Source organism: Chlorocebus sabaeus, chromosome 7, assembly GCF_047675955.1.
Source record: "Chlorocebus sabaeus isolate Y175 chromosome 7, mChlSab1.0.hap1, whole genome shotgun sequence".
In the NCBI taxonomy this organism is placed as follows: Eukaryota; Metazoa; Chordata; class Mammalia; order Primates; family Cercopithecidae; genus Chlorocebus; species Chlorocebus sabaeus.
In genome coordinates, this window is record NC_132910.1 from 55,860,136 (window position 1) to 56,004,314 (window position 144,179).

The window sequence follows — 144,179 nt, forward strand, 5'->3', positions numbered from 1 at the left end:
TGGAAAAAGAGGAAGGAAGGAAGGAAGGAAGGAAGGAAGGAAGGAAGGAAGGAAGGAAGGAAGGAAGGAAGGAGGGAGGGAGGGAGGGAGGGAGGGAGGGAAGGAGGGAAGGAAGGAAGGAAGGAAGGAAGGAAGGAAGGAAGGAAGGAAGGAAGGAAGGAAGGAAGGAAGGAGGGAAGGAAGGAAGGAAGGAAGGAAGGAAGGAAGGAAGGAAGGAAGGAAGGAAGGAAGGAAGGAAGGAATACAGGGAGGGAGGGAAGGGAGGGGAGGGGAGGGAGGGAGGAAGGAAGGGAGAAAGGAAAGAAAGAAAAGAAAAAATGAAATAAAAGTTATTCAGATAAGAAAGGAAGAAGTAATACTAATTACATATAGAAAACCAAAAGAAATCCATACCATAAAACCTATTAGAACTAATAAGCAAGTACAGCAACATTTCAGGGTATAAGATCAATATATAAAATAAATTATATTTTCATACATCAATGATTAACAGCTTCAAGACAAAATTAGAAAAATAATTGAATTTTTAATAGCATTAAAATAATACAACTTCAGCAAGAAAAAAAGACAACCTTTAGAAGAAAATATTTGTAAATCATATAAATTGCATCTAGAATATGTAACTAACTCCAATAAGTCAATAACACAAAAAAAATACTAAATGGGCAAAGGTTTTAGACATTCTCCAAAAATATACAAATGACCAACAAGCACATGTAAAGATGCTTGACATTATTAGTCATCAAGATTAAGGAGCTGCAAATCAAAACTACAATGATGTACTTCATAGTTACTAGAATGGCTATTATCAGAAACAGAAAATAGCATGTTTCACAATGATGCGCAGAAATTGGAAACCTCATACATTGCTGTTGGGAATGTAAAATGATGCATCTGCTTTAGATAACAGTTTGGCAGTTCTTCAAAATGTTAAACATAGAATTGTCATAGAACACAATCATTCCACTCCTAGTTATCTATTAAGTTGATGCAAAAGTAACTGTAGTTCTTTGTCATCATTTTCAATGGCAAAAACCACAATTACTTTTGCACCAACCTAATACTAAAGAGAAATGAAAACCTTTGTCAACACACAAAAAACTTACACATAAGTGTTCTTAGCAGCATTATACATAACATCCCAAATGTGAAAACCATCTAAACATCCATCAATTGATGAATGGATAAATAAATGTGGTATATCCTTACAATGAAATATGTTCAGCCATAAAAATAAACCAAATAATGACACTTGCTACACCATGGAGGAACCTTGAGAACATCATTTTAACTGAAATAAGTCAGTCACAAAAGGCCACATATTGTACTATTCAATTTGTACGTACAATATAAGGCAATCTATATAGACAGAAAGTGCATTAGTAATTTTTTAGGCAATGAGGAACAAATGGGTTGCAACTGCTAGTGGGAATAAGATTTTATTTTAAGATGATAAAAGATTCTGAAACTGATTATGGCAATTGGCTGAACAAATCTGGGAATATATTAAATGGAATTGTGTACTTTAAATTGGTGAATTGTAGGTTACTTAATTATATCCCCATAAACCTGCTTTTTAAAAAGAAATGAGACTTTTAAAAATATATCTGGTTGGCGAAGATGTATTTATTATAGAAAATATTTAGATGCTATGAAAAGATGCTGTGAGCTCAGCAATATTCAAAAAACTTTTGAGAGATCAGTTGGAAAAAGATTTCCAAAATTTAAAGAAGTATATTTTGAATTAGCAATTTTTATGATTCTTTTTAATCGGGTACTGGCTACACAGATTGTTATATATTTATACAAAGTTTTCTACACAGCCATTGAAAAAGAAGGGGAGGCTTCTTGAGACTAATTTTGTCATTATATAATTACCATAAATTACCCCAGTTTGTAAGAGCCAGTTACATACTTTGTGTGACTCCCGTATATTTCTTGAATATCTTAAGACAGAGCACTCTTTATTTCCTTTCCCTTCCTTCCTATTCTCACCTTTCTCTCCCTCCTTTTCTCTCTCCAATACTTCTTCTATCATAATTCTTAATAATTTCAATATCCACAGTGATGTCTCTTCATGTAACCCTCTTTTTATCTTATTTTTATCTCATAAACTTTAGGCCTACATTTCTAACAATCTTATAACCCTTTGTAGTAACAATTTCAGGCTTCTCATTTGCAAATTTCTAGATCAATTCCTGAATTCCCTCATTTCAAAAATTTATCCACATCACTGGGATTGTCCTGCCATTGACCTGCTATATTTTTCTGCCCTTCACCCATTTCATGTGCTTCTTTCCATCATTTTCCAGCTTAGACTTCATGATCCATCATTAGAATTGCCCCTTTGCTTTTCACCCTATTCCCTTGACACTTTCTTCAGTGCATATAGCTGCAAAAACCTCAAATCTAGATAAATTCAATTATCTGTTCATTCAGCATCTACAACCTGCAATGTAACTGAAGCAGAATTCAAAACCATACTAACTTACACCATAGTTTGTATTTTTTATCACAAACCTCAGGTGGTCTGTTAGTGCTGTCAAGTAATCCCTGCATACTTTTTTTTTTCCTAGACCCCAATAACTATATCTACTCTCTCCTCACTTCCCAAACTTCTAATAATACTTTCTCTCTCATTTTATTTTTGTTTTTAGATGATACCCTTGTTTTTTATTTTGCTTTAAAAAGTAATAATTTTAAGAAGACTTCTAAACCTTATCACACAAATATCTACAAAGCATCCGTGTGCTTATTTTACTTTTTACGTGGACTTTATTCCCTTATTATGCCAAAACCTTCGTTTACACAATGGATTACATTGTCTTTGGTCACAAAAAGACAATTGTCCTCTTTTCTGTATTCTGCATCTCAATTTTTCCGTTCAAACCAAATAATTCCCATCATGCCCTATTATACTCAATCTTCTTGTAAAAAAATTCAGGCACTTCATTGCTCTACAGCAACCTTTTTATTTTATTTTTTCACTTTTTTTTTTTTTAACAGTAAAACACCAAAAATATTTGTCAATACTTTGTGCCTTTACTTCTTTTCATCCTTTGCCTTCCTGAATTCATTCCAGTCAGACTTGTCTTCACCTTTTCACTGAAACTCCATATGACAAGATCACCATGGGCTTCACTTTAACCAATGCATGGTCAATTCTCTGTCTGGATTTTATTCAACTTATCAATGGCATTTGATTTTTTTTTTTTTATCGCTTCCTTCTTTTTGAACACTTGCTTACCATATTTTGCTGGGTTTCTACCCTATCTAAATGGATTCTACTTCTTTGTCTACTTTTTAACTAACTTCTAATATTGATGTTTCTCTGAATTCAATCTTTGGACAACTTCCTTTTTTATCTCTGCTTATTGCCTAGGGAATCTCATCTTACAATTCTTAAATTGATTTCTCCAGTTCAAATCCCCTATACTCCAGGCTCATATATTCTCAATATCTCAAAATTAATATTTCCAAAATTGACTTTTTGATTGCCACTCACTGTTTGCACAAATTTATCTCCTCTCCCCATCTTTTCCTATTCAATAAATGGCAGCTCCATTCTTCTAATATTTGAGATATTATCTTAGAAGTCAGAATCTTCTCTTTTTATCTTAACCTCCAGTCAATCCATCCAAATCTTCTCACAACTTCCTTTAAAACATGTCCAGAATTAAATCTCTTTTCAACACTGTCACCATCATCTCTTGCCATTTCCATGGCAATTATTTCCCAAATGGTTTCTGTATTGTATGTGGTTCTCTGATCTATTTTCTTTACAGATGCCCAGGTATTGTTTTTAACATTTAAATTATATCTTTTCGGTCCTCTACTGAAAGTACGTCAGGAATTCCCATAACCTATAGTAACTTCCACAACCTTTGTGACTTCAACTCATCACTTTCTATAGCAGCATTAGCTTTACTCCAGTACCCTAAGCATATTCAACCTAGAGACTTTGCAATGACCATTCTAAACGCACTTCCCCTTGGTGAGGATCATTCTGGTCCACTCTGAAATAATATTTTCCTAGGTCTGATAATCGAAGTTCATTGAAAGGAGTGGGTTTTTTTCATATTTGTTTTTTCCACTACAGTAAATCCAACTGGACTGGAACCACATGAAATAAATTTAGGTTATATAAACAAAGTGTAACAGGCAGATAATTTTATAATAAGTAAAAATTAAGTTGCACAAAAATACCCAATACACAACATGTTATATCTAGATAGACAAGTGTATACATGGATGGAAATTTTCTGCAACAATATACAGGAAAATGTTGTGACAATTTACCATTTAGTAATATAGTTATAACTAAATTAATCAGAAGTAATTTTGAATGACAGTGGCAAAATCCAACTCAAACTAAGGTAAATTAAAAGAGGAATATTGCTTTCATTAATACACAAATTTATCACTAGAAAGAGCAAGTGTGTATTAGCCCCAGTAAATCATAGAAACTTAAATAAATGAAGAATTTCCTCCTTCTGCCTCTTAAAAAAATCTAGTTCTTCTTCACATATTAACATCATTATATCAAATCAAGTTTATCCCCAAAGCAGGGTAATATTAGCACCTGAGGATCTGGATTTACTTTCTTATAGCCTCATGACCACTGGCTAATGTCATGCAAAATCCAATTATTGGGACCCATGTGCTCAGTTCCTGAGCTAGTCATTGTGAAGAAGAAAGCTAAAGTAATACATTTGACTTTGTGCCATATGCCCACAAATATGGCCACTGAGGAAAGGTGTGCTTATCAGAAGATGGATAATGATTATATATAAACTAAAGATAGCTGAAAGAGAAAAATGTAACCCTAGATGCACTAGTTTAGAGTTTCCCATATGTCCACATACTACCTATATTCAAAAATAAAATAAAAGCAGCATATAAGAGGTAGAAACTGATAAATATTTCCCATCTAAAAGGGTAGAATATGGATCCAACCCTCTTGCTACCCTTTTTTTTAAAAATAAATTTCATTATAAAATGGCAAAAAGTGCATGACTTCCTTGGGTATTACTTTCTGTGACAAATCTATTGTTGTCACACAAAGGGTTGACACTGCCAGTTGCCTCCCAGTGTCTGTTTTGTTTCATTTCCCTAGGGAAAAAAAATCAAGGAAAGCTTATCCACATGGTTCTCTCCATCAAGTCCAAATGTGTTTCCTATTGATGTGGTGCCTTATGAATTAACAACACAAGTTATGTGTTCTTCTAAAAGCATTCAAAATTAAAAAAAATGATAGCACAAGCTTGCAACCATAATAAAACTCTTATCCAGGAAATATGACAATGGGAGATACATAGCAAACACTGTGAAGGCCCCTACCCAGGGAATGCGAGAAATTTGTGTTCATTGGTTCATAATTCTGCTTTTTGCTAGGAACTCTTAAATTCACACTTTTCTTTAGCTCCTGGATTCTCTTCCCAAAAGTTTCTTCCCTTTCTATTATCACTATTTTAAAAGTGAGAGTTAGTGAATATCCACTTTTTGGTGAATGCACAGCTTTCTAAGTTGAATTTCAGCTTGAGAGTGATCAAAAGTTCAACGGTGCTATTTTAGGTCTTAAATCCTCAAAGACATTTTACTGATACCTCATCTCAGGTTCTAATCTATTTTTCTTCCAGTCAGTTCAATGTATCAATAACCATTTACAAAGAAGTTCTTTCTAAGACAACTGTTTCAGATCTTTCTTATTTAATTATTTATTTTTACGTGCTTACCTTCATACCCTCCACCTCTTTCATGATAGGTACACTGAGGCTATCAGGCTTGAAAGAAAAGACTGTGACCTTAATTGGGTTCTTGTTCTGCATTAAAAAAGTTTATTGGGACTTTATCGCTCAAACGTTTTATCCCATATCTAGAAACATTTTCCAATTGATCAGACCTCTAAATTGAGGGATTCTGTTTTTCTATTTTTGCTTATGACTTGGTTAATTGTTTCCTAATTGTATTTCTATATTATTAATCTGCCGAACATGACCAATAGTAGTCAACACACAAACAGCCTGCTGCCCACATTATATCAGGCAACAATATTACTGCTTGGCCTGGATGTAATATGGGTTACCAATTTTTTTTTTTTTTTTTTTTTTTTTTTAGACGGAGTCTTGCTCTGCTGCCCAGGCTGGAGTGCAGTGGCCGGATCTCAGCTCACTGCAAGCTCCGCCTCCCGGGTTCACGCCATTCTATTGCCTCGGCCTCCAGAGTAGCTGGGACTACAGGTGCCCGCCACCTCGCCCGGGTAGTTTTTTGCATTTTTTAGTAGAGACGGGGTTTCACCGTGTTAGCCAGGATGATCTCGATCTCCTGACCTCGTGATCCGCCCGTCTCGGCCTCCCAAGGGTTACCAATTTTTGAGCTTCTAATTGGTATCTCCAGTGCTTTAACCAACTGCTACACCAACACCGTATTAAGAATAAAAGTAAGGCAACACTTAACTTTAAGTTAGCAAGGATAGAGTATGCTATTCTGCAACAAGAAATAAACTTTAAAATCTTACTAGCTTGGTAGAAAAACATATTTTTACTCTCTTACCTCAGAGTTTAATGTAAGTCAGAAGTCTTCTTTCATCTTATGGCTGTGCAATCTGGAATATGAAGGCTCCAAGATCACCACAGCAGAGATAAGTCAAGCAAGACCTAGAACAATAAAGGTGGTACATCAGATTTTCACTTCCTCTGTGTAGAAGTGATATTCTTTACTCTTGCTCACCTTTCCTTGCCACAACTAGTCAAATTATTCTTATACAGAAACATAGGATATTTGATGATTACTAAAGTTTATTTTATAGTTCTAATAATAAGAAATTTTCTAGAAAAGTTCAACTCTATTTCTTCCCATGTGTTTACCTATTCCATTTTACGTTTTACTGGATCAATTCTGTTCTCACTGTTCCTATGAAACAGCATCCCTTGTCTAATCATAACTCCATACTCAGAAGTTTCTTTCTACAAGGGTGCTGAGAACATGGAATGAAACAACAAATTGCAACTGACTTCTCATTCTGCACCATCCACTTTTTTCTCTAGAAATAGCAGTTATGACCAGTTATGACTAAAGCAGTCCTCTCTGGAATTCTGACTCTTTCTATTTCATTCCTATTGATTTGTGCACTGGTCTAAGTAAAATCTTCAAGGAGTCATCTGTGATGTCAGGAAAGACCATGGGATTTGACGTGAGAAAACTAAATATGTAGCTCACTAGATCGTTAACACTGGACAAATAATTCAATTTCTCTTAACCTTAAAATCTTCCTCCTTAAAATGATACTTCCCTAAAATGAGATTTCAGTAATAGGTCTATTGTGGGTTTAAGAAAGATAATGTGTATAAAAGAGCTATGTATTCTATAAAACACTGTATGAAAGACTATTTAAAAAATAAATAATAGTATTAAACCTGGATAGTCTAGTTGGCAAATTAAAGACCAAATTAAATAATTACCTGCGTACACCCGAAGTTCCAAAATTGTATTGAGACACAATTTGCCAACCATAAAATTTACCCTTTTTCCTGTACATTTCAGTCATTTTGTTTTTAGTATATTCATAGAGTTGTGCAACCATCCCTAATATCTAATTTTAGAGCATTTTAATCTACCCCAAAAGAAATTTCTTGCTCATTAGCAATCATTCCCCATCACCCCGGGCAACTGCTAGTTTAACTTCTGTCTCCACAGATTTACCTATTCTAGACAGCTTATAAAAATGGAATTATGCAATATGTGCTCTTTTGTGACTATCATCTTTCAATGGGCCTTATGTTTTCAAGGTTCATACATGTTGGACCTTCCTATGACACTTAATTACCAGCAGGAGGTTCCAGAAACAAGAGTAGATCACTGTATGAATCAGGGATAAAAATTTATCTTTGGGCTATAATATTTGTTCTGTGTCTTGAAAATAATTCCACCTATTACAATTTTTTAAGGAAACCATAGCTTCTTAAGTTTTTCTTCGTGTGGAATTGGGAATGAGACAACTAATTCTATGGAACTAACTGTCGTATAATCTCCAGCAATTATATTCTAACATTTTTAGTCTGGACTTCAAAAAAAGTTCAATTTATATTACTTATTTCAAGATACACAGTTATTGGTCATTTACATTTGAATTTATTTTTTAAATTTTTGAAAATTTAAGAAGGAAATGAATATTTTCCATTTTATAAATCAAAAAATAATAATGAATAGCTACATAAGTAGGAGGTTGAAATGTGTAAAGAAACTGAAAACTCAAGGTTGTGATTTTCTAGTGCCTACAAAATAAAATAAATCTGTTTTTTTTTTTTTTTATTTTGACATCTGGCTAACACTGTCCATTAATTTATGCATAAAGCAGATGATTTTTCTTTTGCCAATTCTATTTTACTTGCCACCAAGAAGGGCAGAGACAGCGCCAAGGAGGAAAAATATTTATACACTGGAAACTATAAAATTTTGAACAGAGCTATTAATAGTTTATAACAATGGTTTTGGGCAATTAATATTTTTAATATATGAAGCATTATAATCCAAAGAAATTGCTAAATTATAATTCTTAGAAACCAGATGCCATATATATCTTTTTATAAAATGTATGTATTTGTTTTAATTGACAAATAATAATTGTGTATATTTGTAGGGTACAATGTAATTTTTTATCTCTACATGCACTGTAGAAAGATTCAATCAATCTTATTAACATATCCATCATCTCACCAATGTATCACTTTTTTGTAGATTGTGAATAGTCTATTATTCTAGAAATTTTGCAATATATGATATATTATTATTATTAACCATGGTCACCATGCAGTGCAAAAGATCATGAAAACTTATTTCTCCCATCTAAGATTTTATATCCTTTTATCTACATCTTCCCTTTCCACAACCCTTCCCCCCAATTTCAGGAATCATTTTTCTACTCTCTATTTGTAGGAGATTGACTTTTTAGATTCCACACATAAGTGAGATCTTACAATATTTATCCTTCTGTGCCTAACTTATTTCACTTAGCATAACATCATCCAGTTTTATACATGTTGTCACAAATGACAGAAATTCCTTTTTAAGGCTGTGGAGTATTCCACTGTGTTTGTGTGTGTGTGTGTGTGTATACATATATATACACACATATATTTCATATATATATATGAAAATTTAATTTGTAAGAGTATAAAAAACATTAAATACTTAATGTAAATTTTACCAAGGAGGTAAAATATTTATACACTGGAAACTGTGAAATATTGATGAAAGAAACTGAATACAGACCAAGTAAATGGAAAGATATTCTATGTTTATGGATTTTAAAAATTAATATTGTTAAAATGTCTATACTAGCCAAAGTGATCTGTATATTCAATGCAATTCCTTTAAAAATTTCATTGTCATTTTTCACAAAATAGGAAAACAGTCCTAAATTTTTATTAAATTAGAAAAGAACATGAATAGTCAAAGCCATCTCGAGCAAAAATAACAAAGCTGGAGGCATATTCTCTGATTTCAAAATATATGATGAAGCTATTGTAATGAAAAGAGTATGGCACTGACATAAAAAAAGATACACAGACCCACGGAACAGGATAGAAAGTCTAGAAATAAAACCAAGGTTTCAGTCAATTGATTTTCAACAAAGGCACAAAGAAAATACAATGGGAAAGGGACACTCACTTTAATAAATGGTGCTGCAAAAACTGTATATCCACATGCATAAAAATGAAAGTAGACCCTTTTTTCACATCATACATAAAGATCAACTCAAAATAGACAAAAGACATCAATGTAAGACCTGAAACTGTAAAATCCTCTCTATATTTTACATATTATGTCTTCTTTATGCTTATGACACCTAAATGTAAATTTAGATATCTGACCTCTTTCTAGATAATAACTCCTTACCATCTATATGTGCTCAATAAACATTTATTGGAAATTCATGGGTAAATCAATAAATTACTGAATAATTAATAAATGTATTTGAGTTGAAAAACAAGTTAAGGGCTGTGTCTATTGGCATGATTGCCAGTAAATCACTATCAGTTCTTTGCGGTCTCTCAGTCTATTCTCAGTTGACTTTAGTTGGGTTCCTGTTCCTGTGGCTTCACTGAAATTTTTGTCAAGATCCCTAATGACCTCTATGCAATGGTTTTATCTCATCTTTTTAACTTCTCAGCAGTATTTGAGACCATATTCTTCTAGAAACACTCGGTGTCATGTAACTCTTATTGTCTTCCTATGTCCCTGACCACTCTTTCTAGGTACTTCACTTTCTTGTCTTGCCTTTTACTGTTAATTTTTGAAGTGTCCCATGACTATGAACTGCATCTCCTCCTTTTCTCTTGAAAAATATTCTTCCTTGGTGTCTGAATCTAGACCTACGGCTTTTAAAACATCTGCATACTTACGATTCTCAAAGTTACTTCCTAAACTCGCCCTTGCACTTTCTTCTTCACTTCTATAAAATCTACCAAAATGTGGAATGTTAAAATGTATGCATTTTTCTGGATGGTTATTTTTATTTCACTCCCCAAATGCAATCAATGAACAAGTTATCTCAATTCTAATTCCAAATTATATCCCAAACCCATCCACTTCTCTTTATGGGTTTTCTGAATATTCTTGTTCGACTTGTCCATTTTACACTTGAACTACAGTAGATAACTCATAACTGGCCTCCTTGTTGTTTTGGTACCAAAATCCACTGCCCATATAGTAAGCACAAGAAAGAGTTTCAAAACCATATGCAGGTATTGCAATCCTCTTGCTTGTTAACAGTATTAATTTATTACTGCTGTAACAAATTACCACAAAATCAGTAGATTGAAGCAACACAAATTTATCTTACAGTACTAGATGAGAAGTTTAACCTAGGTCTCCCGAACCTAAGTTAAGCTGCCAGCAAAGCTTTGTTCTATTCCAGAGGCTCTAAGGGACATCCTCATTTCCTTCTCTTTGCTAGCTTCTAGTGATCAGCCATAGTCCTGGCTCATGGCCCTTTCTCCACCTTGAAATCCAGCAACATTACACCTCTCTGTGCCCTTCTTTCATAGTCATATTTTCCATTGACCCTCTCTTTTTGCTTCCTTCTTCATTTTTAAAGATGCTTGTGATTACATTGGGCCCACACAAATAATCCAGCGTAATCTATTTTGAGATCATCCGGTTAAACTTTAACTAAACAGTTAAACTTTAACTCGCCTTTGTCATGTAATGTTTCATATTTACAGGTTACAGGGATTAAGGTGTGTACCTCTTTGGGGGCTCATTATTCTGCCTCAAATAGATCCCAGTTAAAATAAGATACAAACTACTTACTCTGACTTCTAAAACTCTTTTTGAACTAGAATGTTCCTACTACCCAACTACATTTCTCTTTACTCCCTCTCCTACCCAATATCTTCCAGTCACCTTGTCTTTATTCCTATTCTTCAGACAAAGCAAAATAAATCCACCACAGGCCCTTTGCACTAGCTGTTCTCTCTGACTTTTAATGCCATATTCTGTATCTTCAAATAACTGGCTTCTTCTTATCATTTAAATATCTCCTGAAATTCTTCTTTTACAAGGGTAGTTTACTAAAGCAAAACATTTAAATAAATCACCCATATATTATCACTTCACCAAATATATGTTCTATACCAATCTCTGCCATTTTCCTTATTTATAAATTTATTGGTACATTTATTATCTTCTGTTTCTCACATACACACACACACACACACACTCTCAAACACACACAATTCTATGTTCTAATAGAGGTGATTCTTTTGTTTATTCAAATTTCAACATTGAAACCCCATTGCCTGAAATACATTCACAAACTCCATGAACTGACATGTAAGGAATGATTTTACACCCTACTTGCTCCCCAAAATGTATTTATCGTTTCTTCCATCTAAATTCCAGAAGCATTAAACATCTTGTAACTTCCTACACTTACCCTGCCATTTTTAGCCTATGTGGCATTATCTGTCCTCTCTTCCTAAAATAGCCACCGCTTTTACCACTACCACTTTACCTGGTCAACATCACTTTATTGTGAAACTTAATTTAGAGGTCACCCCTGGCCAAGATTCATTCTCTCCTTGACTAAACTTTGATCAGGCTCCTCTGAGCTGTCTAGGTCTCAACCTTGGCATCTATCCCTACTGGGCCTGCACCACCCACTTTAGGCAAGAATCTTGCTAAGCTGGTTTAGAAAGAATCCTCATCTCTTAATATCTGATCATCTTCAATTACTGACCTGATACTTCCTCTTAGTAATTTTCCATACTCTGACTCCCATTCTGCTCATTGTCTATAAATTCCTCCTTGTGCTTGCTGTATTTATGAATGAGCTCAGCTCTCTACCAGAGATTTTCCCTTATTTCAATAGTTTTTAATGATAAAATTTATCTACGCTCCTTTAATTTCTGTGTGGCCCTGGTTTTGTTTAATACCCTTTTCATGAAGTCTCCTCTGACTCTTCTAGATTTTAAGGTATGTTTCCTCTATGCCAATTCACTATTAGTGTTTTAGTCATTCCTTTTATAGTTCATCAGAAATTTTTGATTATAGGTTTAACTCATGTAATAGCCTGCAAAAAACATTCAGAATATGAATGTTGTCTTACTTATTTTTTGTGTCTCTGAAACCTAGCCTATTCCCAGTACCTAGTAGATATTCAGTAAATATCTGTTGGTTGAATGATTATGGGCTTGTTCTTTGAGCCATGTTTCCTTTGTTCTTCTCCAGTGGAGAATTGGCATGTATTCATGTCACTAGGAAAAGGGATTGTATCAACCACTTTTTATAGTTATCTATTTGCTTTTCGAATTGTTTGATTTCAACCCACATGTATAAATATATACCATGTAACACTCCTCATTGAAGTTGCCATCTGACTAAAAGAGAACTTTAAGATAAGAATGTGAGGGAAGAGAAACAACTTAGTCAAGGAAGAGAACAGAACCTGTAAATGGGTTTGTTTTCAAACTAGCTTACCACTGAAGAGTGAAACTTATTTCTACTGGAGAAATCTTGCAAGCCAAGATAAGTTACTCCCACTGAAGGGGTGAGGGAGCTGGTCTCTCACTGTTTAGGAGTTTTAGGGAGAAGAAGGGCACTAATTTTCCAGCACTTCCATCCTACCTTACAGGTACCAAAGCACGCTCCAGAAGCTGGGAAAAAAACCTCAAACAAATAATGTGCAAAAGATGGCAGTTAAAAGTTAAAAGGAAAAGGCTAGTAACTGGTAAGGGTAAAGGGGTGGGACAGGACACTGCAGGGTCTGCTGCAGTAGATTGCAATTATAACACCCTAGCCTCACATTTCTTTTTATTTTTATTTTTTGATGTCCTGAGTTTTGCTTACCTTTACCTGCACCCTACATCAGTCATCAATAATTATAGCTACAAGTTCGTCTTTGTCATTGACCATATGTTTTCTGCTTTTGAGTTAAATATTTCAGTATTTCATTTCTGAAAGTAATTTCTTATCCTTCTGATATTATTGTTCATTTCTATGAGATACAGCCCTAGCTTCATAGTGATCTGCAGTCCTTGATGTCCACTTTAACCAGCTATCTTGCAGCTTTGATTCTATCACTATGACACTGGCAACTTATGCAGCATCATTTCAGCTACTATTTATTGGCAACAACCTCCTTCCTTTACCACATTGCTCTTTGACTTTAATGCCCAATCATGGGTAATTTTAAACATATTTCTCGGAAGCTATGTCTTGCTGCTGAATGGTGCAAAAGAAAATCTCCTAACATTGCAGAGTTGTGTCATCAGAGATTTACGATTTACTCATAACTGTGCCCTCCATACTATTCTGCAATCTTATTACATATATTTAATGATTAACATTTCCCATTTCCCTCAAAAGTTATTTGAAACTTATATTTCCTTGAGCTCTAAATAATTCCTCTTTTCTGTCTTTTTCTCAGCTATTAAGCTGACTTTATTATTTTCTTTTTTTACATGAAAAGTCAAGACAATTATCTGACTCTTTGGGCTGCTTATTAACCTTTTAACACATCTCTTTACTTCTATCTTTACCTTCTCCTGATAGTTTCAGACAAAGATGTGTTTCTTCTGCTGTCTTAGGAAAACTTGGTTATAGCTATTTTCCCCATTCTCTGTTTTGAGAACTTTATCATTTCCCCTAATTTTGTGGAACATTTGATTTATTCTTATGTATTGACTTATTCTAACCATTTACACATGCACAGTACTTTTCTATTTTATAGAATCTAATAAGCCAAGAATTAAATTCTTTGACAATATTACAAGTTATAATAACTCAGTTCTCTTTTTCTTTGTTTTAAAATACTGCACTGTCACCACCTTTACTTTCTTATATCTTATTCACTATCACCATTTGGCTTTTCCTTTTATTGTACTAAATTAAGTTGTTTCATGACTTCTTAATTCTAAGTTCATGAGTACTTTTATCAGATTAACTTACTATTTTGGTGGCATTTACCTTTGTTGCTGACTTCTTTAATCTTTCAAATATTCTCATCTTTGACTCTTATTAAATTAATTTCTTCGAAATTGTTTCTTTCATTTTTGGCTATCCCTCAGATCTTTCTATGTAGAATTCAGTTTCATTGTAGCCCTTTAGAGGTAGGTATTCTCCTTATACTCCTGGTTTTTTTTTTTTTTTTTTTTTGACAGTGTTTCACTCTGTTACCCAGGCTGGAGTGCAGTGGCACAATCTCTTCTCCCTGCAAATTTCCGCTCACTGCAACCTCCGCCTCCCAGGTTCAAGCGATTCTCCTGCCTCAGCTTCATGAGTAGCTGGGATTACAAGTGCCTGCCACCAAGCCCTGCTAATTTTTGTATTTTTAGGAGAGATGAGGTTTCACCATGTTAGCCAGGCTGGTCTCAAACTCCTGACCTCAAGTGATCCACCTGCCTTGGCCTCACAATGTGCTGGGATTACAGGCATGAGCCACCGTGCCCAGCCATTCCTGGTACTTTTTACTCATGCATTTGAATTGTACTCACTGACTCCCTCAGTGCATATGACTGTTATGCTACTGACTCCAAAATTTACAACTCCAGCCCAGATCCTATAAAACACTCAAGCTACCTTAAAGAGAATTTAAACTTATTATATACAATATGAAGATTATAACTTTTTTTCTTTTGGACAATTTCTTTCCTAGTGAATGAATAACTTAATATCTCAGTTTATACATAAAGGTTCTTGAGGATGACATTTGACTTTTAGTCATCCACTATCTATTCCTTTTTTGGAATTAGTAATTTATTTTTCAATAGCTTTTTACTTTATTGTAATGCTTCTACTATGTAAAACTCTAACTATTGTACAGCTCCTATTATGTGCTTCTAGATGTTGATGGTATAGATGAAAACAAGGCCTCTATTCTCTAAGAACATGCATTGGCAACCATGGCCTATGGGCCAAATTTGACCCACAACCTGTTTTTCTAATATAACGTTGTTGAAACATAGCCACACTCATTTCTTTATATATTGTCTATGTATAGTTTATACTATAATGGCAGAGTTTAGTACTTATGGCAGAGTCCATATGGCCCAAAGCCTAAAATACATATTATCTGTTCCTTTACTGAAGAGGATACAATTAGGTTGGGGTACAGATGTACCATTTCTTGGAGGATATATTGGAGACATGTCTGAGACTGTTTAAAGGAGAAAAGTGAAGAGGTTATCACTAGAGGCCAAGTGGAAGATAAGGAGAACCTGAATTACTGCAGTGAGAATAGCACTGGAAAGTACATATAGTCTAGAAATATTTGCTAATTAAAATTTATTGGATTTTATCACTAATTGGTTATAGTGGTGAGCCTGGTAAAAGTAGGAACTAAGCACATATCTGAAGTTTCTTATTTTGGTGATTATGTAGAAAGTGATTCCAACAACTAAAAAGGTAAACACAGCAAACATAGTGAGGTATACTACCACAACTAATATTTATTTGGAGGAGCTATTGCAGCATCATTTATACAAGTTTTAGTATTAAGGACACTGAGCAAAGCTCATACTAAAGACATTGATGGAATTTTTGAGTATACAAGCTTTTTCATTGACAAAAACTTTTAGTTACTAAATATATCAGTCATACACACTTGCTTTACCATTTTGTCTTTCTGTATATGATAGATTTCAACTAGTCCTGTGTGGTTGATAGAAATTTACCGCATAATTATAATCATGACAAATAATGAGGATTCACAGGGGCAGTATGTTTGAGGAAGGAAAATAGACTTGATAGAATAATACATGGAGTACACTTCAGGCTTTGACATTCACTTAATACATAATCTTTGGCATGAAACTGGGTCTTGGTCTCCTCTCATGAGCAGAAGAATGATAGCAATAATATCAGTGGAAGTGAAGATCGTATGAAATACTATACGGAAAGTGCTTTGAAAATCATCAACTGCTATGAGAATGTAAATTATCATTATTATACCCAAGTTAATTTACAAAGACTATGACTAAAATATATCAAAACTGTTGACTTTGATAACTCATTTGCACATATATGAAAATATATATGTGCAAAATCTGAAAAAAAATAATTTTTCATCTTGCACTTCTAATGCATTTGTATGCATTTGTTTTCATTTCTCTGTGGTTCATTTATTCAAAAAGCTATTTTTTTTATTTTCTTAACTCTTACTTTCAGTTCAGGGGTACATGTTCAGGTTTGTTATATAGGTAAACCCGTGACATGGGGGTTTGTTGTACAGAATTTTTTGTCACCCAGGTATTAAGCCTAGTATTCATCATCATTATTATTCTTGATCCTCTCCCACCTCCCATCCTCCAGCATCTGGTAGGCCCCAATGTCTGTTTTTCCCCTCTATGTGTCCATGTGTTCTTATCATTTATCTACCACTTATAAGTGAGAACATTCAGTATTTGGTTTTCTGTCCCTGTGTTAGTTTGCTAAGGATTATGGCTTCCAGTTCCATCCATGTTCCTGCAAAGGACATGATATCATCCTTTTTATGACTGCATAGTATTCCATGGTGCATATATACCACATTTAGATTGGCATTCAGATTGATGGGCATTTAGATTGATTCCATGTATTTGCTACTGTGAATGGTGCTTCAGTGAACATATATGTTCATGTATCTTCAGGAAATAATGATTTATATTCCTTTGATTTGCTGGGTTTAAATGATAATCCTGCTTTTAGCTCTTTGAGAAATCACCACACTGCTTTCCACAGCGGTTCATCTAAATTACACTCCAACCAATAGTGTATAAACTTTCCTTTTTCTCTGCAACCTCACCAGCATCTGTTATTTTTTGCCTTTTTAATAGTAAACATTCTGACAGGTGTGAGATGTTATCTCATTGTGATTTTTATATCCATTTCTCTAGTGATCAGTGGTGCTGAGCTTTTTTGAGTATGCTTGTTGGCCACATATATGCCTTCTTTTTTAAAAAGTATCTGTTCATGTTCTTTACCCAGTTGTTAATGGGGTGGGTTGCTTTTCCTTGTAAATTTATTTAAGTTCCTCATAGAGAGTGGATATTAGTCCTTTTTCAGATGCACTGTTTTAAAAAATTTTCTCCCACTTTCTAAGTTGTCCGTTTACTCTATTGATAGTATCTTTTGCTGTACAGAGTTCTTTAGCTTAATTAGATCTCATGGTCAGTTTTTCCTTTTGTTGCAATTGCAAAAAGATATTTAATGAGCGCCTATGAATGCATTGTATTTGGTGAAATAAATATAGAAGTAAACACAACATTTTAAAAAAATTCCCTCCTCTTGGCGAGCTTACAGCATACTTCATTAAGAAATGTACTAAATAAAATAAAATATATGCTATTTATATGATAAGTTATTATGAAGAAAAATTAAACCATTGCCATCATAATTAAACATTTTGGAGGCTGGGGAGCCTTGGCAACTTTAAATAATGTAAAGAGGGTGATCTTCAAAGAGAAAGCAAAGTGATGGTGACATTTGTACAACTACTGGAAGAAGAAATCCAGATGGAAACCAGAAGTAAGCTCAAAATATTTGAGGAGGATAATGTTTGGAATATTTGAAAAATGTCAACTGAGCCACTATGGCTGGGCTGTGAAGTAAGGATAAAAATAACAGGATATGAGGTCTTAGACATCATGTAAGCTATCTTAAGAACCATGGGTTTAGACTGAATGAGATTAGACACTGAACAACTTTTGAGATGAAGAGCAACATGATCTTGTTTACATTTAACAGGAAAACTAGCATTTGGGCAGAGGAGAGGGTAGGAAAGGGAGACACAAAACTAGTATAAAGAGCTGTTAGAGAAAGAGAAATAGAAGTGAATTGTGTTTTGAAACTGGGATGGCAATTGCGGTATTAAAAAACACTGAGTCTGTGTATATACTTAAGGAAATAAAATGATTTTATGATAGATTAGAATGCAAAAAGAATGAGTTAGTCATGACTTCAGGTTTTAGGATTATCTGTGTTTTGAGAGGAAGGGCCATATATAATTTTGGAAATTTAAATTTTAAGGTAATTATCAAATATCCAAGTAATATATTAGGTGAGGTTGAGATGGAAATACAAATTTGGAAATTGTTATTGAATGAATGGAAACAGCAAGAGACTAGGTACAGACTAAAATACATGGAAGGACTAAACCTTTTAGGGTTAGGAGGTTGAGAGACGTTAAGAGAAAAGAAAAGAAAATAGACAAGCATGGATCAATGAGGCAAAAAGAAAATCAAGAAAATGAGGTATTCTGAAAGCCAGATTATGAAAGTATTTCTAGGAAGAGAAAGAGATCAATTCCATCAAATAATGGTGATAAATCAAAACAATTCAAAGATTAACAATTTTGCAAGTTAAAAATCTTTGGTCACTTTGATAAGAACATTTTCAGATTAATGGTGGAAACAATAATCTGGTGGTAGTAGATTATGAGGGAAGACTTCATGACAAGAGAGCAATAAAATTCTATATTTGAATTTTGTGGTAAAACAAACCTCAAGAAGTAAACGATCAGGGAGAGACACTTAGAGACCAAGGTAGAATCAAGAAAAGGTGTTTTTTTTTTAATTAATATAGGGGAAGCAACATATGATTGAATTTATGCTAATGATAATTTGTTTGGTAGAAAGAGGAAAAGAGATGATGCAGGGACAAACAGATAAAATTGCTGGAGTCATTACGTAGTTCTGAAGGAATGGTACCCTGTACATAAAGAGAGGTCTTGACCTTTTCTAGAAGCAATAAAGTTTGTCCATATCAGCGAGAGAGAAGGCATAGTATGTAGGCACAGATGGGGGTAAGTGATTACATGTTGTGGAGGGAACCTCATGAAAATCCTCTTTATATTGCTGCAACTAAAAAGAAAAAGAAGACATGGCAGCTTTGAGGGATGAGGCTAGGGAAAGAAAGCACTAAGTTTTTACTCAGGAGTATCAGAGAGTGAATGGACTGGAGGAAACATAATGGGTAATATTAAACCCATTTGAAAGTATTAGTAATGCATTAAAAATGAGATTAGGTAACAGAATTACATGTTAATGTCTGAACGTATTTGACTCAACATGAATTGAACATGAATTGCTGCATCAAGTAGGCAGAGTTGGATTCAAGAAGAATTGAGGTTGCCCAAATGAGCATAAAATAATGTGTCTAAGGTATTCATGGTTTATGCTTAAGACTGATTATAATAGCTGTCTATGGAATTAAATCTGTATAAGACAAAATGTGCAAATATGAAGGGGTAAAAGTTAAAGTAAAGGTCATAGGAGTAAACGATTATGGGTCTAAAAAGGCATGAAGAATTTCTAGTTTCAACTATAATATATAAAACAATTGAAAGTCATCATTCCCGTCATTATGAGAAAATACTGGAGAAACATGAAATAAATGACTTTTGTTGGATCAATCAAAGAACTGAGGTTGCAGTCCAAAAAAAAAACAAACAAACAAAAAATAAATAAACTACCACATCAAAATATTTAGAGACAGGTTTATTTTTAAACCACAGAAGAGATTTGCCTACCTAGACAGAAACCCTGGAGTCATAAACTTTTGCAATAAAATAACAGAAACTTCAAGGTAAGCCAAAAGACAAAAACAGTCACAATAGAAAAAAAAAGTCACAAAAACAAAACTCAGATACGGTGCAGATATTACAGTTATCAGAAACAGAATAAAAAATAACAATAAATAATGTCAAGTGATGTAATAGAAAGGTAGACAACGTGGAAAACCAGAAGGATGATGTAAACAGAGAGATGAAAAGTCTAATAGTTAAAAGGAAATGCTAGAAAACAAAACAAAAAATGATAATATTATAAAAGAAATGAAGAACACCTTCAATGAGTTATTCAGTAAATTTGGCATAGCTAAGGAAAGACTCAGTGAATATGATGATTTATTGATAGGCACACTGAAATTGAATGGTAAAGAGGAAAAAGAAGAAAAGAGAAAACACACACACACACACACAACAGAAGACTAAAAAACTGTGAGACAATTTCAAAAGATATAATGTATTCATTATTGAATACCAGAAGGAAAAGAGAGATGGAAGTAGAAACATTTAAGGCAATGACAGCCAAGGACTTTTCAAAAAATGACAAACCAAAAACACAAATTAAGAAAGGGATCATCAGACTGGATAAATACCAATCAACCAGCAAACAAAAAACCAACCATGCAAACATATGCACACACCAAGGCATAGCAAATTCAAACTGTAGGAATCCAAAGACAAAGAGAAAATCTTAAAAGAAGCCAGAGGAAAAAATAAAACCATACCTATAGAGGAAAAGGGACAAAAATTATGCAGATTTCTCCAAAGAAAACATGTGAGAAAAAAAAAGTGAAGTAATTTATACAACTTAATTAAAAATAAGCCAATTAAATAAATGGGCAATGGATATGAATAGACATTTTTTCAAAAGAAGACATACAGATGGTCAAAAGGTATATGAAAAAAATGCTCAGCATCAATAATCATCAGGTAAATACAAATCAAAACTACAATAAGATATCACCTCACATGTATTTCGATGGCTATTTTCAAAATGTCAAATGATAAACAAGTGTTGGTGAAGGTGTGGAAAAATGGAGCCCTTACTTATTGTTGGTAGGAATGTAAATTGGTATAGCCATTATAGAAACAGTATGAAGATTCCTCAAAGAATTTAAAATATAGCTAGTATGTGATCAAGCAATTTCACTTCTGGTATATATTAAAAAATAAATATAATTACTAACTCAAAGAGATATCTGCATTATCACATTCATTGCAGCATTATTTATAATAGCCAACATATGACATATGGACACGAACTAAGTCCCAATGAATGAATGGATAAAGAAAATGATGTGTGTGTGTGTGTGTGTGTGTGTGTATGTGTGTGTGATGGAATATAATTTTTCCTTAAATAGAAGAAAATCCTGATAATTGCAACAACATGAATAAACCTGATGGACATTATGTTAAGTGAAATAAACCAGGCACATAAAAACAGATACTGCATGATCTCACTTACATGTGAAATATTCAAAAGTCAAACTCATAGAATGAGAGAGTAGAAAAGTAATTATCAGGAGTAAGGGGGTGAAGAGAATAGTGAGATGTTGGCCATATGGTACAAATTTACAGTTATAAGATAAATAAGTTCTGGAGACCTAATGTATAAGTATGGTAACTATAATTAATGATAATGAATATTGAAATTTGCTAATACAGTAGATCTTAAGTATTCTCACAATTATAAAAAAGGAAACTCTATGAGATGATAAATATGTTAACCAGCTTGATTTTAGTAATTATTCCACAACATATACATATATCACAACATCACACTGTACATCTTAAATATATAAAATTTTATTTGTCATTTATACCTCAATAAATCTGGGGAAAACCAGAATATGTTACCTTCTGAAGAATATTTGTGAGCTTAAGAATTAAAAATGAAGTGAAATATGTACTGTTGAAAGAAGAATCTACCAAGTCATAATTCCATATCGACTAAATTGTTCCTCAAAAGTAAAAGAGAAATCAAAATTTTCTCAGAGAAACAAAAACTGAGGGAATTTATCAACAGCAGGCTTGCTCTGCAAAAAAAGAAAGATAAACATTTTTTTTAACAGAAAATAAGAATTTTTAATGTCATGATATAAATATTGAAGTTAACAGAGAAAAACTTAAAATATTTTCTAAAGAAAGAAAATGATTAATATGCACCACAAACATGCCTAAAGAATGGACTAGAATTCAGGATGGAATAAATGAAGGTAAAACAAAATATTTTATGGTGCTATTTTAAAACAGATAAGCTAAAATATATAGAATATATAAATTATATTATAACCATTAAAATATTTATAAAATGAGTATAGTTGATAAACTAAAAGATAACATAAAGTGGGATTATATAAAATGTTTCATTACATTTGGAGAAAGCATGAAAATAAGTAAGTAAATAAATAAAACCTTTAGTAATGAATAGAAAACATAAACATTGTTAGCATTTCTTCATACGTATCAACAATCCCTTTAAATATGAATTGTCTAAAAATATCAATAAAATGACAAAGATTGTCAGAGTGGATTGAAAAACAAGACTCAACTATATGTTATTTACCACAACCCCACTTTTAACATACAGACTCTGGTAGACTAAAAGTAAAGGGCTGGAGAAAGACATAGCAAGTTGAAACTAATTTTTGTACCCTACAACTTGAAGTTTAATAATAATAAATAAATTTTAAAAAAAAAAAAAAATGCTTGAGTAGCGTGAACGCTGAAAGAGACAGTCCCTCAATGCCTCAAGTGGTATTCTGAGTGGTTAACTGGGTCTGAAATCAAATGACAGGCAAATGACCATTTGTTGACAAGATGTTACACACATGCTCTGAGTTCCCAAAGAACCTACATGCCTCCTTACCTTTGGGACTTTCTTAGCTAGCTGTTTCTATTTATGCCACCTGAACCAACCAAAAAGCTATGACCTACACTGACTAATCAGAATTCGGCACACATCAACAAATCAGAGCTCCAAACTATCAACCAATCAGAACAAAGCAAATTTGAATCTTTCATTTGCGTATGGAAACCTACACTCCTGCTTTCTGTATAAAAGACAAACTCTCCCTTTGTTCACTGGAACACACTTTTCTTTTACACCAAAAGCTTTGTCTCTCTGGTTTGCAAATTGTCTACTGAAATCAAGTCTCTTTTCTCTAAATTCCTTTTCAGAGAACTTTTGTTCATAGTCAAAATGCATGTACATCTAGACACAGATCCTCAAAATATGTGAAACAAAATCTTACAGAGCTGAAGAAAAAAAGACGAAAAAGAAAAAAGAAAAACCCACAATTATAACTGAATACTTTAACTCTTTCCTCTCCACAATTGATAGATCAAGAGCAAGAAAATAAATAGGGGCATAGTTGACCTGAAGAGCACTCAAATCAACTGGATCCAATTAATATTTATAGAATATTTTATGCAACAACAGCGTTACATGTATGCTTCTTAAGCTCAGACCATTTGCCCAAAATAGGCTTCATTCTGGACCATAAAGCACACATTAACAGAAATAGAAATCACACAAACCAAGGTCTCTAATCTCATGGATATGAAAAGAATAATAGAGTATTATGAAAAACTCTATGCCCATTATTTGATTATTCAGATGAAATGGACCAATTACTCAAAAGACATAATTACCAAAAATCACACAAGGGGAAACAGATAACCTAGATAGTGTTATGTATATCTACTAAAGAAATTAAGTCAATAATTAGCAACTTTCCAAAAAAATCACACAAGGGTTAAATAGTTTCATCTGATAAATTGTATTAGATAAATAAAGAAGAAAGTATGTCAAATTATGCAAAAAATAAAGAACACTTTCTAACTCATTCATTGAGGTTATTACTCTAATACCAAAACACAAGAAGGAAAACAACATACCAATAACTCTCATGATGATAGATGCAAAATCATCAACAAAATATTACTAAACTTGACCCTTTACATTACAAAAATAATTATACACCATGATACACAATAAAGTTGGATTTATTCCAGGTATGCAAGGCTGGGACCCTTTGAAAATCAAACAATGTAATCCACCAAATCAATGGACTAAAGAAGAAAAATTATACGATCATATCAATTGATTTAAAAAAATTAAAAATCCAACACTCCCTCATGATTAAAAAAAAAAAAAAAAACTCCCTGCAAACTAGTAGCAGAAGGCAACTTCCTAAACTTGATAGATAAAACTTATACAATATCTACTTCTAACATCATACTTAATGGTGGAAAAATAGACACTTTCCCAAGGACATTGGGAACAAGGAAAAAATGTAAAAATATTCTCTCTCACAATTATTATTTAACATCATACTGTCAGTCTTGGCTAATACACAAAAACAGTAAGATGAGACACACATTTATATATGGATTAAGATGGAAAAAGTAAAATTGTCTCTATTCACAGATGACACAATTTTCTATGTAGAAAATTCTAAATCACTGAAAAAAAAAAAATCTCCTGAAACTAATAATCAAATAGAGTAAGACTATAGGATATAAAATCAATATACAAAAGTGAATTTATATTCTATAAACCAGCAATAAACACTTGGCACTTGATGTTAATACTATTTAAAATAATACCAAAAGTAAAGAAATACCTAGCAATAAGTATAACAAAATATACACAAAATGTGAGTGCAAAAAACCTCCAACCTCTAATGAAAGAAATCAAAGATTGTAAGCAAATGAAGAGATATTGTTTGTTCATAGATTGAAAGACTTAATGTTGTTAAGATGTCAATTCTTTCTAGTTTGTAATATATAATTAACACAATTCCATCCAAAATGCTGGCAAGCTATTTTGTAGGTATCAACATACCAATTCTAAATTTAAAATAAAATGGCAAAAGACTTAAAATAGCCAATACCATGTAGTAGAAAAAGACAAAGTTGGAGATCTTATGCAGCCAATTTTAAGACTTACTATAAGGTTACAATAATGAAGACATTCTGGAACTGATGAAAGAATAGACACGTTGGTCGGGGCATAGAATAGAATAACCATAAATATGCCAACACAAGTATAATCAACTACTCTGTGACAATTAAGTAGTGGCACTGATTTCAGTGAAAAAAGAATAGTCTTTTTAACAAAGACTGTTAAAACCAATGGTTGTATATTTAAAAAAAAAAAAAAAACAGAAAAAAAACTGGACATAAACCTTTACATTTTATACAAAAATTAATTCAGAATGTATTATAGTCCTATATGTAAAATGCAAAACTAACAAAATTTATAAAGAAAACATACTAGAAAAATCTGTGTGACCTTGAGTTTGTTGATAAGCTTTTAAAGTAAAATTCCAATAGCATGATTCATGAAAGAAACAAATATTTGTTAGATTAAATTTTATTAAAATTAAGAAGTTTTGCTTTGCAAAAGACACTGTTAGTAAAAAGACAAGCACAGATTGGAATAAAATATTTGCAAAACACATATGTAACAAAGAATGTGTATATAAAATACAAATAAACTCATAAAACTCAACAGTAATAAATAAAAGAAAACTGCATGCAAATTTAGAGCACCCTTATTCATAGTTACCAACAAACTAGAAGCAATCAAGATGTACTTCAATAAGTGAATGATTAAGCAAAATGTGGCAAATCATACAGTGGAATATTGTTTTAAAATAAAAAGAAATAAAGTAACATACAGATATGCATAACAGGTTTGGGGGGAACAGGTGGCGTCTGGTTACATGAACAAGTTCTTTAGTGGAAATTTCTGAAATTTTGCACCTGAAGTGCAGCATACACTGTACCCAATGTGTAGACTTTTATTCCTCATCACCTTCCCACCCTTTCCACTGAGTTTCCAAAGTCCATTGTATTATTCTTATGCCTTTGCATCCTCATAGCTTAGCTCCCACTTACAAGTGAGAACATAAGATGTTTGGTTTTTCATTCCTAAATTACGTCACTTAAAATAATGGTCTCCAGTTCCATCCAGGTTGTGGTGAATGCCACTATTTCATTATTTTCCATGACTGAGTAGTATTCCATGGTGTATATATGTACCACATTTTCTTTATTTACTTATTGATTGATGGACATTTGTGCTGGTTTCATAATTTTGCAAATAGAAATTGTGCTGCTATAAAGATGCATGTGCAAGTATCTTTTTTATATGACTTATTTTCCTCTGGATAGATACCCAGGAGTAGGATTGCTGGATCAAATGATAGATCTACTTTTAGTTCTTAAAGGAATCTCTATAATTTTTTCCATAGTGGTTGTATTAGTTTACATTCCATCAGCAGTGTAGTGGTGTTCCCTTTTCACCACATCCATGCCAACAACTGTTTTATTTTCTTCTCTTATTATGGCCATTCTTGCAGGAGTGAGTTGGTATCACATTGTGGTTTTGATTCCCTGATAGTGATGTTAAGCATTTTTTCATGTTTGTTGGCTATTTGTATATCTTCTTTCGAAAATTGTTTATTCATGTCCTCAACTCACTTTTTCATGAGATTGTTTGTTTTTATTCTTGCTGATTTGTTTGAGTTCCTTACAGATTTTGAATAGTAGTCCTTTGTTTGGATATACAGATTAAAAAGACTTTATCTCACTCTGTGGGTTGTCTGTTTACTCTGCTGATATTTCTTTTGTTGTGCAGAAGCTATGGATAATTTTTAAATGTATATATTAAGTGCAAGAAAAAAGACTGAAGATGCTAAATATTTTATGATTTCAATAATATGACATGCTGGAAAAGACAATAGTGTATAGATGGTAAAAATTGTGGCTGCCAGTTTCAGGGGAAGGGGAGTGATTGAATAGTTGAAGTACAGGGGAGCTTCTTACAGTAGTGAAACTATTCTCTATGGTATTGATATGGTAAATTTAAAACTTTAATTATTTGGCAAATCTCGTATACATAACATAAAGAACATAGTTTAATTTATGAAAATTAAAAATTATTTAGGAGATTTGGAAAATCCCAAATGGGATGTAGAATGTGACAAGAAATTCTAAATGGATGACAAAGTTATTAAATAACTCACTGAAGGAGGTAGAGAAATCAGGTTATGACCTAAGTAACTTGGAAAAGAGTTTAATCTGCAAAACTAAATTCAAAAGGAACTGTATATAAGGACCGTACTCCAGTTGATTAACATTGTTCCCGATGTGGTGTGGGTAGACAACTCTGAAACCACAATATAAGTTTACTGAAATCGAGCAATTTAGAAAATGTACAAAAAATGGTGGGAGCCAGTTTTCTCACTGTTGGATTTAGAGGTTACAGACACACAAAGAGAGAAAGCTAGAATATCTAGGTGGTAATAAATTAGGGTTGATTGTATCAAAATGAACTCATTTTTAGTTTAATACAGGTGCAGATTGTAACATGCAGAAATATTTACACTACATATATTATATATATGCTTGATACTTCTAGGGTGTTGTCGCTTCTAGATCTCTCAACACATTGAGGGGATAACATGTATGAATACTAACCCATATATATGGGATATATATATGTGTACATACATGTATGTATATATATTATATATATATGTATAATATATATGTACACACACAACAGATCAATTACAAATAGAACATATGTATTTAAAATATGTAAATCAGATGGTAGAGCAAAGAAGTCCAAGGGTCTGTCTTTACACAGAAAGATGAAAAATTGAAGCAAAAACTGTCAGAATCAACTTTGCCAGAACTATAGTAAATAATGTATAGCAATCAAGAGAATGCTTAATCAAGAAAAATGCAACTTGAAAACTTTAGGAAAGAATTGTGGAATTTTTACTTACACATATATATATGTTAGTATTCACACATATTATCCACTGAATGTATTAAGAGATCTAGAAGCAACAACACCCTAGTAGTATCAAGCACAACCAGTACCCAGATCTTAGTTTTTAATAGCATACGTCATTAAAAGGAACTATTGTTCCTTAGAGAAATGAACTGTGAGAGGAAATGTGCAAGGTGAGTCTGGAGAATCTTATAATTCCAGAGAGTGAGAAAGTACTTTTAAGAAAAGACCAACACAATAACACCCACAATGATGGGTAGGCAAAGAAATACATAATCTAATTTCTAGTTGAAATAATCCCAATGGCTAAAGCTGGAAAAATTTGAGTCACAGAACAACTTAGTACCATATAATAACTCAAAGTATAGATTCTATACCCTTGAGTTCATGGTTATAAAAAAATAATTATATTAATAAGTGCAGAGAGAATTGACAACTGTCTCATGAAGAATTCCAAATAATTCATGTAGATCTTCCACATTGGCAACATAGCCTTTTTCTCATTATGTGTGAGTTGCTAGAGTGATTTCCTTCCAAAGAACACAATATGGAAAAAGAGAAAAAAAGTAAGTTTACTATAGAGAAACCTGTCAAATGCTACCTCAAGCAAGATGATCAGAGTTAACATCAACAGTGATATGTCATGTTCATAGTATGTACCCTTTATATGGTATGAAGAGATTGACACTTTAGCTCTGTGGTCTTCCTTCGAAAACCACATAACCTCCATCTAATCATGAGAGAAACATCAGACAAACCCCAACTGAAAGACATTCTACAAAATACCTGCCCAGAACTCCTGAAAACGTTCAAGGTCTTCAAAAATAAGGAGTCTTAGAAACTATCACAGACAAGAGGAGCCTGAGACATAATGCCTAAATGAAAAGTGGCATCTATGATGGGATCCTAGAACAGAAAAGACCATAGGAAGAAGCTGTCAAATTCTGAATAAAATATAAACTTTAGTTAATAATAGTGTATCCATATTGGGTTCATTAGTTTTGAAACATATACCATACTAATACTATACATTAATAGGTAAAACTGGTGGTAGGGTATGTGGTAATTCTCTTGTACTACCTTCACATTTTTTCCATAAGTTTAAAACCATTATAAAATGAAAAGATTGTTTTCAAAGATGACATAAGCTTTTTGGAGTTTGGTGTATTTGCAGGAATTTGCTGGAAAAACCAGAGATCTCTCTGTGTTTGGAGAGAGAAAAAATGTTACAGAACTTGTAATAACAAAATCTGGGCTATATAACAGGATATGTGTATTAGCTCATTCTCACATTGCTATAAAGAAATACCTGAGACCGAGTAATTTATAAAGCAAAGAAATTTAATTGGCTCAGAATTCTGCAGACTTGTACAAGAAACTTAGCAGCTTGTCCTTCTAGGGAAGCCTCAGGAAGCTTCCACTAATAACAAAAGGTGAAAGGAGAGCAAGGTGTCTCACAGATTGGGAGCAGGAGCAAGCAGGGAGCTGCTACACACTTTCAAACAACCAGATCTCTCAAGAACTCACTATCATGAGAACAGCATGTGTCCATTATCACTGAAAAAATTTGAAATAAATGTATAAAGAATATATACAGGTAAATCTCTCTGATTTTCAACAAAGGAAAATGTAAGTAATATAAATAACAAAACTTGATAACTAGCCTAAAAGATTTTTGTTAAAACATTCAATTTTGTAAGAAGTTAGAAAAATAATTGATAATGGCCAGATCCAAAGAGGAATGCAAAATGTGCAAATTAACATGAACGGAATTTATTTTCCTCAGGTATTCTAATGTAATGTTTGAATGCAAGTATTGCTTTATCTCATATGTGCCAGGAAATAGCATCTGAGACTTCGTTTTGGTATAAAAGTTGTTGGAAGTGAACAATATCCATAAAAGGGTAAGAAAAGCTCAGCAATCCCATGAGAATTTGAAAGTATGGTATATTCTCAATTTTCCTGGATTTCTGGATTGTCAGATGTCTTGGCAAAAGGGTCAAGTTTTTGTTTGTTTTTACTGATCAATCATTAAATATGAGCACCCCCCAGTGAGGTATAAACTTAAGACAGATATTGTACTTCAGTTGAGAGAAATTCTGAGGAAGGGATTTAGGTCTGACTCGTCTGCAGTAAACACCTTGACATCTGAGAAGTGCCATGGTTTTGGTGGGAGCATTTGTGTAACAAACCACAGATCCACTATAAATAGAACATATGTATTTAAAATACATAAATCAGATGTCAGCAAAAATGGCCGAGTAAAGAAGTCCAAGAGTTCATCTTTCCACAGATTGAAAAATTGAAGCAAAAACTGTCAGAATCAACTTTGCTGGAACTATGGTAAATAATATATAGCAACCAAGAGAATGCTTAATCAAGAAAAATGCAACTTGAAAACATTAGGAAAGAGTTGTGGCATTTTTACTTGCCCTTGTCTACCCCCGCCCCACACCACCTTCTGACACAATGACAGTCATGAAGATGGTAACCTGTGTCCCTGGTATAAGATACCGGTACCTGGTTCCAGAAGGAGCAGAGCAGACTTTATTCTCAAAGAACTATGCTTATCTCATCTTAACTGTCAGGGATACTTGAAGGACTGCTGCAAGCACTCACCTTGTGCTAGCTAAGTCAAAACTCACTAAGGGCAGAAAAGTGGGAGGTATTCCTCAAAACCAATATAAGACAAAGAAACATCCACCAGCTAGCTGCCTATGGCAAAACATTACAATGTGTCAAACAAGAGGGCAGTGAAATCCTGAAGGATAAGCTATGGAGAGACTTTTCTTTGAGAAATTAGGTTATTCAAAAAGTGCCTACATATACGGAGGAACTTAGAGAGCGATGCACCTGCCTAACACAAAATGAATGCTCAGAAAACGCCTGAGAAGACCCTGAGATTTTCCCTCTGACTTTCTGTAGACTCAAAAGAAATTGGAAATGAGGGCAAATGCTAATTTTTAAACAACCTAGTTAAGCATTGAAGAAGTAATCCAGCAGAAATTCAACTTGCAACATGCAAAGAATTGGATAATTTTATTTTTTTCTTTATTTTATTCTTTGTTCTCTCTCTCTCTCTCTCTCTCTCTCTCTCTCTCTCTCTCTCCCCCCCTCCCCCCCTCCCCCCATCTCTATTTTCTCTCCTTTTCTTCTCCAATTTCTTTGGGGAAGAGGGGCTTTTGAAGGTCAAGCCAATCTCTGAAATCAAAAGCATTGTACAACCCAAAGAAACAAAAACTTCAGAGGTCATACATAAAAACAAACAAACAAACAAACAAACAAAAAAAAAAAAAAAAAAAACTTGGCTTCACCAAAATACATTAAACAAACAGTGATAGCACACATGAAGCAACAAAATACATCCTGGGTAAGGAGAAGGATCTAACTTTTAGATATACCCTCTATAATACTCAATATGTTCAGTTTTCAAACACACAAAAAAATTAAGTGTGCGAATTAAAAAGAAAGTATAGTCTATGCACAAATGACTGTCTCTGAGAAATTATAGACATTGGACTTACTACATAAAAACTACAATCAACCATATTAAATATGCTCAGAGTAACGGAAACCACAGATAAAGTAAAATAGAAGAATGATATAAAAACAGTGAATAGTAGCAAAGAAAATAAAGTTGTGAAAAGGAATCAAATGAAAATTCTGATACTAAAAGGAGCAATAACTGAAATTTAAAACAACAGAAATTTTAAGCAGGCAGAAAAACAAATCAGAAAACTTGGAAAATAGGTCATTTGAAATTATTCACTCTGAAAACCTGCAAAAAATGAGTGAAAAAATGAGGGGTATAGATGGTGGAATAGAAAGTTCCACTTATGATTCCCCCTGCAAGGACACCAATTTAACAACTATCTACACAGAAAATGCATCTTCATAAGAATGAAAAATCAGGTGAGTATTCACAGTGCCTGGTTTTCACTTCATGTCACCGAAAGGGGCACTGAAGAGGTAGGAAAAAAAAATTTAAATCGCAGATTCCTGCCTTGCCCCATCATCTGGCAGTGGTGGCATGGCACACAGAGCCTTTCTTTGCACTTGGGAGAGGGAGAGTGCAGCAAATAAGAAGCATTGAACTCAGTGCTCCTCTCTTATAACAGAAAACGAAACCAGACCAGACTCAGCTGATGCTTGTTCAGAGAGGGAGCATTTAAACCAGCCCTAGCCACAGGAGAATCACTGATTTCAGTCACTGGAACCTGGGTTCTCACAAACCTCACTGCTGTGGGATACAGTGTTCTGGGGCTCTAACTAAACGTGAATGGTAGTCTAGGCCACAAAAAAAATGGTAGTCTAGGCCACCTGCAACTGCTAGGTGAGTCCGAGTGCTGAATTTGGTCCAGGTCCAGTGCCAGTGCACTGGTAGTGGGGAGGGGACTAAGGGGAATGGGAACATATGACCTACTGGGGACACCAGCCAGGGTAGCTAAGGAAGTGCTGGCATCACCCCCACCCTAACATCAGACTGCACAGTTCACATCTTCAAATGAGACCCCATCCTTCTTCCAGAGGAGTGGAGAGGGAAGAGTGGAAAGGACTTTGTATTGCACCTTGGAGACCAGCTCAGCTACTGCAGGATAGGACACCAGTCAGAGCCATGAGAACCTGGTTCTAGATCCTAGCCCCCAGATGCTATATAATGGTAAATGGGCCAATTCAGCAAGAGGATATAACAATTTTAAGTATATATGCATCCAACACTGGAGCATCCAGATATATAAAGCAAATATTATTAGAGCTAAAGAGAGAGACTCTAATATAACAATAGCTAGAGACTTCGACATCTTACTTTCAGCATTAAACAGATCTTCCAGGCAGGAAATCAACAAAGAAACAGAGTACTAAATCTGCACTATAAACTAAATGGCTCTAATAGGTATTTGGAACATTTCATCTAATGAGTAAAGAATACACATTCTTTTCCTCAGCACATGGATCATTGTCAAGGATAGATCATATATTAAGTCATAAAATAAGTCTTAAAATATTTAAATAATGTCAAGGATCTTCTGTAACCACAATGAAATAAAGGTAGAAATCAATAATGAAAGGAATTTTGGAGATGACATAAACACATGGAAATTAAACCATATGTTCCTGATTGACCAATGGGTTAATAAAGAAATTAGGAGGAAATTGTAAAATTTCTTGAAACAAATGATTTTGAAAACACAATATACCTAAATCTATGGGATACAGAAAAAGCAGCACTAAGAGGGAGGTTTATAGCTATAAGTGCCTACATCAAAAATGAAGAAAAACTTCAAATGAACATGCAAAAGATTGAAACTAGACCCTTATCTCTCACCATATACAAAAATCAAATCAAAATGAATTAAACACATAAATCTAAGACCTCAAACTATGCAACTACTACAAGAAAACATTGAGGAATTTCTCCAGGACATTGGACTGGAAAAAGATTTCTTGGGTAATACCCCACATGCACAGACATCAAAGCAAAAATGGACAATGGGATCACATCAAGTTAAAAAAAGTTTTGCACAGCGCAGGATACAATATACAGTGAGAGAAAATACTTGCAAACTATCTATATGACAAGAGTTGAATAACCAGAATAAAAGGAGCTTAGACAACTCTATAGGAAAAGAACCTAATAATCTGGTTTAAAAATGGACAAAAGATTTGAATACATATTTCTCAAAAGAAAACATACAAATGGCATATGGTATATGAAAACGTGCTTAACATCATTAATCATTAGGGAAATGCAAATCAAAACTGCAATAAGATATCTCATCTTAAAATGGCTTATATCCAAAAGACAGGAAATAACAAATGCTGTCAAGGATACGGAGAAAAGGGAACCCTTGTACGCTGTTGTTGGAAATGTAGATTACTACAACCACTATGGAGAACAGTTTGGGGATTCCAGAAAAAAACTAAAAATAGAGCTACCATGTAATCCGTCAGTCCCACGTCTGGGAATATACCCAAAAAAAGAAAATCAGTTTATTAAAGAGATATGTGCATCCTCATGGTTTTTTCAGCACATGGATGAAGCTAGAAATCATTATGTTCGGTGAAATAAGCCAAGCACAGAAAGAAGAAAGCCAGATATCACATACTCTCATTTATTTATGGAATCTAAAAATCAAAACAATTGAATTTATGGAGATAAGAAGTGGAAGGATGGTTACCAGAGGCTGAAAAGCATAGTGGCGGGTTGGGGAAGAGGTGGGGATGGTTGTTGGGTACAAAAAAATAAAAATTAGAAAGAACGAAAAAAACCTACTATACAATAGCACAACAGAGTGACACTTGTCAATAATTTACTTGTATTTTTTAAATAACTAGAAGAGCATAACTGAATTGTTTGTAACACTAAGGATAAATGCTTGAGGGAATGGATACCCCATTCTCCATAATCTGATTATTATGCATTACATGCCTGTATCAAAGCATCTTATGTACCCCATAAATATATACACCTACTATGCACCCACAAAAATTAAAAAATAATTTAGAGAGAATAATGAATGAAATTAATATTTGAAGAAATAAAAGCAAAATTTTTACAAATTTGATAAAAGAAGGCCGGGCGCGGTGGCTCACGCCTGTAATCCCAGCACTTTGGGAGGCCGAGCTGGGCAGATCACGAGGTCAGGAGATCGAGACCATCCTGGCCAACATGGTGAAACCCCATCTCTACTAAAAATACAAAAATTTAGCTGGGCATGGTGGCGGATGCCTGTAGTCCCAGCTACTCGGAAGTCTGAGGCAGGAGAATGGTATGAACGTGGGAGGTGGAGCTTGCAGTAAGCCGAGACCACGCCACTGCACTCCAGCCTGGGAGACAGAGAGAGACTCTGTCTCAAAAAAAAAAAAAAAAAAATTGATAAAAGATACAAATCTACACATCCATGGAGCTTTACAAGCTCCAAAATAAAACAATAAAATAAAATAAAATAAAAACACTAATTTTCACATTGAGACACATTATTTCCAAAGTGTCAAAGGCAAAATTGAAAGAATTATGGAAGCAACAAGATACAAGCAACTTATCATACTCAAAAGTATATTCAACTGCAAGATAAAAATATATTTCTCATTATAAACAACAGAGACCAGGAAGGAAGGGGTAATGTTTTAAAAGAACTGAAAAGAAAAAACTATCAGGATTTCTATATCCAGCAAAACTATCTTTCAAAAATGTAAGAGTAAGATATTTTTGAGATAATTTGTTGCTTATAAAATCTATTGGATGAAAAATGCTAAAGGGAGCTCTTCAGGTTGAAGTAAAAGGACACTAGGTAGTAACTTAAAGCCACATAAAGAAATAGAGAACTTCAGTAAGGCAAAAGTTGAAGTAAACATTAAGACCAGAATTATTGTATTTTTGATATATAACTCCTTTTTAAAATTTTTATAATTTCAAAGAAAATCACAAAATGTATTTCAATCTATGTTAATCATAAAACAACATATAAAGACATCATGAGTAATAACAACATAAAGGGTAGCAATGGAGCATAGTTTGTCTATGCTATTTCAACTAAGTTGTATCAATTTAAATTAGGTTGCTATGAATTTAGAATGTTAATTATAATAAATATATTAGCAAGTAAAAAAAATCTCAAAAATGTACAGAAGAAGAAATTAGAAGGAAATTAAAACAGAACACTGCATAAACTCAATTATCACACCCATATTTACGGCAGCACCATTCGTGATACCCTAGTGGCTATAAGCAACCCAAATGTTCATGGATGGATAAACAAATAAACAAAATGTAGTACATACAAATGCTCCTCAACTTACTATGGGTTATCGCCCAACAAGTCTATCATTTTGAGGGCATTGTAAGTCAAAAATACATATGATATATCTAACATTTTGAAAATCATACCTTAGCCTGGCCTACCTTAAATCTGCTCAGAAAACTTATAAAAATGGAGACAAGCCTACATTTCAGCAAAATAATCTAACACAAAGCCTATCTTATGATAAGGTGTTGAATACCTCATGTAATTTTATTGAATACTATACTGAAATTGAAAAACAGAATGATCACATGGATACTCAAAGTATAGTGTCTATAAAATGTATATCACTTTTGCACCATTATATTATAATGTCAAAAAATGTAAGTTGGGGACTGTACATAAAAAAAATTCATTTTTTAAAATGAAGGATTTTTTTCACATACTATTACATGAATGAACCTTGTGAGCATTATGCTAAATGAAATAAGTCAAACAGTAAAATACATATAAAGTATGGCTCCACTTTATATGATGTGTCTAAGTCGAGTTTGTGGAGACAAAAGCAGAATAGTGGTTATTGAGTTTGGGAGGAGGGAGAGAAAGGGAGTTGTTGTTTAATGGATTTAGAGTTTTAAATTTGCAAGATAAAAAAGTTCAGGAGATCTGTTTTACAGCAACGTAAATATACTTATTTGCAAGGAACTCAAAGAATTCCACAAGAAGAAAACAAATAACCCTAATAAAAAGTGGACAAACAAATTAGCAAGAAGAAAACAATCCCATCAAAAAGAGGACTAAGGATATGAACAGACAATTCTCAAAAGAAGATATACCCAATGGCCAACAAACATGAAAAAATGCTCAACATAACTAATAATTGGGGAAATGCAAATCAAAACCACAATGTGATACCACCTTACTCCTGCAAGAATGGCTGTAATCAAAAAAAATTTTAAAATAATAGACGTTGGTGTGGAAAAGAGAGCACTTCTACACTGTCAGTGGGAATGTAAACTAGTACAACCACTACGGAAAACAGTGTGGATATTCCTTAAAGAGCTAAAAGTAGAATTACCGTTTGATCCAGTCATCCCAATACTGGGTATCTACCCAGAGGAAATTAAGTCGTCGTACAAAAAAGATACTTGTGCATGCATATTTATGGCAGCACGATTTGCAATTGCAAAAATATAGGACCAGCCCAAATGCCCATCAATCAATGAGTGGATAAAGAAATTGTGCTGTGTATATACGACAGAATACTACTCAGCCATAAAAAGAATGAATTAATGGCATTAACAGCAAACCGAATGGGAGACTATTATTCTAAGTGAAGTAACTCAGGAATTGAAAACCAAACATTGTATGTTCTCACTCATAAGTGAGACCTCAACTATAAGGATGCAAAGGCATAAGAATGATACAATGGACTTTGGGGATTCAGGGGAAAGGGTGGGTGGGGGTTGAGGGATAAAAGACTACAAATTGCGTTCAGTGTACACTACTGGGCAATGGGTGAGGCAAAACCTCACAAATCACTTAACTTACTTATGGAGCCAAATACCACCTGTTCCCCCAAACCCACCTGTTCCTCATCACCTCCCACTCTCCTCACTTCTCAGTCATTACTGTACTTTATACTACACTGTATGCTTTTGTTTACCCATTGCTTAGTTCCAACTTATTTATTTATTTATTGAGACTGAGTCTTGTTCTGTCCCCCAGGCTGGAGTGCAGTAGTGCGATCTCGCCTCACTGCAAGTTCTGCCTCCCGGATTCACGCCATTCTCCTGCCTCAGCCTCCCGAGTAGCTGGGACTACAGGCGCTTGCTACCGCACCCGGCTAATTTATTGTATTTTTAGTAGAGACGGGGTTTCACTGTGGTCTCGATCTCCTGACCTCGTGATCTGCCCGCCTCGGCCTTCCAAAGTGCTGGGCTTACAGGCGTGAGCCACCGCGCCCAGCCACTTCCAACTTATAAGTGAGAACGTATTTACTTGGTTACCCATTCCTGTGTTATTTCACTTGGAATAATGGCCTCCAGCTGCAGTCAAATTGCTGTAAAAAAACATTATTTCATTTCTTTTCATGGCTGAGTAGTATTCAATGACGTATACGTACTACATTTTCTTTATTCACTCATCTGCTGATGTACACTTAGGTTGATTCCATATCTTTGCAACTGTGGATTGTGCTGCAATAAACATGCATGTGCAGGTAGAATTTTTTAATATATATACAACGACTTCCTTTGGGTAGACAGGTCTACTTTTAGTTCTTTAAGAAATCTCCATGCTGTTTTCTGTAGAGGTTGTACTAATTTACTTTCCCATCAGCAGTGTGTAAGTGTTCCCTTTTCACCACATCTGATATGGTTTGACTCTGTGTCCCCACCCAAATCTCATCTTGTAGCTCCCATATTCCCGAATGTGTTGTGGGAGGGACCTAGTGGGAGATGATTGAATCCTGGGGATAGGTCTTTCCCCTACTGTTCTCCTGATAGTGAATGGGCCTCATGAGATCTGATGATTTTAAAAATGGGAATTTCAAGTTTTCTCTACATATTGGATACAATGTACACTGCTAGGGTAACAGGTGCACTAAAATCTCAGACTTCACTACCATACAATTCATCCATGTAAAAAAAACACTTGTACCCCAAAAAGTCATTGAAGTAAACAATAAAGAAATAAAGAAACTATTGCTGCTTCTAAATGCATTCTTGCCTCTTAAAGAATCTGTTACATCTGTGGAATACATATTTATCTGTTTAGAGAAATATATCTAAGTGCTGTAATAAATACAAAAATATATATTTTGCATGGGTACTATGCTGAAAATACAGGCAATGTTAGTGTACAATGAATTTTAACTTAAATGGAGCTGATTATTCTCCTTCTTAACATTGTCTGGCTGTCCTGCCATTATATTTCCCACCTGGTAGTAACAGCTAATTAAATAATTGTTCATTAATTTAATATGTATAAGCCATAAACTTTCACTGCTTTTTTCATACTTATTTAGGACATGTTGTTATATAATCACTCTGATTATTTTGTTCTTCCATGCTGTTTTTATTCCATAAACAAAAGAAATTGGTTATAGCTATTGGCATTAAAACAGTAATAAAATAATTGTCCCCAAATGTACATCACCCATGTCTTTAAAAAAGTGTTTCAAGTAACTATAATGAACTTTAAGTTGCTTTTAATTTGTTTTACACTTTCATTCAATATAGAGTTTTTGAAAAAGCTATGTACCTAAAACTCAGTCTATGTATATGTAAACATATTTCAAGACTCAAAAATAAGTCAAAGAGTTGGCAAGGTATGCTTTGGCAATAAGGAAATATTAACCAGTTGTAATTTCTTCTGATGGAACATTCCTGATATTTTGAAACTAACATAAAATATGCATTTGTATAGTGAAAATGTAGTATTGTAAACTAGTTCAACCATTATGGAAAACAGTATGGCGATTCCTCAAGGATCTAGAACTAGATGTACCATATGACCCAGCCATCCCATTACTAGGTATATACCCAAAGGATTATAAATTATGCTGCTATAAAGACACATGCACACGTATGTTCATTGCAGCACTATTCACAATAGCAAAGACTTGGAATCAACCCAAATGTCCATCAGTGACAGATTGGATTAAGAAAATGTGGCACATATACACCATGGAATACTATGCAGCCATAAAAAAGGATGAGTTTGTGTCCTTTGTAGGGACATGGATGCAGCTGGAAACCATCATTCTCAGCAAACTATCACAAGAACAGAAAACCAAACACCGCATGTTCTCACTCATAGGCGGGAACTGAACAATGAGATCACTTGGACTCGGGAAGGGGAACATCACACACCGGGGCCTATCATGGGGAGGGGGGAGGGGGGAGGGATTGCATTGGGAGTTATACCTGATGTAAATGACGAGTTGATGGGTGCAGCACACCAACATGGCACAAGTATACATATGTAGCAAACCTGCACGTTGTGCACATGTACCCTACAACTTGAAGTTTAATAATAATAAATAAATTAAAAAAAAAAAAAGAAAATGTAGTATTATTATTATTTTTGTCAATTTTATCTCAATAAAGCTAGGGAAAATAGATATCTAGCTTCTGTTTTAAATTATTCTGACAATGAGTTATACAGCTGTGTACTGGTTAATATCCAGACAGCTTGTGCTTTCCAGTTATTATTAATATAATACTTTCTCATGTAATTATACTACATTTGGATTCCACATAATCTTGGTACTTTCCTAGGCAGTGAGGTTATTTGTGGACACTAGATAATGTTAAAGAAGACTTGTATCATATCTACAATTCAGCTTTAAAAAAGTATAAAGTTGAAAGATTCAAGACGCTTTCTTAAGCTTCTGCAAATTATTATTTGATATTGGGAGTAGACATATAGCCTTTTGAAAATTCTCCTCTATGGAGTGATTTTATTGCTAGGTTGATGATGATGGTGATAATGTGATGATGATGTTTTCCTTAGTTATATAACGTGATGATTAAGCACAGACAGGCAGTCTTTTCCCTCATGATATAAAGGGGTAGCAGATAGCAAGCCCTCAATATAACCTTCAGTGAGTCATACTCCTCTTATTTCTAGGGAACAAATTAATTCAAATTTATTCATTTAGTATTTGTTTACAGATATTAATTTTACACTGTGAAAAGTTCTGACGAAAAGTAAAATGGACTTTGAATCATTCTTTAAAATTATAAAATCAGGTCGTTTTTCTTCCTCATCAAAGTTCAGCTAAAATGATTTGCTTGAACTTACCCACTAGTTTGCACTTGTCTGTTCACTAAACTATCTCCTAAAATCCAGTAGATATTAGATAGATTTAGGAATACAGAATCAATTCATGTAACTCTCATATTTCACAGAGTGTAACCTGCTAAAAGTTGAAGAGGGAAATGATTTTATTAACTATTTTTTTTTTACTTTATAGTTTGATAAATTAATTTACACGTAGTTATAAAAAATAGTACTATTTTGAGTTGATATTTTTTCCTGTTTAAATTAAAAGTATGCATAAGGGTAAACAATAGTATCCAGATATATCTTTTGTTCATAATGTAATAATACATTTAACACCATTTCTTACTCCAAGGAAACAAATGGTTCCTGTGCAATATTCGGGACAATGCAATTTTTTGATAAATATTATCAAGAGGTCTTTTCTGAAAAATGTTTAGATTGATTTCGAATCCAAAGTTTTTGAATAGAGTTGGACAAGATTACAAAGATAATTTCATTGTACTCTTGGGAATCATAGAACTATCTCTCGTTTTTAAAAATCACTAGTAAAATTCATGCTAAAATAGAAAATAAAATCTGCTAAAAGACTATGTCCCTTTAGTTACACACACTTGAGATAAGCAAAAAAACCCAAAAAACAAAACAAAACAAAAAAACCAACCTACCAAATGCACATATATATTTTCTAAATAAAGTCTGATGGCCTTAAGCAGTTGTGTAAGACATCGTGATACACATGCCTGATTAATGCTAGCAATATAATCTGCCACACTTTGAAAGAAGTCATTGCCTAAGGACTCTTGTCCATGTGTTTCTTGCTGAAATAGCTAACTTTTAAATTTCCAGAAGTAATTCATTTAAGTCTTTGATGATTGTTTTACTTTTTCTTTTAGATATGACCAATGTTTTAAAAAAACTTATAAAATTACACGACCTACAAAGTTACAGAGTAAATATGCTAATTTTCATATCTTAAAAAAAAATGCACACAGACTTGCAAATAGATCTCGATATATCTTATTCCACAAAATTTCATTTAGCCTGCCAAATTGTTCTTGGTTCAGCCCACATTCCTCAATGTCTCAAATGCTATGTTTAAGTTATTACCCTTTGTTCTCTTCATTACATAAACAGACTAGTGTCAATTATCTAGTTTTCCAAGGTTCCATTTTTCTTTTAATATTACAGGGAGTTGAATTTCAACAACACAACAGATTGGTCTGAAATATGTTTAGATGGTATTTTGTCTTGAATCCATCAAGTTTATATTAATTTCTCAATGTATTTATTTATTCATTGATCCAATATAAGTTTTCCGAGGGCTTCAGAACATTGATATCAGGATCCGACTGGTCTCGTTCAAATGTCAGCTTTGCCGTTCAGTAACTCTGTGATTTTAGACTACTTATACTCTCTAAACTTCAGTCTCCTCCTAACAATGCCCCATTTCATCTTATAAAATATGTTCACATTTTAATTTTTGAAATCAAGGTGCATCTAACAGTGATGTCAACTGAATGTTGAAACACATCTATCAGAGTAGGTGACACTTGACATTTTGTCCAAATTTTGCTGGTACTGGCTATTGCTCATACGTGTGCAAACAACCATAGAAAATACCTGTTCATCCAACTGCTATTTCATTTTACTTATTTACACTGATATCAGCACATGTCATCAAAACAAGTTTTACTTAAATTTAAATTCCTAATTATTATTTTAAATATTTCAGAATGATAACACAATAATTTAGCACTGAAATGGGAGGTCCTTGTGTGTGTTTTGAGTAATACATATTACATACCAAGTAGTATAATTAGAGCAAAAGTGGGCAGAACACTTAAAATCTATCATATAATTTTCTAACATAAGAGAGGTTGTTGTGGTTGATTTAAGCATTACAAGAAACTATCACTGAGTTGTTACATATCTGTTCAAATTTCCTGCTAACGTTTTAGATGCACTGATTAAATTTTAGGAAAACATAATTTTAATTAAGGAATATTTTACATTAATCTCACAATACAGTAGAAATCCCCTATATTTTAGATGTGATTTTGAGTTTTGGTGATAATTTGAATAATGCCAAATCAGTCAAAGTCATAAGGCTGAATTATGAATATAAGTGTATAGTGATGATTTCTAAGAGGTGAACATATTCAGACGATTCCTTCTACTGACCATAGAGAAGCATTAAATGTAAAAAAAAAAAAAAAGGGTCAACTAAAGTACATATTCTTATGTGCTTATAAGGATTATGTGCTATGATATGTAATTGTTTCACTCTCATCTCTAATAGCTGTTATAAATTGATAAATCATTACATAATCAGTGGGTTTTAACATCATTGAAATACAGTATTACCTATCTCAAGAATTGTTATGAAGAATTATAGATCATGATGCTTAAGCCATAGCAAGACCCAATAAATGTTAGCTAGATATGAGTTATTCCATGGAAAAAATTGGAAATTGTCTTTTCCTTCCAATAACAGGGTCTAATGGTAAAGACAGACACATGGCTAAGATCAATTTCTTTAGGCTACCTTAGTTTTGTATGCACCAGATTTCTCAGATAATGCTCTTGTTAGAACTACGAAGCAGCATTGTGCAGAAGGTGACACTGAACTATAGTATAGTGTAGTTGCAAGAGCAAACTCAGTTAATCCCCTAGGGAGTTCTGAAGCTTGGATGCCCCTTCAGAGTTATACCCAATTGGAGCCAATGGGCTAGGCCTTTGTACTTCTGCATCAAACAGTTATTGGATGTAGGATTCCCTCGGGGAGAGGGCAAGGCAGTTTCTTTCAGCTGAAAGCAATTCTCAGAGAGGGACACAGTTGCAAGTTGTCAACAAGCAAACATTCCTGCAACTGTGAGAATGAATGTCTCAGTCCTAAAGGGGTACTAGGGTAGTGCACCACAGCATCCATTGCACACATTTAAAAAATAACATCAATTATGATACCGACTAACATAGCGGTGTGAGCAAAGTACTTACTGTGAAAACTCAGAGGAAACAGGAGATATTAGAGTACAAAGTTTTGGGTTTTCAAGGTGAGTAAAATCCCAGCGATCTACTGTACAGTACATAAATTGTCTATAGTTAATAATACTACAATGTATACTTAAAATTTTGCTAAAACAGTAGATCTTATGGTAAGTGATTTTGTAAAACAAGCAATAAAAATGGAAGGAGAAAACTTCTGGAGATTATGAATGTGTTTATGGTACAGCTAGGGATGATGTTTTAATGGGTGCATACTTATGTCCAAACACAGAAAATTATATAAATTTTGTATGTCAATTACACCTCATTCAAGTGGTTAAAAAAAGAGAATGGCTGAATCTATTGAATGGAAAAGGAAAGGCTTAGTGAAGGGGAAGCTGATTTGCAGTTGATTTTAAGTCCAAAGATGGGAAAGGGGTTCCAGTCTGCAAGATTAGGGCAAATGTTCAAAGATGCAAATGCCTAAGTATTTAATGGATATTTAAATATTGTTTCTTCTTCCTAAAGAACACAATGCCTAAATATTCTCACTACTGAATCTCACATGTACTTAGACAATTATGGTATTTTCCAAATTTCCTATTTCTGTGAAAACACTTATGGCCAACCTATAATTTCATCATTAGAAACATATTTTAAGCTCAGAAATCCAAAAGTGTATTTAATTTCTTTTCAAAATGTTATAAAAATTCTCTATTTATCTTCAAATTATCCATTAACTCCTCAATACAAACAAAAATTAGTTCATTTTTTTATTTTGATGGTTGATTTACCTGCTTGCCTCATGTTTTCCTCTTTTAAATATCGTTCACTGTTTTTTAACAGTTTGTCATCATTTTTAAGTCCACATATTCTGAAGCTGTACTTTCTGCATTCAAATCCTTGCTTAACCGTTGGTATAGTTTAGATATCTGTCTTCTCCAAATCTCACACTGAAATGTGGTCCCCAATGTTGGAGGTGGACCCTGCTGGGAGATGTTTGGGTCTTAGGAACAGATCCATCATGAATGGTTCAGTGCTCTCCCATGGTATTGAGTTCTCGCTCTATTAGTTACGGCAAGACCTGATTGTCAAAAAGAACTACTACCTCCTCCTCTCTATCTTGCTCCCTCTCTTGTCATGTGATATGCTGACTCCCCTTTGCCTTCCGCAAAAAAGTAGAAAAAGTAAAAGCTTCCTGAGGTCTCAACAGAGGCAGATGCTAGTGCCATGCTTCTTGTATAGCCTTCAGAACTGTGAGCTAAATAAATATCTTTTTAAAAAATAAATTACCCAGTCTCTGGTATTCCTTTAAAGCAATGCAAAATGGACTATACAGCCTTTTATTAGCTGTATGACTTTGGACAATTTCCTTAGTGTCTCTGTGCTAGAGTTTTTGTGGTGTTTAAAATGAGAATAAAAATACTCACGTTTATAGACTGCTGTTAGACTTAAGGGAGTCAATATGCATAGTATATTTGGAATAGTGACTGACATATAGCAGTATAATAAATGAGCTAATTATTATTACCTTCCCTTTTTTTCTACTGTATTTTTGGTGCTGCTTCTGTCTTTTAAATCAGATAAAAGCCCTTCACATGTCCCATGTTAGAAGTCTTATATACCTACCACAGAGTCTCTACATGAATAATACCCTTCCACAGGTAACTAGTCTTATACCAGGTTATTTACCTATATACACAGAATCATAGTTTCATCACCTATTAAACACTACATTAAAGAATTTTCTGTCACTAAGAAAGTCACTTGTGTTATTTGTGCTGAATGATGTGTGGTCCATTTGCCTCTACTGCTTCTGACGAAAGCTGAGTGCTGCAAGTTTCGGTTAGAGTCAGCTAAGAGAGCAATTCACATGGGACATAAAAGGCAGTAGGAGAGCATTTACAGTAGTTTTCACACTAGGGCCAGTTTAGTTTTCCTGTTAAGAATGTACATTTCAGAGGTGTATACTGAATGCTTCAGGTGTTCATTGAACACTTCTCATTCTGGCTGGTTGTAGCTCAGACATTCCAAGCTCTGTGTATCACCATATCTTTGGGTAATGTTCAGTTTCCAGCTCTCTGACAATTCTTTGCTATGACAAGAGACATTCCATGCTACTTATGTATGGTTTTTTATTCAGTGACAGATTCAATCCTTTATAAATTTCTCTATGTCTTTCCCCGGGTAGCATCTTCCTCTCTGGTATCTGTCCACAGTTCCAACTGCCTCTGCATTTCTGGATTCCAATCTATCTCAACTCTGCTTGAGTTTCCCCTCCTCTCACTTGTGTCTGAAAAGGGAGGACCTTAAGGCAGAAAGCCAGTAGAAGAATAGGGTTCACTTAGTTTACTTCCCTTTTTAAGGAACTACAGTCCTCTGATAACTGTTATTCAATGTTTGAAAAGAATTATTTTATATATTTTATCCAGATTTTTAGTAGTTTATGGACTTAAGTACTGTAAGCCCCCTCAGATTATTCCATTGTGGCCAAAATTAAAGGGCTTTGATCATTTCTTGAACCAGCTCTGTGACCTAAGTGTTAAATCTCTGGCCTCATTACATTCCACTCATCCACTATTTTTGGCAAAGTTGCTGTATCTCAACTTTTTGAAATACTTCACTTGACCTCTTGGATATCATGTCCTCAGTTTTCCTGCTGCTTTACTGCTCACACATTCTAAACTTTTTTAGTTGACTATTGCTAATTTTTTGAGCTTCAAACGTTAGAGTGTCCAGGGTTTAGTTCTTGCATCACTTTTGGGGAGACATCATCCAGTCTCACGACCTGAAATCTTTGGTGGTCATGATAGTGCCCAGATATTTGGTTAAACATTAAACATTATTCTAAATGTATCTGTGAGGATGTTTTTGGGTGATATTAATATTTGAATTGGTAGACTGTATATAAGTAAATTGCCCTTTCTAATATAGGCAACCCTCATTCAATCAATTGAAAACCTGAATAGAACAAAAAGATTAAATAAGTAGAAACTCATTCTGCCTGATTCTTTGATCTGAAATATTGGTGTTTTCCAGCCTTCAAACTTGGACTGAAACATTAGTTCTTCTTGTATCTTGAGCTTACTGGTTTTTGGATTGGATTTTAGACCATTGGCTCTTCTGGTTCTCAGACGTTTGGACTCAGAATGAAATTACATATCATCGGCTCTCCTGAGTCTCCAGTTTGCCACTGCAGATCTGAGGGCTTTTTAGCCTCCATAATCATGTTAACTAATTCCTTTTAATATCTACATATTATAATATATAAATCTATAAATACAAATATGTGTTTGCATTTGTATGTGCGTATACACACATCCTATTGGTTTTGTGTCTCTTGAGAACCCTTACTAACATAGTGACGTTATCCTTCAAAACTTACTTTAAGTCTGGACTGCTCACCAAACTCAAAACTTATATATATCCACTGCTAACTCTCCACATAGAATATGTAATAGGTATTCCCAAATTAGCATGATTAAATCTCTTTTCCCAAATTCAACCTGCTCCTCTTTCAATCTTCTTCAATAGACAACAACTTCATTTTTCCATTCATTATTGGCAAAAAGTTTGAAATTATCTTTGATTTATTTATTAGAAGCCTCAGTTTAATTTATTGGTAAATCCTATCTGCTCTATATTTTTCTAGAGAAAGCACATAAAGCTTTAATAGTAAAATATTTGCATTACACCTTACTTGTGCTCAAGTAATAACAAAACATTTGTTGTTTTATTATCTCATACTTCCTCTCCTCAGGTGTGGCCCATCACCTGTATGCTTGGAGTGAACTTTGGCTACCTAGCTGGCCTTATTTCACTACTCCGGATGGTGTACATTTTTAAATGTATTTGTTTTAATTACAATGCAACACACATAGTATATTAAACATGTCTGACTTGTAACAATCAATATGTCTTTTACAAATGTATACGCCTATGTAACCACAACCCAGAACGACATATGTCTGAGAATCCTTTATGACTCCCTTCCTATCAGTAACCCCCATCATGTTAACCATTATTTTGACCCCCATTACCATAGATTAGTTCTGCCTTCATATAAAGAGAATTATACCGTATGCAGTATTTTGTTTCCAACTCAATTTATTCAACATTTTGTCTGCATGATTAGGTCACATTGTTACTCATTTTAGTAGCATGTTCTTCATTGTTTTATCATAACCCACTGTATGAATAAAACAAAAAATAGTTATGCATTTTTAAATATTTTTCTCATTTTTGGTTATTATTAATAAAGATAATTATTTCTGTATGTGTATTTTTATGGTTATAAACACTTATTTTGTTGAATTTTATATTAAGGAGTGGAACTGCTTAGTTATAAGGCATATGCATGTTTACTTTTAGTAGGAAGTTTTGAAACATTTTCTAAGTTGTTTTATAAATTTATCCTCAAACTAACAGCAGAATATATAGTTCCAGTTACATCCTTCTCAAGATTTAGTATCGTCAGTCTTTTTCATTTTAGTCTCTTTGGTCTGTGTTTACTGTTTAACATCCATTCATGTTAAGAACTATAAATAAACTAGTTATTGAAGGAACATACCTCAAAATAGTAAGAGACATATATGACAAACCCACAGCCATCATACTGAATGGGCAAAAACCTGAAGACTTCCCCTTGAAAACTGGCACAAGACAAGGAGATCCTCTCTCACCACTCCTATTCAACATAGTATTGGAAATTCTAGCGAGGGCCATCAGGCAAGAGAAAGAAATAAAGAGCTCAAAATAGGAAAAGAGGAAGTCAAACTATCCCTGTTTTCAGACAACATGATCCTGTATCTAGAAAACCCCATTGTCTCAACCCCAAAGCTTCTTAATTTGATAAAGAGCTTTAGCAAAGTCTCAGGATACAAAATCAATGTGTAAAATTACTAGTATTCCTATACACCAGCAACAGTCAAGCAGAGAGCTGAATCGTGAATGAATTCCCTTTCACAGTTGCCACAAAAAGAATAAAATACCTAGGAATACAGCTAACTAGGGAGGTGAAAGATCTCTACAAGGAGAACTACAAACCACTGTTCAAATAAATCAGAGATGACAGAAGCAAATAAAAAAGTCCATGCTCATGAATAGGAAGAATCAATATCAGTAAAATGCCATACTGCACATAGCAATTTATAGATTTAATGCTAAATATATCAAACTACCATTGACATTCTTCACAAAACTAGAGAAAACTGTTTTAAAATTCATATGGAACTAACAAAGAGCCGGAATAGATGAGGCAATCTTAACCAAAATAAACAAAGCTAAAAGCATCACGTTACCTGACTGCAAACTATACTGCAGTGCTATGATAACCAAAATAGCATGGTACTGGTACAAAAACAGGCATATAGACCAGAGGAACAGAATAGAGAATCCCAAAATAAGACTGCACACCTAAAACTATCTAATCTTTGACAAACCTGACAAAAACAAGCAACGGGGAAAGGATTCCTTATTCAATAAGTGTTTCTGGAATAACTGGCTAGCCATATGGTGAAGACTGAAATTGGACTGCTTCCTTCCACCGTATACAAAAATTAACTCAAGATGGAGTACAGACTTAAATGTAAAACCCAAAACTATAAAAACTTTGAAAGACAACCTAGGCAATACTGTTCAAGACATAGGCACTGGCAATGATTTCATGATGAAGACACCAAAAGCAATTGCAGGAAAAGTAAATAATTGACAAATAAGATCTAATCAAACTAAAGAAATTCTCAATTCAATATCAATAATTTTTCTTTTATGGTTTAATTTGTCTTTTCCTATCTCAAATACTTCTAGAAGTTTTTGTTTAGCTTTTAATTTTAGATCAATGATTCATCTGAAATTTATCTTATACATGCATAGAATCAAGATTTATTTCTTCTCTTATAGACATTTAATTGACCCAGTGCCATTTAGCAAAAGTTCTCCTTTCCCCATTCAACTGCAGTGGACTCTGTAATACACAAGATGAGTGATAATCTTTGAGTCTGTTTAACGACTGTCTCTCATGTTGCATTTCATAACTCCTATTTTTGCATTATTACTATGCTGATATTAATTACTCTCATCATTGTTTTAAATAAGTCTTGATATTTGGTAGTGTTGGTTCTCCAACTTTATGTTCTTCTTGATTATTACCTTACCTATTCTACATTATCTGAGCTTAACTGCATGAGGCAACTTCCATTTAAACATTTCCTCTTATAAAGCTATATATATCTTATTGGTTCAGTTTCTCTGGAGAACACTAACTAATAAACCTATTTATGATAAATATTTTAAAGAAAATAGTGAAAAGAGAGAAACATTACAAAAACTTACAGCAAGTGTTAATGTTGCTGTAGGTCATAAGCACAGTATCCAATGGATAATTATTCGATCCTCACAGTTCTCCCAACTTTCACTCTTAAGTAGACCACAGTGTCTATTGTTTCCTTCCTTATATCCATATATACACAATGTTAGCTCCCACTTGTAAATGAGAACATACAGTATTTGATTTTCTGCTCCTGTGTTAATTTGTTTAGGATAATGGCCTCCATCCATGTTGCTGCAAAGGCCATGATCTCATTTTTTAATGGCTGTGTACTATTCCATGTTGTATATGTACCACATTTTCCAGTACACCATTGGCAGGCATTTAGGTTGATTCCATGTCTTTGCTATTTTGAATAGTGTTGCAATGAACATATCTGTGCGTGTATTTTTATGGTAGAATAATTTATATTGCTTTAAATCCCTTTGGGCGTATACCCAGTAATGAGATTGCTGGGTTAAATAATAGCTCTAAGTTCTTTGATAAATTCTTAAACTGCTTTCCACAGTTGATGAACTAATTTACATTCTCACCAGCAGTGTGTAAGCATTCGCTCTTCTCTGCAATCTCACAAGCATCTGTCAGTTTTTGACTTTTTAATGGTAGACATTCTGATGGGTATGAGATAATATCTCATTGTGGTTTTGATTTGTATTTCTCTATCGATTAATGATGTAGAGCATTTATTCATATGCTTCTTGGCTGCATGTATGTATTCTTTTAAGAAGAGTCTGTTCATGCCCTTTGCCTATTTTTAATGGTGTTGTTTCTTGCTTGTTGATTTCTTTAAGTTCCTTGTAGATTCTGGAATTTAGACCTCTATTGGATGCATAGTTTGTGAATATTTTCTCCCATTCTGTAGGTTGTCTGTTTACTATGTTGATAGTTTATTTTGCTGTGCAGAAGCTTTTTGTTTAATTAGGACCCACTTGTAAATTTTTATTTGTGCTACAGTTGCTTTTGGTGACTTCATCATGAGATCTTTGGCAAGGCCTATGTCCAGAATAGTTTGTCCTAGGTTGTCTTTTGGGGATTTTACAGTTTGATGTCTTACATTTAAGTCTTTAATCCACCTGAGTTGATTTTTGTATATGGTGAAAAGGGCCCAGTTTCAATCTTCTGCATATGGCTATCCAGTTACTCCAGCACCAATTATTGAATAGGGAGTCCATTCCCCATTGCTGTTTTTGATCAAATTTGTTGAAAATCCAATGATTATAGGTGTGTGGCTTTATTTCTGGGTTCTCTAACCTGTTATATTGTCCCATGTATTTGTTTTTGTGCCAGTATCATGCTGTTTTGGTTACTGTAGCCTTGTAGTTTGAAATCAGGTAATGTGACTTTGTTCTCTTTGCTTAGGATTGCTTTGGTCACTCAGGCTTTCTTTTGGTTTCACATGAATTTTAGGAGAATTTTTTTTCTTAATTCTGTTTAAAAAATGTTGTTGGTAGTTTGATAGGCGTAGCATTAAATCTGTAAATTGCTTTGGGCAGTACGGTTGCTTTAATGATATTGATTTTTCCTATCTATGAGCATAGGATGTGTTTTCCACTTGTTTGTGTCCTCTTTTATTTATTTCAGCAGTGTTTTTATAATTTTCATTGTAGAAATATTTTACTTCCATTGTTAGCTGTATTTCTAGGGATTTTATTTTCCTGGGTATTGTAAATGGGGTTGCATTCTTGATTTGGCTTTCAGCTTGGATGTTGTTGGTGTATAGAAATGCTACTGGTTTTTCTACATTGATTTTGTACCCTAAAACTTTACTGAAGTTGTTTACCAGATCTAGGAGCTTTGGGGTAGAGACTATGGAGTTTTTTAGATGCAAAGTCATATCATCAGTGAATATCGGTAGTTTGACTTCTCTTTCTATTTGGAGGCCTTTTATTTATCTTGTCTTGTTGCTCTGGTTAGGACTTTCAGTACCATGGTGAATAGGAGTGGTGTGAGGGGGCATCCTTAACTTGTTCCGGTTCTCAAGGAGAATGCTTCCAGCTTTTGCCATTCAGTATAATGTTGGCTATGGGTTTGTTATAGATGACTCATTTTTTTGAGGTATGTTCCATTAATGCATAGTTTGTTGGGAGATTCTAAATATGAAGAAATATTAAGTTACCTCAAAGCCTTTTCTGTGTCTATTGAGATGACAATGGAGTTTTTGTTGTTAGTTCTGTTTATGTTATGAATCACATTTATTGATATGCCTATGTTGAACCAACTTTGCATCCCAGGAATAAATCCTACTTGACAGTGGTGGATTAGCTTTATGATGTACTGCTGGGTTTGGTTTGCTAGTATTTTGTTGAAGATTTTGCATCAATATTCATCAGGGATATTGGCCTATGTCTGCCGGGTTTTGGTATCAGAATGATGCTGACCTTACAGAATGAGATAGCAAAGAATACCTTCTTCTAAACTTTTTGGAATAACTTTGGTAGAATTGGTACCAGCTCTTTTTAATACACCTGGTAGAATTCAGCTTTGAATTCAGCTGGTTCAGGGCTTTTTTTTTTTTTTTTTTTTTTCCTATTTGGTAGGTTTTTCATTACTGATTCAATTTTGGAAATTGTTATTGGTCTGTTTATGGTTTCAATTTCTTCCTGATTCAGTCTTGAGAGGTTGTATATTTCCAGGAATTTATTCATTTATTTAAGGTTTTCTACTTTTTTTGTGCATAAAGGTGTTCATAATATTCTCTGATGGTTTTCTTGTATTTCTGTGAAGTCAGTGGTAATGTTTTAGATGGTTTTCAATTTCTGAGATTATACTAAAAGTGTGTAAACTGTAGTCATGAGAATAATTTTTAAAGGGTACCAAGAAACTCTCTAAACTATTTTGCAAAGCCCAGTGAATGTATAATTATATTTGTAAAGTTTATAAAAATAAAGCATTATCATTGATATATTCATAATATTTTTCTATTTTAATAGAGTGGGCTATATCTCACCAGGTATGACTTAAATATTGAGAAGAAACACTTCTTTAGACAGAGGAAGAAAATCCCAAATAAAATTATGGAAATAAAGGTCACAATGAAGAACAATGGAAATGGTATACACATAGACAGCATACATGAATTGTAATTTTCTTGTGGAATTTTAAAATCAAATATAAAATTAAAATTCTTGCTATTGTAATGCATACATTACAGAGAGGAATTTAATTGTAATTAAAGTATTATAAAATTTTAGCATTATCTAGATATGATAAAGGTAATAATTTTTATTAGACCAGAAGAACTTGGAAATGCTATTGTAATCTCTAGTGTTCCCGCTAAAAAAGAGGAGTATTACTACTCTTCTGATGAAAATTAAAATGTATCTGATTAGTCCAAATGGCAAAAGAAAAAAATGACTAAAATCAAATAATAACCCTCTCAATAATTACACTAAATGTAAATGAACTAAATGTCATTCAGGAACAGAAAAACTTAATGAGTACACCTTTTGTTTCATCTTCTTTTTATGTGTTAAAAATAGATGATATTATAAGAGATATCATTTACCATAAATAAGAAAGTTTTTTTGCTTCTTCCTCATCATCTGCCTAACACTTTCATATTGTATTGAACAGTTGCCATAATCTGAAAAGTGAAGTGTGAAAAATAAATCCAATAAATTGTGGGGAAAATAATATAGAACTATAAACAACACTCTACATTATCATCAACCTTCTAATTCTGATATTGTATTATAGTCATATAAATTGTGGATTATATAGATTCATTTATCTCATTCACTTTACAGATTATGGGGAGATGGAACATATTAATACAATAGAAGGAGAAACCTCTGGGGAGAACTTGCTAAATTAATCACACTCAAAATCACCATAGAAATATTGCACTGTACCCTTTGATTCAGTGTGCAAATGCAACTGTAAGGTTAATTATGAGCTATGAAAATTAAAATAACAAATCCCATAGTGAAGGACGTTTTTCTTTAGAAACTCCAAAGGAGCAATTACATTGAATGACATGCTATTAATTTGGAGTTACAAAGGATAGAAAATCTAACTTATACAATTTATCTCTCTCATTTTCTTTAATATATTTATTTCAATATTTTCAACATAAAATAAAAAATCACATCATTCTTTTGGTTCAGTACATTTGAAACATTTATTATTTCAGGGACCAGTAACTGCTTTGCTCACCTTTGAACACCCCATTATTTTTATTTACTACCATTAGGTGAAATGCTGAACCAAATTACTGGAGTAATTTAGTATGTACTAAAAAGACATCAATAGCTAAGAGATGTTAAAAATTTGAGAAATATCTGAATTCTACTGCCATAAAATAGCATTTATATTCATTGATACTTAAAAATTATTATTTACTGCTTTCATATATTTCAATCACTTGTAATTTTAAAAATTATAATTTTATGGATTAATAGTTATTTATAAATATAGTTATCATATCCATTATTTAATTATATATACATATATAGTTATTAATGCCCAAAATATAGAAACTTAGTCAACTAGATGAAACATGCTAATTACTATACTAAAGACTAATGAAAACTCCAACTTCACTTATGTTTTTCTATTGAATTACTTTTAGAGCAGCATAAGGGAAAGTATGGTATGTGCGCATGTGTGTTTTCTTTTTCTTTCTTTTTTTTCTTTTCAGAAATGGAGACTTGCTATGTTGACTAGGCTAGAGTGTAGTGTCTATTCACAGGGGTGATCATAACATAGTACATCCTCAAACTTCTGACCTCAAGCAATTCTCCAGCCTCAACCTCCTAAGTAGCTGGGACTACAGACATGTACCACTTCACTGGCCTTGTGTGAGTTGGAGAATGGCATTAGCAAAAAGAAGTGTGAAGGTATATATAGGAATTAAATCTGAAAAAAAAAAAAAAGCTTGAATGGCTATTTTGATAAACTTTTCAAGTCCTTCAGACTAGGAAGAGTAAATGAAAAGTGTTGTGGACGGAGAGAGAAGACATAGTCTCCACTTGTTACACATTATTACTTCTTCTTCTAACCACCTCATGACATCTCCCCACCTTTGCCTCCTTGTTCCTCTGCTTGCTTTCCTCCTTTCTTCTTTGTTGTGTTGACTGCTTCTTCACCTTCATATACTGTATTCTATATAGGAATAAAACTAGCTGTTACAGGAGAGTTTCACTCGTGATTAAGTTATTTTGGAAAAAAAAAATATTCTTTTATATAGGGTTCCTAAACACAGGAAAAAAAAATACATAAGACTTCTGTTAATCAATTTAAATGCAGCCCTATGAACTTTTATAACCTTTTCCTTTTTGTATTTTTTCTCTAACACTTGTTGACACCAGTTGCTTGGTGATGGCCTATGATTACTTACTTCCTAATCTTGTATTCTCACACACTAAACATTCTCAAGCTTCGTTCAATTTTGCGCGAAGCATTTTTCTTATGTTACCTCACTTACTTTTTTCTGAAACCCCATGTAGTAGGTGTTATTATCTTAATTACAAATTGCTACAGATCATTAACTTACAGAGGTCATTATTGGATAGGATTAAGCAGGAATGCCAAAAAGCGTTCTAATTATAGATCATTTTATCATGGTAGAAGAATCGTATCTATATAAGATAAGAACTCTGAAGTTGTGCTGATTATTTTTCTTAATTGCTTTTAATACACTGCTTCTATAAAAATTTAGACTGAAAATCCTATCAAGTATATGAAAGGTGAAAGTCTAAGTCACTGACGGTTAATCACTGCAAACGTTGATCTTGAAATGTTTCAAAGTGATGAAGTCAATTTTTTCAAAATAAAAGTTAAAACTTGGGCAATAACAATAAATATAAAACTTACTGTAGTACAGGGATTTATATCACTTCTGAGCCATATGCATTTACATTATCTCATTTGAATCTCACAGGAATCTTTACAGTAGGGATCATTAGAACCCTTCTTTCACAGATGAAGAAAATTATAGAACAAATAAAACCACTCAGCTAGTAGCAAGTAGTCAAGCTGGGTCTCGACTAATATTTTTCTGACTCCAAGTTTTACGTGATTGCTTTATTGACTACATATAAACAGATTAATTTTAGAAGAGCAGGGGCTATTGAACTGGTTCTATTCTTTGAGCCCCTAACCATAACAGTATGCTCTGATAGTCTGGGTCACTAAAAAAATAAACATATTTCATCCTGACAAGTTGAGACTATATAATTATTAGATGAATAACAATAAATAACATCATCTTTCAATTGATCATCTCTAAGCTTCCAGACTTCTGAAACTGGTTAAGGGCTCTATTGTGCTGTTAAAAAGTAATATGTATACCCATGCATTGTTCCCTGGAATTGAGTGCTTCTCTTGTGTAAATGTGATGTTATTCTCACAAGTCAAAGGAAAAATAAAAATAGCTAGATATGTTCAGATATCTACTGAGACAGCTCACAGTAAATACTGATTTATAACTATTTGATCAATTGAAATATGATATTATAATTCCTAGTTCTAGTTTACTATGTTTTACTGGACAAACAAATAGTATCTTGGTCACTAGTATTGATCACAAAAATAATTTGAATTTTTGCAGACAACAGACTCACTACAAGTACGAAGATCTACAGCAGAGCTGAAATGCTGGACAACAGTGCATTCTGAATAATGCATTTCAGTCTGTGTTATTAAAAATGCAGTATGTGTCAGTCACACAAAACCCAGTTTTCATGGAGGGATCCTTTTCCACTCTTCACTGTGACTTAGAAAAAGCAAAGAGATTTTTCACAAATTAAAACTGAAATCTATGATATTCCCCAAGTTATCTTTCCAAATTCCTGATAAATGTTTAAATTAAGTATTTACTTGTAGTCAATTAATAAAGGATGTCTAAAATACTTTTACAAGTTGAAGTATGAATGTGTGTGTATCTGTGTACGTGCATGTTTATGTGTGTGGGTTGAATACAAAAATAGGTTAGTATCAGTAGGAGAAAGCAGAATAAAGGAAACAACTAGTTAATTTATATAAACATGATTTGCTTTCTCATGGCCTTGATAATACTTAGTAACACTTAGTCTTAGTAGTAAAGATTAGAAATAAAAGCATTATTGCATACATTTCTTCAAAAGACTGACATTTAGAAAAAAGGAATCATGTAAATGGTAGAAATTCTCGCTTAAACCATTTCTATCTTTTTCTCTTGAAAAGTCATGCAAGGAAATCAGAACAAAATTGTGGAAAGCAGTAGTAGATTCACACATATTCACTTATGATTTGCTGCAGGAATATTCATTTCACTAAAGGCTATTCCTACAGTCTGGTATTTTCCTATCATTTAACTGAGTCCCGAAATTCTCCCCTGCCTCATTGTATTCCAAGGCTTGCTGAACCCTTATTCTGCAACTCTCTGGCTTTCTGAACACCTTGCTGGACCATTCTTGCTCAGCAATTAGTGACCTCCTCTTTTCTGCTAGATATATTTCTCCACTACACTTCCCTACTCTGTGCTAGCAACCAGCTTCTTTCCACTTAATGATATTTAAGAAATGTATCATAAAAATTTTTCTTGATTGTTTTTTTGGGCCTAGAAAAGGGAAGTAAACAAAACAAAAAAAATAAAAGATTTTCTAAAAAAAGAGAGACATTGTAGATTAAATTCAATCATATATCTCTTTCCTGCCTTTTAATAGTTAAAGAGTAATATTTTGGCAGGACTTTGGACCTAACTATGTTTGGTTGTTGCCACCAACCTCTTCTTTTTAAAAGGAAAATTTTTCTGTGTACCTATATGGAATTAGCTCTAAGAAATCTTTCACCTTATCACAGTTTTCCAGTCCTCTTAGATAACACTTTGTTATTTTTGATGATCAGTGAAAGTGTCACTTAAGTTATACAAAATTTCTTAACTTTCTCATGCAGAACTTTGAGACTTTCCTTTTTAAATCTCCTACTACACTTCATTCATGGATTTATCATATTTACAATAGTCATCTTTGTTATATATATGATGGATCAAATTATACTATAAGCTTCTTATTGACAGAAAAATTATTTGATTCCTCTCTTTCTACCTAGAGCCAATAGCACTGCCTGACACCTAGATAATGCTCAATAAATGTTTGTAGTATAAAGAATGATGACAAGAAATAATACTTAAAAATTGGGGTGAGAAAATACACAGAAAACTTCTTAGAAAAGTGAAGAGATGTAGAAAAGACTAATGGGTAAGGAAAATTAAAGAAAGAGTAAAAGCACAGTTAACACTTGTGATGGTGGTGGCGGCCCAACCGGAGCAGCCACTGCAAGGACATCAGCTGCAATGGGAGAGGCAGTCAGGGCTGCACACTCCACAGGGCCAGGAGGGGCCAGCAACAGGTGCTCCCAGCAAGATCCCCACTCTCTACTGAGTTGGTGAGGCAGGAGCCCATTCTCCTGGGTGCAGCTGCAGCTGCCCAGCCATGGCTGCAGGCCCAGGCATCCCTATGCCCTCAGGGGCCTGGGAAGCCCCCTGCCCTGCAGTCTCGGGAGTGCCTGCTCCTGCTCCTGGCATGTGCTCCAGTGCAGAGCAAAGTTGTGGCCAAACCCAGGTGCTATCACAACCTAGCCAGGTGTGCATGTGCTCAGGGCAGTGTTGATATGCCAGCCCCCTGCTACCTTGGCTCTCTCTAGATTTTGGATGCTGATGTGTGCAGGAGGGAGACTGGGGGTGCTGAGAGTGGCTCGGCCTGGGCCTGCAGGTGTCCCTTGGCACGGAGAGCCTGGGCACATTGATGGCACTGTGAGGAAGACAGGTTCCCAGGGGGGAAGGGGAAGGTCCCCAGTGAAACCCCACCTTCAGGCCAGGGGAGACCTGAAGCCTGGGGACCGGGTTGCCAGCTCCAGATGGAGTCCAAGACCCGGAGTGAGAACTTCCTTGATGCCTTTTGGCCAGTCAGATGGTGCTTTCTCCAGGCCTACCCATGGCTACTCCCCATGAACCAATCAGCACGGACTGTCTCCCTTCTGAGTCCATAAAAACCCCAGACTCAGCCAGACTCAGTAACTTGTTGGTACTAATTGCCTGCAGGTAGGAGTTACCCTCTTCAGGTCTCATCTACACTTGTTGGGACCAACCTGCCTGTGAATAGGAGCTACCCACATTGGGTCTCCTCTAGACTTGTCAAGATGACCTGCCTGTAGATAGGAGCTACCCACCTCAGGTCTCCTCACTGCTGAGAGCTGCCTGTCACTCAGTAAATCTCCTCTCCACTTTGCTCACCCTCCAGTTGTCCATGTAACCTCATTCTTCCCAGATGTGGGACAAGAACTCAGGATTCACAGACTGGTGGGAGTGAAAGGAGCTGTAATGTGTTCTTGGCTGGCTCAGCTGTAGGCAGTGACATGCTCTCAGACTGTGGAAGTGAACAGTGCAACCTTTCTGGAGGCTCAGGCCTCAGGATTCCCTGAGCCAGAGCTGCTGTAACATTATAGCCCTTCTACCTTCTGCAGGGGCCAGGTAGCTGCCTCATGTGAAAGGAAGCAGTGGTAGAGCCAGGCCAGCCTGGGAGCCACAGGCTGGAGTGAGGCAGTGGGACTGTAAGAGTGTAACTCAAACAGGCTGAAAAATGCCCCCAGGAACATGCCACAAATCCTACTTGCCATGCTGGGGTGACAAGAAGGAGAAAACAGCTACAGCCTTTCTGGGGAACCCAGACCTCAGGGCTGCCCAAGCCAGGGCTGTGACACCCTCTTTGGGGGTCTGCAGTTCCTGATATCTCTGAGCTCGTGGGCACCACCTTATTCCCCTTGTCCAGAGGCTGGTGCTTGCAGCGAAAGCCTCTTGTGGTATGTCTGGTCCAGCCACAGCCTTGCATGGAGCTGGTGCCTGTGCCTGTCCCTGGAGCTGCCCACCCTGCCATAGCAGCCAGTGTTCCCGGCTGTGCATAGTGGGTGACTCCTGAGCTCGGGTGCTCACATACACCTCTCTGCTCTGCGCCTGGCTTGCCCTTGGCAGGTGTCGGATCCAGTCTGGTAGCATAAGCCGAGTGTAGCCTGCTGGGTCTAGTGTATGAAACGAGCCCAGCATTGGTGAACAAAACACAAGCTGAGGCACCACCAGTCACAGAGGTTTCCAGCTGGTGAAGCAACACCCTAAGGATCCTGTGACACTTGCATACTTACACTTTCTCGTTCACTATTAATGCTCAAAAATTAGGTATGCTGGATAGAAATGTTGATTACTACAGCATTTCTCTCAGCTTTCAGGGCATGAAATAGTAGCAAAAATGATGATGACCACCTTAACTTATTGTTTTCCAGTAAGTAAATCCAACTGATTATTGACAAATCATAGTGCAGGTCCTTTGTTTTCAACATAAGTGACACATTTATGTTTATAACTTTCAAAGTTGTTGGTTCCTTCATGTGACCTGTGACATGTGTGGAAGAGGTGTAGATATGTGATTTCAGATCGAACTGACTGGTGCCTCTATAAACAAACTCGAGAATTTGGCCGGATCAGTGATAAACTTAAATAACTGAATACATCTCTAGCAATAACTATTTGAAAGGTGTAAAGCATACATTATTACTTAGACTGATCTTTCTCAAACTGTCTCTTTTCAAGGACCAGTATTTATCTCCCCAACACAATTTTTCATAGACTAATACAAGTTTATTCTATGCACACCTATCACACATCTTGTGCCAGTCAGTGAATCAGCATGATTTTGCCATCAGCACAACTAGTCTATTCCCTGCTCAACAAGACTGGACAGCCTATCACATTCTTGACTATCTCTGCCACTTCAAATTGCTGTACAAGTTCCTAAACACTCCATATCTGTTTATCGTTGTTTTTGTTTTTGTTCTGAGATGGAGTATCACTCTGTCTTGCTATGTCTCCCAGGCTGGCGTGCAGTGTCATAATGTCGGCTCACTGTAAACTCCGTCTCCCAGTTCAAGCAATTCTCCTTCCTCAGCCTACTGAGTAGCTGGGATTACAGGTGCCCACCACCACATCTGGTTAATTTTTGTATTTTTAGTAGAGAGAGGGTTTCACCCTGTTGACCAGGCTGGCCTCAGACTCCTGATCTCAAGCGATCTGCCCATCTCAGCCTCCCAAAGTTCTGAGATTACAGGCATGAGCCACTGTGCCTGATCATATCTGTATTATTTTGTTTTAACAGACACTAACAAATAGTTCATGGACCAACATTGTTCCACAGTCCACATTTTGAATAGCATTGGTTTAGACAGCTGAATATAAGCCAAAGCAAGGTCTAGTGGACTCTAACCCGAGAGAAAATAAAAACCCAACTATGATGTGGTCCATTAATACATACTTTTAAAAATTCCAAATGAAAGCCCTAACAATACAATTGCCACAATTTGCCATTGATAATGATTTATGGGTAAAATTTTAGAAAAATGATGCAGTTGTGTGAAGAAACAGTATTGTAATATAGATGTCACAAAAATCTATGTTGAAGCCCAACAGAAATTGATGGTGAGATGAAAGGAGATACTTGCGTTTCTGGAAACATAGTTGACTAGATATCCTGAAATCTCCCTGTGTACAAAAAATCTGATACAAAACCAAATTAGCTGAAAAAAAATACACACACACAAATATTATACATTTAAAATATATAATTATGTATCATGTAAAAGACATATATATGTGTGTATGGATATGTGTGTGTGTGTGTGTATACATATATATATATCTCAAATTCTTCTAATCTGTCTAAGCTGTCAAGAAAATAAAGAATATTCACAGGAAAGAAATATGAAATGAAAGCTTAAATCTACATCTAACAGAAGGTGCTAAAGCTGCTAACTACCGAAAAGGAGTTTGCCAGTCCCTACAATTCAGAGGCTTAGGTCGTAAAGACACACATGGACACGAACACATGGCATCGAACCCATGTAATAAGAGGAGTTGGAAGAAAGATTTCCACAAAAGTCAACAATTTTTTACGTGAAAGGGTGGACCAGAAAATTATCTGCCCCACAAAAGTAAATAGCGAAGAAAACTGACTAGCTCAGCCTGCATTTTAGTGGAGGGCTTTAACATACACATACATATCTCCTGAGTATTAGAAGTGTGCGTTTCAAATTCTCACAGGTCACGTGACCTAGAAAAGCTCATCTAAGATTTTAAATGGTCTTGGAATGAAGTCACCTCAACACCAACCATAAGAATATCATGTTGGGAAGAGCACATTTAAAACCTAGTAATCATAGAATTCGATAATATCGTTAATGAGTTCACAATAAACAAAACAGAAAACAGTAGAGGAAGCAAGAATTGTGGAGAGGAAAGAATGAATGTGAACTAAATAACAAATTATGTGTCTAGAGCCTGCAGGGAAAACTTGCCAGTGAGAAATTACCTGTGATTCACATACAAAAGATTTTTAAGGAAAAATATACTGTTATTTAATATTAAGGAATTTGAATTTTTATCATTAAAGTCCCTCTGCAAACTTTCAGTGAGCTCTGCTACGTACACAACTGCCTTGAGTGAATAATTTTTGGAGAGAAAATCTAGGGAAAGAGGCTTAGATCTAAATATGGTTCACTCTTAAAAAGGATATGGCAACAGTAATGGGAGGTCAGTTCCAGTGAGGGCACTGCACGGAAGCAGGTGTTCAGATCAGTGATTCTACGGGTTCAATCTCTCCAAAGTTTCCCAAAGCTTATTATCTATTTTTAGTGTTGATTTGTTTGCAATTAGTCTGTAACTTCTATTACTTGTTTAGTAGAATATTTATTTCAATTTGTAGGCTCTATCAGGGAAAAAGTCAAAAACGAGAAGCAAAGACTCTTGGTGAAATTGATCTCTCAGGGTCCTCCCATTCTACAACGATAAGAGGCCGTGTTTCCATGACATGATTCATGGACTGCTTTGAAAGTATCTTTAGAGTTTATGCTAATATACCAAGCTTTGAGTGTTTTAAATAAGCGTAAAACACATATATTATATTTTATATGTGTAAATTATAATCAAATATTCTATAATTTACCTCAGTAACTTCTAAAGCCTCGGTTATTACTCAGATGTTGGGATGGTGAAACTAAATCCCGCTTTTAAAGAGGACACTTTGTCTTTTCTGTTTTAAAATGATCTCAGAAAGACAAAAACAAGGGCGAAAAAACTATGATTCTTTCTATAACTATCAATTCACAATGTTTTCTAGTCCCACATCTCCCACCCTAAACATCAAGGGCTAATTTCCTGGATGGGTTTTGTATTTTTCTGGCATGAGGGAAGATTTATATTCACTAGTCTCTGCTTGAAATGTCTTTCTTGCTCTGGTTAATCTCAGCCTTTTGGTTGGCTGGAGTAATGAAAGTTCTCTTGTCTCCTTACATTAATGTCATGCATTGCCTCTGTTCCCAGAAGCTTCAGACAATTTTACGTATTACACTAATAACCTCTTAACATCCAGCTATCTACTTACCCAGATTTGCTCCTTTGCATCCTCACCCCTAACCATTATAAATCTCTGCATTCATGCAAAGAATACATACTCTCATAGGTGTCCTTCCACTTCCAAGCAACTAGCTATTTGGATATCTAATACAAGAATTTTGTTTTGTGTAGGCCTTTTATTTCTTCACAATATTTCTATTGCCTTACATATCCTAAGGCTCTCTACCCACTAGTTCAATCACATTTATTTTGTTAGGAAGAAGACAGAGATGGCATAGAAAAGAGGGTCAAAAAACAGTCAAAAATACAGGAAGGAGATAAACATGTTATGGGTTGTTAAGGAAGTAGAAAATAACTATGTAGTGTATAAGGCTATGGTAAAAAACACTGCCGAAGTCAGTGAGAAAGGACCTGGTGCTTTAGTTCCTATAAACCTAAGTATCAGAGAATAAGATGATAGAAATCTCAAATAAATTGAGGAAAAAATAAAAGCAGAGAGAGCTTACGATGCTCTACTGGTCTAGAAATCTGGAAAGAAATGCATTATAGGTTGTTGTTTGCCAAATGGAGAAGACAAAGTAGCATGATATATTTAGGCAAAGAAATGCCAGGCAAGCATTGTGGTTCATGCCTGTAATTCCAACACTTGAGGCAGCCAAGGTGGCAGGATTACTTGAGCCCAGTAGTTCAAGACCAGCCTAGGCAATATAGTAAGACTTCATCTGTACAAAATAACTTCAAAAATTTGCCAGGCATGCTGGCGTGGGCCTGTAGTCTCAGCTACTTGGTAGGCTGAGGTGAGAGGACTGCTTGAAGCTAGAAGGTAGAGGCTGCAGTGGGTCGTGATTACACCACTGTACTCCAACCTAGGTAACAAAGTGAGATACCATCTCTCTTTTTAAAAAAATAATAATAAGGGAAACACCTGAGCCATACTTTCCATATGTCACCCTCCAGACTTCCTCATAGTAATCAGGAGACAATAGGAAAGATCTGGAATTTTCAGAAAGATTCTATGAAGGATTTGAAAGGGCTGAGAGTGCTGGTGGAAGACATGAGAGGGAGTGTGGTTTCAGGACAATGAAAGCATAGTGTGCTTCTTGCAGGCAGAGACGATGACAAAAACTGAGGACATTAACACAGAATTCCAGAAAACACTGTTGGACTAGAAGGAGACCAGCTCCTTGTTTTGGAGGTCAGCAAGTATTTAACTGACAACATAGTGGAAATAAATGGGACAGAGATATCTGCTCCAAAATCCTCTGTAAAACCTTTTCCATCACCCCACACTTAGATGGAGAACAGTGAAGAAAAAAGAGTAAATAGGAGGTTCAAGATGGCTGACTAGATGCAGGTAAGACATACTTCTTCCATGAAGAGAAACCAAAACATTAAGCAAATATTCACACTTTAAACGGATCTCCTGAGAGAAAACACTAAAATTCAATTGAGAGGCAACAGAAGACAACATGGGTAAAGGAATAGGAAATGGGGCTGCCTCTTTGGAGTTGCCAAGTGCCAAGAGTAGCCCACAGACCCAGACACTGAGCCAAGGAAGGGGTAAGTGAAAGGACCCTAGTGCTCTACATTCCACATGAGGACATCCGCAATCCTAGTTACAGGAGATAGACCTGCAGACCTTCAGACTGGCAAAAGGAGGTGCCTGGTGACCAAGATGTCCTGCTAGAACTCATGTGAAGCCTCTCAGGCTTCTGTGCCCTGGGAAGCTGTAACAAAGCACCATTCTGGGCATCCATCCCTAAGGTTCTGTGTCCTGCCCTGATATGCTGCTGCTGCTGCTGCTGCTGCTACTGTCAGCTGAGCCAGGGAGTAAGCAGGGGCCTAAATGTTCTCACATGCTTCAAAGATGGGTTTCGCTCCCATAGCCTCAGGACCAAGATGCACTCAAACCATATACCCCATACTGCCAGTCCCTTCCAAGACTACCTTCATGGCCATTCCTGCTGAAGGAACCGCACCTTTCCCAGTGTCAGTCTCGTAGCATAGCCACCATTGCCCTGACTGTTTTGTCTGCAACCTGGAAGGAGTTCATCCCTCCTTATCACAGCTAGTGCTTGAGCTCAAGGGGCCAGGGAAGAAGTCCAGTGGCCTATACCTGTTTGCCCAGGACTGGAGCACACCTTCCAGGAGTATGGTGATGAGATCTGTAAACTGTTATCAAGCAGGGAGAAACATGCTTCCCCCCCATCTCTGCCTCTTCTTTCCCTCTCTGTATTCCAACAGAATACAGAGAAGAGTGTGGTGCAGGTTTGTACTGTGGTGAGGGAGATAGGTGTCCTTCCCTTAACAAAACTAGACCACAAAGAATGTGGGCTGGTAGCTGAAGTTTTTGCTCTAGACAGGGAGTCTCCTGGCCTGGAATGGTTCGGTGATTAGACACAGATTGCTTGGGACTAACCTAAACTTTCTGGCCTGCTGCTGGCAGCCTCATGCTAGAAAGTGACCCATGAGTTGAGGGTGTGGGAGCTGAGTAGGTTCCACTGCCACTTGCTAGGCTGAGGACTCTGGGCCACCCCACTTCCCCTGTGTAGACTCTGTCACACAAGAGAGAAACATCCACCCTTCCCTGGAGGGTTACCCCAGTGGCCTGAGAGCTGCCCCTAGACTGCCACAAAGGTTGGCACAAGAGCTGCATTGGAGAGCCTGTTCATATACTTGTCCAACTTTGCTTCCTCCGGATGCTACTGTGGCAAGGCATGGAACAGGAATCCCTGTGAGCTCCACAGCCCCACCTATCACTTGGGACACCCCAGTAGCTCTGATGAACAAGCTCCCACTGCTACCATCACAGCTGTCTCTCTCCTGCAAGCGCCACCTACTGGCTGAGAGGTCAACCTACATGACCCATTACAACATCTGCTGATACCATTGTACAGCATTTGGCTGGCTCTTACCTGCAAGTGCCACCTACAGGCCTATAGGTTGAACTTCAGGAGGCTTCTAACAAGTGCATAGTGCTGGGGAAGTAGGTAAGCCTCCAGACACCACTACCTTCCCTCTCTGTCTCTTCAGGAGACAAAAAGGCTGTTCATATACACAGTACACTGCTACTACAACATACAAACAAACAACATTTGAGAAAAACATTACACTAAGGCTGTCTATAACCAAGGAATTCATACACAGCTTTGGCCCCTAAAAATACAAAGAAGAAAAGATGAAGGATCCTACTTAACACATGCAACAGTTACACCCTCAAAGGAGGACCAAAAAAAAAAAAAAAAAAAAAAAAAAAAACTCCCATCTGAACTAACTCAAAAATAAAAAACTGACAGCTTCTCCGGATAAAAAGGAAACCAGCATAAGAACTCTAGCACCATGAAAAAACAAACAGCATTGTGATACTCTCTAAGAATCACACTAGTTCTCTAGCAATGTATTCCAACCAAAATGAAAATTTTTAAATGACAGATAAAGAATTCAAATATGAGTTGTAAGCAAGTTCAATGATATCGAAAAGAAAGTTGTAAACCAATACAAAGATATCAAAACAATTCAAGATATGAATACAAATTTACTAAAGAGAAAGATATTTTAAAAATAACTTCTAGAAATGGATAATTTACTGAAGAAATTACAAAATAGAACTGAAAGCTTTAACAATAGACTAGACCAAGCAGAGGAAAGAATTTCAGAGCTTGAAGACTGCTCTTTTGAATTAACCAAGTCAGATCAAAATAAACAAAAAAAATTTAAAATAAATAAAACTTCAAGAAATATAGAATCACATTCTATATTTACAACTGAACCTATGAGTTGTAAGAATACCTGAAAGAGAAAAAGCAAAAACTTTGGAAAACATATTTGAAGAAATAATTTAGGAAAATTACGCTGGTCTTGGTAGAGATGTAGATATACATATACAAAAGACTCAGAAGTACTTGTAAGACACATCACAAAATGAACATCATCAAGGCATATACTCATCAGACCATCCAAAGTCAACTTACAGAAAACACTCTAAAAGCAAGAGAGATACATCAAACCACCTCTGAAGAATATTCCATAAGATTAACAGTGTACTTCTCAGCAGAAACCTTACAAGCCAAAAGTGACTAGGGCCCTATTTGTATTCTTCCTAAAGAAATGAATACCCAAGAATACTGTATCCTTCTAAACTAAACTTCATAAATGAAGGAGAAAGAAAGTATTTCCTAGACAAGCAAACATGAAGGGAATTTATCACTACTAAACCAGCCCTATAATAAATTATCAAAGGCGTTGTAAACATGTGAACAAAAGGACAATACCCACAATCATAAAAACACATGAATGTATATAACTCACAGATCTTATAAAGTAAACATACAGTTGAGACTACAAAAAAACTAGATAACCATTAACATCATGACAGGAAAAAAGCAATATAAATATCAACCTTGAAAATTAATGCACTAAATGCTGCATTTAAATGATATAGACTGAGGAGAGTATATTTTTAAAAAATAAGATTCATTCATATGCTGTCTCCAAGAAACCCACCTAATGGTTAAAGACATTCATAGATCCAAAGTAAAGGAGTGGACAAAGATATTCCATGCAAATGAAAAACAAAAGTGAGCAGAAGTAGCTATATTTATGTCTTATAAAACAAACTTTAAGTCAACATAAATTTTAAAATGAGCTTTTGAGGTGTAAAACCCGTATTTATACCATGATGTCGTAAAAATATATGACATATGAAAATATAAAAATCTGTATTTATATTACAATGACATAACAGCACAGCCCACCAGCTGTACAGGTGGATGGGGACCCCTTTTCCCCTCCAGCATGCACCTGCCTCACCTGCACCAGGCCCTGATGTCACCCCAGACTCTCTCACAGACCCTGCCCTAGTGCCCTAGACATGGGCCCAGGACCACCCTGCTGGCCAGAAGTCAGAGTCCTCTTTGAAGGAAGTAGGGAGGGGGTCTCAGTTTCACTGACACAGAGAGAGGTAAGGTGTAAGGGAGCCTGCCACACCCCACAGATGGCATGGGTTAGGCAGACAGCAGGGCAGGGCCCCCAGGGCCACAGAAGCATACTTATATCAGAAAAAAGTAGATTTCAATATACATTTTGAGAAAAGACAAGGAAGGTCATTATATAATGACAAAGGGTCAATCTAACAAGCGAATATAACAATTGTCAATATATATGCACTCAATACTGGAATATCCATATACTAAAGCAAGTATTATTAGAGCCAAAGAGAGATAAATCCCAGTACAATAATAACTGGAGGCTTCAGATCCCAAATTTCATAATTAGACAGAACATCCAGACATAAAATAAACAAAGAAACAGTGGTCTTATTCTACATTATAGACCAAATGAACTCAATAGGTATTGAAGGAACATTTCATCTAACAGCTTTAAAATACATTGTTCTGCTCAGCACATGGATCATTCTTAATAGTATATCATATGTTACATCACAAAGAAACTCTTAAAACATTCTAAAAAACTGAAACAATGTCAAGCATCTTCTCTGACAAGAGTAGAACAAAACTGGAACTCAAACAGAAGAGGAGCCAGGCGCACTGACTCATGCCTGTAATCCCAGCACTTTGAGAGGCTGAGGCAGGTGGACAATGAGGCCAGGAGTTGACGACCAGCCTGGCCAAGATGGTGAAATCCCCTCTCTACTAAAAATACAAAAATTAGCCAGGCATGGTGGCAGGTGCTTATAATCCCAGCTACTCGGGAGGCTGAGGCAGAATTATTTGAACCCAGGGGGCGGAGGTTGCAGTGTGCCGAGATCGTGCCACTGCACTCCAGCCTGGGCAATAGAGTGGCACTCCATCTTGAAAAAAAAGGAGGAATTTTGGAAACTACAGACACATGAAAATTACACAATATACTTCTGAATGACCTGTGGGTCAATAAAGAAATTAAGAAAGAAATTGAAAAAAATTCTTGAAATAAATGATAATGGAAACACAACATACCAAAACCTGTGGAAGAAAGCAAAAGCAGTACAAAGAAGGAATTTGTACTGCAAAAGCAGTACAAAGAAGCACTTATAGGAATTATCTATAAGTGCTTACATCAAAAAAGGTAGAAAAGCATCAGATAAACAACTTAGTGATGCACCTTAAAAAACCAGGCTGGGCGTGGTTGTTCATGCCTGTAATCCCAGCACAATGAGAGGCTGAAGTGAGAGGATTACTTGAGCCCATGAGTCAAGACAAGCCTGGGCAACATAGTGAGAACTTGGAAAAAAAAAAAAAAGTTAAGAAAAGAGAAGAAAAAAATGAAAAGAAAAACAAGACCAAACAAAACTTCTTAGTAAGAGAAAGAAAATAATGAGTATCAGTGAATAAATAAATGAAATAGATATGTAGAAAGCTATACAAAAGATCAACAAAATGAAAAGTTGTTTTCTGAAAAGATAACTAAAATTGACATATTTTAGGTAGATTAAAGAAAAGCAGAGAGAGAGCTCAAATAAAATCAGAGATGAAAAGGGAGATATTACAAATGATACCAAAGAAATTCAAAAAAATCACTAGAGGCTACTCTCATCAACTATATGCCAATCAGTTGAAAAATCTAGAAGAAACAAATAAATTCATAGGCACATACAACCTACCAAGATTGAACCATTAAGAAATAAAAAATCTGAACAAATAAATAACAAGTAATGAAGTCGAAGCCATAATAAAAAGTCTCACAGCAAAGAAAAGCTCAGGACTTGTGATGGTTCATGTTGAGTGTCAACTTGACTGGATTGAAGGACACAAAGTATTGATTCTAAGTGTGTCTGTGACAGTGTTGCCAAAGGAGAGTAACATTTAAGTCAGTGGGCTGGGAAAGGCAGACCCACCCTTAATCTGAGTGTGTGCCATTTAATCACCTGCAAGCACAGCTAGAATATAAGCAGGCAGAAAAATGTGAAAAGGGAGAGACTGGTCTAGCCTCCTAGCCTACGTCTTTGTCCTATGCTGCATGTTGCCTGCCCTCAAACACAAGGCTCCAAGTTTTTCAGTTTTGGAACTTGGACTGGCTCTCCTTGCTCCTTAACCTGCAGACCTCCAGTTGTGGGGCCTTGTGATAGTGTGAATTAATGCTTAATAAACTCATATTATATGTGTGTGTGTGTGTATTGTATTTATATATTTATATATATCATTGTGCTGGGATTAGAGTCATGAGCAACTACGCCCAACCTTGCTTTTCAAGGGGCATCATTAAGTTGTTTATTTAATGTTTTTCTACCTTTTTTGATGTAAGCACTTATAGTTATAAAATTTCCTCTTAGTATTGCTTTTGCATTATCCCACAGGTTTTGGTATGTTGTATTTCCATTATCAGTTATTTCAAGAAATATATATATATTCCATTGGTTCTGTCCCTCTAGAGAACCTTAATACAGGATTCGATGGATTCACTGCTGAATTCTACCATGTAAAGAACTAACACCAATCCTACTCAAACTATTCTGAAAAATAGAAGAGAAGGGAAAACTTCCAAACTTCTTCTATGAAGCCAATATTACTCTGATACCAAGCCAGACAAAAACAAATAAAAAACAATACTACAGGTCAATATCCCTGATGAATATTGATGCAAAAATCCTCAACAAAATAGCAACAAACTGAAATCGACAACACATTAAAAAGATCAGTCATTATGAACAAGTGGTATTTATCTCAGGGATGCAAGGATGGTTCAACATATGCAAATCAATCAGTGTGATGCATCGTATCAATAGAATGAAGGATAAAATCCATATGATCATTTCAATTGATGCCCAAAATTCATTTGATAAAATTCAACATTTCTTTGAGATAAAAACTGTCAAAAAACTAAAAGGAATATACCTCAATATAGTCAAAGCCTTATACCAGAGACCCACTGCAATCATACTGAATGGGGAAAAACTGAAATCCTTTTCTCTAAGATCTGAAACACAACAAGGATGCCTGCTTTCAATACTGTTATTTAACATAATACTAGAAGTTCTAGCTAGAGCGATCTGACAAGAGAAGGAAATAAAAGACATCCAAATGTTAAGAGAAGTCAAATTATCCTTTTTTGGAGATCATATAATTTTATATTTGGAAAAACCTAAAGACCCCACCAAAAAACTATTAGAACTGGTCAACCAATTTAGTAAAGTTTAGGATACAAAATTTACCACAAAAATACAGTGAGATTTCTATATACCAACAATGAACAATCTTAAAAGGATATCAAGAAAGTTATCCCATTTATAATAATTAAAAAAATTAAATACCTAGGAAGAAATTAACCAAAGAAATGAACAACCTCTACAATAAAAACCTATAAATTTTTGATGCAAGAAATTGAAGAGGACACCAAAAGATAAAAATGAAGACGACACCAGTAGATGGAAAGATATCCATATTCATGGATTAGAATAATCAATATTTTTGAAAAATCCTTATTACCCACAGAAATCTACAGATTAAATTCAATCCTTATCAAAATACCAATGACATTCTTCACAGAAATAGAAAAAACAATTTTGCACTTTATATGGAGCCACAAAACACCCAGAAAAGCCAAAGTTATTTTGAGCAAAAAGAACAAAACTGGAGGAATTACATTACCTGACATCAAATTATACAACAAAAATATAGTAACTAAAACAGCATGAAACTGGTATAAAAATGAACAGATAGACCAATGAGACAGAATAGAAAACCCAGAAACACATCCATACATCTACATCCATACATCTACATTGAACTCATTTTTGACAAAGGTGCCAAGAACATACATTAAGGAAAGGACAGTATCTTCAATAAATGGTGCTGGGAAAACTGGATATCAACATGCAGAAGAATGAAACTAGATCTCTATTTCTCACCATATAAAAAATCAAAATGGATTACACATTTAAATCTAGGTCCTCAAACTATGAAACTACCAAAAGATAACTTTGGGGAAAATTTCCAGGACATTAGACTGGGCAAAGATTTCTTTAGTAATACCCCACAAGCACAGGCAAGCAGAGCAAAAATGGACAAATGGTATCACATCAAGTTAAAAAGCTTTTACATAGAAAAGAACACCATCACCAAAGTAAAGAGACAACTCCCAGAATGGGAGAAAATATTTGCAAACTACTCATTGAACAAGGAATTTTTAACTAGAATATTTAAGGAGGTCAAACAACTCTCTAAGAAAAGGTTTAATAATCTGATTTTAAAATGGGCACAAGATCTGAATAGACATTTCTCAAAAGAAGATATAGAAATGGAAAACAGATATTTGAAAAGGTGCACAACATTATTGGTCATCAGAAAAATGCAAATAAAAACTACAGTGAGATATCATCTCTCCCTTTTTAAAATAGCTTTTATCCGAAAGACAGGCAATAACAAATATTGGTGAGGATATGGAGAAAAGTGAACTCTAGTACAATGTTGATAGAAATGCAAATTAGCACAACTTCTTTGAGGAACTGTTTACAGGTTCCTCAAAAAGCAAAAATTGAGCTACCATATGATCTGGCAATCCCACGGCTAGATGAGAAGAAAGGAAATCAGTACATTGAAGAGATATCTGCATTCCCACTTTTATTGTAGCCTTAATCATAATAGCCAAGATGAGGAAGCAAACTGAGTGTCCATCGATAGATAAATGGATAAGGAAAATTTGATATATATAAACACAGTGGAGTATTATTAGCCATAAAAAGAATGAGATCATATCATTTGTTACAACATGGATGGAACTGGAGGTCATTATTTTAAGTGAAATAATCTAGGCACAGAAAGACAAACTTTGAATGTTCTCACTTATTTGTGGGAGCTAAAAAATTAAATCATTTGAACTCATGGAGATAGAGTGGAGGGATGGTTACCAGAGGCTGGGGAGAGTAATGGTGGGAGTTGGCGGGAAGTGGGATTGGTTAATGGGTGAAAGAAAAGAGAAAGAATGAATAAGATCTAGTGTTTAATAGCACAACAGAGTGACTATAATCAATAATACGTTGTAGATTTTAAAGTAACTAAGAGTATAATTGGATCCTTCATAACACAAAGAAAAAATGCTCGAGGAGATGGCTACCCCATTTACCCTGATGTAATTACCATACATTGCATGTCTATATCAAAATATCTCATGTACCTTAGAAATATACACACTTACTGTGTAATCACAAAAATTAAATATTTAAAACTTCACTAATAAAAAAGACAATAGGGCCCGGCGCTGTGGCTCATGCCTGTAGTCCCAGTATTTTGGCAGGCTGAGGTGGGCAGATCACTTGAGGTCAGGAGTTTGAGACCAGCCTGGCAAACATAGTGAAACCCTATCTCTACTAAAAAATAATAAATAAATAAGTAAATAAATAAATAAATAAATTAGCTGGGTGTGGTGGTGGGCACCTATAATCCCAGCTACTCAAGGAGGCTGAGGCAGAAGAATCACTTGAACCCGGGAGGTGGAGGTTGCAGTGAGCCAAGATCATGACAGAGTAAGACTGTCTTAATAATAATAATTAAAAAAAAGTAAATGGAAATTTCTGGTCTAAAATGATACAAATCTTGGAGTGAATAATGAAAGGATCATAATAAGAACTGCAAATAAAGTTTTCATGTTTGTCAATTATTTTCCAATTTAATGCATACCTTTTATGTGACTCTAGTTACCATGCTACTAATCCACTCACTTGATGTATTATAGCCTCCAAGTGAATAAATATATCTACACATAAAAAAAAAAACACAATGAGATCCGTCTTACACCAGTCAGAATGGCTATTAGTAAAAAGTCAAAAAAACCAACAGATATAGGTGATGAAGTGGAGGAAGGGGAACACTTACACAACGTTGGTGGGAATGTAAGTTAGTACAATGTTTATACAAAACTTAAAACAGAAATGCCATTTGATCCAGCAATCTCATTACCAGGTATATACCTAAAGGGAAAGAAATCATTACATCAAAAAGATACCTGTGCTAGTATGTTTATTTCTGCAGTATTCACAATTGATAAGGTATGGAATCAACCTAAGTGTCAATGATTGACTGGCCAAAAAAGTGTGGTATATATATGCCATGGAATATTACTCAGCTATAAAAAAAAATAAAAGCATGTCTTTTGCAGGAATATGGATGGAATTGGAGGCCATTATCCTATGCAAAAATGCTCAGAAACAGAAAGGCGAAGCTGCATGCTTTTAATTATAAGTGTAACCTAAATATCTGTATACATTGGACATACAGAGTGGAGTAACAGACATTGGACACTACAAAAGTGAGAGAGTGGGAGTCAGGTGAGAGTTGAAAAATTGCCTATTGGGTACAATGTTCACTATCTGGGTAATGGCTAAAAAGCCCAGACTTCACCACTGTGCAATATATGTATGTAAGAAATCTGCTCTTGTGCACCCAAATCTATTTTTACAAAAGGTAGATGCAGGAAACACTTAATTTTCTAAATTAATTTAAGATAGATTAGTTTTTGAGCTGGGTAGTGACTAAGTTCTGAATTTCTAAATATTAAATCATAACGGGAGATTTCATCCACAAGTTGTATTTGGATAAATAAAAAAATTCATAATTTTGCACTTCCATGTTATATTGTATATTCAAATCCATACAGATTTGTTTCCATAAACATAGAATTTTACCTGTATTTATGCACCTAAAATTAAAAAGAAATGCTGGTGTGATTTTGATTAAAATCTCTATAGCTAAAGAAAAAAGAAAAAAACCTCTGTGTCCTAAAATTTTTTAATAATTGTGCAACATTTAACTTAATGCTTCCCAGGCAGATATGACCCAAACAGACTACCTTGACAGCTTTCACATCAAAAAGTGTCAACGTATTCTTTATACAATGACTATCTGACCAAATAAGACAGTGCCATAAGGGAACTAAACCGTGAGGCATTGCCTTTTTTCTAGAGGTGAATAGCATTAGAGAATTCCAGCATGTTCTCTCACTATTAAATTAATGCCACAAGCACTCTAAAGTCTGACCTGAACAAGAGAGACACATAACCTGTGCAAAAAATCCTTGTTCAGAAAGAGCAATGCAGAACATGAGGAATAAGATAAATTTTCTTTTTACCATGGAATATTAGCCTTTGTGAGCCCTATAACATCTGCCTATGTTCTTTCTAAACAGGAAAATTCTTGAAAATTGCATCTGTCCATCATTGTCTTTGAGCCTCCTTAGCCTTGACCACTTTGCCTTTTTTGTAGTTGACAAGAATTTAAAGCTCTTTTTTACTGTATGAGGCAGACGCTATAGTTTATTATCACACAAATATACACAATAGAGTAGTAGCTGATTTAATTAATGCATAATAATATGGAATAAGGGAAATGTGATGTTAGCCTCTGAATCTTTCTTTATATTTCTGTGAGATATTAAAATAACCATATCTATATAGCTAACCACCTATGAATTGGATAGTTTAACCTAGCATAACACATACTAAATCTATCATGTTTAGTATCTTGATCACCACTAAGTACATGTGGTAGTTGACCAATTGAAATGTGAAACTGGAGACAGATCAACTGATTTATTAATTTTATTTTTTTATTTTAATTTACATTTTAAAATGAAAGCAGTGCAAAATATTTTAACATTAAACACAGCTTTTCTATTTTGGTTGGACTATTCTTCACATACTGTAAGATGATATTGTTGTATAGTAATAAATGCTAAGTGCATGTGTAATTTCTGGTGTCAAATATAACCAAATATTTCTGGTATTACACATACATAGATACTCTATCTAGTTGGTATCAACTGACTGATTCAATTCAAATGATTATTTATGTACATCAATTTCACATTGTAATTTGTTTATTTGAATATGTTATGTAGATAGTATGCATTATAGTGATACTTATGTAAATGTAAACCATTGTATTAGGCCTCTATTGCTATATAACAAGTTATTCCCAAAGTTAGTGGATTATAAATAGTCATTCCTCTTCTTAGAATGCATAAGATTTTTTTTAAGAACAGGGTCTTGCTATGTTGCCCAGATTGGCTTACAACTCCTAGGCTGAAGGGATCCTCCTTCCTCAGTTTCTCCAGTAGCTGGGACTATAGGCACATATTACTATACCAGGCATCAGGACCATAACTATTCTTGACTGGGGGAAGAACCACTTTTTCTAAGTTCACTCACATAAATATGGTCAGGCCTCAATTACTCACTGATTCTTTGCCAGAGACAACAAATCCTTGCCATCAATGGAAATGAGCTTGATTCTTCCAGAACAAAGGAGAGAAGCAAGAGAGGGGGAGAGAGGTTGAATGACACAGAGAGAGAAAGAAAGGCAGAGAAAGAGGCATACATACCTTGTATAATAGTATTTAAAATATGAACTAAACAAAATTGTGATAAAAAGTGTACAAGAGCTATACATTTAACCTACAAACAATTACTGAGATAAACTATAAAAGACCTAAATAAATTGAGAGGTACATTGTGTTTATGGCTTGAAGGACTCAATATTTTTAAGGTACTAATTTTCTCTAAATTGATCTATAGATTCAATATAATCCCAATCAAAATCCCAGTGAACTTTTCTATGCATATTTATCAACTACTTCTTAAATTCATATGAAAATGCAAAGAACTTGGAATAGCCACAAATGTAGAAAAAAAATTGAATCTAATTTATGATACAGCTATAGTAATCAAGATAGTATGGTATTGACATAAAGATAGACAAATAGATCAATGGAAGAGAAAATTGATTACGGAAATTGACCTACACATATAAGGACAACTGATTTTCAACAAACATGCAAATGCTATTGAGTGAAGAATCCGTATGTGAATTTCCATATGTAAGTAAATTAACTCAAGATGTAGCATAAACTTAAATGTATAACCTAAAACTATAAAAACTCTAGAAGAAAATATAGAAGACAATCTTTGTGACCTTGAATTAGACAAATATTTCTCAGATATGAAAGCAAAGGGGACATCCATAAAAGGACATGTGGATAAATTGATTTTGTCAAAATTTAAAATTTCTGCTCTTTGGAAGACACAATTAAAATAAATAAAAGACAAGCCACAAAAACAACCTCTGAGTGAAAAAGTCCAGACTAAAAGATGAGAACATGTTTCATGATTCCATTTACAAAATTTTTATGAATTAAAATCTACAGCAGGGCTTGGCAAACTCTGTCCCAGAGAGCCAAATCTGTGTGGCTACCTTATTTTGTAAATAAAATTTTATTAGAACATAGTATGTTTATTAATTTATGTACTTTCTATGGCTGCTTTTATGTTACAGTTGCAGAGTTGAGTAGCATATGCACTCCACAGCACAAAATATTTACTATAGAGAAATTGTTAGCTCTATAGAGATAAAACTTGTTGCTGGTTTTCTGAGTTTTTTGACAAAAAGCAAATCAATGGTTACCTAGGAATGGAAGTGGGAAATGATATGGGAAGAAAAAATATTACAAAGAGGTACTTCTTGGAGTGATGAATATGTTCATTATCTTGATTATAGTGATGGTTCCACGGGTGTCTGTGTATTTCACAGTTTTTAAAATCTGTATATTTTAAATATATGCATTTTATATGTTAATTATATCTTAATTGTTCTATTTAAAAATATTTCTCTGCACATACATAGTGAATATAAGAAGTTTCTTCTCAGCTGTCAAAATTAATTAAATGTGTGGACTAAAATCTAAATTAAAAACCCTCCCAAAATATTAATGAATTATATAGAATGTAAGCTTGTTATTTTGGCCAACTATGAAATGTCTTAAATACTCATTAGAAAAATAATAAAAGGGAGAACAAGATGGCTGACTAGGCATAGCTAGGAAGCATTACTCCTACTGTGAGATACCAAAGTTTCTAGCAAACCAACTTAATTGGTTCTAGTTCTCAAAGACTAGTTCTTTGAATTAACTCAGGCAGACAAAAATAAACAGAAAGAAAATGTTGAGAGTACATGTAGATATAATGCAGACGCTGAGGATGAAGGAGAAAGCTGGAAACTCTGCCCGGGGTACCTGAATGGCAGGACTAGTCCCCAGCCCTGAACAGCTCCTGGGTGAAGAAGTCAGTGAATGGATTGTAGTACTGCTCACCCTCACACAGACCTCTAGGATCCTAGCTACAGGAGAACCCACATGATATGATTTGGCTCTGTGTCCCCACCCAAATCTCATGTTGAATTTTGATGCCAGGTGTTGGAGGTGGGGCCTGGTGGAAGGTGATTGGATCATGGCTGTGGTTTCTAATGGTTTATCACCATTCTCCTTGTGCTGCCTGATAATAGAGTTCTCATAAGATCTCATTGTTTACAAGTGTGTAGCTCCTCCCTCCTCTCTCTCCCTCTCTGCCATGTGAAGAAGGTACTTGCTTCCCCTTCAGCCTTCAGCCATGATTGTAAGTTTCCTGAGGCCTCCCCAGCCATGCTTTCCATACGGCTTGTGAAACTTGAGTCAATTAAATCTATTTTCTTTATAAGTTAGCCAGTCTTTAGAGCAATGTGAGAATAGACTAATACACCATATCTCCCATGAATGTTTGAGATGGCAGGGGAATCTGTCTGGTAAATAGGCAGAGACAGGGCTTTAGCCAATGGGGAGCCAAGACTCATCTGTCTGCAGGCCCTCTTGCTTGCCAGCTCCTCCCAGAGCCCCTGACTTGCCATTCAGAAAGAACATGTGCACAGTGCAGTCTCCTCTTCTTAGTCTGGGTGCTTTGCTCTACTTCTGCACATTCCTGGCAGCCTGAGAGTACTTTAGGTCTCCTAACTCACCTGGAACCCAAGCTTAAGGGTATGGAGGATGGGACCAGCAGCCAGTCCAGACACCCCAAGGCTGTGGCATGGAACTCAGAAGTGCTGAGCTGAGATATGTGGCTAACACACAAGCAACAGAGGAGCCCACACTCTCAGAGCACTGAGATGGGGGAGGTACATGGGTTTGTAGGCCAGCATGGGGGAAGGGTGTGCCTCCTTCTGCAGGGCTACACGCTGGAAAGCGTGTAGCCTATCTCCCTGTGGAGGCCTCTGCCCAAGGGAGCCCCATAGCCTTGAACAACTACCAAAAGAAATGCAGTTGCAGTGCCAGTGATTGAAGGGGACTTCTCAGAGGCCCATGAGTGGACCTGGTGAGGGGATCACCTCTCTCTCCCCCACATCACAGAATATTGTTGTAAATGTGAGGAAATACAAAGGAGCTGCCAGCTAAGAGCCTCTCTGCCAGCCATTACTCTTAAGTGTCATCTACTGGATCACAGCCTGAACTAGAACACCAAAAATACTTTGCTAATATACCCCTCTGTGAAACCAAGGGCAATAATTCAACAAAAATAAAGACCCTGTACATAGCCTTGGCCCTCTGAAAACATCTAGAAACAAAGCCAACTGATTAGTTCCACTTACACCACAATTAAAGGAGCAGCCTCCCAGATGAGAAAGAATCAGTGCAAGAACTCTGGCAATTCAAAAGACCAGAATGTGTCCTTACCTCCAAACAAGTCCGCTAGCTCCCCAACAGTGATTCTTAACCAATTTGAAATGACTGAAATCACAAAGAATTTATCATCTGAATGGTAAGGAAGCTCACTGAGATTCAAGAGAAATTTCAAAGTCAATCTAAGGAATCCAGTAAAATGATTCGAGGGCTGAAAGATGAAATAATTATTTTAAGAAAGAACTAAATCTCTAGAGCTAAAAATTCAATACAAGAATTTAATAATACAACCAGAAGTATTAATAGGAAACTAGAACAAGCTGAGAAAATAACCTCAGACCTCAAAGACTAGTTCTTTGAATTAACTCAGGCAGACAAAAATAAACAAAAAAAGAATTTTTAAAGATGAGCAAAACCTCTGAGAAATATAGGATTATGTAAAGATACCAAATATATCACTTATTGGCATTTCTGAGAAAAAAAGAAAGAGTATAAGCAAGTTGAAAAATATATTTGGGGATATAGTCCACAAAAATTTCCCCAATCTCACTAGAGTATGACATGGAAATTCAAAACATACAGAGAACCTCAGCCAGATAATATACAAGACAACTATCCCCAAGATGTGTACTCCTCAGATTCATGCAGGTCAGTGCAAAAGAAAAAAAAAATTATAAAGGCAACAAGAGAGAAGGGTCAGGTCATGTACAGAGGGAAACCCATCAGGCTAGCAGTGGACCTTTCAGCAGAAAACCTCACAGGCTGGAAGAGATTGGGGGCCTATTTTAAGCATCCTTAAATAAAAGAAATTTTGATCAAGGATTTCAGATCCTGCAAAACTAAGCTTTATAAGTGAAGGAGAAATAAAAATATATCAAAATTTAAATTTAAGACATCAATATAGAAAAATCCTAGAGGAAGACTTAGAAAATATCCTTTTTTACAGTGACCACAGAAAAGAATTTTTGGCTACATCCCAAAAAGCAATTGCAACAAAGAAATAGTAACAGGTGGGATCTAATTAAACTACAGAGTTCAACAGAGTAAGAGGACAACCTACAGAATGGTAGAAAAGATTCGCAAGCTATGCATCCAGCAAAGGTGACATATCCAGAATCTATAATAAATGTGATACAACAATCAAAAATAAATGACCTCATTAAAAATGGCCAAGAACATGAACAGACACTTTTCACAAAAAAGACATACAGGTGGCCAACAAACATATGAAAAAATGTTCAACATCACTAAACATTAGAGAAATGAAAATCCATACCACAATGAGATGCTATCTCACACCAGTCAGAATGGATATTATTAAAAAGTCGAGAAACAACAGATGCTGGTAAAGTTGCAGAGAAAAGCGAATGTTTATACACTACTGGTACAAATGTAAATTAGTTCAGTCACTGTGGAAAGCAGTTTGGTGATTTTTCGAAGAACTTAAAATAGAAGTAACATTTCACTCAGCAATCCTATAAGTGGGGATATACCCAAAGGAATGTAAATCATTCCCCCGTAAAGACACATGCATGCATATGTTCATCACAGCACCATTCACAATAGCAAAGACATGGAATCAACCAAAATGTCCATCAATGTTAGTCTGGATAAAGAAAATATGCTATGTGAGAGGTTGATAGGTGCAGGAAACCACTATGGCACTATGTAATGAACATGCACGTCCTGCGCATGTACCCCAGAATTTAAATAAAAATAAAAATTAAAAAGAAAAAAATGTAATGCATGTACACTATGGAATACTATGCAGCCATAAAAAAGAATGAGATCACATTCTTTGCAGCAACATGGATAGTGCTGGAGGCCATGATCCTAAGCCACCTGATGGAGGAACAGAAAACCAAATACTGCATGTTCTCACTTAAAAGTGGGAGTGTAGCAGAATACATATGGACACAAGGAAGAAAAAAACAGTCACCAGGGCCTACTTAAGGGTGGAGGGTGGGAGGAGGGTAAAGACTGAAAAGCTACCTATCAGGTACTATGCTTACTACCTGGATGCTAAATAATCTGTACACCAAACCCCTGTCACATGCAATTTACCTATGTAACAAATATGGGTAACAAAACTGCACATGTACTGCTGAACCTAAAATAAAAGCTAAGAAAAAGAAAGAATAATAAAAAGTACAGTTCTTAGCTTACATGATTATGTGACACTGCCCAATTTATATTTTGATATATTTTATCCATATTTATAGTTAAATGTTATCAGCTCATAACCTAAAATACTGAAAAGAAACTGAGTTTTTGGTATACATTTTAGTTATTGGAAAATTTTCCGATATGTTTGGTACAATTTAGTTAATGGAACCTAACTTTTTAAATGTAAAGGTTATAAAATCTAGACACAGATCAAATTTTTCTGACAAAAATTATTATCCAAATTGAGGTTTCCTGTAAGTGTAGAATACACATTTGGCTTTAGATATTTATTATGAAGATATTTAAAATATATTATTAATAAATTTAATACTGATTACATGTTGAAATCATAAATTTTATGCATGCACTGAAACAAAATGTATTGTTTGTTCTATATGTTTTCACTATTTTTAATGTGGCTGCTAGAAAACTTAAAATTACGTGTGTGGCTTATAATATATTTCTATTGGATAGTCCCTAGGTCATGGAAACGAGTGAGTAATCTAATTTCTAAAACCTGCTTTGGGGTTTCCTACAGAAACTCATCTTACATTAGACTACTTTTACCTGAAGTTTCAGGGAAAAATAACAGTGAAACCATATGAATTCTTACAGAGTGAGGCAACATGAGAACATTGCAGAGGCAACCTAGAAGGGCAAACATAATCAATTTTCAAACATGGATTATGCCTCACGGGACCCTATTTAATAACCTCTATGTCTTACATACCCATGCTGAAATTTTATGGAGTCAAGACAAATGGTGGGAAGTTGGGAAATGGTTATCTGACAGAGATGAGGAATATTGGAGTTTTGGGTAGGGGTCTGAGAAGAGAGGGGCAGGCCAAGAAGATATAAACATGGCACCCAGAAGACAGCATCCCAGGCTGAAGAAGTAGTTGTGAAAAAGGTTCAGCAAATTGTCAACTGACAGGTCACTCATACTGCTCATGTCGTAAGAAAGTCCTGAAGGGTGGCAAGATGCAGAACCTGAAGATCTTAAGATCTTCCCTGATGTGCCTGTGTGCAAAACCAGGGTTAATTTATTAGATCATCTACTCTAAATCTCTTGTGAGCTGCTGAATGTGGCAGTCCTGACTGCTGGGAATAAGGACCAATGGGGTATATTAATGACTCCCTGCTTAAGAAATGTCAACAAGCCCCCAGAAACTGTGTTGCGAGGTTGTACCTTACAGTGAAATTGACCTTACTACTTGTATTATAGAATAGGGCACATAAATTCCCTCAATATACCATATCTCAGAAAGGTGTGTACATAAATATGCTGTCCAAGATAAGAATAGAACTCTTTACTTTTTTCCAACATAAACAAGCTTTTCAATTACTAAATGTCTAATTGTTGTTGAACTGTCAAGTGACACATAGAGCAAAACAGCAGAATGATCTTAAAAATATAACAGCAGTAAGCTTCATTGTTCCTATACCTTTCTTAAGATTTAGAAATAAGACTAAGTCAAAGGTAAATGCCCATTAATGAAATAGGAATAACAAAAGGAAATGTTACATATCTGTTGATAGTACTTTCATCATTGGATCTGATTGAATTAGCTAAATGTTAAAAAATAAATGTATCAGCAATGATGTAATGGACTTAATATAATAAGCAATAATACAATATTTGGTTCTGGAATAATATTCGTTTTCTATACAAGTAATACTAAAATGATTATGCTTCTATTTAATTCTATGTTCCATAGACTGATTCTCACATACTTAAATTTTTTATTTTTCTACATGCCAGAATTGAACATTTTATATAACATTAAAAAGAGATAAAATTGGAGAAATAAGGTAAAATTAACATTGTAGATTTTATGTAAAATTTTGGATTTGGTACCTCACTAACTGAAATTACCAGGTAATGAAATGTGAGCATTCCTCCCAGAGCAGGGCTGCAACCTCTGTGGCTTATCCCTGACCTCCATTATTTGAAAAAATACACTTAGCCCTGCGTTCTAAAGTTGGATTTAAAAAAAAAAAAAAAAAAAAAAAAAAAAAGACATTGATGCATGAATGTGTGGTGAAATTTTTAAAAATATGCAATGACTCTTTTAAATATACTCCCTCTGCTAGAAAGAAGAAAGAGAGAGTATGAGAGAGAGGATATGCCAAAATTTTTTTTTTTTTTTTCCTGTGAGTTGTCCATGTCAGAGCAGAGTCTTAGCAATGTTTCTATGACAATGCCTTAGCTGGTTTCCATTTTTAAAGCCCTACTATGCCTCTGAAGCAAGGCTAGCTGCTTCATCTGTAGGAATATTTGTATTATCTCTTTCCTACCTCCTGAGTATCTGTGGTAAATAAGCTTTTGACAAAGTTTTTAAACATTATCATTTTCTTAGTTATAATTATATAAAATTCAGTCACTACTACCAAACAAGGGGGTGCGGGGAATATCATTAAAAGAAAAAAATGTCAAAGGCAAATTCTCTTTCCAACCAGTGTGTTTCTTTAAACACAGACTGCATTGAGTAGTCCTTACTTTTAGCCATGGATATTTTCATATTGCTAGGGGACTTTCTCTCTAAAGTCATATTTTCTTCCCCACTCTAAAATGCCTAGTCACAATCATGTGAACCCCTTGTACTAGAAAAATAATAACCCACCCTGCCTGAACAAACACTGTGGGATTTTTACATAATGATAGGCTTTTAGAATACACTGTTATCTTGGGACTCTACAGACAGGTTTTGTTTTGTTCACACAGTATTGCTTTGATTGTTAAATTTGATGAATATTTTACAAAACCAGGTAATTTAATATGAAAATCTACATTTCTAGTTTCTCCCCCAAAACTGAAAAATTGCATAATCACAAATCAGAATTTCTGCCTGGTAATCATCGACTAGAGCTGAGAAGGCTCCTCCTCTTTATATGACTCTTAAGTTTGTCTGTCCTCTTTCATGAAGTAGCTCTATTCATTACATTCTTGACCTGACTCCTATAAGCTTTGTTTTTGGAATCTCTGGTCAGAATCTCCAGAATAATGAGGAATTAGGCACCATGTGCATATTACCTTCCTTAACTTGTGACCCACTGAAAAATAAAATCCAGAAACAAAGTATCAAAAGATGAGCATCAACTGTAATATAAAAATGATTAGACTGTGGCTTTAAATCTGTGCCCAAATGTGTTTTCAAATGTTCCCATCTGTAAGCTTAGACCATAAGATATCTCACTCAAGGTGTAAAGAACAGACTCACACAAGATCCTTGCCTCATACTGATCACAAGCACAGAGGAGAGAAATGAAAGTTAATCTCACAGGTTTTTATTTTATTTTTAGATTACCTCTATCCAAGAAAAGAAACCTGGATAATGAATATCATACTTTGTCAACCACCAATTAGCAGTTTATTCCTTACCTGAACAGTGGGAATGGTGTAAACAGAGGTCTTGTAAAGAAAGCTCACCACATGGAAGGCCAGGAGAATGAATTCTTTCCTCGAATTACATTTCCTAGTAAAGCAATAAATGGGGATCTGAATCTTCATAAAGAAACACTAAAATGAAGTAGTAAATAAAATAAACTTAAAAGGGTAATGGTAGCTGATTGAAAAGGTAGTGACAGAGACATCTGGTTGCTTAGCAAATATCCTTTTTCCAATCATCTAACAAATTAATATAACTTTTATTTTAGCTGAGCACATTGCCATACAAGTAAAGAAACAACTTCTGTTTCAACTAGGTGTGGTCATGTGAGTAAGTCTGGTCACTGAGGTACAGGTGGATAAGTGATACAGAACTTCCAAGAAGTCTTCTTGCAAAGATGGAGGCATACCCTTTGTCTTGGTCCATTGGTGCTGCTACAAAGGAATACCTGGGCCTGGGAATCTATAAAGAAAAGAGATTTATGTGGCTCATCCTTCTGTAAGCTGTACAAGAAGCAAGACACCAGCATCTGCCTCTGGTGAAGGCCTCAGGCTGCTTGCATTCATGGCAGAAGGGGGAAGGGAAGCCAGTGTGGGCAGACATACATGGTGAGAGAAAAGGCAAGAGAGAATGGAGGAGGGCACCCATCTCTTTATAACCACTTTTTCACGAAGGAACTAATAGAATGAGAACTCACTCATTACTGTGAGGACAGCACCAATGACCCAGACACCTTTCATTAAGACCCATCTCCAACACTGAAGATCAAATGAAATTTGGAGGAGTTAGATATCCAAGGTATAGCACCCTTTTACAATCCTTGTTTAATTTTCTGTTACTTGAAACACAGATGCAATGACTGAAGCTTTAACAGTCGTTTGGGACCATGATGACAATGCGGTGTGTTAGAAAGAATCCCAGGCTCCCAGTGCCCATAAAACCATCAGTCCAGTGCTATAATAATCTACAGAATTATTTCACATTAGGGAGAAATGTACATGTATATTATTTAAGTCATTCTTGCTTAAGATTCTATTTTGTAAAGCTGAACTTAAACCTAAATTATAAGAGTTCAGTATGAAACAAATTATTCCAAAGAGATAAATCATAAATTGGCATGATAAAGAAGCTCTGCATAATTTCTTTGTGTAGACTACAAATTATTGGAGCACTTAGAGTGTTTGTTTAAAAAATAAACATTCAGTTACATAGTTAATATCATGGAACAACATTTACATCCCACAGAAAGCATATTATATACTCTTATTAACCTCCCTGTCTGCAAACTTTTTGCCCTGTTCTGCCTTCTTCCCCCATTCTGTTCTCTGCAAAGTCTAAAGCAATTCTATAACAAGAATTCTAATCATATCACTCTCTTGCTTAAAACATGTTAATAACAATTATATGTCTTAGGTAAGGGAAAAATTATTTACTATGCCATACAATCCCCTTTAAAATGTGATCCTCAATGACCTCTTTGCCCTCATCCTGTACCCCTCCTTATCTCGTCTTATGCTATATGTGCCATGCTGTCTCTTAACAATGTGTATTTGTACTTGCTTTTCCTTCCATCTGAAGTACTTTCCACTTTAACACTTCCGTTTCAGAGGCTTTCTATTCACTCCATAAACTCCATTTCCTTTGCCTTATAAATATTTCACAGGCTCCCTTGCATGAGGATAGAATCGTGTAAGTAGTCTGGATAAAAAATTGTGTTCAAAATGATGTACAAAACCTTCAGAGTTAGGTGAAAACATATTGTTCCATCTGCCAAGTTTACTCTCCCTCATTTGTACATCTGGACTAAAAGGAATCTGAGATGATGAAGCCAAGATGATGGACCTTGAAGGAACCAAGACTCTTGAAAGGGTAGTTACCCTGAAGAGCCATCATTCTGCATCATAATGTAGCATGAGAAAGAAGTACACCTTTAGGGTCCTGGTCAATTTTATTTATACCACAGCACAGCCTAACCTAACCTGAGTAATGAAATATGCCTAATATTTCTAATGCTTCAGTATTTAAATTCAGCATCTCTTCCTCATGGAAGCTTTCCCTGACATACCTCCAACTTCTCAGTTCATGTTATATCTCACACCTGGATGTTTCTGAAGACTTCTGTGTATTTCTATGTCACATTATTACAATTTTTGATTTACTTATTAGTCTAATTCCACGGGATTATAAATTTCTTCAGAACAGAGCCAGTTGTTGACTTCAGTATCCATAGCATCTAGTATTTTGCTAGTCTTCAGTAATTATTGAATGGAGATGAATGAGATAAAGAACTTTTTTCTTTTTTCTGTTTTTCTTTTTTGAGACAGAGTCTCACTCTGTCTGCGAGACTGGAGTGCAGTGACACGATCTCGGCTCACTGCAACCTCCACCTCCCAGCTTCAAGTGATTCTCCTGCCTCAGCCTCACAAGTAGCTGGGACTACAGACACACGCCACCACACCCGGCTAATTTTTGTGTTTTTAGTAGAGACAGGGTTTCACCATGTTGATCAGGCTGGTCTCAAACTCCTGACCTCATGATCTGCCCACCTCAGCCTCCCAAAGTACTAGGATTACAGGCGTGAGCCACTGCACCTGGCCAGAATGTTTTTTAGAAACATTTTTGGAAACAATATATTACCTTATACAAAAAAACATAAAACAATACTGCTGACCATGAATTATATTATTAATACAAAAGATTGAAAAACAATTACTTTATGATGAAGTGATTTTTAAAATATCACATTGCAAGCATATGGGACTTGAAGTTCAGGTTAAATGTTTGCAGAAAGAAGGCACAAGATCTTATGAAAACTGGTGTTGTTTGGTTGTTAAAAGGAGCAGACTCTGACAGGAAATTTAGCCTGCAGAATAATCGCTAAAGAATGTCCTTGGGGTTGACCATGATGGAAGGAATGGGAGGGGAGTAGGACTGGGCAGAGGGAGGAATCAAGCTAAGAGGCAGGCTCAATGGCAGCTTTTGCTCACTCCATGGTGCTTCACAAATGTCCTGAGTTGGGTATAAAGGTGGACAAACCTTCAAAGTCATCCATTAATCAGTCATTGGATATAGGCTTTCCAAGGAAAGGATCTGGCCTTGGGCAAATAGTTTCCCACAGATGAAGCAATCCCTAAAGTGGCTGACAGCTGTAGGCTCTCTGCTGGCAGCACTTTCAGAAACTGGATAAGGGAGTTTAGGGTTGCAATACCATAGTTCCTACTACAGTGGTCCTTTTCTCTCAGTTCCATACATGTACCATTGCTCTCGCACCACAATACTTTTGCACATGCTTCAGTTTTGTTCTATTTGACATCTGAGGTGTAAAGATAATAAGGGATTAATACTGTATGACAAAGAACAGCACACTTTGCAGCACACATATAAAATAAAATAATTAATTCTATTGTCTACAGTTTTAATAAAACTAGTAAATAAAATGAAATATGCAAAGCAACCATATAATGAAATTATCTTAGAGACTTACGGAAAAGATAGATTATTTTTGTTTTTGTTTTTTGATTTTTGTTTTTCTATACTAGTCAAGTAAAGGAACATAGATAGGAAATGAACATTATATCTTTGGCTGTTTCTGTATCTCCACGCTTCTCCTTCCCTCACAATTTCTGAATAAGAACTTGTAAAACAGTAAGTATTTATCAGTGCAGATTGAGTAAATAAGAAAAAACTGTAAGACTAAAAAGAAGAAAGTTTAATGATTAATGAGTAAAGGTATGTAATGGGAAGGAAAAAATCAAGAGAAAGAGAGCAATATTTTGCTGATCTCAATATTGACCATCCAAACAACAAAGACTACGCACTATTCTGGGTCAAAAGATGTGTATTTCTGAAGGTGATTGCAAAAAGTTGATGTTGAAATGCAGGAATCAAAATAAATAAACACTGGACCCAGAAAATGTTACTGTTGGAAATAATTCATGCTATACCTGTTGAAGGAGTCTCCAAGAATGACTATTTGTTATCCCTAAGATTTTGCAAGTTTTTCAGCAAAACAACTTTTATGTTTTAATTTAGAGGGTTTTCTTTACTGTGCATTGGATGCAGATGTGATTTCAAGATCCCTTAAAATATTTGAGCACCAATATTTTCCATGAAAGCTCTATGAATTGGGGATTTGTCTGTTAAAATTAAAAAGCACACTCTAATAGAACATCTATTCTACTGGGGATAATCAGACAATAAATATAAGATAAATCAGTAAAAATAATAACTGCAATGAAGAAAACTAAAACAGAAGGGAAACTGGGAAGGTGGGGCAGAATATTCAATAGGTTTCCCAGAACATCTGTGAGAATGTGACATTTGAATAAAGACCTAATGCAGATGAGGGAGAAAGTCATGTAGATACTTGGGGAAAGAGGAAATGGCAAGTGTCTGCTGGATCCAAAGTACATTAGGGAAACCAGTACAAATAAAATGCCAGAGCACCTAGAAATGCAGTAGATAAGATCAGAGAGGTAAAGGATGGCTAGAGAGTATACTGTATTATAAGGTTGTCAGAAAAATGTAAGCAATTTGGCTTTTATACTAAGTGAAATGAACAGGTTTTGAAAAAATAACCCCAGAGTAATAAAAGAAATACTGAAATCATGAAATAGGAACAGGAGCTTATTTAAAAAGTAAAATTCAGAGACAAGAAAATAATTACTGAAAATTTAAAATATGAATGAAATAATAAAAACTACATGAAAAAGGAAACCATCAACAGAGTAAAGAGACAACTTCCAGAATGGAAGAAGATATTTACACCTGATAAGGGGTTAACATTCAAAATATATTTAAAAAAAAACTCAATAGCAAAAACATAAGTAATTTGATTTAAAAATGGGCAAAGAACCAGCGTAGACATTTCTCAAAGGAAGAAATACAAAAGACTAACAGGTATATGAAAAAATGCTCAACATCGCTGATCATCAGGCAATTGCAATTAAAACCATAATACCTGTTATAATGGCTTTTATCAAAAGACGAAGTGTTGGCAAGAATGTAGAGAAAAGGGAACCTTTGTATACTGTTGGTAGGAATGTAAATTAATACAGCCATTTTGGTGAATAGTACAGGGGTTCCTAAAAAACAAACAAAAATAGAATTACCATATGATCCAGCAATCCTACTTGTGGGTATGTACCCCAAAGATTTGAAATCAGTATGTTGAAGAGATGTCTGAACTGTCACATTAATTGCAATACCATTTACAATAGCCAAGATATGGAATTAACCTAAGTATACAAGAAACATACATAGTAAAATACTATTCGGTTATTAAAGAAAAAAGAACAAAATCCTTTCATTTGTGAAAACATGAATAATATGAGTCCAAAAGTTGAACTCATAGAGGCAGAAAGTAAAATGTGGTCACCAGGGGCTTGGGGAAGCAGGGGAATGACGATGCATGGGTCAAAGGATACAAGATTTCAGGTAGGAAAGAAAAACTTCAAGAGATCTTTTGTACATCTTTTGATGACTGTAGTTAAAAACAATGTATTGTATATACAAAAACTGTTGAGAGATTTTAATTACATATGCTGATTAGCTGGATTTAGCCATTCTACCATGTGTACTTATTTCAAAACAACTTGTTGCATACCATAAATATATATGATTTTGTCATTAAAAAGTAATAATTATACAAATAAATGCAATTTTAAAAATAGAACTTAAATCTGATCAATTTGAAGACATCTCCCTGAATGTAGAACTACAAAGCAAAGAGATGTAATATTGGAAAGAAAAGATAAACAAACATCATTCTAGAGTCTATTACCTATGTGAAACAAACCAGTTCATAAAAAAGCACAAGAATTGAAGGACATGTGTCTTCAAATCGAAATGACGTACAGATTGCCCAGCGTAAGAAATAAAAATATATACACACTCACGTGTGTGTGTATATATATCTTTATATATATATGTCTACACATACACACACATAAATGTATCCACATATATAGAACAAACGAACAAAATGAAAACTAATTAGGTGATACACAAAGTATCAGGCAATGGAATAGCATTAGGTGTCTTAGCAGCATATCTTGGAGCTAGAAAACAATGGAACATGTGAATTAGTGAACACAAACTGATTTCTGTAACACGCAATTCTCAAATCCCAGTGGCTCAACAAATGATTTTTAGTTATTGCGCATGACTCAGACCTATCTGTGATAGTACTTGAGGAGCCTAGGTCTTCTCATATAGTACTTCTACTGTCACCTATGGTCCTAGAGTTCACTAATCACAATTAGGCTGCAATTTAACAAAAGAGGGCAATTTCTGTGGGGGTTTTAAGGACCAGAGCTGGAAATTGCATACATCACTATAGCTCAGGCAGGTGTTCCCTACTAGTAAGGAAGGTCAATAGAAAAATGAAGCAGTATATGTTTTGCCATATAACAAAGTGTATGTCTTTGCCATATAATATCTTCACAACTCTAGGGAAATACGATTTCCAACATGGGAACTAGAAACTATAAATCAAGTCTGAAGGCAACGAGTTCAGCTATGCTAAATCTCAAACTTACCCTCCTTGTGAATTTCTCAGTAAACTTATGAAAATAATCTAGCAATGAAAAAACTAATCAAGATATAAAAATCAGAGTATTCAAGAAAGAAGAATGCAATAAGCCCTAGACTCATAGGGAAGGGAGATCTCAAGAAGACAGTGGTATGTGAGGTTTAGCGAGCAACTAGTAAATACAGGAGGACAGGCAGTTTAGGGAGGGATATATCTGAATAAGAAAATGAAATTGAAGATTGGTAAAAAGTATTTAAACTTATTGATGGAAGGTGTTTTATTCCTATGGGCAAAATGTTTGGGTCTATATTAGTAATATTTTCATGAAAAACTAAGCAAACCAAACAGAGGATCAATATTAACTGTATGAGAAACAAAGACATGTAAAAAAGATGTGCAATTATGGTAAAGAATATGGCTTAGTTATGAATAAAAATTATGCACTCATAAAAGTTAAATGCTCAGCATTGGTATAAGCACATACATTGGTATAACAACAGTGTGAGGGATGGAGAAGGGAGTGTGCGTGCATGAGAAGGTGTTCAATAGAGCTTCATTCTCAAAATCTACAAACAAATCTAAGTAAAAAATATTATTTAAATACAGAGATAAATATCAGAAGAAACACTTAAAAGTGCTGAACTTTGTGACATCTGAGGAGTAGGATGTGGATTTGTTGAGTAGAGAAGAGGCCACTGGATTTTCTTAAGCACTTTATAAAACTGTAGTTGTAAGGGGAGACATGCATCCCTTATTGCCAAGTATATGCCATCCCTGCTTTAGAGCTATATGATTTAGGATAAACGCCCAAAAGAATTAATATTACAAGTAAATTGGGGAAAAATACTTGGGAGAAAATTATTTGACTTCAGGAGATTTTATTTAAAACCGAATGAGTTAAAGTCAATACACAACTCATAAAAGCAAGGAGTGAGAAGTACTTATTTCCTTTACCAGATTACTACACTTTATTACTGGGATTACTAAACAGAGTTCAAAACCATATACAGGTTACACGTACAATATACCTAGAAAAATTGCAAGTAGAAACATTCACAGATGAATTATGAGGCATCAGGAGAAATGCAGCAAAGTTCAAGGAACTAGTGAAAGAGCTGTGCATAGGAAAGTCAATGTAACAAGAAGGAGAGCAAAGATAGTCATAATGAAGTGTTCTTAGTAGATACGGTAAAATATTTTAAAAACTTGAAGTGAAAGTGATTTAAGGAGAGAAAGAGGAGCAAAGTAGAGCTAGAATGTCATTCCTAAAAAGCAGCAGTCACTCAGGAGAGGATTTGGGCTATTATGAGTGTAAGTGTGACTTGTGTGTGTCAGATTTAAAATATTTTCTTCTCTTGACATTTATATCTCAATGCAAACATCACTAATGTTCTGTTAAAACAAAACAAAACAAAAAAACATGTGATTACCAGCCAGATTGATTTTTTTTTCAATTTATCACTACAATAGTCCTCCCTTATCCTCTAGAGATACATTCCAAGACCCCTAGTGGATGCCTGAAATGGTGGATAGTGCTGAGCCCTATATATACTATGTTTTTGCTTATACATGCATACTTATAATAAAATGTATACATTAGGCACAGTACAAGATTGACAAAAGTAATAATAAAATAGAATTATAACAATATGCCAGCATCACTGCTCTTGTGCTTTGGAGCCACTGTTAAGTAAAATAAGAGTTATTGAAAACAGGTACTGCAATACTTCAACAGTTGAGCTGATAACTGAGATGGCTACCAAATGACTGACTGGCTGGTAGCTTATACAAAGTGAATATGCTGAACGAAGGGATGATTCACATCCCGGGAGGAACAGAGCGGGATGATGTGACTATTTCACCATGTTACTGAGAACATGACTCTGTTCCTCAATTCAAAGAACTCACACCTATGTGCTTGGCCTGTGACTTTAGTTCCACCTACACTTTATTTCAATTATCTTATCTCAACTCAGGCCTAGAAAACAAAGTGCATGAAGAGCCTGTGCTTTCAAAGACACTAGCTCATTCTTGACATCAATGTTTCAACTTGTATTAGTCCATTTTCACACTGCTATAAAGAACTCCTTGAGATTGGGTAATTTATAAAAGAAAGTGGTTTAATTGACTCACAGTTTAGCATGGCTGTGGAAACCTCAGGAAACTTACATTCATGCCAGAAGGTAAAGAGGAAACCAGGCACCTTCTTCACAAAAACGGCAGGAAGGAGAAGTGCTGAGTAAAGGAGGGAAGAACCCCTTATAAAAGCATCAGATCTCGTGAGAACTCTCTCACTACCACAAGAACAGCATGGAGAAAACCACCCCCATCATTCAATTACTTCCACCCGGTCTCTCCTTTGGCAGGTGGGGATAATGGGGATTGTAATTCAAGATGAGATTTGGATGGAGACACAAAGCCTAAGGATGTCAAGTTGGTTTCTCTTTCCATGGCACAGACTTTGGCCAAGGTTCTGACCCCTCTAACCCAATCTTTTCATCCATGGGTTCTGAGATAATAACCAAGCCCTTCTTGTCTAAGTTCTGGTCCTTATTAGCCAATATTTCTTTGTCTGCCTCTGTCCCCCACTGGTAATAATATATGTTTATAGAATATGGTACATTATTCACAACTACTGTAAGAACATAATCACAGTGATTATGTCAAAAGATAACAATTCTTAGGAATAAAATAGATGCGAAACATTAATTTTTACAATCAATAAAAATATCAAGGTTAGAGTGAATAAGAAATAAAGAAAACATGATGCGAATGAAAAAGACGACTATTATATTTTATGTAAATAGGTGTTAAGAATGATTTATAAACTAAACTTGCAAAATAAAACTAGTGTGCTTATCAATGAACATTCTTATTAGGATGCTCAATAAATGTTTGTTGATGATGATTTAAAACAGAAAATTTTAGGAGATTGCTTAGAACCAGACAATTCCATTAAGCAACTGTAATCTTTGTCTTTTATACGTTGATTATGTTTACTTGCTACCAACTTGATGTGGAATATCTTTGTGTAGAGAGTTTTTTATTGCTTTATGGAACAGTAAGCCCAAACAATTGAAAGGCAGCAATTGAAATCATTGTGGAGAATATTCAATCGTGTAGCAGGGATTGTCAATGCTGCTCAAAAAAGAGATGATGTTTCAGGGTAAAACCTTACCAAAGGTCAAAATGTGGGGGAATAGAGGACAGACACAAAATCACCTCATAAGAGGTTGTTGCTCAAGGGTGAGAGGTTTGGTGAATCAATGTATAAAAAATATTGAAAATCTGTAGTTTCAAATGGCAGAGTATAAGGAAAGGATTTAAAATTAGTAACAGAGGATGAAGAATGAGCTGTGAGCAATAAGGTAGTAATCAATTAAGACTCTTTAGAATAGCCACACTGATTATTTTAAAACCAGGGTTAACACTCCAGTGAGGAAAATGCCAGAAAAAGTAAAATATACCATCAAGACAACAAATTAACTTTGAAATAACTAGGGAGAAAAGCATGCTACATTTACAATTACTCCTTAACTCTGGCTTTGAAATGAAATGTTCAAAAGAAAGAAGAGCAGATAACTGATCAAAATACAGATGAGTTGAGACTGCTAATGTAGAAGCAGAATGAAAGGAATATTTTAAAGAATAGTTTTATGTATTTATATACTGCCTTAAATAATATGGTAATAAAATATGTAATCAGATACAATGAGTTAAATTATGTGAAGTGCTTTAGAAAGGAAAGTACACAATGCAAATGCAAAGCACTCTATTATCACTTCGAAGTCCTTGTATTTCAAGACTCAGGTATACACATAAAAAACCAATGCTTGCTTTTAGTAGCTTTATCTTTCTCTTTTTTTTTTTGTAGAGGGGAATGGTATTTAAAAGAATTAAAATGATAGGTATAATTACAGTCCATATCTGAGTATATATTCTTGAGAAACAGAGTCCAAATTGGCTAAACAGAAGCAAAAACAACTTAGAAGAGAGTAAAAACCTAAAAAAGAAAAAAAAAAATCAGTGAACGAAAGTATATTAGAAAGATTTGCAATATTTGATACCCACTATGGAGTTAAAATCTAAATGTATTGATTATTATAGATTATAGAATTTCCTATTAATCTGTGGAAATAAATTTTTCAATAATCTATAATCATATACACTAATACCATTATACAGTACCTGGATTATATACCTGGATCTCAGGTTGGACTAGAGAAAACTGTATATCATATAACAATAGGAACACACATTACTGTTCAATTATGATTGAAATTTTATATCCAAAGGCCATCTTAAGTTTAGATATTAATTCCTATAGATTCTTTGAGATTTTCTACAGGCACACAGTATACTTGTACTCATGACTGCAAGGGGTCTAGTGTGGCTTCCTCTAAAGCCAGTGATTCCACCAGATTATGGCCCCATGCTCATGAGTTTAATCTTAGTTACCTCCCAAAGGCCCCACCATCTCCAAGTACAATCATAAGGGGGTAAGGGCTTTAACATATGAATTTGAAGGGACACAATTCAGTCTACAGCATGAGCTGAAGGAGAGAGAGATGATACATTCACAGATTGGTGAATCTTACAAAGTGGGCAAACTAGTAAAAACTGCTGGGTCAAGAAATAAAATATTACCAAAATCCCAGAAGCTCCAATGTGCCTTTTTCAGTCACAGCTAGACTGTCTATCCAAAGACAACCATTATGCCAGTATCTAACACTGTTAGTTTTGCTTGTTTTAAAATTTGTATAATGAAATTATATAATACATATTATTTTGTGTCTAGCTTTTCTTCACTCATAGTAGCCTGATATTCATTCATGTTGCTGGTGTAACAATATTTAATTTATTTTCATAGCTGTATAGTAGTCCATTGTGTGAAATTGCACATTTATTTATCTATTTTATTTTTGATGGTCATTCATTTTCCAACTTTTTTTTAACTTTTATTTTAAGTTCAGGGTTACAAATGCAGATTTGTTAAATAGGTAAACTTGAGTCATGGGGGTTGGTTGTATAGATTATTTCATCACTCAGATATTAAGTCTAGGACCCGTTAGTCTTTTTTCTTGATACTCTCCCTCCTCCCAACCTCCACCCTTTGAAAGGCCCCAGTGTGTGTTATTACCCTCTATGTGTCCATGTGTTCTTATCATTTAGTTCGCACTTATAAAAGAGAGCGTGCAATATTTGGTTTACTATTGCACATAATGTAACTTATGAATATTCTTGTATATATGTTTTGGGGAACAGACATACGCAGTTCTGACAAGTGTATGCATATCAGTAGAATTACCTACAATATGCATTTTCACATTTGTAGATACCACTGCAGTTTTTCAAAATGATGCTAAATATTTAAACCCTGTCAGCAATGTATGAGTTCCAATTATGCTACCTCTTTGTCAATATATGTTATTGTTAGTATAATTTTCGCCATTCTAGTATGTGTGGTGTTGTATCTCATTATGATTTTAGCTTGCCTTTCCCTGAAAACTGATAAAATTAAGTATTTTTAATGTATTTATTGCCAACTTTCATATTTGGTTAGCTCTTTTTCATCTTTAATGGTTTTTAGAAGTTTTTGTTTGTTTGTTTGTTTTTGAGACAGTTTTGCTCTTGTTGCCCAGGTTGGAGTGCAATGGCGTGATCTCCACTCACTGCAAGCTCCTGGGTTTAAGTGATTCTCCAGCCTCAGCCTCCCGAGTAGCTGGGATTACAGGCATGTGCCACCATGCCCAGCTAATTTTGTATGTTTACTAGAGATGGGGTTTCACCATGTTGGTCAGGCTGGTCTCGAACTCCTGACCTCAGGTGATCCTCCTGCCTCAGCCTCCCAAAGTGTTAGGATTACAGGCATGAGCCACCACACCCGGCAGAAGTTCTTTATATATTCTGCATACATGTAATTTATCAGTTATATATATTAAATATTCTTCTGCCCTGTGACTTATTTTTCACTCTCTATATTAAAATAGTATATTTTAATAAACATGATATCTTAATTTTATTATACATAAATTATCAATATTTTCCTTTATGATTGGGAAAAACTGTTTTCTGTTTAAGAAATATTTACCTATACCAGGGTCAAAAATCTTCTATATGTCATTTTCTAAAAACTTTATGCTTCATCTTTTATACATTATTCTATAATCCACATGGAATTGATTTTCCTCCTGATGTGAGGAAGAGTTAACATTTATTGTTTTCCCAAAAAGATGTCTCAGTGACCCAACATCATTTATTGAATAGACAGTTGCTTTCCTATCACTTGAAGGCATCACCTTGTTATCAGTCCAGTGTCTTTATACTTGTCGGTCTATTTCTAGACACCCTATTCTATGACAGTGGCCGTTTATCTACGCTTCCATTAAGGGTTCCCTCATTTTTTAAACTACGTTGGCTTTACACCAGTTCCTAATATCTCATAGTGTAAGTCTTAAAATTTTGTTCTACTTCAAGCATGTCTAATGTGTCTTGATTCTCCCCTGGCTGTTTACACCTCTGTGTACATTTTGGAATCTTATCAGTCTCTGTAAAACAAAACTTTTGGAATTTTTATTGGGATTACATTGACTCTCTGGATCAATTTGGGGAAAATTGACGTTTTCTTTCATGGGCATAATATGCCCTTCTTTATATTTAGGCTTTCTTTAATTAAAATACTCAAAAATACTTTGTAGTTTTTTTGTATAGTTTGTATAAATTTTGTGAGATTTATTCTTATTCAATGACATTTGGTGCTATTGCAATTAATAATAATTTTCTTGATTTTTACTTTATAACTGTTCATTGTTGGTATATAGACATAAAATTAATTTTATTTACTAATTTTATATTTAAAGACCATGTTAAATTTAGATATTAATTCCAATTGATTCTTTGGAATTTTCTACATGCTATCAATATTATTTTAAGAAGGCATTTTTATTTCTTCATTTTGAATTCCTATACCATTTTTTTCATGATATGTTGCACTGACTATATCTCAAGTACATATTTGAATTGAAGTGATGATGGTGGATATATTTATCTCATTCTTGATTTAGATGGAAAGCTTACTGTAATTTTTTGTATGCTCCTAAAGAAAATTTCTACTTCTAGTTTACTAATAGTTTCATGGTAGCTGTCTTTCTTTGCATCTTTTGAGATAAACACATGATATTTCTCTTTTGCTCTGTTAGTCTGATGCACTACATTGATGGGTTAACAATTGTCCAACTTTGCATTCATATAAACAAAAAAACCTAGTTGGTTTTTTTAAGAACTTTAAAAAAAAAAAACTCTTTTTAAGAATTTTGTTTAAAGAGATTTGTATATACATTTTTCCCCATTCTTAGAAAAGATTGTTGACTTTATAAAATAAATTGGGAATTGCTCCTTCTCTGCTTTTCTTTGGAATATTTCATATAGGATTACATTACTTTTTCTGAATGATTTGTAGAATTCATTGTTGAATGGAACATATTCTGTAGCTTTAATAGGAAGAAGGTTCTCATTTAGAGGTCTGACAAATTTAACAGATATAGGGCCATCGCTTTTCTTTTGTAGATCTTGTGTCAGTTTTGATATCTTGTCAAGACCTTTTATTACTGGAAAATATGTGAATTTCATATAAATTTTTCATTTTTTAAGTTGTTTTTAACATATTCTTATTATTATTACAAATCTTTAGTTAGAGTCTTAGTTTTAATATCTGTATAGGCTTAGTGGTGTCTTCTTTATAATTCATGGTAGGCTATTTTGTTCCCTTTCCCCTCCTCCTTTCTGATCAGGCTAAACAGGTTTATCAGTTTTATTGATATTTCATAGAACCAATTTAGACTTTCATCATCTCTGTGTTGTTTTTCTTATTAATTTTTAGTGTTATCTTTATTTCCTCCTACTAGCTTTGTGTTTAATTTGGTGCTACTTATTTTTTTTTTTTTTATACTTTAAGTTCTAGGGTACATGTGCATAACGTGCAGGTTTGTTACATATGTATACTTGTGCCATGTTGGTGTGCTGCACCCATCAACTCGTCAGCACCCATCAACTCGTCATTTACATCAAGTATAACTCCCAATGCAATCCCTCCCCCCTCCCCCCTCCCCATGATAGGCCCCAGTGTGTGATACTTTCTAACTTCTTGAGATGAATAATTTTAGTAGCCTCTTGGTAATATAAGTAGTGTTTTTAAAATATGATCATTTTATAATTATAAAATGTGCCATATGCTTTTACCAAGTATGCTCTTTATTTGCATCTCACTAGTTTTGATATGCCATTTTTTATTGTCAATCAGCTCAAACTATTTTCTAATTTACATTTTAACTTCATTGGCCCATGGGTTATGTACAAGTTTGTTGCTTAATTTCAAAATATTTGTACATTTTATTATTGATTTTAATGTTAATTCTACTATGGATAGGGCACATTATGTATGATTTCCTATTTTGATTATTTTTGAGACTTGCTTTATTGCACAATGTATATTACATTTTGATAAACACCCCATAAGCCCTTGAAAACAATATATATTGTATATTATGTGGTTGAGTGAGTTTGACAGAAAGATAGCTCGATGGATGGATGAATGGGTGGACAAACAAATAGTAGACATCAATTAAGTAGTTTATAATTGTGTGGTTCAAACATTCACATTCTTATTTATGGATAGACAGGTTTGTTCTGTCAGTTAATGAGAGAAGTGTTAAAATACTTATTTATAAATATCCCCTTTTCCTTCTACCAGTTTTAGCTTCATGTACATGGAGCTATGCTAGTAGGTACATAAAAATGTGTAACTATTATTTCCTCTTCCAGTTTTTCTTCTTAATAATTATGAAATATCCCTTTTTATATTAACTGATGCTTTTTTACTTTAAAACAAATTCCACTAGTTTTCTTCTGGTGTTTATATGATGTGCTTTTTTTCATATTTTTTCTTTCAAAATTTCTATGTACTTATATTCATATAGTATATAACACATATATTTACATTTGTATATCCTGTATTTATTTACTTATTTATAGCAATTTAAGTGGTATAGAAAATTTATCTTTCTTTTATTTTGATAATCTAGGTTTTTAGCGCAAGGATTGGGATTTTTTTTAAATAAAAGGCCAGATTATCTTTTATTTTGTGGGCCACATCTATTGTGTGTCACAGCTACTCAACTCTGCCATTGTAGTTCAAAAGCAGCCACAGACGGAAATAAATGAGTGTGACTGTGTTTCAATAAAACTTTATCCATATTTTTTAAAAAGAGATTAAAGCTATAGTTTTCCAAACCTTTTAAAAGTATTAATCCATACTAATTGCATTAGTTTTTATTTTGAGATTTAAATCTGCCATCTTCTTATTTGTTTTTGTTGATTCTGCTTATTATATATTTCTTCTTTCTTTTTTGATTAAGCACTTTTTATCATCTAGTTTTAGCACTATATATTCTTTTTGAAATCTTTAAATAATTTTTTAAGAAATTATATATCCTCATGATGCCCTAGTATTTTAAGTAAATTATTTCTCTATTACTTTCTGGAGGATTTTAGAACGCTCTTTATTCACCTCCTGCCTCTTGTGTTGCTTATGGCCACGGATATTAATTTTATGTGTTTTTTCTTCATAGGTCATTATTATTTTTACGCCTTCATAATTCATATTTAACCAACTATTATTTTATCCCTTATCTTTTCTCTACATTATTTTATAAAGTTCTATGCTTTCATATTTGGAAAAATTTTATTTGGCTTACATCACTTCCTTTAGTTTTGGTGCAAGTAACTGGAAGGGTGAGGGGAGCAGTGGCATAGGATACTGATAAATTTTATTTTTATTTTAATTGAAAAATGAAATTCAAAAAAATGAAAATCATGGAACCTTCCATTTTCTTTTTTATCTATACCTCTAACATTCTGGTTAATGATGGCTTCAATTTTTTTTTTAAATTTTGCTCAAATTTTATACTTTTTTGTGGTAAAGTTGATCTGCATCAAGCAAATATGGCATAACCCAAATAATTTTTTTTATTTTTGTTTTTCCTTTGTATTTCCATATCGTCTATTTTTGCCCATTAAATGCTGATAGAGAAAAGGAGATTGACAACAGTATATTCTCTCCTATATCCTAAAAACACTAAAATTAGTGGAAGTAACATGCATTGTAGGTTATTTTTTTGCTGATTTTTTGAGAGCAGGATCCTGGCTTCCTATTTATGTTCAGGTCTTGTAGTTTTTATGTAAGCTTTCCTGATTTTCTCCCATTATACTCTTTTAAATTGATATGCTTTAAAGTTTTCTACCAGAGTCACACTCATCCAAACAAACAGGCACTTTGACCATATAGTCTTAATGGGTTATTAGATTGCTTATTTGGCCACTTAGTCATAATTTCAAATGCCTGTAACTCCATTTTGCAAAGCAGACCAAATTATTTCAACCATGATTTATCAGCATAAGTTCATATATTCTGCTAGAAAGTCTTTAAATTACAAAACATTAAGAAATAAGTCTTTTCTTCATCTCATGTTTTCTATAAATTATCTTGATTTTTAAAAATTTAATATAAACATTTTATAACTAAGATTCTTGTTTTCTAGCCATACTATTTTTATTTTACTTGATAATTGCAAAATATGTCATATGAATTTCTTTTGTGTAAAATAAAAATAGTAATTTTTTTCATAATTTTTCTTTCATTAAATACAGGTTTAGAGTCATTTATTCTCGATTTCATCTAATAAAATACAATAAAACTAGGACATTACACTAATCTTTCATATGAATATTCCAAAGTCCTTTACCATGCTTCTATAGGAAATATATAGAAGCACAGGTAACTTTCTTAGGACTGTGTAGGCCAAGCAACATAACACAGTTTAATTTGCAGATCAGTCAGTTCATTCATTAATCAATGTGCACTGTGTCCCATGTTGGTTAAGACAGTGGCTCTTAACCAGAAGAATACACCAAATTTTCTTGGGATGGCTTTTAAACCAGTACACCCAGGGACTTACACGCTAAGATACCTTGTAAACAAATGCACCCAGGGACCCAACCTCTAAAGTATAGCAATTTGGAAGTAGACTATTAAAAATCTCCACAAATTATTGTGATGCATGTTCTTACACAAGAAATACTGCTTTAGCCATTGGAGAATAAAAAGGAAACAGACTTTGACTCAATAAAATTGAAAAAAACAAATATTTAAAAAATATATAAAATAATATGTAATAAAATGTGAAATTTTCTGGTTCTGTGTGGGATAGAAATACTTCATTAGAAAGATTAGACTTAATCTGTACATTTAAAAATAGGTGGGAGTCAGGCGTGGTGGCTCACACCTGTAATCCCAGCACTTTGGGAAGCTGAGATGGGCAGATCATTTGAGGTCTGGAGTTGGAGACCAGCCTGAATAACATGATGAAACCCCGTCTCTACTAAAAAAAAAAAAAAAAAAAAAAAAAAAAAAAAAAAAATTGCCGGGCGTGGTGGCACATGCCTATAGTCCCAGCTACACCAGACGCTGAGACAGGAGAATCGCTTGAACCCGGGAGGCAGAGGGTTGCAGTGAGCCAAGATCACACCACTGCACTCCAACCTGGGCGACAGAGCGAGACTCTGTCTCAGGAAAAAAAAAAAAAAAAAAAAGGGAGTATGTTGACTTTTCAGAACTGGCAGAAATATGTGGAAAGAGAAAAACTATATAATACGTGAAAGAGCACAGAGGCAAACATAATTATTGTGTGGGAATCAGCAAAGAACAAACTAGTCACCTGAAAGTACGTTCCATTACTCTAGAAATGGTTTCTGCCTTACTGACTGCTTTGTATACGTTACTATTACCTGTCCAACAAATGTGAATAAATGAATAAACCAATCAATCTGTCAATAATGAGCATGGCATGTTCTTACAATAGAGTCGTGGGAAATAGGTATATACACATTTAGAACAAAATCAAATTATGGAAGATTTTAAGAGCCAGTAAAGAAGGTAAGGCAGGGACCCCTAAAATGAAGAGAATATTTGAGCTAGATTCATGAGGGGATTGTAACAACGTTCATTAGAGAGGTTCTGCATTTGAAAGAAGAGAAGCCAGTTGAAAATGTGTTTCAGTAATACAGGTATGTAATAATCAAGGTTTTACATTATTTCCATAAAATTATGCACAGTGCTAAAAATAATCCCTAATAGGAGAGTTCAAATATTATATAACTTTTTGACTGTTCATGTTTAATACAGCATTTTAGCTAATTTGATGATTTGTTGTCCTCAAGTTGCCCTTGTTTTTATTTCCTTTTCTACTGTCTTCTTCATTGTCTCATCTCTCTTCCTTTACTCTTGAACTTTTATATTTTCTCTGTCAATGTAGCTTAAAAATTAAATACTAGAAAATTCTAGTTGCTGAGATTGTGATTATAATTGGTTACATTCTAGTTGCACAACTTCAATAAGCTTAATGTAGACTTTAATAATATTTTATAATTGATTTACCCTAGAATAATGTTAGAAGAATAAAAATGAAACTTAACAAAAAGTTGTTTTTGATCAGCACGAGACTTTAATATTCTTAGATATTGTCTTGGTAGATAATGTTTATATTATAGTTAAAGTAGTGTTGGTAAATGCCAGAAATTTATCATGTTATTTGAAAGTTAAAAAAAAAAAAAAGCCTAGACAATATTTCACAACTTTGCTCATATTTTATAGACTGTTACTTTCTTCACTCATGCCTTATTAATTTCCCATTAAAACTCTAACTCTTAGGAATATGATTTAATATACATCTGTAGAAATACGGGAATTTCACAAGTTAAGAATATGTGAAGTAATGATCAGGCAGTTATACAGCATCTGACAGTATATAGTATTAAAGCTGATTCGGAAGCCAAAAAACATAATTAGAAGAATTGCTGGGATTACAAAAAATAGGAAAGAAATCTAAGCCACAGATTAGCTTCAGTCCCACAATTACCTGAAACAAGACTGATGAAATTATGAGGAGAAAATAAAATATAAATCCATTTTCATGGATAATTTGATATTCAAAGTAGTCACTTTCACTCTTTCAGGCCATTGGGAGAATGATGCAACCAATTTAATGAATTACCACCCACATTAACAGCCTAAAGGGGTGGGGGAGGATATATTTCCTCTGTTTCATATCACCAGGAAGTTTTAGCTACAATGAAAATCTATGTAGCAGGAGAACAGAAAACATATTTTTATGGTTTAGGTAGGCTGGAAGCAACAAGAACTTTTTCTGAAGAAAGCAAGAAAAAAATATTGATGTCATATGCAGAAATTATTGCTGGATTTTAATGGGCTGAGATGGCCTTAGGAAGGAGAAAAAATGACTATTAACTGTTTCTAATGGTTCAAAACAACAGCTACCTCTATAAAAATTTGTACTCTACCAGTGCTCACTAAATACGCTCCTCACCATCGCCACTCCCCATCATGCTTGTGTTGACAACATCCATGAATTAAACAATTGACCTTTTAAAAAACCCATGGTTACCTGAAAGCTGAGGTTTCTGTCTTACTATGCCAATGTTCCTAGTTTTGGATGAGATGAAGAAAAATACAGTTGTACATATAAAAGCTACGTTCGCTTGAATGTTTGTATATGTACATTTGAGTGCCGGCATCTATCAAGGATGCAAACCAAAGAGAAGCAAGAAGAGTATTTAAATCACGCGTGGATCTTAGAGACAGAGAGAGACATCTACTGGTCCATTTACTACCAATCCCAAGCGCCTCCCCTTCCACTGTAATTAACGTAACATTTTCTCTCTTTACAGCTGACAGCCAAGAGCATAATTAGAGTCTAATAAAACACGGAAAAGTCACAAATGCAAAGTGGAATAAACAGTAAACACTGAGCGAAGTGAAGATCCCGGAGTGTGATGGCTGGGTAATGTCTTAGATAAACTGTGTGCACATTGACACTGTCACGCTCTCGGCAGCCCCAAGTGTGCTGGTAGCCTGGTGCAGACAGACAGCTCGAATTAATCCCAAGAGGAGCGCATGACAGGCGAGTGAAGCAGACAATTAGAATGAAGGAGGAAATTGGAAATGGCAAAGGTGTGAACATATGTCAAATTACAACTAAATGATAAATTACAATTCTGTCATTGGAATAAGCGGTAATTAAGAAAGATTTCAGCTATCCTTCCTGAAAAAAATAAGAGAGAACCGCGTTTTTTTCCCCCAGTTTAGATTTGTTTGCTGAATTGTTTCCATCCATCTCACACATGGTGCTATATCTTCCTGACTTTGGAGCTGCATTATTTGTGTACATTAAGGATAATTCTTTTCTTTCCTCTTCTCTATTTTCCAGACTGGCAGAATAATAGTGTCAAAATGAACAGGAAGCTGATAGTATTTGATATAAAAACCTGCACTGAGATTTTTTTTTTTAAAAAAGAGAGAGGTTTGCTGCTGAAGCTGCTGTGGCACTCTAATTATTTTAAACAAGCACTGCACAGTCCAGCTGACAATTAGGAAAGTCTGCTCTATGGCTTGGGGGATTCATATGAAACTTCATAATCACTGTATACACATCCTTTTCGTTTAGACAGTAATGAATGTGGGTGGGGTTTCTTGGCAGTTTTTGGCCACTTAACCACAATTTAAAACAGCTGTGTAATTATCATGAGTTTTTTGAATCCAACATCGAATTCCAATTTAGAGTTTGTAACACCTGTGGTTTGTTAAAACCACTAGGACCAAGGCAAGGGATGACAGAAGCAAAAGTGCAGTGCTGGCAAAAGCAGCCCTGGAGACGGCATGTTGCTGTCCCATGGGGCTGCTGCATGCCAAGACACAGACGAGGCAGGAATCTTCACAGTGGCAAATCTCACATGTAAACATAAGGTGCTGTGTGCAGGAAGGTTTTCTTCAGCAAAGTCAAGACAGGATATACTGGTCTTGAATTCTTTAAAAAAGTGGACATTTCTGACATATAACTGTTGCAAACTCTATTTTTAAAAAAAGTAAAAAAAAAAAGCCAATGGAAAGGGCTATACAGGTTCTGTACCCAAGATGATGATTTGATTATTTAGCATATTTCAAAAGAGATAGAATCATTATTTGGTTAATACTTAATCATTAATTTTATAAATGCAACAACAACAGTAGTAATAAAAATTTATGTGAGGATTTAGACTGAAATAAAATTTTTTGATAGGTAAGTAAAACATCCACCACATATCATTTTAGTATTTACAAAATAAGCTAACTAAGTATTCTTTGCATTATATAATTTTGCAAGTGTATGTAACATTAAACAGCTATAGTTCAACCTTTACAGAATAGTGACTAAATGCAAATATATAGTATTAAAAAAAAAGATTGAAATAGTGAAAGCTTATCTTAGAACATATGCAAATATTTACATCTTTTTTTTTCACCCTTCCTCTGGGGCAAAAAGGAGGCAAATATCTAAAAAACTAAATAAAATTCTCTTACAGAGAGGTCAGAAGCTCCAATGATCTTCTGGGATAAATCAATTTCTAGCAGCTGTGGCCAGATAGTGTAGTTCAAGGCCTTGAAAGCTTAATTGGGGAAGCATGTTAAAAGTTAAAGGGCCAGAGTCATGTTAATTACATGAGGTTTTTGTTGTAGAAAATCTGCCCAGCACAATGCCACCCTCCCTCTTCTGTAGATAAGGGTATGCTTCACCACATTTCTGTAATTTGACAAGGTTTATTTTAAAAGCAATATATTTAGAGTCATCTGTATGCTTCACAAGTAACAGAGCCTAATGTGTTCGTTCATTGCATTCTTAGTACAATTTGGGTTAAGAAGCCACTGACAATGCATGCCAGAACTTTAGAAAGATCCAAATATGGAATAAATTGCAATCTGAGTTTCAAATCTTTCTTCTTTGGGGAAGTAAGGAGTGAGAAGAAAAAAGGCGGAATGATAATTGTTGTTCCAATACTGTTTACACGCAGAAATAGAAGTTCTCTTATGGAAACTTGGATATAGGAGAGTAGCCTTAAAAAATCTTGGAATTTTACTTCAAATGGAGAAAAATATTCGTAAAATGTAATCTGACAGAATAATTATAATATATATGTTAACTATAACAAAGTAAATAGTAGTCTATATAATAAAAGTTACATGTGGAATAGTGTCAATCTTCAGATTTTACACGTTGTATATAGAGAGAAAGGCAAATCCAGAAGGAGCATTAGAAATCATTTTTCCAATCATATAATATTCCTCATTCAATTTATTATCATAATACAATCAGTATGTGTCTATTAAAATTAAAAAGGTTAAATAGCCTTCCTCAAAGTTAATGGCAAAGTATTAACTCCCTTCACAAAATAATACTGGTGGGTGTAAAGTTGATTTCTGTAAGTTGCGTGTTTTAATAGCAAGTTAAATCCTGTATTTGCCACATCTGTTAACTTTCCAAAGAGCAGCCTCTGTTTTAAACACCACAGGGGTGTAGAAATAATTTTGTTAAAAAGAAACGTTGTTATACTATGTGTTCTCTTAATAAAGACTTTGGATATAAATGTAATATCAGAGACCACCTTTTCTTTTAAAGATTCTTGATCTTTAATATATGTGAGATTTGGATGGACTCCCCAGAAATCTTCATTCCGGACAAACATTCTAGGTAGCTTTCATGCAGATTGAGGCTCTACCCCAAGCTCCCATTGGGCTGAGACCCGAAATAGTTGTGAATACTAGAGCAGGATAACTAGGAATAGAAACCAGTCTTCTGACTTTCTGTCAAGTTTTCTGCGTGCAAAAATTATATGCTTGATCAGATTACTGATATATGCTTTATAGTGGACATACTGTGTTTCTGATTTATATTTTCAATCACCTTCTTAAAATAATTAAAATTTGATAATCACGATTATTCCAAGTACATTATTTCCAATATAGATTTCAATGTCAGGGCTTTTACAACTAGAGACACATATGAAGAGTGACAAGCAAAGCACTAACTGATTTTAGTATATATGGAATACTGAAGAATAGGAAAATATGAAATTGTATAGGGAAATATTAAGAATTAGATCAAAAGTATCCATAGTCTATAATGTAGTCATTCAAATGTATCGTTTTCTTTAAATATTAAACTCTTTTACTGTTTAAACTCTCCTTATATAGTTGTTGGCACAGTTGCATACTTAATAGTTATATATTCAGGTAATGACATTTCAGATATATAAATTCACTCAATATATTCTGAATGCTATGTTGAAACATTATTGAGTGGTCAGCAGTCAATGACCTAAACTTGATGAAATATTCCACAAGTCTAATCTCAGCAGAAATGAATGAAGCCTTATTGAAAAATTTAAGAATGCTTTGTAAAGCATTGATGTATATCCACTTTCAGTCTTAACAAAATAACTGGTACTGAACTTGCCCTCTCACCAAAAAAAAAAAAAAAAAAAAAAAAGGAAAAAAACTTTAAAAACTAGAAAAAAATATAAACAATAGGTAATATAAGACTCTGAACTTTGAGGTAATTACTGCAATCTCACGAGCTTCTGACTGGGAATATTTATTGTTCTGGTGCACAGGGAGGTGAAGCCCAAACTGAGTAACAATTTTGTTGCACTGAGGATGCAGGGATGATAATTCAAATCAGCAAAAATGTCTAGAATGTTTGAGTAGAATACTGGATAAGAAGGAGCAGCATAGAGTTGGAAAACAGAAGTCTGCATAGGGATGCAAAACATGGGCCTTGGCTAAGGGCTGGCCTGGATATACAGAGGTGAAACTCCACAATGCCTATAGGTAATCATTTGATGTTTGGCTGACTGCTGAATGGAACACCGGAAGTTACAGTCAGCCTAAGAGTCTTTGCTGAACAACTTGGCTATTTAGTAGAGATATGGAAAGCCCATACTTTGGGTGTTAAGAAAAACACCTAGAGCAATACTCAAAACTGATATAGAGCCATCAAAATATGAATTAAACAAACAAAAAAATGTACAGGACAAAAAGTATTTTCCAGTTTATCTAACTGCCTGCCATAATAAAACCTAACACCACTTACCAAAAAATAAAAATAAAAAATAAAAAAAGCATACTCTAGAGAAAAGTTGAGTAAACTATACCACATAGGCAAACCACCAGTTTTTGTAAATAAAGTTTTATTAGAACATAGCCATATCTGTTTAATTATTTTTTGTTGTTTATTTCCCATTATAACAGCAGAGTTAGGTAGTTATTGCAGAGAGCATCTAACATACAACCTTAATCTATGTTTTTAAACATAGAGCTAGACGCACTACAATGCATTACCACAATGTCTAACGTACAATAAAAACGTTACTAGACAGGAAAATGAAAAAGAATGTGTCTAAAACTAAAAACAACAAAAAAAGTATTCTGTAGAAATGAAGCCTGAAATGACCCAAAGGTTGAATTAGTTTTCGGGAACTTATAAACGATGTTTATACATATATACAAAAGCTTGAAGAAAAAGCCCATTATAATGAATCTCAGCAGATAAATGGAAACTATTTTTAAAAGAGCTCATTGACAGTTATCAAACTAAAAAGCACAATATTTGAAGTGACATATCAACTGGGTGACTTAACAGAAAATGAAAGCCTGAAGAATTACTGAGCTTAAAAACACATGAATAGAAATTCATCAATATGGAAAAAAGGCAGAAAATAGATTGAAAAATATTTAAGAGAACTTGAAGGAACAGTGGGACAAGATCAAGCAATCTAACATACTTGTAATTCAAGTAGCAGAGGGAGAGGATAAAGTAGAACAGGAAATATATTTAAAACATATAAAATATAATGGTTGAAAAATTTCCAAATTTGTGAAAAAAGAAAGAAAACATCAACTGGCAGATCAAAGAACTTCTATAAAACCTAAACAAGATAAATGCCTAGACAAGCACACTTAAGAAAATTATAGTAAAACAAATAGAAGCTGAAGGAAAATAATAAAAGCAGTCATAAAAAAAAGACAAATTATGCAATGGATAACAATAGTGCTAATAATAGCAGACATTTTCCTAGAGACAATAGAGGCTAGAAGGCCAATGACCAAACAGCTTTAAAGTATTAAAATTAAAAATATCTTTCAGGTCATATTTTATATGCAGCAAAATGTCCTTCAAAAAATAAGGCCAAATTCTCACATAAACAAAAGCTAAGAACACTAGTCACCAGTACAGCTACACTATAAAAAAATAAAGAAAATTATTCAATTTAAAGGGAAGCCACACTAAATGAAACTTTGATCTACAGGAAGAAATAATAAATACTGGGAATAGTAAATATATGAAGAATATAAAATATTACCTTTTGTGTCTTAATTTAACTCAAAAAGAATAAATTATTTAATGTAAAAATAACATTGCACTTTGGTATTAATGAAATCTATAGATGTATTATTTAGTTTTCATAAAATATGTAGAGCTATGTAGCTGAAAGTTAGAGGATAAATAGAATCAAAATGCATACCATAATAGAATATGTGGTGAAATATAATAAAATGTTCTTAGCACTAAAAAAACTGTGCTAAATTAAGGATTTTTATTTCCAGGAAAAATATAAAATGATAATACTAAGATAAAAGACAATAGAGAAATTAAAACAGAATACTAAAAAATTGTACTAACCAAAACAGGCAGTAAGTGAAAAATTGAAAAAAAAAAAATCAGATGGACAACTAGAAAATAAATAGCAAGGTGATAAACCTAATCCAAACAAATGAACAATTATATTAAAGATAAATGGACTACATTCTACAATTAAAAGGTTTGTCAAGGTATTTTGAAAGACCCAACTATATGCTCTGTACAAGTAATGTATCAAATACAAATACACAGATAGGTTGAAAGTAAAATTGTGGAAACATATAAACTGTGCAAATAGTATACACCAGAAAAATAAGAGTTGGTATATTAATGCCACGTAAAGTAAACTATAGGACAAAAAGTATTACCAGGGGTGAATAGGAAACATTTCATTAAAAGTTCAACCCATGAGAAAGAATCTAACACTTCTATCTGTATATGAACTCAGTAACAATGCTTCAAAATGCCTGAAGGGAAAAAAAATTACAGAACTAAATGGAGAAATAGGCAAATCCACAAACACAGTTGGAGGTTTTAACACCACTGTCTTTGTAATTGATTAAAAAAGTAAGCAACATCATTAACAATATTGGAGATTTGAACAACAATACCAACAATTTGAATTAATTAATCTTTCTGAAACATTACAGCCTATAAATTCAGAATCTGTATATTTTTAAGTGCACATGGAATGCTCTACATGATAGACCACATACTGACTCATAAAACAGCAACAATAAATTTCAACACAAATAGATCTTATAGAATATGTTTTATTTCCCTAGAAAACCCCCAATATTTGGAGATTAAGCCACATACTAATAAATAAAAGAAGTAATCAGAAAAATAAATTGAAATTTTGAATACTCACCACAAGATCAAAAACAAGGCGAGGATTTTTGCTTCTGCCATTTCCATTCAAAATTGCAATGGATATCCTAGCCAGTGCAACAGGCAAGAAAATGAAATAAAAGGCAAAAAGGCATAAATGTTGGGAAGATAAGTTAAACTCTTTTTATTCACATAGAGCATGATTATTTTAGAAGAAAAAAAAATTACGTTAGCATTGTAGAAAATGCTAACACAAAAAACAATACCAAAATAAACAAGTAAATTTTACAAGATTTGAAGTATAAGAGCAATGTTTAAAAATTAATTACTTTTGAATTCTTACTGGTGACTGGGGTGGAAGTCAATAAACTGCTGATGATTTTGGTCTATTCTACCATATGCATGTGGTACTATTCCTTTCCAATCGTTAGCAAGACTGTAGCTATTATAAATATAGCAGTAAGACATTTTACACAGTGATCATCGTCGTACCTTTGAGTTTAAGTAGAATATTATTTTAATTAATATAGTATCATTAAAAAATAAGAAACCCATATCTACATCCTAGCCAGTATCACTTTCTTGTTTAACTTAGCTGATGTACATATAAAGAAAGTCATCACATGTGATTTATAAGATATCTTGTTTGCCAAGAAAATTATTTGCAGCACCCTTATAAAAATGAATTTACAAATGACAAATCTTTTGATTAATATTTCACTTTTGTCTTTTTTCTAGGATACAGAGGATACTATCAACTGATAATTAAATGAAGGTAAATAATATAGCAATGAGAGAGAAATAAATATAAATACTAGAGAGAGAGAGAGGGAGAAAAGGGAGGGAGATATTTAAAAATTGTTAAGGCTTGGTTTTAAAATATTTGTAGTTAGGTCATATAAATTATACAAAAAAAAAAAATTAGCCAGTTGTAGTGGTGGGCACCTGTAGTCCCAGCTACTTGGGAGGATGAGACAGGAGAATGATGTGAACCCAGGAGGCAGAGCTTGCCGTGAGCCGAGATCGCACCACTGCACTTCACCAGCCTGGGCGACAGAGCGAGACTCCATCTCAAAAAAAAAAAAAAAAAAAAAAAAAAAAAAAAAAAAAAAAGACTTGTAATAAATAGAGAAGTGGTATTAGCTGGTTTATGCAGACCTCCTTCATTATTATAGCATTAAACTGACTACTGTGCCATGAATTGCTAATAATTATCAGTATCATTTTGCCAAACTGACTTAGCAATAGTTATTTATGAAGCCATTTGACAGAGATTCAAGAATTATATCCATACCAACTGACTAGAACCTAAATACTTTATAGCCTCCACTGTACATATTATAGCAGTGTACATATGATAGCAGTTGAGAAGTATGCTTGCCACTTTCCTCTCAGAAACAATCCAAATAATTCTAGCACTAGCCTGTAAAACACAAATATTGGAAAAATATTTGTTAAAGTATAATAATAATCTTTGTGAACGATAAAGAGGCATCACAGAAGTATAGCAGGGACTATATTAGTATTTTTCCAGAATAGTTGTAGAAGTTTTAAAAATATGCGTATTTCAAACACCCTAAAAATCAGTACTGTTTAATATTACCAAACATATAATTTAAATTATATCTACAAATAAAAGGGCGAGAAAGAATACATAATTTAACAATGCCGTGAATTTTTCCACTTTATGAGGTTTGGATTACATTATAGCAATTTTTACATTTCCTTGAGCTTCCAATAAAAATATACATTCACGTATTTTTCTATATATTTATTAATTTATTTTTTCTTTTTTTTTTAAGAGTAAAGTTAATTCTAGAGCAGTTTTAGGTTCACACAAAGTTAATAGGAAGATCCATAGATTTCTCATATATTCCTTGCCCCCATGCCTGTACAGCTCCCCCTATTATCAACATCTTACCACAGAGTGATGCATTTATTATTCTTCGTATACCTATATTGACAAGTAAGGTTTATTCTCGTTATTGTACATTCTTTGGGTTTGAATAAATTTATAATCACATGCATTCATTATTATAATGTCATATAGAATAGTTTCACTGTCCTAGAAATTATTTGTGCTCTATGTATTTATCCCTCCCTTTTCCCTAACCCCTGGCCACCACTATTTGTTTTACTGTCTCTAGAGTTTTGCCTTTTCTAGAATGTCACATAATTGAAATCATACAATAAGCTGCCATTTCAGATTGGCTGTTTTTACTTACTCTTATGCACTGAAGTTTCTTCTGTATCTTTTCAAGGCTTAATACCTCATTTCTTTTTAGCACTGAATAATATTCCATTGTCTGGATGTCTGGAGGTACCAAAGCTTATGTATTCATTCACATACTATAGGACAACTTTGTTGCTCCCGAGTTTTGAGAACTGTGAATAAAGCTCCTGTAAACATCCATGTACAGGTTTCTTGTGTGTGTGGACATGAGATTTTAAGTCCTTTATGTAGATACTATGAAGCACAATTGCTAGATGGTACAGTAAGAGTACATATAGTGTGGTAAGAGACTGCCAAACTGCCTTTCACGGTGGCTGAAACCATTTTACATTCTCAACAGGAATGAATGAGAATTGTTCTTCTACCACTAGATCCTTGCCAGCATTTTGTGTTGTTAATGTTCTGAATTTCAGCTATCCTAATTATTGTGTAGTGGTATCTCAATTTTTTTCAACGTGCATTTCCTTGGTGACATATGATGTGGATCATCTTTTCATATGCTTGTTTGCCATCTAAATGTCCTCTTTGGTGAGAGTTCTGTGTCTTTGACCCATTTTTTAAAATCAGGTTGTTTGGGATTTAAGAGTTTGTTAAGTGATTATCACAAGGTTTTAGGATACAAGGTTAATATATAAAAGTTTGTATATACCAACAATGAACAAGTAGAATTGGAAATTGAAAACACAGTACCATTTGTGCAAGATGTATATGAATCTATAGATCAATGCTGGAAGAACTTAAATATTGACAATATTGAGCCTTCCTATCTATAAACATAAAATAGTTTTTCTTAGTTCTTAAAACTAGGAACTAAGAATAAGTAGTTCTTAGAACCATTTTCTTAGTTCTTTGGTTTTCTCTCAACAAAGTCTTATACTTTTCTTCGTATATGTATTTTCCTGATTCTTTCTACTTTTCAGTCTGAGGAGTTTCCAGAGACACATATTCGAACTCATTGATTTGTTTTCTTTGGCCATGACAAGTCTACTACTGATAAGCCCATCCAAGGCATTGTTTATTTCATTACAGTGTGGCTTATTTCTACCATTTCCTTTTGATTCTTTCTTAGAATTGCCATCTGTCTGCACAAAGCCTCGGCACTGTAAAAACATCCAGAAAATAAGTCTATTAACTGTACTCAGTCTACACTGAAGTTAAGGGAACCCCACATGCAGAAATAAGAAAGAACAAACACAAGAACTCCAGTAATTCAAATGGCCAGAGTATCATATGTCTTCCAGACAACTCCACCAGTTTTCCAACAAGAGTTCTTAACCAGGCTGAACTGCCTGAAATGACAGAAATAGTTGTTTTAAATTTCCAGGTTGATAAAGTCCAAAATCGCTGCCATATCTGAGTCTGATTCTAAAGTTTATTTGGTCTCTTCTATGATTTTTTTTTAGTATGCCATGTAATTTTTTGCTGACAGCCAGACTTCATACTGGGTAAAAGGACTGAACTACATAGGACTTAAATGTGATCCTTTATATTTATGCAGCTGAGTTGGGTTATATATACTGTTTGCTGTAGCTGTTGTGTCAGAGGCTAATATTTCTTCTAGTGGCCTTGTTTTTGTTTCCCCTGTTGCCTGTGGATTTTCCTAAAGACTCCTTCTTAAATAGGGTCTGACGCTTAAAGTTCTTTCAGCAATAATCCTCCATTAATATACAGGAGCTTGATTGAGGTGATGGTGAGGTGGTGGTAAGATGGCAGGAGGATACTACCACCCTACTATTAGATCTTGGTCTTTTAAGGAGTCTGTGTCCTTGGGCTGTAACTTTTATAAGCACTTCTCAGCCTTTTTACTTCCCCTCTTCATGTGAGACAGGAAAGCTCAAGGGGACTAGCATTCAGTATTTCTCTTTTTCAGGTTGATTAGGTGCTGGTAAAACTCAGTCAATTAGGCTGTGCTAAAATAGTTTTCCTTGAGGGTAGGTAATTTTTTAGGAGAACAGAGCACTCTAGGATTATTTCAGAATGTTTACTTTCCCCCTTCCCTGCCAGAAGCATGAATGCATATATCTCTTATTTTTCACCCTGAGAATATGGTGGGGCTCTTGGAGGTAAAGTGCACAAAAGGTTATGCCCCTCCTTCCCCCTAGGATTGAGTCCTCAGGAGTTTTTGTTTGTTTTTGGTTCTGACTTTTAATTTCTCAAATCAATACTCACACATTCTCTGGCAAGTAGTCAATTACCCCTTAACTGTTACTATTAGAACCCAGAAGTGGCTTCTGTTTCCAGTAAGCTGTGATTCTCTGAATTCACCTGTTTCTCCAGTTTTGAGATAGCAGTTTTCTCTGTGACCTCAATTCTCTGATTGAGGATTTTTGAATGATTGATTTTCAGCTTGTTTACCATTTTTCTTGTGATGATGGGAGTGACTACATCCAAATTACTTCTATCTTAAATCAGAAACTGGGTCTCCACATATTTTTGGATGTACATTTTTTTATTTAAAGTTTTACTTGTCAACTACTTTAGGTTAATTGAACATATTTATAGGAGTGATTTGTAAACTCTTAGAGTCATTTGAGAGCTTGAAGATACCTAATATTGATGAGGCAGGACAAGGAACAGCATAAGAACTCTAAGAAATTAGAAATCATAAAAAATAAAAAAGGAATAGATGGACACTCACAATCAGGAAACAATGCAGAGATATTTGAAGGAATAAATATTAACCAAATGTATAAAGTGAAGGCGATGAAACAGATCAGCTAAGCGTATGATATTTTGCATAATTCTACCAAGTAATTAAGGAAAATTAGTTCAGCTCAGAAAAAAAAAAAAAAAAAAAAAATTAGTAGAGCCTGTAGAGCCTATAGTTTCTCCTACAATATTTATCTTTTTCTTTTTCTTTTCTTTTTTTTTTTTTCTTTGAGACGGAGTCTTGCTCTGTCGCCCAGGCTGGAGTGCAGTGGTGCGATCTCCGCTCACTGCAAGCTCCACCTCCCGGGTTCACGCCATTCTCCTGCCTCAGCCTCCCCGAGTAGCTGGGACTACAGGCGCCCGCCACCTCGCCCGCCTAATTTATTGTATTTTTAGTAGAGACGGGGTTTCACCGTGTTAGCCAGGATGGTCTCGATCTCCTGACCTCATGATTCGTCCACCTCGGCCTCCCAAAGTGCTGGGATTACAGGCGTGAGCCACCGCGCCTGGCCGATATTTGTCTTCTATTTGTTGTTTTTATTTGCCAAAGTTAGTTGATCTAACAGTTCTATGGATATAAATTACTAACTGGAAAAAATCCTAAATCAGAAATAAGCTTGATAATCCTTCCGAACAACACTTTTAATTGGACATACTATAGTGTTTAAAAGCTTTATCTCTGGAGACAAACCAATTTGAATTTGAAATTCAGCTCTCACACTATTAGTTGGAATACCTGTTTGGGGGAGAGAAAGGAAGAGAGAGACATTGAGAATACACCCTAAATACAGAACATAAAAACAGTTTAAGCACTTTAAAAACATAAAAACAGAACACTGCAGACAGTTTATTTCTCTTCCTTGTAGAAGTCTGGGGAAGTTTTCTGGTCTGGCATTATAATTAGGCAGTGTTGAGGTCTCAGGATGCTTGTATCATATCTCTTTGTCACACTCAGAACACAGCTTTGAGACATGTGGCCAGTAAGATCCAGTTCCTTTAAATATAGGACCTAGAAGTTGCAAACAGCATACTCTATTTCAAACCTATTGACAAAATGTAGTAGTGTGGCTGTAATTAACTGCCAGAGAAGTTAGAAAATGTGATATGTAACTGGGTTGTGAGTCACATGGCTAATTTAAACTTAAGGTTTCTATTATTAAAAGGAGAAGGAGAGAATGGTATTGGGGGACAGCTAGCAGTGTTCAAAATACTACTTATTTATTGTATGACCACAGGTAAGGCATTCAACCTCTCAGAGACTCAGTCTTCATTTGCAGACTAGGAATGTTGATCAAACATGCACGTAAGATTTATATTGAACACTGTCAGGCACTGGGTTAGGTGCTGATGGATGTGAGCTATTATTATTAATGTGTATTCTTTATTTGAAGAACAAGTAAATAACAAGAGCCTCAATGGAAGTGTTCCTCCATTCTCCACTCATAATAAGTCAAATGTTTTCCCAGGAAGTTTTTCAGGATTCTGAGTTCAGGATTTTACCACAATTTGCATCAATGATATTTCTATAGATTTGAAAAGAGAGCCATTAGCCAAGAAGTGTGGTTATTTACCAAGAATTGTGGTTATTTACCATTACAGTCTTCGCAGGTCCTTATTTGTTAACGCAATGCATTGGTAAAACCATAATACTTTACTCTCACTTTTAAAAATGAAGCTATATGTTTTTCATTATTTGCTTATAATTCTTTTTTTTTTTTTTTTTTTTTTTTTTTGAGAGGGAGTCTTGCTCTGTCGCCCGGGCTGGAGTGCAGTGGCCGAATCTCAGCTCACTGCAAGCTCCGCCTCCCAGGTTTACGCCATTCTCCTGCCTCAGCCTCCCGAGTAGCTGGGACTACAGGCGCCCGCCACCTCGTCCGGCTAGTTTTTTGTATTTTTTAGTAGAGACGGGGTTTCACCGTGTTAGCCAGGATGGTCTCGATCTCCTGACCTCGTGATCCGCCCGTCTCGGCCTCCCAAAGTGCTGGGATTACAGGCTTGAGCCACCGCGCCCGGCCGTTTGCTTATAATTCAAAGATGATATCTCTTAGTTCCAGTCTCTCTCAGATTCTGGTATGTCCCCACAAAAGTGTCCATGCAAAATCACCAAATAATCCACATGCAAAGAATTTTTACTAGTTTAACTTAAAATGTTTAAAAAATTAAAAATTTAGCATGACTCTATGACATGACTGTATAGAAGCTGATGCTGTGATATTTATATGTTGTTTTATTTTTTATTTAACATTGGGATTTAAAATCAGTAAAGTCACAATTTCCAGTAAGCATATTTAGCCCACATAAACACGTTTTTTCTTTCCTCTGGAAAATGCTAATTATATTTTCTTACCATTAATTTAATTATCACACTTAACATTTGGGTGGGGCACTAAATATTTCATATATAACTTTTACTTGAGTAATGACTGTTGGAGTTATTCCAATACAAACTTCAAACCACAACAAATCCATGTCTTCAATGACAATGATTCACTTGCAATGAATATTTTCCTCACCCTGACAGAATTCATTTCAATAAAAATAACTGTTTTTTTATTAGATTATATCACTCTATGGAATATATGCCATTGTTATATTGTGTCTCAAGCATCTGAGGTTGTAGTTAATGTACTACATTGTGAAAAGTAAATCTATTAAATAAAATACAATTGATACACACTTGAACTTGTATATAATTTCCAGTTTACTTCTGAAAGCTCTTTACCCTTCTTCCCTCTCTGCCATCCATTTTCTAGATATACCAGTGTATGAACTTAAAACCCAAAACAGCAATTTTTTTAACCTTCTAAATCTAGATCTCAAACTTGAAAAACACACTATTATGTCAAGTGAGAAAGCTAAAGGAAAATACATTATAATTTCTGGGTTATAAACAAACTAACATATGACTGCAGCAAATTGTGCACCTCCTTTATTTTAATATGCTGCAAGGCTATCTAGTACAGCACCATTCTGCTTACAGTTGAAGAAAACTCTGTACCTGATATTGACCTTTTAAAGAAACCAAGGACAATCTTTTTTACAGATTAAAAGACCATAAAAGTGCTAGTTCTGCCATTGCCAGAAGCACTAACTGAACCTCTAAAGAGAATTATTTGCAAGAAAAAAAAAAAAAAAAGATTTAGACAAGTTTCTATAATATGCACCATCCTTAACAAGGGAGACAGAAAAGAAAGTATATCAAATCAGCTATTAGGTTAAATGAATTAACAAGAGTGGCTTGATGTCTTCTCAGCCCGGCAGTGTTGTGTTGTGGTTTTGCCTTTAAAAAAATTCCTTATATGTAGTCAGCAGGACTCTGGCCTTTTAACTTTTAGCATGCTTCTGCAGTTAAGCTGCTCTGCTCCACACTCAAATAGCTGTCCACAGCTGCTGCAAATTGATTTATCCCCAGATAATGGCTGCAGCTGATGGCCAAAATGTCACTTCGAAACTCTTTAACAATTTAAGGTGTGTTTGGCCTAATATAACCTGATTTTAACCCTACTTTTAAATGTATTAGCCTCTGCATAAATTCTTCTAAAAACGTTCAGGTTGCATTTAATATTCAAATTTTCTTTTCTCACGTGTGTGGAGAATTTTTCTGTAGCTAAGCTTACAACATAGCCCTCAAAATATTGTAGAAGCTGCAGGAAAGAAGCCTTGCTACCCAGAGCTGGAAGCATCCAGGCTACACACAATGCTAGAGCTAGATTTTGTTCAGAGAACACCAATTCAGATCACATTTGAGATTAAGTAAACATCATATAAGTCCTCACAGTACTAGTAAAATAGGTTAATCAGAATGAATGTGGATGAAAGGAAAAAATTACCCTATTCTTTAAATAACCTTTAGGCATTATAAATATATTAGGGATCTATGTGTACAGAAAAGTATAACAGTGGAAACCTATGAATAAAATATTGTATTTTTTAAAGTGTGAGTATAGGTTATTATTTTCATTATCCATGAAGTGGAATGCTTTCAGTTCAGGTTAATTCTCAATATGGATCTTCAGAAATCTTTATCAAAGAGATTTTTCGTAAATACATGATTACATGTAGGATAGAATTAAATTGGTTAAATGTTTATAAGTTAGATTATTTCAAGTCTCAAAAAAACTTGTGTATGAACTATTCACATATGGCTGATTTGAGCCTTTGAGGACTTTCTTAGTAAGATGCAATATACAACTAAGGATATTAATCTGACTTGGTTAGGGGAAATTCTATCTGGACTTCAAAATCTCCCTGTGAGAGTTTCTAAAAACATATTTAGTGGATTTTCCACTTCTGTTTTCAAGCAATAATTTATAGGCCACCGAAAAGAGTTAATCTATTAGTGATATCCAAAATAGCAGGCAAAGTTATTATAATATTAGTAATACTTACTTCACAGGATCACTAAAATTACTTAGTGTAACATGAACTTAAAAAATGAACAATGTCTGATCCCCATGTCTAAACCAACATTTTTTATTTCTTTAATGGCTTCTGGGTTTCCTGAAATATTAGTGGCTGACCCAGTTTTACACATAGATTGAATTCAGCCACTTTTAATGCTGAAGTAATATTATCAAGAAGATGGCTTTTGTCCAGAACCTTCTCCTTTTTCATATGTGCATGTTTGCATTCTTCAAAAAATGTAAACAAAAGTATTATCAACACATTCCACTCTAGAAAAATTGTAGCAATTCTCTAAAAGCAAAGAGTTAATTATTTCAGAGCTATTTAATGTAGACTATTCCTATTTAGAGTATGTCTCAAATATAAGATGAATTACTCAACAGCTGATAAAGGCTATAGAAATTTCTAATTCACATAATAGTAAAAAAAATAATCCCCAGGCTTCAGGCATTTCAGTAAATAAAAAATGTAAAAGGCAGGAATAAATGAAAGAAATATCTGCAATGATAAATGTAAAGTAGAGAGAAAATTAGGTCACTAAATGGAGACCTGTATAATGAATCATTTGATGTCATATGTAAAAGACTGTTCAGTATTTATTGAAAAATGATTTATAAATAGAAAAATGATTTGTAAATAGAAAGTTCATATACAAAGCATTAGTTTTAATCTGAGAAAAATAAGTGATTCTGTCATAATTAACATATTTATTACATGAAGAACATATTACAATTCATTCCTTCTGTTCATGACAATATTAACAAATACTCCATGCATTGAATTTCAGGCTCTGCAGGATGATGAAGGAAAATGTAGAGCAGTTACAATTCTGAAATGAATGGTCATTTCTAAGAATCAGTTACATTTCAGAACATTGACCACTGCACATAAAAAAGTCATTGTCTTTTTAAGATTTTTCTTAAAAAACTAATTTTTGTGGATACAAATTTGTTTGTTAGTTATTGCTTTTAGATAGCTTGAGGTCAAGAACAATTGGCTCTGGGTTCAACTGGATATTTGCTGTGCTTGAATTTTAACATATTGAGAGATAAATCACTGTATGTTTGATATACCTTAAAAAAACACTTCTTTTCCCTTTAAATTTTAAAGTAACATAAACTTCTCAGCAATGAGCAATCAACATCTTCTACAGAAGCAATAACACGTTTAATTTTTAAATTAATTTTACTTTATAAAGATAATTTCTCTTCATCATTTTGGACACCAATTCACTGAAGTCAGGAAATTGGTGGCCTTTTAATATACAAATCACATAAATTTAAAAATAATATTCTTAGTGTTTCACTTGAAGTTAGGTTATTTCATCTTTTATTCCAAGAAATGTTTAATTGAAGTAAATGGAAGGGAGTTTCTCCATGAGAAACGCTATGATCTTAATTGTGTTTTGCTGTATTGCTTTTCCTCCCCTGGGTGAAAAAGGGGTAGGACTAGAAAAATCTCCATTTCCCATTCATCTAACAAACATATTCACCTACAAAATAACTCCATCCTCTCCCTCCCATTTGTGTTTCTAAAGACTGCAGAGTTTACACACATGTGCATCAACACCTGAGAGTGACAGGGTCTGATGTGTGTCTTCCTGCAGATGCAGTGCTCATGGCCATGAGGGAATGGATGTGTAATACTGTGCTGATACCAGCCAAGTAATATAATGTGGTGCCGTTAGGAACATTATTCATAGTTGATGAACACATACCTTTTCTAGTGAAACACATACATTTCAGAAAGAAATGCATAGATCATTTACTGAAGCACATTTATTATAGCAAAATGTGTACCTCAACTAATGAAACACATAGATCATAGAGTAAAATGATTATAGTTATATTGAGCAGGTTTAACCATTTACGGATATTTTAGGAACGAACCAGTTTTTGTTCAGGCCAAAATTCAGGCCAAAAATGAATTGACAAACTAAATATTTGCATCGGTTAAATATGACACAATATTTAATTATTTAATTGCATTTTGTATTTGACTGGCTATTTAAAACAATGAAGTTTTATGCATCTCCAGCTCTATAGTTCTAGCTACAATCACTTATGCACAAATAACAGGATGCATCTTTTAACATCCTTTCCAGTGAATTAACCAGCACTAACTATGAGTAGCAATGAGAAACCGAAATATGATGTTTAGGGAAGGCAGGGAGCATTTGGGTGTGCCAATTTATTGCCTCCCTTCAAATAAAATTTAGCACTTGCATTTTGACACAATTGTATTCTAGGACTAGCAGCACATCTTGACACAATCTACCTTTATCTGCAGTAACAAATGCCAAGAAAAGCCAGAAATAGGATGTGAGTCAGTGCCCCTGCCCCTCCAGGGTCAGCAATAAACTATCAATTCCCACTGTATAAATTCAGTTAGCCCTGGCTCTCTATTGCCCTGAGGAATAGAGTGGGTCAAACACTTTGTTTATGACGAAGGAATCTCTCAGTACACCAAGCTTTGACCATAACCCTAACTCACCAGAGCTGGGGATAGATGTGAATTTCAGGCTCTTGCTTTAGTGAGAACATATTTCACGTGGACAAACATTGCACTGAGAAATTTTGCAGGATTGATCTGATTTGTATCATTGTTCTGTGTTGTGTGAGAAAGACTGTTTTAGCCTGGGTTTCTCCTGAAGTCATGCAGAATGGCCTCTACCAACTTGGAACTTAATTTTCAAAAGCAAAACTAAGTTGAAGAATTATCTTCTCTATTTTGCTTCTTTTCAATCCTATTAGTACATGAGTTGAACAAAGGTACAGAGAAGTAAAGGGAAAAAAGCAAAATCAAATGTAAAAAATTATTATCAGAGGAAGGTAAACAAAGTCTTTCTAGTTGCATAATATATATTTTTTTCATTATTTAATGCAACTTCTCAGCCCAAATTTCAAATGTTTATCTATATTCAGAAGAAGTAAATCTTAATTTTATGTATCATTTTTTAGGATCTTCTTGAGATTAAAGAGTCTTCATTTTAGAATGAGACATTGCCCTGCTGATGTTTGTAGCTGACTTGAGAACTGCCATCCTTTCCAACTTTGACTTGAGAACTTGGTTACAGATGTTCATTATATTTGAAAGGTTCCGTTTTTAAATGCGTAGTACATCATGATTAAATATTTCATTTGTAGTTTGTTTTTATGTTCCCCTCCCCCATACTGTGAAGCCTTGAGTCTTTGGGTATAAGAGGCCTAGGAGATAAAATTGAATTAACTAGAATATTCACCATAATAAACAAGGAATTTTTTGCTGAGATTCTCCACTTTTTCTTAAGTTATAGGAGCTCATTTCATTATTTGTTGAACCCTCCAGTGACCCTGGGATTTCACTATATAATTTATGTTTCCTGATACAATTCAACAGTGTAATCTTATGATTTATGTGCTTCATTTATAATTTGATCATCTCAGTATAATGCATGTTTTTCTACATGATTTATGTACTTTATCCCATAATATATGTGTTTCACTGTATGATATATGTATTCATCAGCTATGTATTATGGCCCTGGTGGCACATTCCTAGGAAAGGAGGTAGAATACCCCAGCCTGAGGGTAAGTCCTGAGGTTAATTGCAATCAATTCACCTTCCACACAATTACACTTTCATCTGCTGGAGCTTGTGAAGTGAGCATGCTTAACATGGCAGCAGCAGGGAGGCAAGTGTGCCAGTTTCTTTTTTTCTAGATCCAAGAAAAAGCAGATTTAATCAGCAGATCAGGAAATTGGAACCCTACAATATGGTTTTCTCCAAAACAACAACGACAACGTATTTTCCATATTATTAATCGCGGTTCCATTTTTCTGATACAACCTGATTTAAGCTATAACAAATACATATTTACAGAAAGACTGGAAACAAATAAACTTTCATTTCAAATAAGTAGTTTTTAAAAATAGTAATTATTTAAGAATCGTTGAAACATCTCAGGGAGCTCTCCGCAAAGCATACTTTCAAAAGGACTTTCACTAAACTCATTTGTTCAGCAAGCATCACTGAGTTCTGGCACGCATTTTTATTTTCTGAAGGCTTTTCTTTTTTTTTTTTTCCTGATGTGGAGTCTCGCTCTGTGACCCAGGCTGGAGTGCAGTGGCTTCATCTGGGCTCATTGCAAGCTCCGCCTCCCGGGTTCACGCCATTCTCCTGCCTCAGCCTCCTGAGTAGCTGGGACTACAGGCGCCCGCCACCACTAATTAGCCCGCCACCGGCTAATTTTTTGTGTTTTTAGTAGAGACGGGGTTTCACCATGTTAACTAGGATGATCTCGATCTCCTGACCTCGTGATCCGCCGCCTCGGCCTGCCAAAGTGCTGTGATTACAGGCCTGAGCCACCGCGCCCGGCCTCTGAAGGCTTCTTTTCTGTTACATTTACTCATCCATTCGTTTACTCAACAAATATGTATTAAGCTCTTCCTTTGTTCCAGGCTACTATAAAACAGACCAAAAGCCTGTCTTCATAATGTCTGTATTCTGTGGTAGGAAACAGAAAATAAGCAAAATTAGTAAGTAATCAAATGATACTGTACACTGGGATATGATATGGGCTATGCAGCAAAATAAAGCTGGAAAAGGGAATAAGCGTTCCTGGTTGGAGTTATGACGTTTTAAAAATTAAGTTAGGCACTTCATAAAAGCCACACTGAGAAGGAGAGATACTTGAACAAAAGGAGCAAGGGGAAGAGAGGAGGAAGATGAGTTCAGGGAGGCGGTAAGTAGAAGGTTGATCAAGCAGGACCATGTGGACCGTTGCCAACATTTGAGATTCTATTTCCAGCAAGGAGGGAGGCCTGTGATAAACACAGAGAAATAACACGAGCTGACTTCTGAATTGAAAGGACCACTCTGGGTGCTCTACGGACCCATCTGTATGAAAAGATAGAAAGATGGGAACCAGTTTCCGGCTGCTGAAATAGTCCAGGCTACAGGTGAAAGCAGATTGGTTTAGGGTGACAGTAATGAAGACAGTGAAAAGTAGTCGGAGTTAAGATAATTTTTTCAAGTTAAGCTGATAGAATTCTATGAGGGATTGGATATGGAGTGTGAAAGAAAGAGAGAAGCCAACTTATTTGCAAGCACATTAAAGTAGAAGCTTTAAGCAAATACTTGAGTACTGCTGCATTGTTATTCACTTGGAAAGTGCGTGTTGATAACTAGAAGACTACTGACCACATTATTTTAGTTCATGTTTTCTTGATACATATTCGCACCATATCAAGACTAAAGCAAAAGAATGGAGAAAAATGAAAGTGTATTTAGTTATTGTGTTTGATTTGTTGAAATTATTTGAAATAATTCCATTTATATTTTGTGATTTTATCAATACATATCTTAAAAAGCAATCATTTACAACATGACTAACATTTTAGTAGAATGATGATTACTTAAGATATTAAAAATATTTCAATACATTTATACCTAATTTCCAGACAACAAATAACATTTATTTATTGACCATAAAATAAACAAAGATATCTAATTAAATATTTCTATCTAAGCCAAATTTATTTTCAAACCAATTTTAAATTACACCGATATCACTATTGCCTCCTAAACCCTAAAGATAGTATAAATGTTGCACATTTTCTAAGTCTGAAAGGTAATTTCATAAGTGTTTTACGACTGGACTTCAGATATGAAATATCTATCTTATGAAATAATTATTATTTTGGTACCTATAAGTAGGTTCAAGGAAAGGAAAGGATTAGAGAAATCTTGACTAATTTTTCACTAAGTTACAAAATTAAAAAGAACATGCCATGACTAAAACAATCACTTTAAAATATTTATTTTTAAAATTCAAATAAATCAATTTTTACCTGTTATTATCAGAAAAGATTTCTTAAAATTGTTGGGATTGTGAATTTTGAAAGTAAAAGTCATTAGTAGTATTACAAAAGTAATTTCCCAATGTTTAAATATTATTCAACACCAAAAAATTATCATTCTTTATTTCAGATATACTAAATAGTATATTAAAAGTAAAATAACAGACAAGGAAAAATATATGAAAATGATTATTATTTCTGTTGGTTTCCTTCTATTGTCTAATAGAAAGGTATGTCTTAATGCAGTTTAAAAGTTAGTTTTATAAATTGTGTGTGTAAAATCATTAAAACTGAGGTTTTGAAGATTCTCCAATCTGTAAGATTGGAGTGCATAATTTATGGGGCCCAGGCCCCACTCTGTCTATTCTTCATGACCTGGGGCACTTCATCAACCCCTCCGCATCTTTACTTCTAAAATGGTAACAAATGTAAGAGGTAGTCTATACGGATAAGGAGTGGTTTAATAGAAAATCCCTGTGCTCCTTCACTTAGGAAGATAATTAGTAAAACTAAAAAGAAAGAGTAAGACATCCAAGTTTCCATTACGCATATATAATTCAAACATTTCTTACGTACTCATTACTGTGTTAATTTGTCAGGCGTTCAAAAATAATTAAGATTACCCACTAAAGAATGTATTCATTTACTAGGGGATTCCGTTATTTGTAAACATTGTGTTAAGAGCTATGACAAATAAATAGATAGGGTGCTGTAAGGTGTGAGATAAATTCATCTAACCTGCTTGATCATATGAGAGTGAAAAAAAGGCTTCCATGATAATTCCTGGAAAAGGTGGGACATTCACAGAGACATAAAGGATAAGTGCCAACTCAGAAGAAAGAGTAGGGGGCATAGTAGTTAAAGAAATTAAAGGAGCAAAGGCCCGGAAGTAATTGAAATGCTAAGGCTTCAAAGGCCATGCAGATGAGCAGTCAAGGACTTAACCTGGAAGGATAGACAAAGATCAAATTCCAGGGTATTTGAATTTTATCCTGTAGAACAGAATTCACCTTCCCTTGTGCTGGCCACACAGGTATGCTGTGAATGGATTTGCAACTGTGATCCATTCAGCTTTAAGGTGAAAAGAGGGACCCGGTTTAGCCAGAGCCCCAGATGAGTCATCTCAGACCTTGGACCATTGTACCAATTTTTTTTCACTGTGCTCTGTAAATATGATCATTTCCTGTAATGTCATGACACGAAAAAGTTAGCAATCATTCTTTGATCATGGTAAGTCTTAAATAGTACCCATTGAAAGGCAAGTTTGTTTAGCCAGACATGTCTGCTCAGAGAAGTTATCTCCCTACCAACCCAAGACTGCGAATCCCTCCCTATGGCAAGAGAGAACACAAGAGGCAGCAGAACACAAAGGAAGGCAGAGTGCTCAGTCTGCACCCAGACACAACAGAGCTGCAATGCCACATAGGTATTTCTGGGTAAAGAGGGAAGCTGCTAGCCAGAATTTTCCAGAGCACATTGGAAGGAAGCAAAGCCTCCATAGTAATGCCTCTGAAAAACACTGGGCATTTAATAGGAATCTTGAACAAATGTATCTGCAAAGAAGTACGGATGACGAGCCTGGTATAACAAAAGGGCATTCTAGTACATATCAGCATGGGGCACTCAGAAGAGGCCTGTATAATTCAGCAAGCTCAAGGAAAGGAGAAATCCACAGGTACCAGAACAGAAAGCACGTCTCAGATCTCTCAAAGGGGTTTCTCCAGTTCACTAGTGGTGAGAAGCTGTGTATTTGCATTGTATTTAACTAATGTTAGTTAACAAACATTTCTCTAGTATTTCCAAGAGCTGTTCCATGTCTTTAACAAATGTGGCTACACCTCATAACAATCCAGTGAGGTAAAGTCAATGGAATCTATAAGTATTCTGATTTTACAAATGAAGAAACAGATTCAGAGAGGCTAATAAAAGTTTCAAGATTACACAGCTTTAAAATGATAGAGTGAAGATTCTACCCATTTGTTTGACTCCAGAATTGGTGACCTTAACAACTATGCTCTATTATCTCATAAAACTCTACCGCCTACATTCTGTGATTATAATATACTATAACATTAGCACATAGCATAATAAATATATAATGTGATATATATGTATTCAGGTGTACAAAATCTGTGTAGCTTTCAGCTACTAATGTTTTTACTCCCAATGATCCATTTTCCATATAGCAATAAAGAAAGCTCCCAAAAATATTAACAAAATACATATTATGCATTATCTTGCATGAAATCCTTCAGAGGTTTCCCATGGTTCATAATTTAAAATCCACAGATGCTACTATGGTTCAAAGATAATCTATTATCCATTTCAACCTTTAGCTCCCAGGGTCATAAAATTCTCCCTTTATCACTCAAAGCACACTATTCAATTCACTTGTTTTTGTTCTTTACAAGACTCTTTGGTGGTGGACTCCTAATCATTCAGATTGTTCCCCTAGTGCCATCTGTCGTAACTCTTCATTGATCACCCCTGTCTAAAATAGACCCTTCCCATACCTTTTTTTAACATCATCTTGATTTCCTCCATAATATTTATCATTCTCTGAAAAAATATTTTTAATTTGGTTACTTTTTACTATGTATATATTATGCCTATTGTAGAATATTAACACATGAAAGCAGGAACTTTTCATTCGGTTCACTTACATGTGAGTCATAACAATACCTAGAACAGTGTGACATTACCTAGACAATTGGTGCTCAGTACTTCTTGAATAATTAAATGCATGAATTATCCAAAGAAACAGATTAGCTAAAAGCTTTCATTCAATCAATGATAAAATTCTGTTTACTTCTGAGAAAGATCATTTTAATGGTAAGTAAAACATGGGTGATTTATGAAATTTCCTAATTTTTATAGAATCAGAACAACATAATTCACAAAACTGTGACATTTACAGACCGTCTTTGAATCCTGGCATCTTTAATTACAAGTTCTTTATGAGCTTGAGTAAATTATCTAATTTAGTTATGACATAGTTTCCTTGAATTCATATTACATTACCACATAGTGCAATGTATAGACTAAATAAAATAACATATACAATTTTTATCCTAGAACCTGGTACTCAGTTAATGGTAGCTTTCATTATTACTATTACAAAAAAATTAAAATAAAAAACCTCCCTTTCTACATTGAAAATTTCAAAATAAAGACATATTGCTTTAATTATTCATAATAGGGTATAACAGTGTATGCTACACCATCACATGATGATAACTTCTTTGAAAATGTGGAAATGAAAGAATAATTGCTCAATGTCAAATGATGAGAATTAGAATCCAATCATATTAAACATTTTTGTACACTGTTAGAATAAGAAGAAAACAGGATTTGTTTAGATTCAATTAAGAGTATATGTATAAAAATGATCCAACATTTCATTGTAGCAAAAAAAAAATGAAATCTGCCCTATTAAAACAGTCAACATATTTATATTTAATATATTCAACCTATAGCAATATTCAATTATAAAAATTCAAAAGACATACTTAATACATAATAGTAATGACACGCAACCCATATCTATTTGTCAGTTCAATGACAACTATAATATGGCATTAATTCGGTGACATTGTAGTTGTGCATAAGGAGTCCAAACTTTGTGTAGAGTATTAGTTACCCCACCTAAGTACAGTGACATACGATAATTCTATATATCTGTTTTAATAAGGTACATAAAGTGGTCATCCTTCAGAATGCTTAGAAATCACATTTCTGTGACCAGTAGCCATTAGACTTGGAGATTCATTTCCAATCAGTGTTACTAAATGTATATACATTTAGTATAATCCCCAAATGTATTTTCCCCAATCTCATAAACACCTCATTGGTCAGTTGTTCAATTATAATAGGAATAGAATTTTGTCTCACAATTTTCAGTACTTCTTCATTAAGTCTGGGCCACCCACTTCCCTCCAAAACTCATTTCTTACTTAATTTCTCCTCAAACTAGAATTTTAGAGGAACTGTAAGTCAAGAAGAAAATCTCAGGCATATTGAACATAATATATATATTGGTTGACTGATAGTTTTTGCCAAATTTTTTACTGTAAATAAATGCTAGAAAATATTATTTCAGTGTACACAGTAACAGTAAGTGTAATTCTTATGAGTCACCTAGGAAAGTCATCAAAGCAAAATATCCAGGTTGGACAACAAATATATATATAATAACATATATATTAGAATATATGTTATTTATTATTATCTATACGTATTTTTATAATTATTTCCAGCAGGAAGTTTTTTGAATAAAGTAAGTTTTCAAAACTGAAGGAAGAAAAGGCTTGGAGTGAACTTTACATTTCTCTGTGGTTATTAGTCTAGTTTTGGAAACCCATGTTATAAGAGTGACTAAGCTAGCTCTCTGTCTATAGCACAAAATTCAAATGGTCTGTCTGGGAGACACAGTAGTGAATAAACACAAGGGGTCACCAGCTATTTTCAAAATTTCATATCTAAAGGAATTCATTCTCAGCTTGTTCCTTGACTTTGGGGTGCATGGTTTCACTCATTACAAGTTAAACCACTGCTAAGGGGCCCTCTTTCCAAAAGGACATCTTCCTTTACAAGTTAAAATCCATAAATCACATATCAAATTTTTTTCCAAGAAAAAGAAAGCCTATTTTTGGTTTCCCCTAGAAAACAAGCAAACTTGGGAAGCGGGGGGAATGAAGTAAATGAGTCTGGCAAATTATAGTTATCAATTCATCTATGAAAAATCTCAATTATCCAGTCCCCTCTGCTGCTTCAGTCAGGCTTTCCACACTGGCAGTTCTGTGGAGCTTAGTAACTCTAAAAGCATCTAGATTTTCTTTCATTGATCAGATTGTCCTCTTTTCCTTTCTGATTTTCATCTGTTTGGAAGTGAAGCTGAAAAAGAGGTTCCTTGAAGCAGCTCAGGAAGGAAGAAAAAATGTAAAAGGCCCAAGCAAATAAACTGTTAAACTGCAAGCAGCGATGTACAACACCGCTCTCTTTACATGAGGCTTGGGAGGCATTTTACTGAACTGTCTGTGAAAGAGCTATGTAAAGCTAGGGGATTGAGGGAGTTGAAGTGAGAAGGCACAAAATTGTAATGCTTCCCAGAGTGGTCCAGCTCAGTTCCATCCCCCAAGGCGCCTCCCCCCGCCCCTTCCCCCTTCCTCCTCTAATGAGAACACATTAAGCCTTTCTCAATGCCCTGATGTGCTCTTACACTGCAGAATCCTTGCATTGCAATGCACAATGCAGTCCGAGGATTTCTAACATTATAAAGAGAGAGAAAACGCTTTCTAGACAGCTCATCCAACCCCTCCCTGGCGCTCAGCAGGGATTTAAGTGTGTCTACTTCTACTGAAAGTAAATGCATGTTTTTGCCCCCAACTAAAAGGGACTTTTTCCCTGTTTCCTGCTCACAAAGGCATCTGTATATTCTCTCCAAATCTTACTCTTACACTGTGGACATCGTCAGAATTTGGAATTGTAGACCACACACACATAGTTTATGCTCTCGGTTTATAATACCTTCACATTTTATTTCCTCACACACATTGCCCATTCTTTTTAAGCCCTTCACAGAGATAAAGGAAATGTTTAACCAAGCTAGGAAAGCTGGAAGTCCACATTAATTTCAGGAATAATTTCATCACTTAATTCCTCTTTTGTTTTTATACTCTTTCAACTGTGTAGGAATCCGAGATTACATTTTCAAAGAAGTATCCAAAAAACTTCCACCATCCGGCCTCCTTTGACTTCAGTGAAGATTTCATATAAATAATTGAAATGATGGTGCCTCTTCCTTCAGGATTTCCAAGATTATGTATGTACTATATTCAGTGAAGAAAAACTCTGAATGTTCTTTGCATGAGAAATGCTTTCCATAGACCCACATTCTGCTGTTGCTCAGCCCAAGGACAGTTTCTGAGTCACCAACAGGCACTACAAATGATGGACAGCAGGATGAAGCCTCTGGTCTGACCAGAGGTTAAATACTTGTAGGAAACCAAGCAGCTTCCCAGCCCCTGCTACTGTCCTGGATCCCTCCCCTGCTGGCAGAGTATCAGCAACATTTATGAAACATTGACCTGATACAAACAAATGTAACACGGTGATGGCTTTAAAACAGGAGAAAGTTTCACTTATCTAGTGGAGGGAGGATGCATGAAGAGGTTTGTAGTTTTAGTCATTTTAGGTGATTCTTTTGTTTTAGTTGTTTCTTGGAATTTAACAGTTAACTCCTGCCCCTACCCCCAAAGCAGTTCATCTACTAAAACAAGCTCTTAGTGGCAAGTGGGAAATAATAATAATAATAATAATAATAATAATAATAATAATGTTCAATTTTTTAAACTTTCATCAAGCCAGAGAGCTAGCAGAGTTGGTGCTGGATGGGATTATACGACAGAGATATGTTGTGCAGGCTCCAGGTGAAAAACTGAATGTAAATTGTTAACTGATAACTGGGCATTGGAACTCCAGTCAAATTAAAGGATTGATCAACTATCAATACTTGTATTTACCTTGCCCTGTATTCTCCTGAGCTTGTTTTTGAGACGGAAAATGCTACCCTCCCCACCCCCTTCAAGCTAAAATGAACAGCTTCATCAGTCTCAGACTGTCTATTCGACACAGATTCATGGTCAGTTTAGAACAAAGCAGTCAAGCAGAGTGCTGGGCACCTGGATGACAGAGCTGCTGGACGAAGATTTGCTATTTCTTTCTTTTGTTTGCTTTTTGCCAATTATTTTTTGTTCTTTGTCTTTCAGGTATAACTTCCATCTAATATAATTTATTCAAGTCAACCAATATTATTGACTAACACCTATGTACAAGGAAATTAAGAAATGTGCTGACAACTAGGAAAGGTGGATGATAATATAGTCCAAGGTCTCCTTGCCACAGGTTGAGCAGGGTTTTTTGCCCAGTGTGTGACAAAGTGATTTTCTCCTACATAGTTCTCTAGCTTTCCTGGTAGATTTGTACCCAGTCTTTAGTGGGTCACTGCTTATTCCAGGCTTACATCAGCCTCCTAGATATAAGATGCCCACCTCTCCTTTGCAAACCAGAGGACAACTTGCTCAGCCAAAGGACGTGGGGAGGTGTGTAGGCTCTAATAGTCATTTATTACTTTTGAGTTTTTGTTTTGTTTTTTTGAGACAGGGTCTCATTCTGTGGTCTATGCTGGAATGCAGTCACATGTTTATCTTTGACTGCAGCCTTAAACTCTTGGACTCTAGTGATCCTCTAGTCTCAGCCTCCTGAGTAGCTAGAACTACATGCATTTACCACCATACCCAGCTAATATTTTTATACTTTTTGTACAGATGAGGTCTTGCTCTATTGTCCAGGCTGGTCTCAAACTCTAGGCCCTCAAGTGATCCTTCCACCTTGCCTTCCAAAAGTGCTGTAATAACAGTCATGGCCACTGCACCTGACTCTAATAGTCATTTATTATAGGAGTTGGTACCGCATGCTGAGTTCCCAAATAAGGGAGTGGTCACTCTCATCTAGGAATATTAAGGAAAAGTATGAAACATTTGACCAAACACGTGAGTTAATCCTTGGTATATTTATTGGTTCAAGCTCTCTAACCTTTGACTTTTCTTTAACTGGTCATCTATCATGTACCCTATCATTACTACCGGCAAACATGATTAATTATACCAAAATAAACCAAGTTCATGAGAGTAAACACACACATATACATACACTCTTCTAATGATGGGAACTTCTAACCTCTATAGAGTCCCATTTCTTTGGTTTCCTCAAGGAGCTAACTGCCTCATTATCAAATAATGGTTTCTAATATAGTTTCCTCTGGGTTTTCTGCACTTGCTTTCTTTAATCTGAATGTTTTGGTGCAATCTCTTCAGAATACGGTGATCACCATAAGAGGTTCTTGGATCATTCAGCATCCAGGTACTTCTTAACCTTAAAATGTCTCTAGTTGCTAAGAAGAACCATTGTTTGTTCTAACTTTCAATATACTTGCAATTCCACAAAAAAACCAAAATAGAAAGTAAAATGATTTTGGCTAGCTCTGTGTATGCTTAAGTCTAGTTTTTAGGCAGCTCTATAGCCAAGCATTTCTGACAAGGGGCATTTGCCAAAAGCAGATTTTCATACAGTTTCCCAAGTTTTTAAAATTGAGTTTGAGGTTTTATTTCTTCTTTTTCTCCTTTTCCAAACTTAGTGGCTTTCTTTTATTGGCTTGGGCTCAGATTGAGCATACTAGAAAATAAAATAAAAGTTAACATATATCATTGGAGACAGGCCTGAGAAACTAATTTGAATGTTTGACATATTTTAGTTAGATAATCTGACAGGGAAAATTTCAGGTCTTAATTAGATGCTTTAATTATTCCTTATCGGTAAAATGAATCTTTATTGACAGGAATTTTAAAAAATTAAATTAAAAACACTGAAATTTGCCTTTTCTTTATTATAATTACTGTTATATTTTCAAAAATAAATCTTGATTGCTTATCTCTACTTTGTTCTTGTTTTAATTATTATTTTGCAGCCTTTTATTCTTGTTTGGGATGCCAGAGAAAATAAGTCAGGTTTAAAAGCCACTTCACCGTTGTAGTTTTTTTTTTTCTGATTATTAGTAATCATGGGAACTTTTATAGAATATCTAAAATTTAAATGCAGTCTGGAGGAAGACAATAAGCCTTTGTGTCTGTTGAGAGAAACCTCCTATTTGCCTTTGTTGTCTGAACGTATTTCACCCTTCTGTCAAAGTGTGTCCACTCTAACCTTCCCTTTCCCTCTGCTGGCATCTCTCCAGTCTCCAAAATGCATGTTTGGCTCTCATCTGACACCTTTATCTGATACAGTCACAACACTTCTTTGCATAATGAGCAAGCATTCCCTACCCATCAGAAAGGTAATTAAAAAAATGTTTAGATTTTTGTTTTCATAGACGTAACAGTATAAATGCAACTTCTGCTCAATTAAGCTCCAGTGTCAGTGAGAGGGGAAGGGGAGGAATGGTTCTTAAATAAGAGCGGATTTTATGCTTCTATCTTAAAACTGGAGATGCGGATTTGTGATTTTCCCTCCCCCATGGAAAGAAATCTTTAAATAAAGATGTCTTCATCTGAATTGACCACCGTTTATAAAAGCAAATCTGGTTGGGGCTCTGCTGCTTATGCTGAAGGAACATTCCTCCCCATTACAACGGCATTTGCACATTTATAGGAGGAATAAAGAAAAAGATGCATGATACATGTGAAGGAGCCTTCTCTCTGCCATCCAGAGAAAGAAGAACTAAAAGGATTATAAAAGTTCAGATTAAAATGATATAAAATCTAGCATTTGGCTCCAACACTAGTGCCTTGGTCCTCTGAAGCTAATCTGTATGCACTCTGTGACCTCCTCGCAGCGAACCCTGCTAAATATATTATTCCCACGGGGGCTTTCACTGCTGCTTGGTGTCAGAAATCAATATGTATGAGGCGCGTGGATGGGAATTTCTAATAGATCTGCCTGGCCCTGTGCTGCTTTTCAATATCTGCCTTGGACTATTAGTGCCGGCTCGGTGCCTGTGAAATAACCGAGATAATCTTTTAAGGTGCACTGTTAAGGTGGAACCTAAATGTTGCTGTTTCAATTAAAACAAAAATTATATTCATAAATCAGTCAGGTCTGTGTAACCTTGTACAGTCACTCGGGAAGGCTGATTAGAAACAAGGCGGGATTTAAAGCTTTTGGGAGTGCAATGTTATTTTTAACTTCTACTTAGAGTTTGGAGAAAGGTTTTACATTTTAAGTCTAATAACGTGTTATATGGAAAGGGATATCAGATTAGAAATGAAATTTAGAAAGCTGAGAGTTCTCAAATCAAACAGTGTTTGTGTATGTGGTGGGGGGAGGAGTCATCTTAATAACAGAGAAAAAGGACTCATAATATGTGGTTAGCAAAGTCATTTTCCCCATGTTAGATGAGAACACATTTACACATGGCTCTTTTTCATATAATTTATTCACACTAAAATTATTGCATGAGTGATTTTTTTTGGATAACTGCACAAATTAATTTTATCACCATCAAGCAATTGTACCATGTCTTTATTTGTACTTATATCTGTACAGCTATTTGGAGATAAAAGTGGGCAAGAAAGTAGTTCATTAAAGTTCCATGTTACCCACCCTCATTGATGAATATCTTTCTTTCTTCAGTAGCCTGAGCACAGTGCAAAGAGGCATTGGTCTGAGCAGTGTACAGAGAGCACAGCATCAGTCTGGATTCTCCTTGTTTTCCTCTTTGTTTGCAGGTGAGTGCTCAGAGAAAGCTGTTCTGGCTCAATGCACAGCGATGCAGCACCCCAAAAACCTAGGAAAAGTACTTCATCCTTACTGGTAGTGGTAGTATCATTATTAGTATCAAGGGAGAACAGGGAGGTAGTCTATGACCCACACATGCATCTGGCCCTTCATGCAGCAAGGCTGGGTTCAAATCCCTGCAATGTGTGGCACGAAGAGAGCCCTCACCCAAGAAGATCATGTTTGGTCACCTTTAGCTCTGTTGCCTTGTAAGGTTGTCACCCTACCAAAGATGGAAGAACTGGCATATAACTGCTTTTTGTTTTTCTTCTTTTCTTTCTTGCACACTTCACTTAGCACAGCACGATCCACCTGACAACCCTCTGAAATGCCCTGACTGCTTATCGGGCCTTCTCTGGATTGTATGTGAGGACACAGCTTACAATTGGTGATATGGGACCTTAAGCTGGAAACGTCAAAAAGGCAGCACCAAAAAGTATAAGGCTAGTAACCCTCTGTTCCTTAAGAAGCTGCCTTTAAATAATAGCTTCATCTACTCCATCTTTATTTATAGTCATAGCAATATAACTGTTGAGGAAAAAAAATATACATTTTTTAAGAATACTAATTTTTCTACTTATTTACTGATTTTCAAAAAATTGAAGAAATTGAACTTACTAAACTGTGAATATTACTCTTAGCACAAAATTTCTAGACAAAATGTAAGAAAACTCCCTTTAAGTCAGTTTCTCTTTCACACTTGTTTTGTTTTAAATATGCTATCTCATAGGTACATTTCTATGTGATCTATAACTGCACTTCAGAACTATTAAAATTTTTAAAAGTTTAACGCACAAGAAACCGAACTTGTCTTTGACTTCTTTGTTAAAGATATGGAATTCTACGCATTAACTTTGTTCAAAATATTACCAAAACCCATAAATAAAATGTAAATGTTTATAAAGTATTATACCACTAGATTTGTTTCCTTTTTTCTCTATCATCCAGAATGGAGAAAACAAGCCACTCAGCTCAGTTTTCAACTGGGCATATAACACAGTCATGATCTCACATGTGAAATTCCAGGCAGTTTAATCTGTCTGGAAGCCCCTCTCTTCTAAATTCTCCCTTCTTTCAATCCTTCAATTAGAGATTTGTGAAAATCATCTATGTGTTTTCTGCATCTCCCAGAGAGGTGTGACTTTGTGCGGCAGTGACCATAAGCTTCAGCATTAGTGAGGGGAATTATAATAGAATTATATAAATGAATACTCTTATTTAATATAAAATTTAAAAAGGGAAAAGAATAAAACCCCACCTATATAGTAATGTTAAACTATCTCCATTTATACTGGCTGAAGAATAGTAACTTCCTAAGCAATTTTACTAAACATAAAGAAAAGTAAAAAGGAATACATTTTAAAAGTGACTTCTTATCAAGATCTTGATGCCTAAGATCAAATCAAGCAAAATACATAATAAAATAACCAGCAGCTGTGAATATAAAATGTGTAATAAAAATGAGTATAAGCATAAGGTGTTTATAATGACAAAAAGATACTATTTTTGCTCAATATCCTTAATATGCTATTTTTGCTTAATATCCAAAAATGCCTTGTTAATGAATTTGCATAATCTTTTTTAGTATTTCTTTCTTTGACAGAGTCACTACAATTATATCTGTCACAGAATGCCTGAAGAAGTATATTGTATAACATCGTTATCCTCATTAAATATCAGTTACTTCTATAATAGTTTGAACACAAAGAGAAACAACTATTGAAATCTCATGAATCTGTCCATCTCACTAAGATAACCGAGAACTTTTCCTTTGTGAACAGATGCTCCAACCTGGTGGTCAAAGATAATAAAATCTTTATTTTACAGTCAACATCATTGATGCAAATTCTGCCATCCAACCAAATAAGGGAAACATATATTCAATCACTTCTGCTCATACCTAGGATTAGAGATAATTCAAAACATAGCATTCAGACATTGCCTAGCAAGAGAGTCTGAGCTCACATAAAAAGCCAAGGTTCAATCTTGACATTTTGTGCAAACTTAGAAGAAAAAGGCTTTGCTCCACAAGTTCTGTGCCCTTTCAATGAGATAAGAATTTCCTAAATAGAAATTTAAAATGCATTGTTACTTATTTCTGTCTGAATTACTTTACTTTCTACTTTTCTGTTCATTTCTTTGACCTTTAAGTAAATACATAAGATATATATATATAAGAACACAGTATTTGACTAAGTAGATCACAAATACAGGAAGGAAAGTGTAGAAGAAAGAGAAGTATAAGGTAAATGGGTTGTCTCCTCCTATGAAATCATAAGCTCCTTGAGGACATCAATCCCATTAATATGATTTGGCTGTGTCCCCACCCAAATCTCATCTTGAATTGTAACTCCCATAATTCCCACATTTTGAGGGAGAAACCCAGTGGGAGATAATTGAATCATGGAGTGGGTCTTTCTCATGTTATTCTCATGAGAGTGATTAAGTCTCATGAGATCTGATAGATCTGATGGTTTTATAAAGGGGAGTTTCCCTGTACAAGGTCTCTCTTTTGCCTGCTGCCATGTAAGACATGCCTTTCACCTTCCACTATGATTGTGAGGGCTCCCCAGCCACATGGAACTGTAAGTCCATTAAAACTCTTTTTTTTTTTTTTTTTTTTTTAAATAATTGCAATCTCAGGTACATCTTTATTAGCAGTATGAAAACAAACTAATACACCCATCACCTTGTTTTACATTTTCCATGGATCCAATTATTAGGCTGGTGCAAAAGTAATTATGGTTTTTACCATTACTTCTAATATAAAGATTTTATTGGGCCTCTTTAAGTTTTAGCCTATGTGACAGACTCTGCAAATAAAAGGCTAATAAGATTCAATGCCCTTGCAGAGTTTATATTCAAATAGAGGAGAATGATCTGCAAATAACATTTAAATTATTATATAGTAGTAAGTTCAACGTATCCTGTAGTTTCATGAAGTCAGGTTTTCAGTCAGCTTGACTCACCATGATAGCCCCAATGCAGTCTTGCACTCACATATGGTTAGTCAAGCAATCAATGTCCAGTCAAAAAGAAAAGGCTACTCAAGATATTTCTAGGAGAGAGGAATTTAATGTCAGGAACTCATTACAAATGACTTAGAAGAGCTGTAGGGGCTAAAAAAAGAAAGTGGGAGCCAGCCAGTGAAACTACATGAGGTGGATTACCCAGAGCTCAAGAAGCTGCTCCTACACCTGGGCTGAAGCCTAGAGCCTATACTCACTATTTGAGCTGGTGGAGGCAGTGCAACTGATGCTGACACTGTTGGAACAGCACCACAGCTAAGCAGGAAAGACCCAAAGAAATACATTTGTGCTAATCCCACTGGAGGTGTTGCTGCTATTTCTGCTGTTGGAACAGCATTGCCTAAGCAGGAAGTTGGAGCCCCTGCTGGGGCTGCCATGGTGGAAAGCATCTTCTGAAGCTGGGACTGGGAAGGAGCAAGTTCCACCCACCACACCCCCCTCGTTGGTCTTCAGACCCCTACCAGTGTAACCCATTGGTGGAACCTAACAGGAAGCCAACTAACAAGGCAGACTAGAAAAGTAGTTTTCAGGCTTTCAGCCTGCTGGGATACAAAGGAGAAGAAGGAAGAGTGTGAAAATCACTAAGACATAGGAGATATATAGCCAGCAAGTAGCTTTTCAGATAACATGTGTTGAGTGAAAAATAGACATATATAAAATAGATAAACGTAAAAGAGAAAGGACTGGTAACTCTGTCTAGAATTACATGTTTAACTCCAGTGATTTCCAAATATTTTTAACAACAAAATCCATATTTTTTCAAATGAAATTTTAATAAGAAGCACTAATATATCTTAAGTGACAAAAGGAGATACTTAAGTTATAAGTTCAAAGGTATTTAATACAAGTTACAAGTTATTGAATTTATTGAGCATAAATAAAGCTGTTATAATAAATGAAAACACTCTTATATAGTGATTCCAATTGACACTTTCAGTCAAGAGTCATAAAATTCTAACTGAATATTAGGAGTTTTCCTGAATGAAGCACCTATACACAATCCTAGGGTTTCAAGAAACATTAGAACATTTCTATACCCACAAAAAATTAAGAATAGTACATTTGAAAAAGAATCTTAAATTATAACAGATATCAAAAGGTTCATAGCAATAACAGTATTTCACTATAGTGAATCTTAATTTTTTAATATAGTTCATTACAACAGAGATGTATGTATATCCAGGCAATAATTAGTTCACTAAAACTCAACAACTGCATTGAACAAAAGCATTGAAATGCAAAGTCTCATAATAAGCAGTTAATAAATTATATTTATCTGTAGCATTTAGGATACTCCAACTCCCTTTGTAAGATCTGATAAGATAAAGAATCTGGCTTTGCCCACATCACTCTTTTGCTCAAATAATTTCAATATTTCTTCACAGTGCACAAGATAAGCAATAAATAACTAGTTGGCCTAGAATTCAAGGACTCCTAATGTCAAGAATATAACTAATATTCCAATCATATCTTTCAAGATTTATTTAGATAAATTCTCGGCTTCAATTCATTGGTCTCTGTACATTATTCACATTTTTCTGCCTTTTCACCTTCAATCAAGTCATTTCCTTTATCAAATTTCTTTATCAAAGCCAAACCATATAAAATTAAAAATTACTGTAAAACATGTTCCCATTGCTGAATGTTGAACTTCAATGTTCCTTATTCTACTCCAGAAACAATTCTGGATATCCATGCCTATATCTACTCCAGCTGCCTTTGTAGTATTTCCATCCTCTCTCTCTTTCTCTCTCTTTCTCTGTGTGTGTATGTATTCGAGGCAAGGGGTGTTGAAAAATGTTAAATTGGATTTGAGAGCACCATTTAGCAACATTCAAATGCAGGTCAAATTTTTAAATAAAAACATCCAAAATATAATAAAAGATGGCAAATTCATGAAAGTAATTATGGTGTATGTTTTACTCACAAGCACCTATTATAAAATGTAGTGCTCAGTATTTGTTGAATTAATAAAATAAATTAATTTTCAGACATGGTAAAATATTATAGATAGGTCTCTATCTAGCTCTGCCTCACCATTGGCAGATATCAAAAACTAATTAAGGTATTTACTTACTAAACCCAAATTTACTTTCCTGATCCTTCTCAATATAAACCAGCCATTACTTATCACTCAGAATGGAACAGAAGATAGTTATTTGCGATACATTGACACAGATTCAGTGTATTAGTCTGTTCTCATGCTGCTAATAAAGACATAACCAAGACTGGGTAATTTAAAAAGGAAAGAGGTTTAACTGACTCACAGTTCTGCAGGGCTGGGGAAGTCTCAGGAAACTTACAATCCTGGTAGAAGGGGAAGCAAACACATCCTTCTTCACAGGACGGCAGGATGGATAAGTGTGAAGCCAAAGGGAGGAAAGCCGCTTATAAAACAATCAGATCTCATAAGAACTCACTCACTATCATGAGAACAGTATGAGGGTAACCACCCCCATGATTAAATTACTTCCCACCAGGTCCGTCCCACAACACGTGGGGATTGTAGGGACTACAATTCAAGATGAGATTTCGGTGAAGACACAGCCAAACCATATAATTCAGTCTTTAGAATATAGTAATTTGTATTTTCATTTAACATTTAATGTTATTTCAACAATTTGCTTCACCAACTGGACTATAATTCATGTGAAGACAGGGAGAAAATATATCTCCTCAGCCTATGCAAGTCTCTACACATAATGTGTAATTATTAAATATTTGTTTAAAATGATGAAATATATGCAGAATCAGTGTATTATGATTCATTTCCGCAACACACTCGGGTCAGTGAGTGTAGCTCAGGAGAGCTTAAAAAATTACTGTAAAACATGTTCCCATTGCTGAATGTTGAACTTCTATAGAGCATACGCAGTTGAAATTTCTGACACAAATCTCCTGAGGATCACTGTCAAATATAACGCCATTTGAAATGGACATAAACTCTTCTTCTGTCCTTTCCCCTTTGCCTCTAAGTTATTCTGCAATTTCAGATTTCTTCCCATGTGCTTAAAATATAGCAGAGAAAAACAATTACACTATTCTTTTCATCTGTAAGTCACACAAATGATATCTGGTCTTGCAAATGATGATGTAATCAGCTCTTCTTTTAATGTTATATAAAAATAAACCCTCATCAAATAAAGCCATACATAAATATTAATATAATCAGGTTAGTGGGGTAGAGTGATAGGAACTTTAGTGCATTTAGTCACAAAAACAGGATACAGGATTTGATGTGAGTGGTACAAATCCAATCACAATTATCACCAAACAAAACCATGATTTAGCTTTGCAGCTTGGGCTTCACCATTTTTACTGGATGAACAAGACAACAGAATCTATGCTGCAAACGAGGACTGAAAATGGTCCAGCTCTCTTTCTTAAAAGGAGGAAAAAGATTCTTATTTTTTATCATCTTTCCAGTCTGCCTCTAAAACACATCCTGGAGGAAATGAGTTGCTTACAAAGTGTGGAACAACCCATTACTCCTATATTTTTTATTCCATAAAAATAATGAGTTTGATATTGCTTAAAATATTAAGATGAATCCAGTCAGGATCCTTACAGCAAACTCTCATTTATCATGCTCAGCCCCTCTCTCATATCTCCTTGTAGCTAGATAATCCCTTTCCCATTTTGGTTCAGAGAGCTTCATACACACTACCTCATTAACTTCACAAAGAGCTGTGTGAGCTAAAGAGAAGGA